This window comes from Pan paniscus, chromosome 13 (assembly GCF_029289425.2).
Source record: "Pan paniscus chromosome 13, NHGRI_mPanPan1-v2.0_pri, whole genome shotgun sequence".
NCBI lineage: Eukaryota > Metazoa > Chordata > Mammalia > Primates > Hominidae > Pan > Pan paniscus.
In genome coordinates, this window is record NC_073262.2 from 122,035,893 (window position 1) to 122,141,750 (window position 105,858).

At 55.7% G+C, this 105,858-nt stretch overlaps 4 protein-coding genes across 18 annotated transcripts; all 4 read left to right on the forward strand.

Moving 5' to 3' along the window:
• The first annotated feature begins 8,077 nt into the window (after positions 1–8,077).
• On the forward strand, positions 8,078–25,532 carry DES (desmin). Its single transcript, XM_003818659.5, has 9 exons — positions 8,078–13,414; positions 14,469–14,529; positions 14,625–14,720; positions 14,869–15,030; positions 15,202–15,327; positions 15,714–15,934; positions 18,165–18,208; positions 20,048–20,130; positions 20,334–25,532. Exons 1-9 carry the CDS (start codon positions 12,525–12,527, stop codon positions 20,373–20,375), a joined length of 1,725 nt encoding a protein of 574 aa, XP_003818707.2. The 5' UTR covers positions 8,078–12,524; the 3' UTR covers positions 20,376–25,532.
• A 3,681-nt stretch (positions 25,533–29,213) lies between these two features.
• Positions 29,214–87,592, forward strand: SPEG (striated muscle enriched protein kinase). Of its 12 annotated transcripts, none has more exons than XM_034955220.2 (43): positions 36,342–36,428; positions 37,434–37,766; positions 38,355–38,389; positions 38,983–39,072; positions 39,155–39,491; positions 42,306–43,603; positions 45,468–45,611; positions 45,957–46,139; positions 56,204–56,379; positions 56,620–56,708; positions 58,723–58,898; positions 61,444–61,704; positions 62,849–63,007; positions 63,129–63,318; positions 63,426–63,649; positions 66,138–66,257; positions 66,497–66,601; positions 67,160–67,366; positions 67,772–67,895; positions 67,996–68,171; positions 71,130–71,242; positions 71,557–71,725; positions 71,969–72,065; positions 72,185–72,385; positions 73,425–73,482; positions 74,064–74,141; positions 74,243–74,421; positions 74,952–74,978; positions 75,584–75,736; positions 75,922–75,964; positions 77,068–77,136; positions 77,382–79,356; positions 79,630–79,761; positions 82,477–82,593; positions 82,781–82,948; positions 83,061–83,183; positions 83,337–83,504; positions 83,619–84,222; positions 84,692–84,931; positions 85,016–85,239; positions 86,077–86,152; positions 86,394–86,543; positions 86,877–87,592. In XM_034955220.2, the coding sequence occupies exons 2-43, from the start codon at positions 37,732–37,734 to the stop codon at positions 87,067–87,069; spliced, it is 9,486 nt and encodes a 3,161-aa protein (XP_034811111.2). In that variant the 5' UTR covers positions 36,342–36,428; positions 37,434–37,731; the 3' UTR covers positions 87,070–87,592. The 12 variants fall into 12 exon arrangements, 11 of the variants coding, with proteins under 11 accessions (XP_024783603.3, XP_034811108.2, XP_034811106.2 ...); XM_034955219.2 differs by having other exon boundaries at positions 36,348–36,428; positions 37,434–37,476; positions 38,360–38,389; XM_034955215.3 differs by lacking the exons at positions 36,342–36,428; positions 37,434–37,766 and adding an exon at positions 29,227–29,737 and having other exon boundaries at positions 38,360–38,389; positions 86,849–87,592.
• Positions 87,593–90,380: 2,788 nt separating this feature from the next.
• Positions 90,381–92,937, forward strand: SPEGNB (SPEG neighbor). The gene is made up of 4 exons (XM_055109136.2): positions 90,381–90,770; positions 91,097–91,404; positions 92,008–92,149; positions 92,339–92,937. The coding sequence occupies exons 1-4, from the start codon at positions 90,643–90,645 to the stop codon at positions 92,475–92,477; spliced, it is 717 nt and encodes a 238-aa protein (XP_054965111.1). The 5' UTR covers positions 90,381–90,642; the 3' UTR covers positions 92,478–92,937.
• A 161-nt stretch (positions 92,938–93,098) lies between these two features.
• GMPPA (GDP-mannose pyrophosphorylase A) lies at positions 93,099–101,270 on the forward strand. 4 transcript variants are annotated; one of them, XM_008972024.6, is made up of 13 exons: positions 93,099–93,226; positions 94,248–94,302; positions 94,408–94,505; positions 95,763–95,866; positions 96,138–96,324; positions 96,669–96,728; positions 98,366–98,496; positions 99,511–99,645; positions 99,741–99,838; positions 99,998–100,044; positions 100,264–100,356; positions 100,538–100,706; positions 100,982–101,270. In XM_008972024.6, exons 2-13 carry the CDS (start codon positions 94,263–94,265, stop codon positions 101,080–101,082), a joined length of 1,263 nt encoding a protein of 420 aa, XP_008970272.1. In that variant the 5' UTR covers positions 93,099–93,226; positions 94,248–94,262; the 3' UTR covers positions 101,083–101,270. The 4 variants fall into 4 exon arrangements, with proteins under 4 accessions (XP_008970272.1, XP_003818711.1, XP_034811138.1 ...); XM_003818663.7 differs by having other exon boundaries at positions 93,135–93,226; positions 94,243–94,302; XM_034955247.4 differs by having other exon boundaries at positions 93,169–93,541; positions 94,243–94,302.
• The last annotated feature ends 4,588 nt before the right edge of the window (positions 101,271–105,858 follow it).

Below are 105,858 nucleotides of genomic sequence, written 5' to 3' on the forward strand. Positions count from 1 at the left end.
GCCAGGGTGGACTGAGGGGAGCCTCTGCAGCCTGTGAGGAGCCCCGTGCCTGGCTGGCCTGTGAGTGGCATGGGGCAGAAGGGCCCCCACTGGATTCTTTATCCTTCAGATGAAAAATTTCCAGTGTCCTCCCCACCCGCCTTTCCTGTAGGCTAAAGTTCGGACTCCTCTGTCAATGGGGCCTGACTCCCTGACAGCCTCCCCCTCCATGCCTAGACCATTTCTGGAGGGCAAAGGTTTTGGGGAGAGGAGCAGAGCAGAATGTTAGGAGGGACTTGTCCAATGCTGGACAAGGGGCTGTTTCCATGGAGAGCCCCTGATGGGGCCGAGTTAAAAGGGGATGAACCGAGGGCTGTGTCTGCCAAATCAATATGTGGTAAGGCCTTGGAGACCACACAGAGAAATAAGCAGGACTTCTAGGAGACACTGACTAGGGTTAATCCAGGCTTTGCTTTTTACTTGCTGTGCAACCTTAGGAAACTTACCTAACCTCTCTGAGGCTAGTATCCACCGCTCTAAAATGGGGATGAGTTACTTCAGTGTTGTAAGGATTAGAGATACAGTGATTCCATGTGGCAGCTATCCATAATACTGTGCCTGGTATACAGTAGATGCTCAGTGAGTGGTAGCTGTGTTATTCTCAGAGGCACCATAGCCCATAGGAAGAGCTAGTGCTTTGGAGTCAGGCAGTCCTGGCTCTGAATCTTGGCCTTGACCTGCTGACCTGAAGCAAGGACTTGAGGAAGTCCTTGGCCCCCACTGAACCAGTTTCCTTATTGGTCAAAAGGGGATACAAAAAATACTCATGATGGCTGGCACTTACTGAGCACTCGAAGTGTGCTGGGCACTGTGCTAAGGGCTTTGCAGACAAGTTTCTCGTTTAATCTTCCCAACAACCCTATGCTGTAATTACCATTTCACAGGTGAGGAAACAGGCTCAGAGAGGTGAGGAAACTAACCCAAGAGTGGGAGATCCAGGATCTGAACTCTGGCCATGGCCTATCAGATGCTTCTCAAATTCCTCCCCTTGCCCACACCTCTGCAGAGTCCAGTGGAATTGAGGTCATGGGCTGCCTATCTGGCAGACGTGAGAAGACAGAAGGATGAAGGGCTGGGCTATAAGAACATACAATGCTGAGGGCCCAAAAAAGGGTGTTGTGTAGAACCCAACACTCATCTTCATTGTGTACTTGGATGGTTCAGAGAATAAAGCATCCAGCACAGCGGCAAGAACAGTTCAGGGTGCCGTGGTGGACTGGGATCTGGAGTGGCAGAGAAGGCCCTGGGGTCTGAGTGGACCCCAAGCTGACCGTGACTCAGCTGGTTGGAGGAAGAGGAGGATGAGCCTATAAGGCTATAAATAGCAGCCGTGCATAGTGGCCCTGTGAGGTCATTGCCAGCCTGCTCAGGCCTCAGAGGGATGTAGGAAACCTGGAAGGGGCCCAGGAGGGCAGGGATCTGACCAAACTGGAGGGGCTGAACCAAAAAAGCCTATGAGGCAAGATGAAAGGAATGGGGGATGAATCAGGAAGAAGAGAGAATGGAGTGATGGCACTGAGATCCCAAAAGAGAATTCCAAGGAAGGGGTGAAACCCCTTTTCTTCATCTAGGTTGAAATATAAAAAAGAAAGAAGGGGCGCAGGTGCAGTGGCTCACGCCTGTAATCCCAGCACTTTGGGAGGCCGAGGCAGGTGGATCACTTGAGGTCAGGAGTTCCAGACCAGCCTGGCCAATATGGTGAAACCCTGTCTCCACTAAAATATAAAAATTAGCCGGGTGTGGTGAGGGGGCACCTGTAATCCCAGCTACTCGGGAGGCTGAGGCAAGAGAATCGCTTGAACCTGGGAGGCGGAGGTTGCAGTGAGCGGAGATTGCATCATTGAACTTCAGCCTGGGCAACAAGAGTGAAACTTTGTCTCAGGAAAAAAAGGAAAAAAAAAAAAAAAGAAAACAGACCTCTTTCACCCCTCTCTTTGGGGTCAGAGTAGGGAGGTATGTCCAAGGATATTTCACTTTAAGCAAGGATAAACCGAGACCCAGAACGGGGAGGTGACCAGTCCAATGTCACACAGCTTGTCTCAGAGCTGGTCCAGGACAGGTCCCCAGTTCAGCCATGTGCTCCCAATGCATCAGGAAGCCTTCCCTGAGGCGTTTTCTTTTTTTTCTTTTAGAGACAGGATCTTTCTCTGTCACTCAGGCTGGAGAGCAGTGGCTCAGTCATAGCTCGCTGCAGCCTTGACCTTCTGGGCTCAGGCAATCCTCCTGCCTCAGCCTCCCTTGTGCAGTGGACTCCAGGTATGCAGCACCATACCTGGTTAATTGTTTTAAAAAAATTTGTAGAGACAAGGTCTCACTTTGTTGCCCAAGCTGATCTTGAACTCTTGGGCTCAAGCAATGTTTCTGCCTCAACCTCCCAAAGTGCTGGGATTACAGGCATGAGCCACTGTGCTGTCCTGGGACCTTTCTTAATGCTACCAAAGCCCCCTTCCCTTCCGTCCACCCTTCCGTCCCATCCTCTCCTCCCTGTCATCTCTTACTGGGTGAATAACACCTGAAGTTTACAGGGTACTGAGAGTCCACAAAGCCCTTTCATCTCCATCATCTCATGAGCTCTTCCCCCTTGAGGCCCAGCCTCCTTCTCCTCCTAGCCTCCTTCCTGGGCTGAGCTGTCCTATTTGGTGGGAGAAGTTGGGGGTTGGGGAGAAGGTGAGATTAGCCCCAGACTTGTCCTACTTTGGCAGAAAGTCCACAGCACTCTGTGTCTGTAAAAGGAGCGTGGGGCAGGAGGGGGCAGGAGTCGGGGCTGTGGGGCCCTCCTTGGAGAAGGAGCAGGGTCGGGGTGTGGGGGTGACGAGGACGATGAAGGAGGGGTTGATGAGAATTGGGGTGGGGGTGCCAGTGAAGGAAGGGGCCCAGGAGAGGGTCTGGGGGCTGGAGGTGGAAAAAGTTAGGAGAGGGAGGATATGGCCCGAATGTCTTAAGCCAATGAGATGTGGAGCGTGGCCGATGGGAGGGGGGTGGATTGCTGGCTGAGCCTGGGGAGGAGGCAGCGCAGCAGGAGAGGGATGAGTTTCAGGGAGAATCCTGACGCCATCCCGGCTGGGCCCCCAACTCTCCAGCCTCCCCCCGGGTGATATCAGGGAGAAACAGCCGCCTCTGGACATTCCTTCCCTTTTACAGTCACTCCAGCTCCTCAGCAGCCTGTGGAGGTCAAGCAGCTGCTCCAGCTGGGGGAAGGTGGATGGAGGGGATGGGGATGCATGGGAGGGGGCTGCTGGAGGGAGGGGCTCTGGGCAGGGAGGCCAGGGGACATTAGACAGTGAGTCCCAGGAAAAAACTCAGCTGAGACCACCCCCTGCTGGGGCCCAGAGTCTCAGGCTGTCAGAAGTTGAGGGGACCCCAGAGGTGACTTGGCCTTGTCCCCTCTCTCACACTGGGATCACAACAGGGCCGAGGCCAGGGACTTGCCCAGGTAGCCCAGGTGGTCAGCTGGTGAATCCCCAGGGTGTTCACCTGTATCTTCGTCTCCAATTGTATCTTCGCCTCCAATTGACCACTCTACCCCCAACCCCTATGCTTGTGCCTTTTGCCGCCACCACCTTCTCACCCCCCTGTCAATGACCCAGTGCTACAGTTGATGATGAGGGCCTAGGTCCCCAGAGTTCATCCTTGCCATGCTGTTCCCAAGGCTCTCTCATGCAATGGCTGCCTCCTGGCCCAACCCAGCTCAGGGTGGAAGCATGAGGTCTCCAGCTGGAAAAAAAGAGAGAGAAGAGGGGCCCTGGAAGGAGTGGAGGGTGCCCCTGTGGGTGGGTATTAGTCCACGGAGGGAGGGCGCACCGCAGGAGGAATTAACACTGCCTCATACCTGGAATCCCAGGGCAAGTGAGGCTCTCTCAGACCGGGTAAAGGGCCAGTTCTCTCCTTTTTGAGTTCTTTCAGTTTTTCCTAATCCAAATGCCCTATGCTGGCCAAGCCACCTCAGCTATCCGCCCATACTAGCCACCTGTCCTCCATCCATGCCATTCATGAAATCTGGGGGCTCCTAGGTAGAGCCAGGGCCCTTATTTTCCAGAGAGCCCTCTGTGAGGTTCAGAGATCTGCCGGGGCATCCTGAAGCCCTCCAGACATTGCACTCGGGGGACAGCAGGGAACAGCAAAGGCCAAGGTCTGGAGGCTGGAGAGAGCTGGGCAGCCTCACCCAACAGAAAGGAGGCTGAAGCAAGGGGAGTCTGAAGGAGAGGTGAGTGAGCTGCAGTTGACGAGGTGGGCAGGGCCAGTCCTGTGGGGCCCTCAGAGGCCATGACAAGTTTGGGTCTTGCTGGTTCAATAGGTCAGGGAAAGGAGAGAAGCTGGGAGTGGCAAAACAGGCAACGTTCCAAAAGGCATGAACACTGCCCCCAAATGTTTGCAGGGTAGATCTGTGAAAGGGGGGTTCTTGCTCTGCTTGGCTCCCAGGTTAGAATATGTGGCATAGCAGAGACATGTCATCTGGCTTTGAGTATCAGGAAATGTTTTCTTTCTTTCTTTTCTTTTCTTTTTTTTTTTTTTAATTTTGAGACAGAGTTTTGCTGTTTAGCCCAGGATGGAGTGAAGTGGTGTGATCTCGGCTCACTGCAACCTCCACCCTCCAGGTTCAAGTGATTCTCCTGCCTCAGCCTCTCGAGTAGCTGGGATTACAGGCCCGTGCCACTACACCTGGCTAATTTTTGTATTTTTAGTAGAGACGGGGTTTTGCCATGTTGGCCAGGCTGGTCTCAAACTCCTGACTTCAGGTGATCCGCCCTCCTTGGCCTCCCAAAGTGTCAGGTTTACAGGTGTGAGCCACCACACCCGGCCAAGGAAAGGTTTTCTAACAGCAGAGCTGCGGTGGAGACATGTTAGGTACTCAGGGACTCTTCGGGAATGGAATGTGCTGCCCAGAGACAGTAAGTTCCCAGGGACTGGAGGGATTCAAGCTGATCAAGTGCTTGCTGGAGCCACAGTAAAGAAGACTTCGGACTTCAGCGAGAAGTGGGAGCATGAGACTGGTCAGCCTCATGACCTGCTGAGGTCCAACTGTAAGCTTCTAAAACTCTGAGGTTTGAATAATCTGGAAATATTTCTTTTTTGGTTTTTTTTTTGTTTTTTTTTGAGACGGAGTCTCGCTCTGTCACCCAGGCTGGAGTGCAGTGGCGCAATCTAGGCTCACTGCAAGCTCAGCCTCGCGGGTTCATGCCATTCTCCTGTCTCAGCCTCGCGAGTAGCTGGGACTACAGGTGCCCACCACCATGTCTGGCTAATTTTTTTATTTTTAGTAGACACAGGGTTTCACTGTGTTAGCCAGGATGGTCTTGATCTCCTCACCTCGTGATCCGCCTGCCTCGGCCTTCCAAAGTGCTGGGATTACAGGCATGAGCCCCCGCGCCCGGCTTAATCTGGAAATATTTCAAACAGAGAGCAGGACTAACTTCTTTCCTTAATTCATTTAACAAAAGTTATTGTCAGTACCCACTGTGCAAGGCACCATCCCACATACACAAATTTATAAATTGTCCCCTTTTCTGGTAAATGCCGAATGAAATCATCTGTCCTGGTGGACCTTTCCATTTCCAATATCAATTAAGGAAGAGGCCTGACCACTAAATACTGTGACTTTTATGTTTTTTTTTTTAAAAAGTGGATGGGCATGGTGGCTCATGCCTACAATCCCAGCACTTTGGGAGGCTGAGGCAGGTGGATCACCTGAGGTCGGGAGTTCAAGACCAGCCTGACCAACATGGAGAAACCCCATCTCTACTAAAATACAAAATTAGCCGGGCATGATGGCGCATGCCTGTATTCCCAGCTACTCAGGAGGCTGAGGCAGGAGAATCGCTTGAACCTGGGAGGCGGAGGTTGTGGTAAGCCGAGATCGCACATTACACTCCAGCCTGGGCAACAAGAGCAAAACCCTGTCTCAAAAAAAAAAAAGTACCAAAATTTGTGTTCAAAGGTGTCCTGAAGATGTTCACAGCAGCATTGCTTATAATAGCAAAACACTGGAAACAACATAAATGTCTATCAATAAGGAACTGGCCAAATAAATTATACCAAGTCTATACAGTGAAATACAAATAAAGACATTAAGAAAAATGACTCAAAACCCCACAACAAAGAAAAGTGCAGGACCAGATGGCTTAACTGGTGAGTTCTAAGAAACATTTAAAGAACTAACACCAGGCTGGGCATGGTGGCTCACACCTGTAATCCCAACAGTTTGAAAAGCCAAGGTGGAGGATCACTTGAGCCCAAGAGTTTGAGATCAGCATGGGGCAACATAGGGAGACTCCCTGTCTACAAAAAAATTACAAAGTTTGCCAGGTATGGTGGCACACGCCTGTGGTCCCAGCTACTAGGGAGGCTGAGGTGGGAGGGTGAGAGGGTTACTTGAGCCCCGGAGGTTGAGACTACAGTAAGCCATGATCACACCACTGCACTTCAGCCTGGGTGACAGAGTGAGACACTGTCTCAAAACAAACAAACAAATAAAAAACCTAACACCAGTCCTCAAACTCTTCCAAAAATTAGAAGAGAAAGGAATACTTTCTAGCTCATTCTTTTTTTTTTTTTTTTTTGAGACAGAGTCTCGCCCTGTTGCCCAGGCTGGAATGCAGTGGTACGATCTCGGCTTACTGCAACCTCCACCTCCCGGGTTCAAGTGATTCTCCTGCCCCAGTCTCCCAAGTAGCTGGGATTACAGGCATGTGCCACTACACCCAGCTAATTTTTGTATTTTTAGTAGAGATGGGGTTTCACTATGTTGGTCAGGCTGGTCTCGAACTCTTGACCTCCTGATCCGCCTGCCTCGGCCTCCCAAAGTGCTGGGATTACAGGCATGAGCTACTGTGCCCAGCCACTTTCTAGCTCATTCTATGAGGCCAGCATTATCCTCCTACCAAAGCCAAACAAAGACACTACAGGAAAACTACAGACCAATATCCCTTGTAAATATTGATGTAAAACTCATAACAAAATACTAGCAAACCAAATTCTGCAGCAAATTTAAAGGATTACACACTATAATCAGGTGGGATTTATTCCTGGAATGCAAGGATAGTTCAATATATGAAAGTCAATCAGTGTCATACTTCACATTGACAGAATGAAGAAAAACCCCACATGATCATCTCAATGATAAATGAAAACAACTGCATTTACAATAGCATTAAAAATAATAAAATACTTAGCAATAAACATAAGTAATGAGGCACAAGACTTGTACACTGAAAATTATAAAATATTGTTGAAATAAATCAAAGAAGACAAAAATAAATGGAAAGACATCCCATGTTCATGAACTGGAACACTTAATATTGTTAAGAATACCATTACTACTCAAAGTGATCTATAGATTCAGTATAATGCCTATCAAAATCCCACCAACATTTTTGCAGAAATAGAAAAATCCATCCTAAAAGTCATAAGGAATTTCAAGAGACCTCAAATAGCCACAAATTTTTGAAAAAGAACAAAGATGGAGAACTCACATTTTCTGAGCTCAAAATTTACTACAAAGGTACAGTTATCAAAACAGTGTGTGGTACCAGCATAAAGACAGACATACAGACCAACAGAATATAATAGAGAGCCCAGAAATAAACCCTCACACATGTGGTTAAATTATTTTCATCCCAGGTGCCCAGACCATTCAGTGGGGGAAAGGGTAGTCTTTTCAACAAATGGTGCTGAGAAACTGGATATCCACATGCAAAAAAACAAAGCTGGACTCTTACCTTATACCATACATAGAAATTAACTCAAAATGGATAAAACAGCCAGGCGCACATTGGCTCATGCCTGTGATCTTGGCACTCTGGGAGACCGAGGTGGAAGGATCGCTTGATCCCAGGAGTTTGAGGTTGCAGTGAGCTATGATGGCACCACTGTAATCCAGCCTGGGTAACAGAGCAAGACCCTGTTTCAACAACAACAACAACAACAACAACAACAACAACAACAAACAGACATGATACCTAAACATAAGAGCTAAAATATAAAATTCTTAGAAGAAAACAAAGAGGAAAATCTTCATGACATTGGATTTGGCGATGATTTATTGAATATGACACCAAAAGCATAGGCAATAAAATAAAAAATAGATAAATAGGACTTGATCACAATTACAAACTTTTGTTCATCAAAGGACATTATCAACAGAGTGAAAAGGCAAACCACAGAATGGGAGAAAATATTTGCAAATCATATATCTGATAAGGGATTAATATCCAGAGTATATAAAGAACTCCTGCAACTCAACGACAAAAAATCCCCAAACAACCCAATTCAAAAATGGGCAAAGGATTTGAAGACATTTTGCCAAAGAAGATATACAGATTACCAGTAAGTGCATGAAAAGATGCTCAACATCACTGATCATTAGGGAAACGCAAATCAAAACCACAATGAGCAGCCAGGTGTGGTGGCTTGCTTCCATAATCCCAGCACTTTAGGAGACTGAGGCAGGAAGATCACTTGAGACCAGGAGTTTAAGTCCTCAGTGAGGTATGATCATGCCATTGCACTCCAGCCTGGGCAACAGAGTGAGACCCTATCTTTAAAAAACGAAATAAGGCTGGGTGTGGAGGCTTACAACTATAATCCCAGCACTGTGAAAGGCTGAGGTGGAAACATCACCTGACCCCAGGAATTTGAGACCAGCCTGGGCAACATAGGTTTGGAGACCTCATCTCTATGGAAAAGTAAAAAAACTAGCCAGGTATGGTGGCTTGCACCTGTAGTCCGAGGTACTTGGGAGGCTGAGGCAGGAGGATCGCTTCAGTCCAGGAATTTGAGGCTGCAGTGAGTGATGATCGTGCCATTGCACTCCAGCCTGCGTGACAGAGGCCCTGTCTCTAAAAAACAAAACAAAACAAACAAACCACAATGAGGTACCACCTCACATCCATTAGGATGGCTACTATTAATATTATAAAACAAATAAACAAATAGAAAATAGCAAGTGTTAGCCAGGATGTGGAGAAATTGGAACCCATGTTCACTGCTGGTAGCAATGTAAAACAGTGCAGCTGCTGCAGAAAACAGCATGGCAGTTCCTCAAAAATTTAGACATAGCATTACCATATAACATAGCAGTTCCACTTCTGAGTATCTACAGAAAAGAATTGAACGTAAGTATTTGAACAGATATTTGTACACCAAAGTTCATAGCGACATTATTCACAATAACCAAAAGTTGGAAACAACCCAAATATTCATCAACAGATAAACAAAGTGTGGTGTATACATACAATGGAATATTATTTAGCCTTAAAAAGAAAGGAAATTCTGACCCATGTCAAAACATGGATGAACCTTGAAGACGTTATGCTAAGGGAAGTAAGCCAGTCACAAAAGGACAAATATGGTATGATTCCACTTGCATGAAGTACCTAGAGTCAAATTCGTAGAAACGGAAAGTAGAATGATATTTACCAGGGGCTGGGAGGAGGGGAAGGTGGAGGGTTATTTTTAATACATATGGAGTTTCAGCTTCGGACAATGAAAAAGTTCTGCAGATGGATGGTGGGGATAGTTGTACAACAATGTGAATGTACTTGACGCCACTGAACTGTATACTTAAAAAATGGCTCAAATGGTGAATTTTATTTTATGTATATTTTATCACAATGTAAAAGTGACTCAGCTGCCAATGTACTAAAATGGAACCATCTCTAAGCTGTATGTCATTGAAAAAAGATTGATTCAGAAGTGGGGGCTCCACATAAGAAAATGTGGTTGTGTGTACATGAAGTATCTCTGAAAGGAACCGATAACAACCAAAACCTGGTTGTCTCTGAAGCAGTGTTTGGGGTGGCTGGGTGTCAAAGTGGGAAGGAGACTTTTCATTTTATGCCTTTTTGCACATCTTGAATTTTGTACCATATACACTACCCATCCAAATAAATTGTCGGTATTTTTAGTGTGTCCCATCCTGGGTGGTCCTCTCGGGAGGCTGAACTCTCCCTCCAGCGGTGCTGCCCAGCTCACAGCATGTTTTGGAGTGCTCCTCTTTCACCTGCCTTCCAAGCCTCGGGGTGTTGATTTGCAGCCCTCCATGGTAGCAAATCCTCAGGGGTGGAACTGAATTTTGAAAACAGTCCCAAGTGGTTTGGGGCCAAGTCTGGTGGTTGTTGATTTTGACTAGAGAATAGATGGCATGATTTATTTGTCTTCTGCCTCATTTCACCAAGGAACTGAGGCCTTGGGCTGGTCCAAAGGCCAATTTCCTTATGTGGTCTGGAGATCATTCACAGAGAAGAGCTCCAGAAATGTTGTCCCAGTAGCATCATAGAAATAGGTGTAGAGTCCCCTTCAGGAAGATTAATCTGGTTCTTTGGGCTGTAAGTGATCAAAGCAATACCAAGTGCCTTAAATTAAAAAAAAAAAAAACAAAAAACGGAAAGTTTGTTGGCCCAAGGCCAGGAAGGACAGTGTGGGAGCTCAACTCACAAAGTTGAGGGAAGCACTGCAGGAACCAAGGGGCTGGCCTGCTCCTCCTCTCCAGCCTCCTCTGCTTCTTACATATTGACCTCTCTTTCTTCCTACTCCCCCAGGGGGCAGGAAACATGGCTTCCACAGGTTCCAGTTGAAGAATCCCAGTTCCACCTATAAATTCCAGGGAAGGTCTCTGATTGGCCCTGCTCATGCCCAGGCCCATTCCTTGACCCAGTCACTGAAGTCAGGGAGATGCAGTAATAAGACTGGCTGGAATCAGGGTCTTTAGGGGTGGAGGGATGGGGAGGAGGCACAGCATGTCATCAAAATAAGGAAATTGCAAAAGAAAGCTTGCAGGCTACTTTGAATGACGATGAGAAAGACGGTGCTGCCTGAGTGTGTTAAGGATCCACATGGTCTCCAAAATCCTCCAGGAGCGTACAGTCTAGTCTGGGAGATGAGACACAAAAATAACCAGAACACAACAGCTTGCACTGACTCGAGGGCTGGATAAGAATATCTGGAACTCCCCCATCTATTTCAGAAGCTTGTCTCTTGGATGAAAATTAGACACTTAATGGGAAAGGGCTTTGAAAAGAGTGCAGTAACAAAGCCCCCTTTACAATTTACCCGGCACATTCACACCCATCCTGAGGCCAAAGCCACAGGCTGTGAGGTCTCACTGTCTCAGCTTCCTGAGCTATAAAATGGGAATGATGCTAGTCTCTACCTCCTAGGGTTGGAGAATTGGGGGTCATGGGTGTGAAGTGCTCAGCAGCTTGGCCCACACTAGGTGGTCACTACATGTAAGGTATTATTGTTGCTACATACATTAGTAGGGCCTGGGCCTCTTTAAACCTTTATAGGGTAGCATGGCAAGGCTAACCATCCTCACTTTATATCTGACAAGCTGGGGCTCAGAGAGGACATGCCTGAGCTGGGGCTCAGACAAGGACACACCTACTAGTAACCCCTCCAGCTGGTGATGGCAGGTCTAGGGTAGGACCAGTGACTGGCTCCTAATCGAGCACTCTATTTTCAGGGTTTGCATTCCAAAAGGGTCAGGTCCAAGAGGGGCCTGGAGTGCCAAGTGGAGGTGTAGAGGCACGGCCAGTGCCCATGGAGAATGGTGGATGTCCTTAGGGGTTAGCAAGTGCCCTGTGCTAAGGAGGGGGCTTTGGAGGTTGGGCAGGCCCTCTGTGGGGCTCCATTTTTGTGGGGGTGGGGGCTGGAGCATTATAGGGGGTGGGAAGTGATTGGGGCTGTCACCCTAGCCTTCCTTATCTGACGCCCACCCATGCCTCCTCAGGTACCCCCTGCCCCCCACAGCTCCTCTCCTGTGCCTTGTTTCCCAGCCATGCGTTCTCCTCTATAAATACCCGCTCTGGTATTTGGGGTTGGCAGCTGTTGCTGCCAGGGAGATGGTTGGGTTGACATGCGGCTCCTGACAAAACACAAACCCCTGGCGTGTGTGGGCGTGGGTGGTGTGAGTAGGGGGATGAATCAGGGAGGGGGTGGGGGACCCAGGGGGCAGGAGCCACACAAAGTCTATGCGGGGGTGGGAGCGCACATAGCAATTGGAAACTGAAAGCTTATCAGACCCTTTCTGGAAATCAGCCCATTGTTTATAAACTTGAGGCCCCACCCTCGACAGTACGGGGGAGGAAGAGGGCCTGCACTAGTCCAGAGGGAAACTGAGGCTCAGGGCTAGCTCGCCCATAGACATACATGGCAGGCAGGCTTTGGCCAGGATCCCTCCGCCTGCCAGGCGTCTCCCTGCCCTCCCTTCCTGCCTAGAGACCCCCACCCTCAAGCCTGGCTGGTCTTTGCCTGAGACCCAAACCTCTTCGACTTCAAGAGAATATTTAGGAACAAGGTGGTTTAGGGCCTTTCCTGGGAACAGGCCTTGACCCTTTAAGAAATGACCCAAAGTCTCTCCTTGACCAAAAAGGGGACCCTCAAACTAAAGGGAAGCCTCTCTTCTGCTGTCTCCCCTGACCCCACTCCCCCCCCACCCCAGGACGAGGAGATAACCAGGGCTGAAAGAGGCCCGCCTGGGGGCTGCAGACATGCCTGCTGCCTGCCCTGGTGAAGGATTGGCAGGCTTGCCTGTCACAGGACCCCCGCTGGCTGACTCAGGGGCGCAGGCCTCTTGCGGGGGAGCTGGCCTCCCCGCCCCCACGGCCACGGGCCGCCCTTTCCTGGCAGGACAGCGGGATCTTGCAGCTGTCAGGGGAGGGGAGGCGGGGGCTGATGTCAGGAGGGATACAAATAGTGCCGACGGCTGGGGGCCCTGTCTCCCCTCGCCGCATCCACTCTCCGGCCGGCCGCCTGCCCGCCGCCTCCTCCGTGCGCCCGCCAGCCTCGCCCGCGCCGTCACCATGAGCCAGGCCTACTCGTCCAGCCAGCGCGTGTCCTCCTACCGCCGCACCTTCGGCGGGGCCCCGGGCTTCCCGCTCGGCTCCCCGCTGAGCTCGCCCGTGTTCCCGCGGGCGGGTTTCGGCTCTAAGGGCTCCTCCAGCTCGGTGACGTCCCGCGTGTACCAGGTGTCGCGCACGTCGGGCGGGGCCGGGGGCCTGGGGTCGCTGCGGGCCAGCCGGCTGGGGACCACCCGCACGCCCTCCTCCTACGGCGCAGGCGAGCTGCTGGACTTCTCACTGGCCGACGCGGTGAACCAGGAGTTTCTGACCACGCGCACCAACGAGAAGGTGGAGCTGCAGGAGCTCAACGACCGCTTCGCCAACTACATCGAGAAGGTGCGCTTCCTGGAGCAGCAGAACGCGGCGCTCGCCGCCGAAGTGAACCGGCTCAAGGGCCGCGAGCCGACGCGAGTGGCCGAGCTCTACGAGGAGGAGCTGCGGGAGCTGCGGCGCCAGGTGGAGGTGCTCACTAACCAGCGCGCGCGCGTCGACGTCGAGCGCGACAACCTGCTCGACGACCTGCAGCGGCTCAAGGCCAAGTGAGGGCCCGGCACCCCAGACTCCCCTTTCTGCGGGCAGGGCACAGGAGGCTAGGCCTGGGGGCTGGGGTCCTGCTGTCAGCACCTGCCTTCTCCCGGGGCCCGGGACCCTCTCCTGCCCCATGTGGAGAAAGGGTCCTCCACCTGTGTGTTTCAAGGGGCCGTGACCTCCAGGTCTCTTCCCCTGCGATCCCATCTTGCACAGGAGTTTTCTTGGGGACATAGATCAGGGGGTGGATATGGGAGAATTTAGGGGACCCGGTGCCCTGTGGACAGCCCCGTTAAAAAGCATTTTAAGATGCTGGGGCGATATTTATGGGGTCAGGTAGTTGATGGGCAGAGGAAGGGCTGCAGGAGGCCCAGAGGGCAGTGTAGCCAGAGGGAGAAGGGAGGCTGATAGGAGACAGGGAAAGCAGGGCAAGGGCCCAGAGTCCAAGCAACAGCTCTCAGCTCAGCTGTGATGAGGCCCTGGGGGAGCGGAGGGGAGGGGGGAGCTTGGCCTTGGGGCCTTGCCGAGACTGTGTCTTTTTACAAGGTGAATGGACAGGCTGGAGAAAAAGGGAGTAGGTGGGGGTCACAGCTCTCAGAGAGCTTGGGAGGACCTGACTGTAGACTTCACCAGGCTCCAAGAACGAAAAGGGCAGCAAGTGTAGCATATTTGTTGGTCCCACTTCTGACAGGCCAAGTGAGCACAGTCACCCTCCTGCCACCAAAGTCATAAATATTAATTGAGCAGCTATATTGGCCAGGCTGGAGCTGGGAACCAGAAACACAGAGGTGGATAAAATAGACACAGTTTCTAACCCCAGGGAGGTCACACAGTCTGGTGGGGACATAGACTTCAAGGGTGTGGCTCCTGGGCAGAGATTGGGCCACTTCCTGTGCCCTCCCTGGGTGGGTGGGGCCTCTCCACTCCCTGTCTCTCCTGTCTCTACCCAGCAGCCAGGCCCTCCCCCTCTGTCCTGGACCCACCCCCTGGTCAGCCCCCGGCCAGTCGTTTCCACTGCCAGCTTTATCACCCGCAACTGTCTGTCTTTCTGTCTGTCCCACCCAGGCTGCAGGAGGAGATTCAGTTGAAGGAAGAAGCAGAGAACAATTTGGCTGCCTTCCGAGCGGTGAGTGCCCTTCTTTTCCCCTTGCATGGCCTCTGGCCTTGCTCTGCCCCACCTGGGTGGTGGTGACCGTGTCCTTCTCGCTTGGCCTCTCCCAGGACGTGGATGCAGCTACTCTAGCTCGCATTGACCTGGAGCGCAGAATTGAATCTCTCAACGAGGAGATCGCGTTCCTTAAGAAAGTGCACGAAGAGGTATACCTTGGCCCCACTTCCTGGGGTCACTGGGCCATGGGGAAAGCAGCCGGAAAGTGGGGTTGGGGTGAGGCTCTGGCTGGGAATAGGGGTGTGAGGGTGCTGTGTGGGCCCTGAGAGGGGACTGAAGCCCAGTCATGCCCTACAGGAGATCCGTGAGTTGCAGGCTCAGCTTCAGGAACAGCAGGTCCAGGTGGAGATGGACATGTCTAAGCCAGACCTCACTGCCGCCCTCAGGGACATCCGGGCTCAGTATGAGACCATCGCGGCTAAGAACATTTCTGAAGCTGAGGAGTGGTACAAGTCGAAGGTGGGTGGCCTCGCCCGGGGACTGGCATCTCCGTCCCCCTGAATCCCAGCTTGGATGTGCTGCCTGTGGTACCATCCATGGGAGGAGAGCCCAGAGGCTTCATGCTCCCTTGCTCATCCCTACCCGTGCCCTGCATCCTCCTCATTTTTGGGCCCCTTTCTCTGCCCTTAGGTGTCAGACCTGACCCAGGCAGCCAACAAGAACAACGATGCCCTGCGCCAGGCCAAGCAGGAGATGATGGAATACCGACACCAGATCCAGTCCTACACCTGCGAGATTGACGCCCTCAAGGGCACTGTGAGTCCCTGCCCACCTGGCCAGGCCCTGCCCCTTCCTGTCTGCAGTTCACACCCTCACTTTGTGACCTTGGGCCCGTCATAGATCCTCTCTGGGCCTTCATCTACTTAAATCTACAATAGGGGTAAAACCAGACAAGTGGATTCCGGTTGGATGCTAAGGAATCAGGGGTTCCTGGGCATCTGCCTATGTGGGGACTGTGAGGCTGAATGCAATGTTCCTTTGTATCTATTTTATTCTGAGTGTTCACATATAGACTTAATTTGAATTCAGGGTTCAACATGGCCTGGACCTGACCATCTGGAGTTGCCTGCCAGCCCCAAAGCTTTCTTTGGGCTGCTAGTGTCCTCTTCCCTTCCTTGACCTGGGTTCCCCCTCTCCTGCAGAACGATTCCCTGATGCGGCAGATGCGGGAATTGGAGGACCGATTTGCCAGTGAGGCCAGTGGCTACCAGGACAACATTGCGCGCCTGGAGGAGGAAATCCGGCACCTCAAGGATGAGATGGCCCGCCATCTGCGCGAGTACCAGGACCTGCTCAACGTGAAGATGGCCCTGGATGTGGAGATTGCCACCTACCGGAAGCTGCTGGAGGGAGAGGAGAGCCGGTGAGGGGCCAGGCAGGAGCCCGAGTGGGAGGTGCGGGGTGCTGGGTGGTCCATTTCTGTCCCCAGGAGGCTCGAGATTACTGATTACCTCAACAAGACCTGGAAACAATTTTTTTTTTTTTTTTGAGATGGAGTTTCGCTCTTGTCGCCCAGTCTGGAGTGCAATGGCACCATCTTGGCTCACTGCAACCTCCGCCTCCTGGGTTCAAGCGATTCTCCTGCCTCAGCTTCCCGAGCAGCTGGGATTACAGGCGCCTACCACCACGCCTGGCTAATTTTTGTATTTTTAGTAGAGACGGGGTTTCACTATGTTGGCCAGCTGGTCTCGAACTCCTGACCTCAGGTGATCTGCCTGCCTCAGCCTCCCAAAGTACTGGGATTACAGGCGTGAGCCACCGCGCCCGGCATGGAAACAATTTTATACAAGAGGCCACTGCTCTATTAATTGCAGAGAATTAACCAAGGCCACCTGGGTAAAAAGCAATTTAATTAACAGCATTTATAAAAAGAGAAATATAAGTATTCCCTTATCCACCTTCAGAATTAAGAACCAGCAGCAAAAAAACCATATTCAGCAACCAATGATAAAATATTACTGCCAGTCAAGGGAGAGATGAAAGCAGAATGGGGAGTGATGAGGAGGGAAACGGAGGGAGCAGATAGAGGCAAATAGAGAGAGGGAGGGAGAGAAGCCTTGCACAGGGATAGGCTAAGAGAAGGTAAAGAGATGCATACAGAAGGCATGAGTTTGCACACACATGCACACATATCAGCATATGCACATGTTCGGAGGAAAAGACACAGACGTCATGCTCAGAGCAACCCACCTCTAGACACAGAAAACAACATACACCTGGAAAGGGACACCAGGGAACCTTGTGGGATAACAGAAATGTTCTATATCTTTTTTTTTTTTTTTTTTTTTTTTTTTTGAGACAGAGTCTTGCTCTGTCACCCAGGCTGGAGTGCACTGGCGTGATCTCAGCTCACTGCAACCTCTGCCTCCCAGGCTCAAGCGGTTCTCCTGTCTCAGCCTCCCTAGTAGCTGGGATTACAGGCGTGTGCCACCACACTCAGCTGATTTTTTGTATTTTTAGTAGAGATGAGGTTTCACCACGTTGGTCAGGCTGGACTCTAACTCCTGACCTCAAGTAATTCGCCTGCCTCAGCCTCCCAAAGTGCTGGGATTATAGGCATGGGCCACTGTGCCTGGCCTAGAAATGTTCTATATCTTGATTTGGACTGGTAGTTACACAGACGTGGACATTGATCAAAACTCATTGAATTGTACATTAAAGATCTGTGCATTTCACTATATGTAAATTTAACCTCAATTTAAAACAGATCAGTTACTCCAAAAACTGGTACCCCTTGATACTCATAAAAATAATATCTGAAATTTTTAAAAAGGAGCAGACATGTTTAGATACAGGTACAAACATAAAGAGAAACTTCAGATTTTGTAAAATGACATCTACATATGATGGCCTTTGAAGGTAGCTAAAGGCATGTTGCATTTTCCCAGCATTAGGCCTAAATAGTAAGCTCTCAGAACTGGCCTGGCTGGAGGGTGGGCATGAGCAATGGATATCACCCACAGCTGCTACTAGTACGAACTTCAGTGCCAGGAGCAAGAAGGAAATCCTGGTGCTCTGGAGGGCGCGGTGGGGTTGCACATCCTAGTGTCGTGCCAGCAGTTCACAGTTGAAATAATGATCCTTCCAGAAGAGACTATTCCTGGGACAGCTCTAGCTGGCCTTCGACCCCATTCCTTGAGCAGTATGGGTGGTGGGAGTGCTGGGGTCCGTGGGACTGGGACAGCTGAGGATGGTCTTTAGAAAGGACCAGGGTGAGCCTTGATGGGCAGTCTCAGGGAAAGATGGGAGGGTTCTTTTTTTTTTTTTTTTTTTTGAGACAGGGTCTTGCTCTGTCCCCCAGGCTGGAGTGCAGTGGTGCAATCTCGGCTCACTGCAAGCTCCACCTCCCGGGTTCGCACCATTCTCCTGCCTCACCCTCCTGAGTATCTGGAACTACAGGTGCCCGCCACCATGCCCGGCTAATTTTTTGTATTTTTAGTAGAGACGGGGTTTCACTGTGTTAGCCAGGATGGTCTCGATCTCCTGACCTGGTGATCCGCCTGCCTCGGCCTTTCAAAGTGCTGGGATTACAGCTGGGCCCGGCCAATGGGAGGGTTCTTAACTCTTAGGAGGTTTTGTCTCTTCCCTTTTAGGATCAATCTCCCCATCCAGACCTACTCTGCCCTCAACTTCCGAGGTGAGTGTATGCTGGCAGGCGGAGGCTGGAGTTGCAGGGGCCAGGAGTCCAGCATGGGTACTGCCCAAGGCCAGCCAGGAGGGAGGATGGGACCTGGGGCTAGGGACAGACCTGGAGTCTGGGGAAGAAAAAGGGGGCCACTGCGGGTAGGTGGGGGAGTTTAGGTAGAGGTGGATGAGGCAACTTATGACAGAGAGAGCTTTTTATGTGATTATATTGTATTGTATTTACCATGTCCCCTGCACCTTCTTGGAGTATTGGGCATCAGGAAGCAGCCTCTGTTCTGAATCCCAAACTCTGAAAGCAGGAGTGCCCTTGGGGACCTGGCTTCAGGAGCATCTCATACCACCTGCCCTCTAAGACACCCACAGCCCATTGTCTGTTTGGCACATTGCCAAGCCCCACCTTGGCTGCTTGTCGAACACCTCCAGTTTGCTGGAGCAAGATGGATGCACGTTTGGAAAAAAATGCCAAATCTTAGCAAAGCCAAACAATGAAAAGAATGAGCTCTTAGGGCACTCTGCCATTTTGACATTAGTAATACACAGATCGGGTGGCTTTCCAACCCCAGAGAGCGGAGAAACACACGATAATGATGCATTAGGAAAGCAAGTCGGAGTCCTTGGCAGCTTCTCCTTTCCTAGATCAAACCTTTTCTATCTTTGATGTACATTTCCATCAGGAAAAAATACACGCTATGCTCCAGCGAGTCACAACGTTCATCACAGGCTAGTTGCTAGCTAAGGAAATTCGTGAGCACCAAACTCACAATACCAAGGACCTCCATTTGACCTTTCCTACACAACTCAGAGCCTCTCTTTTCAGTTAGTTGTTTATACAGACACCAAGTATGAGTCTTGCATTTAAAACTTCATAGTACAAAAAAACTCCACCCACATTGCACGGTGCTTTTCCAAATCAATAGCTTTGTGGCCATGATAAGGTTGGTACCACTTCACTCCGTGTCCTCAGTGAGGAAACTGAGGCACAGAATGGCAAGTGACTGAGCATCAGCACAATGAGTCAGTGCCTTATTCCTGCTCTGTCTCACTTTAAGACATCAAGTTGCTCATCTGAATTTTTTTTTTCTTTTGAAACGGAGTCTCGCTCTGTCGCCCAGGCTGGAGTGCAGTGGTGCAATCTCGGCTCACCGCAACCTCCGCCTCCCAGGTTCAAGCAATTCTCCTGCCTCAGCCTCCTGAGTAGCTGGGATTACAGGCATGTGCCACCACGCCCGGCTAATTTTTGTATTTTTAGTAGAGACGGGGTTTCACCATGTTGGTCAGGGTGGTCTGGAACTCCTGGCCTCATGATCCACCTGCCTCGGTCTCCCAAACTACTGGGATTACCGATGTGAGCCACTGCACCTGGCCCTGAAATCTTAAAGGGAGATAGGTACTGTAAGGTCCTCTAAAGAGTGTCTTGAGACTGGGCTCTGGGGTTCTATCTTGAAGAAGGGGAGTCCCAGGAGACGAATGTGTGCAGGGCTCTCCTGGGGCCTGGGGGTGGAGAGGAACTAGGAGGGATGGGGAATGTCAGTGCTGTGCAGCCTGGGCCTCAGGCATCCCCTACCCTCCTGCACCATCCTGCACATGGAGCAAATCTGTTGGCTCCTGAGACCATCTAAACTATGGGACAGGCGCTGGGGACTGCAGAACCACCTGCTGGGTGCTGGGCTGAAGGAAAGGTGTTAAAGTCTTGAAGAAGTAACAAGCCTGTCTTGAGGGGGGTTGGGGTCTGCTAGGGCTCTGCCCAATGTGGCCCCAGATGGACTCCCAGCCCCTGGTATAGCCCAGCCTGGACTTGGTCAGGCTGAGTGTGCGATGGACCCTGTTACAGAAACCAGCCCTGAGCAAAGGGGTTCTGAGGTCCATACCAAGAAGACGGTGATGATCAAGACCATCGAGACACGGGATGGGGAGGTAAGTGGTCTGTCTGGGCTCCTTACCCTTGGTGGGGGCTATGGATGTGTCTGGGGGGACTGTCTTCCACCCAGCTGTGCTGGTCTAGGTCCCTGGCCAGTGGGGCAAGAGAGATCCTGCGGCCCTGGGGTGGTGATGGCTCAGGGCTGAGGCTCCATTCTCTGGCTAGCACATGGTTGGACTGGGCTTCTCTTCCTCCCCAGGTCGTCAGTGAGGCCACACAGCAGCAGCATGAAGTGCTCTAAAGACAGAGACCCTCTGCCACCAGAGACCGTCCTCACCCCTGTCCTCACTGCTCCCTGAAGCCAGCCTTCTTCCATCCCAGGAGACCACACCCAGCCTCAGTCCTCCCCTCACAGCCTCTGACCCCTCCTCACTGGCCATCCCTCGTGGTCCCCATCAGCGACATAGCCCATCCCTGCCTGGTCACAGGGCATGCCCCGGCCACCTCTGCGGACCCCAGCTATGAGCCTTGGCTGTTGGCAGTGAGTGAGCCTGGCTCTTGCGCTGGATGGAGCCCAGGCGGGAGCGGTGGCCCTGTCCCTCCCACCTCTGTGACCTCAGGCACTAGCCTTTGGCTCTGGAGACAGCCCCAGAGCAGGGTGTTGGGATACTGCAGGGCCAGGACTGAGCCCCGCAGACCTCCCCAGCCCCCAGCCCAGGAGAGAGAAAGCCAGGCAGGTAGCCAGGGGGACTAGCCCCTGTGGAGACTGGGGGGCTTGAAATTGTCCCCGTGGTCTCTTACTTTCCTTTCCCCAGCCCAGGGTGGATTTAGAAAGCAGGGGCTACAAGAGGGAATCCCGGAAGGTGCTGGAGGTGGGAGCAGGAGATTGAGAAGGAGAGAAAGTGGGTGAGATGCTGGAGAAGAGAGGAGAGGAGAGAGGCAGAGAGCGGTCTCAGGCTGGTGGGAGGGGCGCCCACCTCCCCACGCCCTCCCCTCCCCCGCTGCAGGGGCTCTGGAGAGAAACAATAAAGAGATTCGCACGCAAGCCGAGCTGGCCCCTGCTGTCTTGACTGCCAGGTCTCCTCTGGGGCCCCTGGGGCCCTGTGATACCACCTGTCACCCTGAGATGGACTATACTGACCTTCTACCCAGCCAGACTTTCCCCAGGGCCTCGCGCCCACTTCTGTTCCCAGAGCCATCTGGCCTTGCTGTCTGTATGCAGTGTATGGGGCAGGGAGGGCTGGACAGGGCTTTTGTTGGGGAACCACAAATACCTCTCGTTAGGCCCCAGTTCCAGGACTGCACCCCTTGTGCTCTCTACTACACCTTCAGGTCAGCCAGGCTGGGGGACACCACCTGCTATTCCTTTTGAAGGATGTAGCTGCTCCCCACTGACTGGCTCTGAAGTAGGGCTCCCCCAGTCCCTTCTTCAAAGATGCCAACAGCCCCTTTTTTTTCTCTCTCTCTTTTTTTCTTTTTGAGATGGAGTCTTGCTGTGTCACCCAGGCTGGAGTGCAGCAGTGTGATCACGGCTTCCTGCAGCCTGGACTTCCTGAGCTCAAGCCATCCTCCCACCTCAGCCTCCCAAGTAGCCACAGGTTCACACCACCATGCCTGGCTAGCTTTTTATTTTTTGTAGAGACAAGGTCTTTCTGTGTTGCTGAGGCTGGTCTTGAATTTCTGGGCTCAATTGCTCCTCCTGCTACCTCAGCCTCCCAAAGTGTTGGGATTACAGATGTGAGCCAATGGCCTCTTTCTATTAACTCTTTCCAATACTATTTTTATACACAGGAGCCAATTCAGGAAAAATAATGTTTGGAAAAATGGAAAGATCTATTCTGTGCTTCGATAAGAAGGTTCAATACTCTGAAGAGAAGTCAATTCATTCTCCATTCATCTATAATTTCAATGCCATGCAATCTCAACTAAAATACCAAATAAAAATTTTAAGAGAATTGGAGAAGATGGGAGGGGAGTGTAAGACGTATGAAAAAAATTAGGAGGCTGGGCACAGTGGCTCCACCTGTAATCCCAGCACTTTTGGAGGCTGAGGTGGGAGGATCTCTTGAGCCCAGGAGTTTGAGACCAGCTTGGGCAATGTAACGAGACCCTGACTCTACAAAAAATAAAAAATTAGCCTGGCATGGTGGTATGAGCCTGTAGTTCCAGCTACTTGGGAGGCTGTGGTGGGAGGATAGCTTGAGCCCAGGAGGTCGAGGCTTCAGTGAGCTGTGATTGTACCACTAACTCCAGCCTGGGTGACAGAGTGAGACTCTGTCTCAAAAAAAGAAAAAGGAAAAAAATTAGGAAATCATAGAAAGAACATCAAAATATATTAGAAGGCTATGATAATTAACAGATTTGTTAATGAAGAGGAAATATACAAATATTAATGAACAAAATAGTGTGTTTAGAACAAGACTCACATACAGGAGACATACACATGTTAAAGGAGGCATTTTGAATTTGTGGGGAAAACTTAATGATTCAGTATAGGGTTTGGAGCACTTTGATAGCTAAGAGGTGGGGTAGGGGGCAGAGTGAAGGCTGTCTCTCTTTTACTCCTTCTAAAAATATTCCAGTGGATCAAAGATGTAGGAAACGATGGATCCATGTAGGCCTCAGCCTTCAAGTTTCTCCTCCGAGATTTCAGGGATTATCCTTTAAAGGAGTCAGGAAGAGGGTAGAGATCACAAAAATAATAAGCTCAGACAGTTTGTATGTTAAATAAACCTCAGGAGGTTTTAGTCTTAAGGTCCTTAATCTGACCTTCCAAACTGACTTTTCCAGAAACTTCCAAAAGCCTCTCTGGTGTCTCTTTCTTCCCCTCCTTTAATGTGGCCCTGGCTCACAAGTCACCCCTCTCTCTAAGAAGTCCCCTTCTCTGTTTTATTCTTCAGCTTTGCCCCAGGAGGACCTGGGGTGTAGCCCCGTGTCCCCTCCCTCTGCCACTGGTGACTCATGGTCATTTCCTTCCCCTCAGTCCTCAAATAGGGTGAACCCTACAGGCCCCAGAACTACCCCAATCAACCTGTAGAGAAACTCTACAATGACCCTCACAGGAAATGAAATTGAAAGTCCCATTTCCAATGTCTTTGTACTGGGATGGAGGAGGAGGGATGGGTAAGGGGCTTCTTATCCTTGAGTCTGTTGGGGGCCCTGGAGTCTGAGCCAGCTTCTCTGTGTTGGAAACACCTGGACAGGGCTGGGCTCAGGTGGATTAGAGGGGGTGTGTATATCTGTGAGTAGTTTCTGGAATCCTTCTTTCCCCTGAATGAGTTATGTGCACTTATCTGTCCCACAAAGGATAAAGGGACACATGGGTTAGGGGAGGTTTTGGAGGCAGTTCCCCTCCCACCCCCCAGCCCACCAAATGCTTAGGTATAGACTAGTCACTAAGGTGGAAGGAATGTAGGAATCTCAGGCTCTCAGAGTCAGACCTCAGAAGGCTCCCAGGCAATGATCCTTGAGGTGCAGAAACCCCCTTCTCAGCCCTGCCCCACATCCTTCATGAGCATTCCTCAAACTCTGCCTGAATGTCTCCAGAGCCCGAGAACTCACCGCTTCTTTGGTGGCCCCTTCCAGCTGGGGACAGTTCTGAAATAAAGCTCTTCCTTCTCAGCACACCTGTCTCCTGTGACTGCTACCCACTTGTCCCCAGAGAAGAAAGAAGGCCCAGAGCCACCCTCTATCCCCCAGGTGGGGAAGGATTATTTGAGCACAGCCTGCCTGGAACTAGAAATTCTGGTTCTAATCTTTGCCTCTCTTCATAAGAGCTGAGCAGTGACCAAGGGAACCCAGGGAATGGGCAAATACAAACCAAAACAGATTTGGGTTTCCACCGGCTGCAGTGGCTCACATCTATAATCCCAGCACTTTGGGAGGCCAAGGTGGGAGGATCACTTGAGCCCAGGAGTTTGAGACCAGCCTGGGAAACTGCAAGACCCGATCTCTACAAAACAAAACAAAAACCCAACAACAGGGGCGGGGCATGGTGGCTCACACCTGTAATCCCAGCACTTTGGGAGGCTGAGGCGTGTGGATCACAAGGTCAGGAGTTCAAGACCAGCCTGGCTAACACAGTGAAACCCCTCTCTACTGAAAATACAAAAAAAAAAAAAAAAAATTAGCCGGGCGTGGTGGTGGGTGCCTGTAGTCCCAGCTACTCAGGAGGCTGAGGCAGGAGAATGGCATGAACCCGGGAGGCAGAGCTTGCAGTGAGCCGAGATCGCGCCACTGCACTCCAGCCTGGGCAACAGAGGGAGACTCTGTCTCAAAAAAAAAAAAAAAAACACCTCCACGGCAAAGCCTCTTCCTGCTCCTTGGGCTCTGGGGTCTTACCCTTCAAGACTCTGAACATCAAGAAGTAACAGGGCTCATAGAATGCTGATTGGCTTCCCACCGGACCCAAGGGATCAGGCCCAGACCAGCTCTGACCCCAGCAGACAGGGTGTAATGGAAGGGATCATGGAGGCAGACACCATATGCCAGGACTGATGGATCAGCAGACATTTTCCTGCCTGTCTGTCCACTCCAGGTATATTTTCACCCCCGTCCCTTGAGGCCCCTGTCCTATTCTACTCATTCACCCCCTCCCTCCTTCCTCTCACCACAAGCTCACCCAAGGCACATCTGCAAATGCTTCAATAACCTTCGATTTAACACCTAAAACGTCAGCTACCTAACGGTAGAGTTTTAATCCATTTTATTCACTATTGTATCCCAGGTGCCCAGAAGAATGCCCGGAAGAATAGTAGGTACTCATTAAATATTTAAATGCTTAATGAATAAATACCTACTGCGCACTTTTACTTACTTTTCTCTAAATTAAATATTCACCAGGAAGGGCTGATGGCCCCCACTTTATTCACTGATTCAATGAACACTTACTGAGATTTTTCCCATGTGCCAGGCATGTGGTACATCATTATGGCTTAAGAAGTGCCCAGTGGCACCTCCAGAGAGGTAGGGTGACCTGCAAAGGTCACACAGCAGTCTGTAGCAAAGGAGGACTGGGCTCCAGGCTCCTTGGCCTCTGGAGCTCAGATCTCTTTCCATGACACCAGAGGCTTGTGATCGCAAGACAGGGCAGACTGGCAGCACACACACCCAGCCAGGCGCCAGGCTGCAGGGCACTGTGGGGCCCATGCTGAGGGACAGACGAGTGACTTGCAGCCAGCTGTCCCAAGTGCCTGGCCTGGCCTGGCCAGAGCCTGACGGCTTCCAGCTGTCACAGCTAGTGTGGGCTCCTCCCAGAAGAGGGCACCAGTGACTTGCATGGACTTGTGCCCTCCCTACCCAGGCCCACAGACTCCTGCACGCAAATCAACGAATGCCCCAATTATGGATCTAGGAAGGCAGAAGGCAAGTCATGTTCCAGGCTCTGTGCCAGGCCCTTTTAAATAGTTAATATTCATTTGAATATTTAATATAATAATTTAATGTCATTACTACAACGTAAGTCAGATCATGTAATTCTTCTGCTCAAAGCCCTAAGATGACTTCTCATTTCACCAGGAACAAAAGCGCCGTGGCCTGCAAAATTCTAGGCCATCTGGCTTCTGCTGCCTGTCTGACCCATTTCCTTCCACTCTCCCCTTGCTCCCTCCATCCTCTCTGGCCTTCGTCTTGGAGCCCACCAGGCATATTCCCACCTCTGCCAGAAGCAGCCCTCCCCAGACATTTGCATCATTTGCTTTCTTACTCAAGATTGGCTCAAATGTTCCCAGTGGGGCCAACTCCAGCCACACCCTATTTGAAAGTGCAATCTCCCACCACACTCACATTTGCCTTAAGCTTTGTCCACAGTGCTTACCTCCTTGTAACAATCTTTACAGGTTCTTTCTTTTCCTTCCTTCCTTCCTTCCTTCCTTCCTTCCTTCCTTCCTTCCTTCCTTCCTTCCTTCCTTCCTTTCTCTTTCTTATCTTTCTTTCTTATTGAGATGGAGTCTCACTCTGTTGCCCAGGTTGGAGTGCAGTGGTGCCATCTCGGCTCACTGCAACCTCTGCCACCCGGGTTCAAGCAATTCTCCTGCTTTAGCCTCCCAAGTAGCTGAGATTACAGGTGTGTGCCATCAGGCCTGGCTAATTTTTGTATTTTTAGTAGAGATGAGGTTTCACCATGTTGGCCAGGCTGGTCTTGAACTTCTGACCTCAGGTGATCCTCCTGCCTCAGCCTCCCAAAGTGCTGGGATTACAGGCGTGAGCCACCGTGCCCAGCCTATTTCTTTGTATTTGTTGTTCATCTCTCTTCTCAAGTAAAAGCAGCACAGGAGCAGAAATCTTTGTTCACTGCTATATCCCTAGTCCCTAGCACAGTGCCAGTACATAGTAGAAACTCAAAAATATTTGTGGATGAATAAATAAAAAAATTATGGATGAATAAATAATTAAAACCCTGAGTTGTGCTACCTCCATTCTATAGATGAGGAAACCGAGGCTTAGAGATGCTAGGTAACTTGCTTGAGATCGCATCGTTCATTTATTCAACCAACTTACTAACCAGCCAGCATTTACAGTCTACCCACTGCATTCCACACACATTTAGAGGCACAGTGTTGGGTGGCTTTGGGTTATTTGTTTTTCGAAATACTCTCTATTCCTTTTTTCTTGATGTACCATCTGTTTGCAATGACTTCCCCCATATTGTCACCTTCTAGAATTCAATTTACACTTTAGAATTCGATTCATCATCAGTGGTTGCCAGGGGTTGGTGGAGGGGGTCTATGGTAGAGTCTATGACTCCAAAGGGGATACATGAGCTAGTATTTGGGGTGATGGAATTGCTTGCTCTGTATGGTCCTGGAGTGGCAGATACATGATTCTATGCATTTGTCAAAACCCAGAGAACTCACCTCATAAAAAAATAAACTTTAGGCCAGGCACGGTGGCTTACACCTGTAATCCCAGTGCTTTAGGAGGCTGAGGCAGGCGGATCACCTGAGGTCGGGAGTTCGAGACCAGCCCGACCAAAATGGAGAAACCCCGTCTCTACTAAAAATACAAAATTAGCTGGGTGTGGTGGTGCATGCCTGTAATCCCAGCTACTCGGGAGGCTGAGGCAGGAGAATTGCTCGAACCCGGGAGGAGGAGGTTGTGGTGAGCCGAGATCACACCATTGCACTCCAGCCTGGGCAACAAGAATGAAACTCCGTCTCAAAAAAAAAAAAAACTTTAATGTATGTAAACTGTAAAAAAAATTATTCCTCAAGGTTCTTAACCTCTATGGATGTAATTCAGTGTTTAAATGGTTCCTCCTATACCTTTTACACACTGTCTCTCGCGCTCTCTCTCTTTCTCTTTGACTTCAGTATCCCAGAATGAGGATGGGGAAGAGGAGGCAAGGGTAAGAGTAACATTCTCTGCCTCTGAATACTCATGGCTCCTCTCAGCCCTTCCTGGGTTTCATCCCTCAGGGCTCGAGGTCAGGCCTGGGTCTCCTACTTGGACTTCTTAAAAAATTTTTTACTTTATGATAACTGTAGATTCACATGCAATTATAAGAAATAATGCAGAGAGATCCTGAATTACCTTCACTTGGTTTCCTCCTAGGGTAACATCTTGTATGACTATAGTACAGCATCACAACCAGGAAAGGGGCATTGGTATAATCCACCTACCTTCTGCAAGTTTTACCAGTGTTACATGTACTGTTAGTGTTGCGTACAAGTGCAAATGTACATTTAGTTCTATGCAACTTTATCACTTGTGTAGATCCACATAACCACCACCATTACCACTGTCAAGATAGAGAACTGTTCTGTTTTTGTTTTGTTTTGTTTTTTGAGACAGAGTCTCACTCTGTTGCCCAGGCTGCAGTGCAGTGGTGCCATCTGGGCTCACTGCAACCTCCACCTCCCAGGTTCAAGCGATTCTCCTGCCTCAGCCTCCTGAGTAGCTGGGACTACAGGCATGAGCCACTACACCTGGCTAATTTTTTGTATTTTTAGTAGAGACAGGTTTTACCATGTTGGCCAGGCTGGTGTTGAACTCCTGAGTTCAAGTGATCCACCCACCTCGGCCTCCCAAAGTGCTGGAATTACAGGTGTTAGCCACCGCGCCCAGCCAAGATACAGAACTGTTCTATCACAAAGGTCTCATCTGGACTCTTGATGTTTCTCAACGTGCAACACTTAGGCACATCAGAATCAGTTGAGTCATTTGTTAAATGTGCAGATTCCTCCCAGCTCAGCTGCTGAACCAGTGTGGGGCAAGGAGGCTGGGAATCTGGCCTTTACTTGAACTGGCCGTCATTTCTATCCATCCTCCACTTTGTGGCCGCCAAGAGGATCCTCCTAAGACACAGCTCCCACCGTGTTTTTTCTGCCGCTTAAAGCTGTGTAGTGGCGCCCCCTGCTTTCAGGGTAGAGAAACCAAAGCCTTAGCAAACAAAGCCTTCTCCAGGCCCCACCTCCCTTCTTCCACTCACCCCACCCACTACGCTTCAATCCCTCCAAACCTCTCTAATTCCCAGGATGCCTTTGTTTTCATCAGGCTCATTTTGTTCATGCCGTTCCCTCTGCCTGGAATGTCCTGCCCACTCTTTTCTGCCTATTGCAACCCTATTCCACCACCCATTCTTACAGATGAGGACTTGGAGGTTGAGAGAGGTTTGGTGTCACCCAGCAAGTAAGGGCAGGGCGCAGTGGAGGCCCCAATCCACCTGACTCCCAGGCTCCTGGTCTTACTGTTCGCCAGCTGTAATGGAGGCGCTGGGGGAGGCCATGGTCCCTCTTCGGAGCTGTCTGCTCACCTCCACTTGGGCCTGCCTCCCCATCCACCTCTCAGGCATCTCACCAGGACCGTTCCTCTTCTTCCCCTCCCAGCGAAGCCGGGCAGGGATGAGGGGTCTGAGAGGAGGGAGGAAGGGAAATGGGATTGAGCCCAGGGGTAACCTGACTCCCTGCAGTGGGTCGTGTGGGGGCCAGGCACACTACGGAGGGGAAAGCCTGGAACAAATACCGAGGGACTCCCTTAAGCCGGGCCGGCGATGGGGGCTCCTGGAGGGAGAGAAGGAGCCGAGTGGAGTCAAGTCCCTCCCCTGCTGCCCCCTCCCTCCACGGCTCCCTCGCAACCCGAGCCGGGGGGCCTAAAAATAGCCCCCAGGCGCAATCGCCGGCCGCCCCGGTGACCTTCTGGGTAGCACAGGCCGAAGGCGGGCGGGCAGCAGGAAGGCAGGCCGCCGGCCCCCCAGACTTGTCTCCTAGGGCACCGTCCCGCGGGTGCCCCCGTGGCCGCCCAGTTCCGGCGTCCCCCCAGCCCAGCTCTCAGTGGCCATGCAGAAAGCCCGGGGCACGCGAGGCGAGGATGCGGGCACGAGGGCACCCCCCAGCCCCGGACTGCCCCCGAAAAGGGCCAAGGTGGGGGCCGGCGGCGGGGGTCCTGTGGCCGTGGCCGGGGCGCCAGTCTTCCTGCGGCCCCTGAAGAACGCGGCGGTGTGCGCGGGCAGCGACGTGCGGCTGCGGGTGGTGGTGAGCGGGACGCCCCAGCCCAGCCTCCGCTGGTTCCGGGATGGGCAGCTCCTGCCCGCGCCGGCCCCCGAGCCCAGCTGCCTGTGGCTGCGGCGCTGCGGGGCGCAGGACGCCGGCGTGTACAGCTGCATGGCCCAGAACGAGCGGGGCCGGGCCTCCTGCGAGGCGGTGCTCACAGTGCTGGAGGTCGGAGGTAAAGGGCAGGTGGGGGCCGCGCCCGGCAGGGGCGGGGTGCTCAGAGGTAGAGAAGGGCTGCCCAGGCCACGCGGGTAAGGTACTGGATACTGGTTCCGCCGCCTTCTTCCCAGGTGCCCTGGCTTCTCGGCTGCCCGGCCCCGGAAGTGAGATGAAGAGCCAAGTGCAGGGAATGGGGTGTCAAGGTAGAGAGGCTCCCCACAGGAAGGTCAGAGGTCAAGGGGCAGCAAGCGGTTGAAAAGCCAAGCCTGAGACCCACTCCCGCCTCTCAGGGAATTCTGGGGTGGAAGTTCTTATCCTCCTGTAGAGAAAAGCCTCCTGGGGGAAAGGGTGTCCTTCAGTTCCATGATTTAAACTTGAGATTGACACTCCGATCAGCTCCTTAACAGGGGAGTCCATGTCTGAAGGAGGGGGCCAGCTCCTCTGGTCCAGGCTGCACTGTTGAAGGGATGGCTCAGAGCTCCCTGCAGGCCATTGCCGTGGCAGGGTTGATGTGGTCAGCTCTAGGCGGGGTGTGGAAGAGGCCTATGGGTGGCCACGTGTGAACAGGGTCCAGGGGAGGAGGAGGTGGAGCCAGAGCCAGGGCCCCGTGGGCATGAATGGAGGTGAGTGCTTGAGAATCCACATGCAGGTGTGTGCCTGCATGGGTGCTGTGGAGGGCCCTGGATTCTGTGTGGTGGTGCAAACAGGTGAGATATGGGCATGTGGAGCTGGAATGGGAAGCTCCTGGACCATGTCTACCTGAGCTTCCAGAGTGGATGTTTCCAGAGCATGGAAGGGGGATGCTATGGACCAGTGCTTGTCCCCCGCCCATAGATTTCCAGGTGCAGTGTGATGAAAAGGCTGAGGGTCTGAGGCAGAAGGGGAGGGCAAGAGGCTGGGCCCAGTGCTCATGGTCCAGCTGGGGCTACCATGGAGGCCAGGCCAGGGCCGTTAGCCTTGGATCCATTTGGGGGCTTCCTTTTTGATTTCCTCAGTCCTTGAGTAAGCCAAGTGGTACTTCTCTAGCCAAAGGCAGAGCCTTGGGCAGGCTGCGCCTTGAGAAACAGAATTCTGAGGAAGTAGGCTACAGCTGGGAGAGATGGCAAGGAGCTGGGGGTTCACTCCCTTGGACGTTTTTAAGAGGGACATGTCACTCCCCTGGGTGCTGCTGTGTAGGGGTAAATCCTTGGAGGCTGGGGAGGAGGCACAGGGAGGAAAGCCCTCAGCAGCAGGTGGGCAAGAAGTCTCTAGGACACAGCTGAGTCAGGAGAGGGAGCCGGGCTGGCCTCCCTCCATCGGCATCTCCTCTCCCCCAGCCCTGCTCTGCCCACCTTCCTGGAGTCTCTGTGGCCAGGCCTGGGCCAGAGAGGGCCAAGGCTGGCGTCTCCTGGTTGGCCTAGCACCTGGACAGGTACAGGCCTCCCGAGCCTGGGATCAGGGGATGGGGTGCATTCTAGCAGACTTTGGAGCTGGGGAAGGTGTGGACTCCTTGGGGATCTCAGCTCTGGTCCCCCCAGGGGCAAAGAGGGCTGAAAATAGAACATAGATCAAAGGGTAAGATAGATGAGTTGATGAGAATATGACTGGGGGAGAGATTAGGGAAGGGAACGAAACAGCTGACAAGGAGAGTAACAGTCGTAATATAAGTTAAGGTTGGAAAGGACCACAGAGAACTGCAGCTCCAAACACATCCTTTCACAGGCAAGGACACTGTGGGCCAAAGATCAGGGAGCTCTGCCTAAGACGTACTAGTCTAGTTAGAGACATAGCTAGTTATGGCCATCCCAGAACTAAGAACCCAGTCCTCCTGGTTTTGGTTCTGGGGGCCTTGTACTCCTCAAGAAGTTCTGGAGAGAGAGGAAAGAGCGAGAGAGGGAGGGAGAGTACTGGGAAAGTAGCTGTCACATGATTGGCCCAGGCCTGGCATTTCTCAAGATGGATGCCTCCTGGCCTGCCTTGGTCCCTCAAAGTAGGAAGTGGTGATGAGGTGTGAGAGCCCCCAGCAGGGCTGTTTGCTCAGCCTCTCTGCAGTCTTGGTGGTGTGGTCAGCAGCGCTGAGCCTGGCTGGGCGTACCTAGACAGAGGCCAGGCTGACAATGTGCAGGCTGGCCTCTCTGGTGGAACAGCAGGTTTGAGAGGCTTGGGGTGAGAAAAGGGCCCTGGGTGCTGTGGGGCTGGATCAGGGGCCCTTTGACATTCATATGAGAATAGGAAGAGGACTGGGCTGCAGCAAATAACCTTTGAGAACATGTCCTGATTGTGTAGATAGAAGGTGGCAGAACAGATGGAGGCCTCAGTCTGTCCCACTGCAAAGAACAATGTGTGTAACTATTACACCTATCCCACATGCTTTGGAGGAGGGAGGGGCTTTGCTTTGGTGATGCTGGGGGACTGACTGGGTGAATCTGGCTTCCTATCCCTTCTGTTGCCCACCCCCACCAGCCCCTGCCCAGTGATAGCTCCTGCTCCAGGGCAGCCGGGCAAGCAGCTCGGCATTGCTCAGACTTACTCATGGAAAACTTTCTTGGTTGGAAACAACAGCAGGAGGACTTCAGGGTACTCGAGGAAGCCAAGCAAGGACCTGGCTGCAGACGGAAGGACATGCTTTCCTGGCTGGGATTGCTGGCTCAATAAGACAAAGTGATGCTAGGTTCCTGGCACTCCTGAAGCCGGATATGTTAGCTCAAGGATGGAAGGATTTGGGCATGGCTCTGGGAAGTTGGGGTCATAAGAAGGCAAGTGGGCTACAGCCTGGAAAATTTGGAGGATGGGAAACTGGGGGTGGTGGTGCTGAGATTTGGGGGATGTAGAAATGAGGGAAGAATAGGAAACAAAGGAGGTGAAGATAGCAGAAATGCAGTATACTTGTAGAATCCTTAACATGCATAAGTACCTTGTCTCATTTAATTATTTAATCTTCCAAACCCTAGGTTACTGTTATGACCATTATTCATATAGAAAAACTGGGGTTCAAAGAGGAAATTTACCTAAGTTCCCATGGCTAGTGAGGTGCCAGAGCCAGGTCTGAAAGCCAGGTATCTGAGTCTGGGTCCATACTGCTTGTCCACAGAAAGAGAAGTGTGGGAAGACTGTCAAGGATTTGTCATCGTCACCATCTTTCTCCGTCAGTATCTCCAAATCCATCTCTGGCCTAGTCTCCAAGATAGGCAGGCATTCTTTTTCAAAATATCAGGCTCCCACCTGCACAGGCTGAGGAGCCACATGCAAATCCAGTGACCACAGCAAGTGCTACCTTCAAAGCTGTGGGTGTGCGTGTGTGGCCGAAGGGCAGACCTGCACTAAAGGGCAGAGGGGAAGCAGGAGAAGGCACAGCCGAGAGAAGAGGTGAGCTGATGATGCTCACATGGTGTGTTAGTTGGAGCTTCATAGCTAGGGTCTGGAAGATTCTGGTGTTAATCAGAAGGGCCAAAGATCAAAACATGGTAATGAACCATCCTGGGGACTCGAAGGCTTGGAGGGGAGAGCTTAGAGATAGGGAGAGAGGGCCAACTTAGGCAAGGAAAGGGTAGAGGAATGTACCAGAACCTGTGTTGAGGAATATTCTGCAGTTATTCTTTCTCACCTGGAATTTAGAATGTCTGGCTAGAGAAGCCAGGTGGAAAGTAGTATGGAGCTGGGAATGGGTATGGGGAGTGTCAACATGCATGCATGCCAAGTGCTGACCAGTGAGCAGAGGAGAGGCCAGAGTGGGAGCAGAGAGGAGCTCTGGGACCCTCTCCAGGGGAATCCTGAGTGGAATGAGAGATGGTCACTTTTCTGGCTAAAGACCTCTGGGGACAGAATATGGGTTAGGACAGAGAAGGGGGAAGGCTGGATGAATGGAAGCAGTTGCAGGAAGATTTACTGTCCCCATTCCCATCACTGCTTACCCTCTCCACCTGCAGCTCTGCCACCCCCTCCCATATTTATTGAGTGCCTACTATGTGCTTTCGATACACGAGTCAGGGGGTTGAGGGAGACCAAAATTTATGTCCTCCGGGGGATAACTTTCTAGTGAGGGGAGACAGACAATACACAATAAACATAGTAAATAGGTAAATTACACAGTATGTCAGAAATACAGAGCAGGGTCGTAAATGAGAGAAGGGAGAAACTGAACTGAGGCAGGAAAGAGGAGACAAAAGGGAGGTGGGGTGGGAGCTTGTGGCATAGGATGGAGATTTGGATTTTCTCTGGTTGGAGGGAAATGCTGGCAGTGCAGAAATTGGAAGTCTGGGTTTGGGGGAGTGGCAGGGAGACACAGCTGCCCAGCTGTGGGAGAAAAATGGGGCAATCTGGGGCCAGCTGGGGAGGCCCACCCAGAGAGCATGTTCCAGGCCAGACCTTCAGGAGTGAGCAGTGCCGACCCAGAGCAGGAACACAGAATCCTGCCGGCCCCTCCTGGGCCCAGCTGTCCCATCACTCACGCCCGCTGCCCATTGGTTATTTTTGCTATGGAATGTGCCAGCCCCTGGGATTCTCCTGGGGAACAGGGGCTCAAGTTACCCCCTCTCGTCACTCAGCTCCCCATCTGTGAGTGGGTGTGTTTAGGGGTGTACATGGAAAGTGCCCATGGGTGTCCAGGGTCCTCTGACTGGAACGAGCGTGAACACACATATGTGCCCTCTCAGCACACGTCCCTGTGCATGTGTCTGTACTTGTAATTTGCTTTGATGCTCTAGGAAACAAGAACACCTGTATGCACCCAGAATGTATAAGACATGACCTAAACTTTAGAATAAAAGAGCAGCCAGGTGCGGTGGCTCGCTCATGCCTATCATCCCAGCATTTTGGAATGCCGAGGCAGGAGAATAGCTTGAGCCCAGGAGTTCGAGACCAGCTTGTATAAGATAATAAGACTTCATCTCTACTTAATATTTTTTTAAAAATTAGCTGGGCATGATGGCATGCACCTGTAGTCTCAGGTACAGGGGGCGCTGAGGTGGGGGGATCTCTTGAGCCCAGGTGGTCAAGGTTGCAGTGAGCCATGATGGCACCGCTGCACTCTAGCCTGGACAACAGAGTGAGACCTAGTCTCTAAAACAATAAAGAAACATAAAATAAGATAAAGGGGCCACAGACTCAAATAACTGCAGGGGTCAAGTAGAAACTGAAAATGAGGGAGGTGCGCTGAGCTCAGGCATGATTGCTCCAGCCCAAACATTGTGCAGGCTGAACAAAACTCATCAGTCTGTCCCTGTATTTATTTTATTTTATTATTTATTTATTTGAAGCAGAGTCTTGCTCTGTCACCCAGGTTGGAGTACAGTGGTGCGATCTCTGCTCACTACAACCTCGCCTCCTGGGCATAAGTGATTCTCGTGCATCTGCCTAGGTTGGAATTCTGGCTCCCTCAATTTATTGGCTGTGTGACCTTGGGCAAGTAACCTCTCTGTGTCTCAGTCTTCCTCTTGTCGTGAGGATTAAATGAGCTCATTCACATAGAGTGCTTAGCACAATGCCTGGTACGTACCAAACATGCAATAACTGTTAATAGTTACTTAGTAGTCACAGCTCAGAAACCAGGATTGGCACTACCTGTGCTCACTGGGATAATAATTCCCATCTCCAGGACACATGGAGTCCTAGAACCTGTATGGCTTTGACTAAGTGATAGGACTTCTCTGAGACTCAGTCACTTGTCAGTTAAATGGGTATAGGATTATTCATAAGGGTTTCTAGCTCATGGGGTTATTGTAAATGAGGTAACATTTGTAAAGTGCCTGGCACTTAGTAACTGCTAAACAAACATAGCTATAATGGTCATGGGGAGGATAGAATTTTGTGTATGCAAAGTGTGCATAGTGCTGAATAGGGCAGGGGTCGGGTGGAACACACAAAATATTTGGTGAGTGTGCTTCCCTGTGATTGAGAACACTGGCCAACTTTGTGAATAATGGGGGTACCTCTGTGCACCTTTGCTTGTGTGTGTGAATGTACGGGGGTAGGGGGCCCGCGCATGAGACAATCGAGAGGTAAGGCAAGATAAAGCCCTCTCTGGCTTTCTTGAGAAGCCTTAGGGTTTTCACAGTCTGAGTCTATGTTAACATGCAGTCCACACCCGCCAGGACCCTTGCCCTGCGTTTGACCTAGGCGCCCCCACCCGGCGCTGTGCCCTTCGGCGAGTTCGGTTCTGCCTGGCACAGTGTGTGTGCGCGCATGTTTGTGGAATGAGCAAGTCGAGATGCTGCTGACCTTCCAGAGAGGCCCCGCGGGAGGAGGTGAGGGTGGGAGGGGGCTGCGCTGGGCTGCCAGAAAGTGGCCTGAGCTAGAGGCCATTGCACCCCTTTCTGTGCCTCAGTTTCCTCATGTGCCTAGGGCTCAGGAGGCAGATGCAGGGTGGGGGTCCGTGGCTCTCGGCGTCAGGAGGTGACCGGTGGTCGTGTAGGGAGGCAGGTGAGGGCCTCCCCGGGGGAAGTAGGGGGACAGGACAAGGAAGGGGCCCCAGGTGGGGTGCAGGCTGGCGAGGGAGGGGCGGACTCCAGCGCCGCCGCCGCCGCTGCCGCCGCCGTCGCCGCCTTACCCCCACCCGGCTCCCGAGGCCCCAGGCTCCTTCCGCCACCCGCGCCGGCTCCCGCCCGCTCCCCAGCTCGCCCCCGGCCCCGCCTCCGACTCCGCCCCGCCCCCGCCCGTCCCCTCCTCGCCCGGCCGCCGGCCCGGCCCCCTCCCCCGCCATGAAGAAGCTGTGGGTGAAGAAGCGTTTCCAGGTGAGGGCTCCGGGGGCGGGCGGCGCCGGGAGGGGGCAGGGAGGCCTGGGCGCCCCGGAGGGAGGGCGGGTCACCGCAGCTGGGCCCGGTGGAGGGGGCGCTGGATCGGCGCCTGCCCCACCCGAGCCCCGCCGAGGGCGGCGGGCCGGGCGCGATCTAGGGGCGCCCGGGTCTGTGTCCTGAGTGCGCAGGCCCCTCCCCGCGCTGAAGGGCAGACCCCCCGCTCCCCGATCGCCCGCAATCCCCGCGACCACCGGGGAAGGCCCCCGCTGCAGCGTTCGGCGTGGAGCGCCCACTTGCTTCTTTGCCACATCCTCTCTCTCCTCTGTCCAACCTCAACCCCGGGCCCCGGCCCCCCGCCCGGCCTGCCCCAGCCCCCCACCCTGGAGCTTTCCATCTTCCGGAGCTCCTGAAAGCAACGCACACGGATCCGCGCTGAGCTCAATACATTCCCCAAGCTCTGCCCTGTCCTCCGCGCACCTGGGCCTCCGGCATTCGTGAGGCTCTGGCCCTCTGCCCCCATCATCCCTCCCCCACCCCCTTGACACCTACCCAGGTTTCTGTCCTCCCCCCAGCAGGAATCTGTGCCCTCGTTCCTCCATCTCCCAGTCACTCAAGCACCCCGCCCCCCGCATCCCCATCTTCTCCTTCTCCTCACTGAGCCTGACTACCTCGTCTTCTATCCTCTTTCTCTCGGGCTGTTGCCCTGGTCCCGGGCTGTGAGCCTCTGTCCAGTGGGATGTTCCAGCTTCCACCTGCAGCCTGCAGTTCTCTCCTTCCTCCCCTGCTCCTCCCAAGAGCCCAGCTGGGTACCCTGGAAGAAGGCAGGGGAGTCATTCCCTACAGGGGAAGCTGGTCACTCTGGGTCTCTGCCCACCTCCCCTCTCACACACACACTGGCCAGGGAATGAGTTTCTGCTTGATGTTGCAGGCCTGGATGGGAGGCACAGGGACCTTAGGAACAAGCCTCCCCCTCAACTACTCATTCTGGCTTTTCTCTTTCAGAAAACCGGCCATTCCCGCCGGGCCTTTGGCCGACTCACCCATGGTGCGTGGACCGTGGGCGTCCTTGCTCTAGCCCATGCCTACTCCTCCTCTTGGTCCCTGTCCCTCTGTGAGGCATCGAGTTCCTGAAGACAGCCCATGAGATGTGGGACCCTTCCACTCACCCCTACACTTATCTACAACCCACCCGACCAGGCCCCCTGTGCCCTACAGCTGAGAGAGGACCCAGCAGAAGGGAGGGCGGCTCACTAGCACACCCCTGCATGGACTGGGTGCCCTGTTCTCCATGTGAGGCCTAATGGGAAGGAGTTCATTGCCATGCTTTGGCAACCAGTACGTGGCTCCTGCTTGTCATGGCAGCCAGAGGGAAACTGAGGCACAGAACCTGCTAGAATCTGGGAAAGTTGAAAATACTCCCAGGAACCTTTTCTCCTAACCTAACCACTGGGCATTTTTGAGGACGATTCAACAGTAGAAGAGAGGGACCTTGAGGAAGGTGCCTGTCACATCATGATGCAGACAGATAAGGGGTTGGTTTGCAAGGAGGGGTCAAAGCACAATGCAAATATTGTAATAGAGGGTGGGCCTGACTCCTAATGGGAGGCCCAGGTCTGCGGCTGGACTGGACACAAGCAGGTGTGTGTGTGTGTGTGTGTGTGCATGTGTGTGTGTGGCCAGTGGCAGCACCAGTAAGTGCCAAGGATACCAGAACCACTGGGGCAGCTGGAATAACAAGCCCAAGTATGGGGGTCCCCAGTGCTGGGCACATCCCAGGTATCTCCCTCCCCACCCATTGCCACAGGACACCTCTGGGGACTGGGGACCTCACGCCCCTTCTGTCCTGACTGCCCTCCATGCCCTGCCCCACAAACGCTCTGATAACAGTCTGTCCCTGTCTCTCTCCTGCTGCTCCTATGGAAGCGAAGTTTTCCGCTCCTGCAGAAAGCAAAGTTACGGTAGGAAACTGGCTCCTGCTCTAGCCCCCCGCATCCCCCCCTTTCCCACCCGGCCCCGGCCTCTCCTCACCCTGCCTCAGCTGCACCCGATGCCTTGCAGCTGGTTTGGGGTAGAGGACAGGCTGGCTCCGCGGATGGTCGAGTGCCCTGGCAGTACGACTCTGAGGTGACTCCTCTTTGTTCCTGGGGTACTGGAACCCAGACTTTAGAGCCTTGGAACCTAGGACCTGATGATTTTGGGGCTGCACAGGGGCTTAAGCTTTCACTGACAAGGGGAGGAGGGAGAAGGGAGGAGGCCCTGATAATCCATTAAGATATTGGCAGGCGGGGAGGGGGTGGCAGTTTGGAGGGCCCTACGGAGGTAAACGTGAGTAACCAGGGGCCCGGAGATGGAGCCAGGTCACTGGCATGGGAGGGGTTATCCTGAGCAGCCCAGGCTGGGCAGGGGATGTGGGGAGCAAAAGAGAGGAGGTGCTGGCAGCCCTGCCGGTGATAAGATGGAGCCTGCTGTTGGCAGGGAGGCAGAAGGCAATAGGGAAGAGTTGGAGGCAGAGGGAGGAGGGCCCTGCCCACACAGACCCCTTCTTCTCCAGACTCAGAGACGGCTGAGGATGACATCAGCGATGTGCAGGGAACCCAGCGCCTGGAGCTTCGGGATGACGGGGCCTTCAGCACCCCCACGGGTGAGCTCCTGGGGTGTACAAAGAGCAGGCAGGCGGGTTTCCCACAAGGGGTGCCTCAGTCTCACGGTGCTCCTTTCTCTAGGGGGCTCTGACACCCTGGTGGGCACCTCCCTGGACACACCCCCGACCTCCGTGACAGGCACCTCAGAGGAGCAAGTGAGCTGGTGGGGCAGCGGGCAGACGGTCCTGGAGCAGGAAGCGGGCAGTGGGGGTGGCACCCGCCGCCTCCCGGGCAGCCCAAGGCAAGCACAGGCAACCGGGGCCGGGCCACGGCACCTGGGGGTGGAGCCGCTGGTGCGGGCATCTCGAGCTAATCTGGTGGGCGCAAGCTGGGGGTCAGAGGATAGCCTTTCCGTGGCCAGTGACCTGTACGGCAGCGCATTCAGCCTGTACAGAGGACGGGCGCTCTCTATCCACGTGTAAGTAACGGCCTTACCTGGGCCTGAACTGCCCCATCTCACCACGCTGTCCTGCGCTGCCCTCACTGCTCAGTCAGCCTCCACCCATCACCCTGCCCCATCCATCTCTCTGTGCATTTCTTCACCCCCTGCTGCCACTCCATCTTCCCACACTGCTCCCTACTCCTCCTGAGCCATCACCGCCCACATCCCCCTGCTCCCACCTGTCCTGGCTCACCATGCCATCTCCATGGTCTCCTGGACCCTGCTGTCCCTTCCTTGTCTCCTCCAAGATCTCCAGTTTCTCAGGGGCCCTCTTTTGCCTCACCCATTCGGGCTCCAGTTGTCCCCAGGATCCCTCCCCCCACCCGGGGGCCCCCTTGGTGCCTGCTGTCTCAGCAGCTGCTGCCTTTTCATCTCTCTGCACATTCCTGTTCCCATGTGGGCCTTTTTCTGGGAGGAACAGAACCTTTCCACACGGCAGCTCCCGGGAGAGCAGGAGAGAGCAGGGGAACAAGCCAGCAAACAGGAGAGAGAAGAGAGTGAGGTGGCCAGGGGCAGATGGGGCAAGGGGCCTGTGAAAGCAGGAGGCCATGGGCTGGGGGTGGCAGGGGGCTGGGAAAGGGAGGGGCTGGAAATGGGGCCAGGCCAGAGGGAGAGGGCGGGAGTGATGGTGGCAGGGGGCTTGCAATGATTTCTCTCATGGGAAACCCCTAAGTCCCCGAGGGTGGGATTCAAGGTTGTCCCAGGAGGGGGTGTTGAGGAGCGGAGGTGTTGGAGGCACTGGAGCCATTTTTGGAGATTTGGGGCTCACAGATACAGGAGGGAGTGCTATAGTGGAAGAGGGGAGTGGCTGAGAATAGAGGGACTGGGGCATTTGGGGAGCTGAGGGGGGCCTGGTTTGTGATGGGTATGGGTGTGGGGACAGCTACCACCGTGCAGGAGAAAGAAGGGGCCTGGTGGGGGAGGCTGCTTTGAGGGTGGTTAGAGTAGGGCTAGCGGTGGGCAGGGGAGAGGGCCAGGGCTGGGCCACGGCCAGGGGGAGGCTCCCTTGGCTTATCTTCTTGGCCTTACCCGGTGTTCCTGTGCCCTGGACTTGCCTTTCCCTTCCTGCCTTTCTTTACCAGGCCCCAGCCAGAGCCTGGAGTTGCTATGGCAACTTCGGAGGAACCCATTTCCTTAGTGATGTCTATGGTACAGAGACTGGCCTGGAGCTCAGAACTGCCGGCAAGAGGCCTCCTCTGCTGTCCTCAATTTCTCTCCAGGCCTCACCCACTTCCCAGAGGCCCTTCCCTGGGGACTCTGCGGCCCTTCCCCCAGAGAAGACACTTCCTCCCTGCAGGTGGCTGGCTGGGGTTTCTGTCTCTCAGGCCACTCTGCATTGCCACCACCCCTTTTAGCCCCAGTCAGAGGTGGGTCTGTCGTGTGGGTGGCTGACTCAGGTAGGCTAGAACATCCTTAACTCGGGACCCCTAGAACTGCTCGTGGCTGGCACCCTACTACTTGTCCTCCCTTCTGTGCCCCTGGAAACCCAGACACTTTGGAGGAAATAAGGGCTCAGGATTCTGACTGCCTGGGTTTCAATCCTAGCACCAATCATTTCCCAGCTGTGTCACCTTGGTAAGGCATTTAATCTTTTTTATGCCTCAGTTTCTTCATCTGTAAATGGGGGTGATCACAGTTCTTACCTCACAGGGCTGTTGTGAGTATTAAATGACTCAATGCATTTTAAGCACTTGGTACAAGCCTGGCACTCAGGAAATATTCAATGAGCCATTTTACAGATTTTTATTAAGCTCTCTCTGATGTGTCAGGTATGATAATACATTTAATTCCTTTTTTTTTTTTTTTTTTTGCTAATCTTTATGTGTGATGTGCCCCCTCACCCACCCCCTCCTCCCTGCAAGGGTCCAGATGGGGAAAACTGAGACCCAGCTCTTGGGCACCAAAGCTCTGTTAAGTGAAAGGGATACTCTGGGGTGACTGGCTCCTTCCCTCCTCCTTTTCTCCCACACTCCCTATTCAGGCCCACTTAGTAGCTATTTCTGAGCTGAGTTATTTCAGAGCATATCCCTGTGGGGGGGCCTTCTGTACTTCTCAGGGGGGATTTCCAAGGACTCAAGGTAGCTTTCCCAGGGGAAGCACAAGTCAAAGGCCTATCGGGGGGCAGACTGAGCAAGGGGAGTAGGAGCCTGGGCATCCCGTTGCCACCTGCTGTGTCCCATCAGTGCTCGTGGTGGCGGCAGGTATAGGCTCAGGTCTACACAGCAGCTAGAGAATCCTAGGGATGGGGCACTGCCCCCCAAAAGGCTTGTGCCTGGTCCAGGAGGCTGTTGCTTGGCTTCCAGGGACCACTAGGAAGGGGTGTGCCCTGCTGATGATGGGCAGGGGTGTGGGGGCCAGCTGGGGGCTGGAATGAGTGGGTGGCTGCATTCCTGAGAGCGCCCCTCCCCACCCCACCCTCTTGTCTTCCCTCCCCACTTCATCCTTTGGGTCCTAAGCCTCATTCTTTTCTCTCCCTCATGCTCAGTTCTGTTTCCGCTGTTTCTCGGCTTCCAGGGCTGGGGGGAGGAGGCTGGCCCGAGTCCTGGGGCTGAGTCTGTACCAAGACCCAGCCATTAGCCCAATCTTGTGGTTCCAGAGCCGCCGGCCTCTCCCCAGCACCTGCTCTGGCTGTGCGCTCCTCGTGGGGGTGGGGGTGGGGGGCAGGAGGATCTGGCCCATGTCACCCCCAAGCCTGCCCAGCATGCCCACCACCCAATTCCTGTCACAAGCTAAGGGTCTAGGAGAGGAGGCCCCCTGAATCCTCTACCCTTCTCCATCTTGGTTCTGCAGCAGCGTCCCTCAGAGCGGGTTGCGCAGGGAGGAGCCCGACCTTCAGCCTCAGCTGGCCAGCGAAGCCCCACGCCGCCCTGCCCAGCCGCCTCCTTCCAAATCCGCGCTGCTCCCCCCACCGTCCCCTCGGGTCGGGAAGCGGTCCCCGCCGGGACCCCCGGCCCAGCCCGCGGCCACCCCCACGTCGCCCCACCGTCGCACTCAGGAGCCTGTGCTGCCCGAGGACACCACCACCGAAGAGAAGCGAGGGAAGAAGTCCAAGTCGTCCGGGCCCTCCCTGGCGGGCACCGCGGAATCCCGACCCCAGACGCCACTGAGCGAGGCCTCAGGCCGCCTGTCGGCGTTGGGCCGATCGCCTAGGCTGGTGCGCGCCGGCTCCCGCATCCTGGACAAGCTGCAGTTCTTCGAGGAGCGACGGCGCAGCCTGGAGCGCAGCGACTCGCCGCCGGCGCCCCTGCGGCCCTGGGTGCCCCTGCGCAAGGCCCGCTCTCTGGAGCAGCCCAAGTCGGAGCGCGGCGCACCGTGGGGCACCCCCGGGGCCTCGCAGGAAGAACTGCGGGCGCCAGGCAGCGTGGCCGAGCGGCGCCGCCTGTTCCAGCAGAAAGCGGCCTCGCTGGACGAGCGCACGCGTCAGCGCAGCCCGGCCTCAGACCTCGAGCTGCGCTTCGCCCAGGAGCTGGGCCGCATCCGCCGCTCCACGTCGCGGGAGGAGCTGGTGCGCTCGCACGAGTCCCTGCGCGCCACGCTGCAGCGTGCCCCATCCCCTCGAGAGCCCGGCGAGCCCCCGCTCTTCTCTCGGCCCTCCACCCCCAAGACATCGCGGGCCGTGAGCCCCGCCGCCGCCCAGCCGCCCTCTCCGAGCAGCGCGGAGAAGCCGGGGGACGAGCCTGGGAGGCCCAGGAGCCGCGGGCCGGCGGGCAGGACAGAGCCGGGGGAAGGCCCGCAGCAGGAGGTTAGGCGTCGGGACCAATTCCCGCTGACCCGGAGCAGAGCCATCCAGGAGTGCAGGAGCCCTGTGCCGCCCCCCGCCGCCGATCCCCCAGAGGCCAGGACGAAAGCACCCCCTGGTCGGAAGCGGGAGCCCCCGGCGCAGGCCGTGCGCTTCCTGCCCTGGGCCACGCCGGGCCTGGAGGGCGCTGCTGTACCCCAGACCTTGGAGAAGAACAGGGCGGGGCCTGAGGCGGAGAAGAGGCTGCGCAGAGGGCCGGAGGAGGACGGTCCCTGGGGGCCCTGGGACCGCCGAGGGGCCCGCAGCCAGGGCAAAGGTCGCCGGGCCCGGCCCACCTCCCCTGAGCTCGGTAAGGCCTCAGGGAGGGCTGACAAGGTGCCTGAACCCCGGTCGGGGGGCGTTTGTGGAGAGCAAGACTGCTCAGCAGGAGCCGGGGGGTTGGGGGTTTCGCCTGGGGCTGCTAGCCAGCTGCAAGGGTGGGTTTGCCAAAGAAGGCACAGACACAGGCTCGGCTTTGAGTGAAGGATTGTGAAAGTCCTTGTGCTAGGACTGCTACTGGTGAGGCGGAGCGTGAGTGTTGTGATGGAGGCTAGGTGAGGCTGAGATGTGAGCTAAGACTGGTGCCCAGATGCCCGCCATAGCTCCCCTGGGTCCAGTGGCCTGCTGGGCTGTTGGATCAAGAACCACTACTGGGGGGATGCACTGGTGGGAACCTAAGGACCCCCCTCCATACCCCCAATCCCTCTGTTGGGGAGAGATGGTAGATGGTCTGAAATAATTTTCAAATCCCTGTTACAGACATGCTTTGTGCCAGATAACTCTTTACTCTGCCTCTCCCACCCGGGCACCATCCCCTGACCCATGTGTGGCCACCCAGCCTGCCCTTCTAGCCTCCTCACCTCAGGCTTACACCCCGCATGGCTGAGCTCACTGTGGTCCCTACACAATGCCTGCCTGTGTGTTGTCTCCCAACCTTCCCATGGATGATGACCAACACCACCAACAGGAGAATGGCTCTGCACCCCACCCCTCATCCTGCACATCAACTCGAGGCCCACTCCTGGAGAGAGGCAGAGGAAGGCGTCCTTGACCCACTTCCACTGCTCCTCCAGAATAGATGCCTCTACCTGCTGCTCCTGGGAGACCCTGCTAGGATCTCTTTCATTGCACTTACCATACTGTATTTTTCTTCATCAAAATTATTTTGCATTTAAGTATTACCACCTTAGAATCTTTAGAGATAATTAGGCCCCTGTCCATCATCCTCCTGGACACCATTATTGCAAACACACAACTATGTGCCAGCATTGTGTTAACTAGGCCCTTACAGATGTTATTTCATTTCAGCCTATATGTCAGTTTCAGAGGGTCTTTTCCCCTCCATCTTACAGATAACAAAACTGAGGCTCAGAGAGGCTAATTTGCCCAAGGTTTTGTAGCTAGGAAACAGCAGAATTGGGATTTTCACTGCTTTTTTGGCTATGTACATTGTCCTTTATCTAGCTTATGGAATGTCAGAGTTGGAGAATGCCCAGAGACCCATGACAGTGGAGTTTGTCATCTCTCTGTATGTATGAGCTTCCTGTAAGCAGGGACCACTGGTCCTTCCTCTAGTGTTCTTGGTACCCATACAGTACTCAGTATGCCGGGAGTACAGGGTCACTATTTGGTGAACGGATGAAATCAAATCTGATCTTCGTAGGCCTCTCAGACTGCCTACCATTCACTCTTTTGAATCTGACGGCTTCACACATTTGACAGTTCACCTCGTGTTGCCCTGTGACACTGCTGTTATTGCTTAAGTCTTGGGTTGCTTTTAGCTTGTTCTTTGTCTGTTTGAAAGCTTGTGCCCCTCCAGGTGCCTTGCATAGGGCCTGGTACGCCATACATGATGGCTGACGTGTTAAAGACATACACAGTGCAGTCCTGTCTTTCTCCAGAAGCCAACGCTCTAATTGTGGATGAAGTTGAGGAACGGCCACACTAACATGGAGTCAAGGCTGCCCTGACCTGTTTCGAGAATGCTCCTTCTGACTTCCTTTTTTCCCTAAGGACATTCAGGAGGCAGACCCTCTTCTCCCCAGGTCCCTGCTTTCTAGAAGCCCCTCTGTCTGGGTTTGGCTTTCTAGGATGCAGGCCACCAGGACTCTCTCTCCCGCTGTCATCCCTGCAGGGATCATGGCCCCTTACCCCGTTATTCCTGTGTCCGGCAGAGTCTTCGGATGACTCCTACGTGTCCGCTGGAGAAGAGCCCCTAGAGGCCCCTGTGTTTGAGATCCCCCTGCAGAATGTGGTGGTGGCACCAGGGGCAGACGTGCTGCTCAAGTGTATCGTCACTGCCAACCCCCCGCCCCAAGGTGAGCTCCAGCACTGGGCCAAGGTGCGGTCGAGGTTGGGAGGGGGTGTGTGAGAAGGGAAGGGGAGGTTCCCCCGGACTCCTTCAAGGGAGGGGTGGGAAAGAGGGGAATTATCCCCTCCATGGGGGCTGCCCTGACTTGTGTGTGTGTTCAGGGACATTTCTCAGGACCCCCGAGAGAAGGGAGGGCAACCTGAGCTTCCCAAAATGAGGGCGGACTCTTCCGGATTCCCTGGGGTGCTGAGAGGAGAGGTTTGGTCTCCTGTGTGGTGTGTGGGGTAGGAGTAGAGATTCTCAGTGGGCGCCTGTGGGCCGTGGCGAGCCGGGTCCCTGTGCCTCCCCACAGTGTCCTGGCACAAGGATGGGTCAGCGCTGCGCAGCGAGGGCCGCCTCCTCCTCCGGGCTGAGGGTGAGCGGCACACCGTGCTGCTCAGGGAGGCCAGGGCAGCGGATGCCGGGAGCTATATGGCCACCGCCACCAACGAGCTGGGCCAGGCCACCTGTGCCGCCTCACTGACCGTGAGACCCGGTAGGGAGCCCATCAACCCTGGGGCTGGGTGGGGGCAAGCCGTGACTCTTCCCCGGCCCAGGCCCCAGTCCACCTCCCTTCCCACTCTCAGCCTTGAGCTTGGCCACCATACTTAGTCCATGCAGTCACTTCTGGGTGTCGGCAGCTCTGGCGAAAGCGCTTTAAATGGGCCTGGCCTCAGGGCAGGGGCCAAATCCCCAAGGCGCACACAAGGCTGGCCAATTCATGAAGTCAGTGAAATTTGTGTTCAGCCATCCTCTAAATGCCATCCTCCCATGGCATTTCCCTGAACAGGGTCCTATGGGGAAAGCAAATTGTCCTTGAGTTTCCGAGAAGAAGAATCTCTCCGCTCACAGGGCTTAAGAGCCACCACAAGCCTTCTGAAGTCATTTCCCCTGTAAGACAGTCCCCCCTCCCAGTAAAAAGAGATGCTTTCGAGTGCCACAAGCCACTTCCCCCCTACTTTTCTTGAACCCAAAGTCGTAAAAAGGGTACAGCCAAGAGCACTTCTCGGGCTGGCAGTGCCGAGGCCGCCTTGTTTTCTATTTTTGTGAAAGCCCTTACTTGGTGTCAGACTACTTTCTTTGGGATTCAGCCCAGTTTCTTTCTGGTTCAGCTGGATCAGTGTCAGTGTACATGGCCAGTTCAGCTCATTCAGCTTGCTGGGCCTGACAATGCACTGACCCCGGGCCTGGGGTTCGGGGAGGTGAGGATGGTCAGGGGGTATTACAGAAGGAAAACACACTCAACCCTCAAGGGGGTTCCCACTGGGTGACCAGACCTGCATCAGAGGACCTAGGTTGGGGGACAGTGCGGAGCAGATGGATCTAGTGCTGAGGACATCCGAGCCGTTGCTTAGTGTTCTGGGATGCCTGCGCTGAGAGACGTTGGTGCCCTGAAGGAGGCTGGGATTTTAGACCGGCACGGGGAAGGCGGGACATGCCAAGAGGGGGAACAGCACATGGTGTTCTGTCCCTTCCTTCCACGAAGTGCTGCAGGAGACAAGATGGCAGAGCCTGTGTGCCCATCCCAGGGCCTCAGCACCTGAGCAATGAGGGAGTTCTTGATGCATCTGATGATAGTCTCGTGCTCCAGTAGAGCCTTTGGTTGCACGGTCTGGCTTGTGCCACTGCAGGTCTTCATCCTCCTTAGCTGCATATCCCTCCCGGGGCCCATTTTCCAGGCTTTCTCCTCCTCCTACCCCGCTGAATCGTGCCCGTCCCTCCACCACATGCTTCTGTCCTTCCATCACCTCCGGGATCTGGCTTCTGACTCAGCTCCCAGCTCCCCTGAGGGGGCCCAGGCCTGGCTCCAGGACTCTAGTCAATACCTGGCTTGGGCTGAAATTTGGCGAGGGGTGGGATGGGGGTGCCCCGATACTGGCTCAGGGCCATTTGGGAGCCTTTTATGGTTGGAAAGGCAGCTTGGGGCGAGGCAGTTGTCAGCCCTTGACTGAGAGTTCTGTATTTGCGGCATAGAACCTCCTGAGCTTCAGTTTCCTCATTTGTAAACCGGAGATAATGACACCGTCCTCACGGATGAAAGCGAATGTGTGAACGAGCTTTATGAACTGTAAAGCTGTAGACAAATGTTAGTTGTTAGCGTTATTAACGGGTGCTGTTGTGTACAAGAGCTCAGGTTTCTACGAGGATCTGAGAAGTGCCTTATCCTTCTCTGTCCCTTTCTTCAGCCCATCTGTGCGTTAGGGACTCCACCTCTCCCCTTGGAAGGCCCATATCCTGCAGACCCTCTGTATTTCCCAGCCCCTGTGTCCTCAGCTCATCACAGCATCTCTGCACCTCTGCCCTGGGGAGCCAGAAAGCCTTCATTGCATTAGTCTGTTGCATCAGGCATTACAGCAAGACAGCCACCTCCTTAAGTCAGGCTGGCTCGGGGGCCCCAGGGCCTGGGGGGCAGGCATGTGGGTCCAGACTTGGCTCTGGCTGTTGTGGAGCAAGCTGACTTTCTTACCCTACAAGGTACTGTTTAGTCCAGAGTGGTTGGATGGGGGCCAGTGGACTTGAGAGCAGCAAAAGTGGGTGGAACCTGGGGATGGCACAGACATCTGGCAAGGGGTGGTCCCAGGCCTGGAGTCTGCAGGCAGTGAGGGGTGGGGCCAGGGGAGGGAGTCCAGCAGTTTGCCCGTAGGCCTGGTGGGGAGCAGGTAGAGGGAGGCAGTGGGCAGGGTATTGTGGGAAGAGGCCTGCGTGCAGCCACCGCCCTCTCTTGCTCCTTCCCCTCCCCCTCTTGCTCTTCACCCTGCCCCTGCCCAGTGCTATGGTAACCAGGGCTGGCTGCCCAGTCCCCTCTTGGGGTCCACCCCAACAGGGCCTGCTTTTGAGGACCCACAGATCTCAATTCCTGGTTGGGAGCCATGGTAACCAGGGAATAGATAACTAGAGAATGCGGCCCCATGGACCATGGTTTAGGGGCAGGGTCTGTGCGGAAAGGAGCTGGTCCTCACCAGCTCCCCTGGTCCCTCCCACCCTTTCCACCCCACTGAATCATTCTGTTGAGACCACAGCCATTCTCCCAAAGCGGATGTGTGGATGGGAGCAGGTGGCTTGGGAGTGTGAGAAGTGTGCTTAACCAAAGCAAAGCATTCCCCACCGCTGCCCACATCCATCACACAAGTATTTATTGAGTGCCAACCAGGTGCCAAGTGCTACAGCTCTCTAAACAGTTTCTTCTATTTGGACAGTGTCATAGACTTTCCCAAGCCCTTTCACGTCTCTTCCCTGGCGATAACATTGTGCCATACATATCCCTTGGAGGGACGTGTGGCAGGTGGGGACATTCCCATTTTACGGATGAGAAGACAAAAATGTGAATTGAAAAGTGAGGTAGAGCTAGCACCAGGCCAGCAGCCTTTATTTAGCACTTGCAATCTGCCTAGGCATGTTTTCAGCAACAACTGATTTAGGGTGATGGAAATAACTGCCCATGAAGCAAATAAACTTAGTGTGGGGTGCAAATAAAAGTAACATGACTGGGCTGGGTGTGGTGAATCACACTTGTAATCCCAGCACTTTGGGAGGCTGAGGCGGGTGGATCACCTGAGGTCAGGAGTTCGAGACCAGCCTGGCCAACATGGCAAAACCTTGTCTGTACTAAAAATACAAAAATTAGCCAGGCATGGTGGCATACGCCTATAATCCCAGCTACTCTGGGGGCTGAAACAGGAGAATCACTTGAACCCGGGAGGCCGAGGTTGCAGTAAGCCGAGATCGTGCCACTGCACTCCAGCCTGGGTGATAAAGTGAGACTCTGTCTCAAAATAAATAAATAAATAAATAAATAAAAAATACATGATCAGGTAGCACTTATTGAGTGCTTCGTATATACCAGGCCCTGTGTTGATTGGATTATTTTGTTTAATCCAGCCTTATGAGGTAGGTTCTATTATTATGCCTATGTTACGGATGAGGAAACTGAGACTTGGAAAACTTTAGCCAATTGCTCTCTGGACACAGTGGCTGACACCTGTAATCCCAGCAGTTTTGTCTGGAGCAGCATTGATCAATAGACATTTCTGTGATGATGGAGATGCTCTATATGTGTGTGGTCCAGTATGGTAGCCCTAGCTACATGTGGTTAGTGAGCACTTGAAATGCAGCTGCGGTGACTGAGGAACTGCATTTTAAATTTAATTTCATTTTAATAACTGCTTTTAATTAGTCTCAGGTGGCTAGTGGCTGCCTTCTTGGGATGGTCAGCTCTAGGAGCTTAGGGCCAGCTGGAGGCTGGAGCTATGATTTGAAACCCTGTCTCGGTCTCTCAAGCCTACACTCCTAACCATGACACTATCCCACCCCCCTTTCCTGTTGCTCTGAAGAAGTTTGATGTTGAGGTGGAACTGAGCTCATGAGCTCACTGGGAGGGCACTGGTGATGCCCTCTGTGGGTGGGTCAGACTGGGGGCTTTCTCTCCTTCCTCTGTTGACTCCCCACCTCCAGCACAGCTGTGGTCCTTCTGTTTCCTTGCATGCCTGATGTGAGCACACCCAGCTTCCCCACCATGCGCCCCGAGAGGAGGCCCTCTGGGTGCTGGGCAGGAGGAAGTGGGAGTATGGGAGGCCTCATGGGCCTGGGCCTCATCCTCCCCACCTCCAGTCCTTCCCTCAACTACAGGTCTCCTGTATTTGAGCCCAAGATTCTTGCATTTTCCAGCCAAGACCTTGGCCTCTTCATTGTACCTTAGCTGGTCATGGTTTTCTTGGCTGTAAAGTGAGGATCTTCACACCAGCCAGGCTACCTACTTGGTGAGATTCCTGAGGGTCTGTGAGGAGGGCAAGTTGGACACTTGGGACAGAGGATATATAGCTCATTGAAGCCCATTCTGGTCCCACTCATAGAATCAACATGACCACAGCAGAAAATAGGTTGTTTATTGGGGGCCATGAAAACAAAAACAAGGAAGAAAACCTTAGCATCCATGTCAGTCCCTGTCTTCTCTTGCCCCTGGTCTCTAGCCACCTGTGGCATAGTTGCAGATTCTCCCTTGTGATGGCAGTGGCTGCCGTTGGGGAGGATGCCACATGGCCCCCATCGTCAGTCCTCGATGGGGGTTTGGACAACACCTGACAAAGCAGTGTGGCATGGTCCCCTTGCCCAAACTCAGCCCTTCCTCTACCCTCCTGTCTGCCAGAAACAGGCCTGCCTGACATGTGGCCTCCCCGAAGCTGGTACCTAGAACGGGGGCCATCAATCACAGCCTGTCAGAAGAATTGAGAGCTCATTTACTGTTGTTGCAGCCACTTTTCCTCACCTGGAGCAAACTAACATAGTCATATGTAAGAAATTAATCATGACCGGGTGCGGTGGCTCACGCCTGTAATCCCAGCACTTTGGGAGGCCAAGCAGGGTGGATCATGAGGTCAGGAGTATGAGACCAGCCTGACCAACATAGTGAAACCCTGTCTCTACTAAAAATACAAAAAATTAGCCGGGTGTGGTGATGGACGTCTCTAATTCCAGCTACTTGGGAGGCTGAGACAGGAGAATCACTTGAATCTAGGAGGCAGAGGTCGCAGTGAGCCGAGATCATGCCATTGCACTCCGGCCTGGGCAACAGTGTGAGACTCTGTCTCAAAAAAAAAAAAAAAAAAGAAAAGAAAAAGAAAAAGAAAAAAAGAAAAAAGAAAAATTAATCACTTCTGGGGCTAGGTCAGGCTGACCATGTGAAATGATCTGTTGGCTTGTACATTTTGAACTAAGCCTGAAACATTCTCAGTCCAAGGGGAAACATTCATGTCAGCACCCTGTGGAAATGCCCACCTCCTGGCCAGCCGTGTCCTCCCTTTCCCTGACTTTTCCGCAGTGGGGTTACCACTGCAGACATTTCAAGAACTGCCTGTGGAGGACCTACTGAAACAGCACATGTGGAGGGCCAGCTGGGAAGGGCCAAGCCACAGGCAAATGCTGGCTAACCTGCAGCCTATCACTCCCTTCCTCAAGAATCGTAAGGAGAAAAAACCGTTTATGGACTGGGTGCCGTGGCTCACACCTGTAATCCTAGCACTTTGGGAGGCCAAGGCAGGTGGAACACTTGAGGCCAGGAGTTTGAGACCAGCCTGGCCAATATAATGAAACCCCATCTCTACTAAGAATACAAAAATTAGCCAGGTGTGGTTGTGGGAGCCTGTAATCCCAGCTACTGAGGGAGGCCGAGCCAGGAGAATCGCTTGAACTTCGGAGGTGGAGGTTGCAGTGAGCTGAGATTACACCAGTGCTCTCCAGCCTGGATGACAGACTGAGACTGTCTCAAAACAAAAGCAAAAACAGACAAACAAAAGAATTGTAAAGAGTCCGCCTTGCCTGCAGAGTAAAGGCTGCACACCTTCGTGTGGCCTCTACCATCTGCACCCATAGGGCAAAAGGAGCCAGAGGCCTGAGGCTGGCCCTCGGGTGGCAGTGGGAGGCACCTGCTTGAACAGTGGATGCTCCACTCCTTACTTCTTTACCCAGTTTATAGACAGACAGTTGAGCTATAGTCCTCTGCACACATGGCTTTTGCTTCAAACTTTTCTGCATGCACTTTCCTCTGCCTGGAATACTTTTCCCTTTTTCCTGCAAACTGCAATTCCAATACTGCCTCTTCCTTCAGTTCTCTCTTTTTCCCTGGGCCAAAAGTCATCTCCCGCCTTCTATACTCCCACGCCCCTTACCTGCTGCTCTCTTGCTACCTCATACTTCCTGCTTGCTCTTATAGTCACTTGTGTATCTGGTTTGTCTTCCCCACCACCCAGAAGGCTCCTGAGGACACGACCATGTCTTTGCCACTCCTTAGCACTGGCAGCTGTGCTAAGGGGGCCCTCCTGGACAGTTAGGGGCTGTGTGGACTGCAGAGCTGTATGTGAGGTGGCAGTGAGTAGGCAGGGAGCCCCATGACTTTTCAAGCCCTTGAGCAACGTGGGTGACACACAGAGGTGAGGCTAGGCATGACACCCAGCCACAAGGGTCATGAGGCTCTGCCTATGAGGGGAGCTTGGCAAAGAGACCATGGAGCGGTGGTCCTCAGAGTGAGGCCCCCAGACCAGCAGCATCAGCATCACCTGAGTATGTGTTAGAAATGCAGTTTCTTTTTTTTTTCTTTCCAATAAGCGTTTTGCACTCTTAAGAAATGCAGATTATTGGCCCCAGCCCCAACCTACTGAATCGGAAATTCCGTGGGTGGGGCCCAGCACTCTATGGTCTAAGGAGCCCTCCAGGTAATTCCGATGCACAGAAAACCTTGAGAACCACTGCCATAGAGTTAGAGATTGTGCCCAAGATGGGAGACCAGGTCATGCCAGGGGAAGCACACGGGCTGTGTAGCCAAACCTCCTAGGTTCAAAGCCCTGCTCTGAGGTTGAATGGCCCAGTGAAGGGCGCTTAGTGATACCACCTCTTAGGGCTGTCCTCCTCCCATAAAGATCAGCAGTGGTCCCTAAGCTTTCATGTGCCTAAGAGTCATCTGGGGTGCTTTTTAAAATGCAGTTTCCTGACATCTCATTTCAGAAAATCTAATTCTGCAGGCTGGAGTAAGGTTGAGGAATCTATATTTTAAATAAGCCCGAGGTGGTCCTGATGTGAGTAGGTCAAGTAACATTCTGAGAAGCCCTGAAGCAAAGGGCTGCGTGCGACACCTTTTATGTACTAGATAATTCGCAGTGGTGGCTGCAACTCTGTCTGTTGTGAGAACACATCAGGGGACGCTGAAACAGTTGGGGTCGGTGGATGTGCTGGTCTGAGGAGAGGGAGTTCCCTGTGTGCTTCCTAACGCCAGTATTTTCATCAAATGAGTTTGACCTGAGAGTGATGTTGAAAGGGCAGACATGAGCATGAGGTCAGCGTGGGGGATTGGGAGCCAGTGTGAAGGGGCGGTACTTCCGTGGTGGGTTGTTCAGGGCCATTGAGTGTATGTGCCTATTAGGTTTAGGGGGGCACCTGCCCCCTCCTTCCTGGCTGGTGTAACTGTGTTTGCCACAGTGAGAGTTGGGCTTGTGGGTGCAGCAGGGCTGGGATGTCAGGGACTGGTTCCAAAGATGGTTTTTGCTATGTGGCCAGGGAAAAAACTAAGTGGCACCGGATTCTGGTATGGAGCCTCAGGAATCCTCGATCAGCTTCCTTGGTCACTGACTTTTGGAGGTATGGAGGGGCAGAGGCTACTGCCTTGTCTGGAAGAGGCCTGGGCTGCTCTGACAGTCTGTCTCTCCAAGGGGCTTGAGGATGGGGGCCTGCTTCATGGCTAGATGCCCTCCAGCATGCTGTTCCCCTGGGCACCACCAGGGGTCTCTGAGGCTCCGTGCAAACCTTGGCCATCTGGCCTTCAGCTCAGCTTCCGCTCCCAGTCCCTGGGCCCGTGAGCCTCCTCAGTACTGTCCAGCCTGGAGGTGACCCTGGGGCAGGACTCCAGGCTCCATAGAGGGGTAGGACCGCCCACCTGCGGAGCCATGCCTGTGATCTCAGCATCAAATGCCTTAAGCACCAAATGCCATTCTGACTTCCCTCCCCAACCCTACCTCAAGACAGCCAGCCTGAACCGTGGGCCCCTCCTCTGCCCGGCCCCCAGCCCTCCTTCCTTACTGGCCATGCTGGGAAACGCAGGTCATGGCTTGGGAATGTGGCCCCGGGTTGCGGGGTGAGGTGATAGGAAGAGGGAGAAGGACATGTGAACCCTGCTCAACAGCCCCCTTCTCTCAGGTTCCGTGTCCAAACCCTTTCCCCATCCCAGATACAAATGGGTTCTCATGATAAGGGGCCATTTGGGGGAGGCAGCCCCCGCTGTCCTCTCTAGCGGGGCCAAGGTGGGTGGCGGGCAAGATGCCAACAGGTGCCCCGGCGGTTTGGGTAGGAAGGCTGGATGTGGGCTTAGGCCCTGTGGTGGCTGCTGGCCAGACCTTCCATGGCAGGGATGAGGGGGCAGAGGTGGGATTCTGGGCCCCCTCAGATTCTTCCCCCACCTCTGTGAAGGAGGGCAAAGATCTCGACAGTTCTCTGATTTTCGGGGCCAAAGAAAACAGGTATGCCCTGGCTCTGTAGTATTTGAGGCTCGTTAGCGCATTCCCCGGTCAGGGATCTTGGTGGTTCCGTCAGAGCAAGGGGCAACACAGGGAACACTTCCCACGGGCACCTTCTTTGGTGGACGTGTCAGAACAAATGGGTCAGGGCAAGTGTCTCTATTGGCACAGCGCAGTGCCACCCCTCCCCTGTCTTGCTCGGGGACGGAGGCCCCACACCTTGAGTCAAGGCACCGCAGAGCGGGCTTTGCTCTTGTCAGGGTCTGAAGCTGTAAGGAGAAGAAAGGCAGATCCCGCGGCTTGGGAGTGAGCAGAGTGGCTAAATCCAGACGGCCGCGCTCCGCCCTCCCTCCCCTCTCCCGTCTCCTCCCCCTCCACACCAGGGCCCAGGCTGCCTGTGGTCTCGGCAGGCACCACCTTCCTAGCCAGCTGCCTGCCGGCCTGCCATCCAACCTCCTCCTTCCCCTCCTCAGGCGCCTTCCTCTCCCCCAGGGCCTTCTCCGTGCAGGGCCTCAGCTGGGTCAGCCGAGTGAGTGAGGCTGGGCAGGCTGGACAGGCTGGGCTCCTGCTCCCTGGGGAGCCACGCTGGGGTGGGCAGTGGGCAGGCAGCAGGAGGGCCTGGTGCCAGGGCAGAGCCTTCAGGACAGGCACAGGCTGGGGTCTGTGTGCAGAGCCTCGGGGTGAGTTGGGGTACAGCCCTGCTGGGGGCTTGGGGTGGGGGGACCCTGGGGAGAACCTAGGGGGCTGTGGCAGTTTCATGTCTGTATTTGGCAGTCGGATAGGAGCCAGCTCAGCAAGACTGGGACCCTGGCCAGTTGCAGGGGAGGGCGTCGGGCCCTGGGGACACCCCTCCCCCAAGGCTGACTCTGGTGCCCCCCTCCTCTTCCCCCAGGCTGAGCTGCCCTTTTTGGTGGATGACTCCAGCTCTGCTTTCGTATCCCTCGAGCGTTTGGGGGTGCAAGCTGTAGGGCTGTGGCCAACAGGTGCCCCTGGGGTTTGCACGGCAGGAAGCTGAGAAGGGAAAGGGGGAGGGGCGGGCTAGATGGTGCCGCCTCATTGGCCCTGGACCGAGGTCGGGATGTGACTTGTCTGCGGTGTGTGTTCCTCTGCACCGGGCCCAGCTCGCCCAAGAAATGGGCGTCCTAGCCATGCTGCTCCAGGGTTCCATAGACCTGCTTCCCCTGCTTTTGGAGCCTGCAGTTGGTAGTTTAGGTCTCTAGTCCATGTCAGGAATGTGGGTGCCCTGCTCCAGTGGAATTCTCCCACCAGGCCCAGGAGTGGCCCCTCTGCTGCCCGAACCCTTTGCCCCAGGCCTTTCCCTATGGTGTCCCCTCCTGGGAGGATCCGCAGGGTCGGTGTTGGCAGAGCCAGTGGCAGAGGAGGTTCCAGGGGCTCAGGGAGGGGAAGAAGCTGGGCGAGGTCGCAGGAGCCTGGGGGTGAAGTCAGGGCAGGGCCGGCCTGCGGGGAGCTGCCCCAACTCCTGGGCTCTGGGCGACATTCCAGCCAGCTCTCCCAGGCTCTCTGCTCGCCTTCCTCCCTGGTAGCTATCTCTGTCTCTCTCCAGGTGGGTCTACATCCCCTTTCAGCAGCCCCATCACCTCCGACGAGGAATACCTGAGTCCCCCAGAGGAGTTCCCAGAGCCTGGGGAGACCTGGCCACGAACCCCCACCATGAAGCCCAGTCCCAGCCAGAACCGCCGTTCTTCTGACACTGGCTCCAAGGCACCCCCCACCTTCAAGGTCAGACCGCTGAGGCTGGGGCCTAGCCTCCTGTGTGCCCCCGTTCCTTTGGGTGCCCCCTTGTTCTTGGGGCCATGCCTAGGCAACATCAAGACCTGGAACTTTACTCCCATTCAAACCCTCTTACCCAGAGCCAGTCTCAGCCTGGCTATGGAAGAGTCCTCCATCTCAGATTCCACAGCCCCCAGGACCCAAGGCTCTGCCCTGTCTTCCCCTGACACTTTGGGGTACCCCCTTCAGGTCTCACTTATGGACCAGTCAGTAAGAGAAGGCCAAGATGTCATCATGAGCATCCGCGTGCAGGGGGAGCCCAAGCCTGTGGTCTCCTGGTGAGTAGCCGCACTTTCCACCACCCACCAGCGACTCTATGTCAGGCTTGGCTCTGGGAGGTCTGGCTTTGGGTGGAAGGAAATGGAATCTTGGTGGGCTTCCCCATGATCTGCCTCAGGGGCCTCATCTCAGGGACAGCAGTGTACTCCCCCTGGCACCCTGTCCCTTGCCCCATGTTCCAGGCTTATTTAGGGCTTCCCCTTCTGGCGAGGGGTTTGGGTCTCATGTCTGTCCATTTGGGATAAATGACTGGGTGCGGTGGCTCACGCCTGTAATCCCAGCATTTTGAGAGGTGAGGCGAATGGATCACTTGAGGCCAGGAGTTTGGGACCAGCCTGGCCAGCATGGCGAAGCCCTGTCTCTACTAAAAATACAAAAAATTAGCCAGATGTGGTGGTGCACGCTTGTAATCCCAGCTACTTGGGAGGCTGAGGCAAGAGGATTACTTGACCCTGGGAGGTGGAAGCTGTAGTGAGCTGAGATCACACCATTGCACTCCAGCCTGGGTGACAGAGTGAGACCCTGTCTCAAAAACAAAAATACCCCCTTCCCAAAATTAGCAAGGAGCAAGACATTTCAGAGGCCAAGGAAGGAGGATTGCTTGAGCCAAGGAGTTGAAGACCAGCTTGGGCAACATAGTGAGACTCTGTCCCTACAAAAAAATTTTTTAAATTAGCTGGACGTGGTAGTACATGCCTGTAGACCCAGCTACTTATGAGGGTGAGGAGGAGGATCACTGGAGCCCAGGAGTTTGAGGTTGCAGTGAGCTATGATCACACCACTGCACTCCAGCCTGGACAATATAGCAAGACCCTGTTGCTGAAAAAAAAAAGACACATAACAATTTGTTTCTGAGCTGCCAGCAGCCCCGAGTTAAATGTGGGTCTAAGCAGAGGGGCCTCGCTCATCCCAGGTGCCTGGAACATGGATTACTCAGCTTGCTAATTTTTTATGGTTTGAATTTTGTTTTTCATTTTTAATTGATTGTCTGGTCCCCACTGTGATTTTTTTTTTTTAGATGGAGTTTCACTCTTTGTCGCCCAGGCTGGAGTGCAGTGGTGCGATCTGGGCTCACTGCAACCTCCGCCTCCTGGGTTCAAGGGATTCTCCTGCCTCAGCCTCCTGAGTAGCTGGGATTACAGGCATGTGCCACCACACCCAGCTAATTTTGTATTTTTTGTAGAGGCAGGGTTTCTGGTCAGGCTGGTCTCGAACTCCTGACCTCAGGTGATCCACCCACCTCGGCCTCCCAAAGTGCTGGGATTACAGGCATGAGCCACCGTGCCCAGCCCCCACTGTGATTTTTTTTTGTAACATTGTAAGTTTTTTCATATCCCTTTTGGGAAGTGGGAAAGCTATCTGTCCATTATAAATAAATAAAAATAAGACATGGGGAAGTTTAAGAATTATTAAGAGCTAAATAGGGTCAGGCATGAGGGCTCAATGTCTGTAATCCCAGCACTTTGGGAAGCCAAGAGAGGAGGATCATTTGAGCCCAGAAGTTCAAGACCAGCGTGGACAACATGGTGAAACCCTGTATCTACAAAAAATACAAAAATTAGCTGGGCATGGTGGCGTGTGCCTGTAGTCCCAGCTACTCAGGAGGCTGAGGTGGGGAGATCGCTTGAGCCTGGGGAGGTAGAAGTTGCAGTGAGCTGTGATTGTGCCACTGCACTCCAGCCTGGGTGACAGAGGGAAACCCTGTTAAAAAAAAAAAAAAAAAAGAAAGAAAGAAAAGAAAAAAGAGCTAAATAGCACGGCTCCACTCTGAATGCAGCAGGGTTCCGAGAAGGGAGAGCTCCAGGGGTTAGAAGTGACCTGGAAGCTCCTAGAGGTGGGTGGGATGGCAGAGTGGGGGTAAAAACCTAGCGCTGGCCACGGTCAGTGGGACAGATCTGGGGACTGGGCAAACTGCACAGGGAAGGAGAGGCCTGCACAGTGCTGCAGCCCCAGTTCCTGTGCACGCACATCAGGCCACTGGGCCCTGGGACTGAGTTCTTGCCCCTCTGACAGGCTGAGAAACCGCCAGCCTGTGCGCCCAGACCAGCGGCGCTTTGCGGAGGAGGCTGAGGGTGGGCTGTGCCGGCTGCGGATCCTGGCTGCAGAGCGTGGCGATGCTGGTTTCTACACTTGCAAAGCGGTCAATGAATATGGTGCTCGGCAGTGCGAGGCCCGCTTGGAGGTCCGAGGTGAGTACCTGATTTCTCCATGAATGCCCACCTGGCCCTGGCCCCTTCCTTCCCCCACTGTCTGCTCTCACACAGCCTCAGTTAGAGGATGCCACCACTGAAAGGGCCTTAAGGGGCCCCTAGTCCAGCTGCTTATATTATTGTTGAGTGAACCAAAGCCCAGAGACAGGAAGTGACCTGCCCAAAGCTGCACAGCACATTGTTCCGTGTTCAGCTTACTACACAACACCACCTTCCCTGTTGCTCCATCACGGAGCCCTGGCAGCAGCCAGAGACCCTGCACCTGCTACTGGCCAAGCTCTCTCTACACTCTTCTGAGCCTTTGTCACCCTGCTCTGCCCAGGACCCTCCCTCATCCCCCTCCCCCTCTCCTCTCGCCCCTTTGCCCACCCTCCCATCCCATTGCTGTGCAGAAGCTACTGTGAGGTAGCGGTGGGGAGAGTCTGGTGGCTGGACCCGTTCGGAGGGGCCCTTGGGGTGGCTTAGGCTTGGAGCATCACAGGGACCCTAGGGTGCCAGGGTGAGCACAGCTGTGACGTGTGAAGAGGCCTGGGCCCCCAGAGCCTGGGGCATATGTGCAGGGGCCCTCTCAGGCAGCAGGAGTGCCAGGCCCTGGCTAGGGGGCCCTCGAGGGCTGTGGGTTTTCCTCCCCGAAGGCCACAACCGTTTATCTTGCCTTCCACCTCACCCTTCGCCTCAATGGCTCCTCGCTTCCTCTCCTTGCTTCTCACTCAGCCCCCAGCCCCTGACCTTCCCCAAGGCTCAGAGCTCAGACCCTGACAGTCATGGTCCCTCTGCTGGCCCCCCTGCCTCAGTTCCCCTCCTCTGTGCCCGCCGTTCCTGTAGTTGCCACTTCCTTGGTCTCCAGATTCTTCAGCCCTCCTCCCTGGCCTGCTTTCTCTCCAGGGCCTGGCTCTGCCTCGCTTCTCTGTATTAACCCATGTCTTGGTGCTTCTTTCTCTTGGGGATTCCTTCCGACACCCCCAGGCTTTGGGGTGCTCCTAATCCCATGAATGCCTGGTTGCCCGGGGTCTCTGCCTGCCCAGGAACCCCGAGGAACCAGTCTCTGGCTAGCTGCCGGCCCTCGCAGCCCAGAGCTGACCTTGGGGGAGCCAAGAATGGCAGTGCTGCCCTGGCGGTGTGAGAAGCAGCCCTCTATGCAGAAGGGCCCTAGCCAGGTCTGCGTGCCTGTGTGTGCCTGTGCGTGCATGTGTGCGTGTGCGTGCGCATGCATGCGTGTGTGTGCATGCATGTGTGTGCGTGTGCGTGCGTGTGTGCATGTATGCGTGTGTGTGTATGCGTGTGTGTGCGTGTGCGTGCGTGTGTGCTTGCATGTGTGCGTGTGCATGCGTGTGTGTGTGTGTGTGCGCGTGCGCGTATGCTGCACTAACCTGCCGCTTGCTGACTGAGGTTTTTGTCTGTACACAGGCGAGTGAGCTCAGGGGGCCACCTGCGCTCCCCCCGCTACCCTCCGAGCCGCGCCCCTGTCTCAGGCACCTCTCGGACCTCGCTGTGTTTCACTGCCTCCTGCCCACAGACCCAGGCCTGCCGGCCCGGACCCGTCCCAGCCTCCCCTCCCCACCCCATGCAGCCCCCAGGGGGATAGCCCATGGGCCCCTGTGGACCCTCCCTCCCCAAGTGGACACATGGCTGTGCAGGCCAGGAGGCCCACAGATGGACTGAGTGCTGGGAAGGGGCGGCTGCGAGGGGTATCAACCCCCCGAGTCTCTCCCTGAAGGGGAGCACCGGGCGAGTGCATGTGCTACTGCTGCTACAGGCCTGTCTATCTGTTTGTCTGTCTGTGTGTCTGTGACAGTCAGGGAAGGATGCCTCGGAGCTGAGGTGGGGTGAGACAGAGTGGGAGAGATTACGGCATGGCATGGAGGGGCCCAAGGAGCAGGGGCTGTTGACAAAGGCCTTACCAGGAAGGGTTAGGACACTGACCATTCTATAAATGGGTTTCGAATGGCACAACACTTTCTATTTCACAAAAGACCAAAAGCCAGAGGCCCCAGGCTCTGTGCTGATGAACAGCCTGGCTGAGCCCTGGCCCTGGCAGGTTTAGGGCCCGTTTGGGGCCCCCTCCTTCTCTGTCAGGGCTGGGGTGCTCTGTCTGGGAATGAGGGAGTTAACCAGGTTTGGTGCAGGAGCAGGGGCAGGGGGCCACGGTAGTGAGCGTGGAGAGATTTGGAAACACCTATTTCTTAACTCAAATAAAGTCCAATTTGTACCCATCTGGTGTGTTGTGTTTTTTTTTCCCCCGCCGCTGTCTCTGCCACCATGTGGCGCTCTCGGTTTCCCCTCCCTCAGTTCCCTCTTGCCTCCATGAATCACCCTCCCTGGCCCAGCTTGGATTGCCATCTCGAAGCCAGGTCTGGGCATGCCTTGCTGTCCTGGCCAGGTGGGTGGGCTTTCCCCATCTCCAGAGAACAAAATGCATCTCTCTCTCTGTGTCTGTCTGTCTCTCTGTGCGTGCGTATGTGTGTCTCCCTCACCCTGTGTGTCTCTGCTCTGTGCGTGGCCCCCGTGGCTGCTTTCCCCTCAGCACACCCTGAAAGCCGGTCCCTGGCCGTGCTGGCCCCCCTGCAGGACGTGGACGTGGGGGCCGGGGAGATGGCGCTGTTTGAGTGCCTGGTGGCGGGGCCCACTGACGTGGAGGTGGATTGGCTGTGCCGTGGCCGCCTGCTGCAGCCTGCACTGCTCAAATGCAAGATGCATTTCGATGGCCGCAAATGCAAGCTGCTACTTACATCTGTACATGAGGACGACAGTGGCGTCTACACCTGCAAGCTCAGCACGGCCAAAGGTAACTCCCCACTCAGGCATTGGGCTGCCGTGGGTGCCCAAGAGCTGGAGGGAGGGGACTGGGGGTGTACAGTAAGATGCCCGGGAAACAGAGCTCCAACCCCGAGGGGAAGCGGGGGAGAGTGGGAGCTAGTACATTGCCCTGGCCTCAATAAAATGAGCACTTAGAATAGTGCATAGCACAAAGGAAAGGCCGCAACAGGGTTAACTGTTCCTAGGAGGGAGTGTGTCTGCTGAGGTGAACATGGGTTCCCACGCCTGCCCTGCAAGTCACCAGCCATATAACTTTGAACAAGTCACTTCATCTCTCTGAGCTTTAGCCTGTTCATCTGTAGAACAGGGATGGTGATCATTCCTCCTCTGTAGAGGGATTGGTAGGATTAATGAGATAGTTTATGTGAAGAACAAAGCACAGGGCCTGTCAAAGGGCCTTTCCAGGAGAGGGTAGGGCACTGAGCATTCCAGAAATGGGTTTCAAATGGCACACCTGCCTAATAAATGCCAGCCATTGTTACCACTGATGCTATCTCTGACCTGCGCCTGCCCTCATGGAAGGGCAGAGATTACGGCACCTGCCTCGCTACATTGTGGGTGATGAAGACCTAAGCGGAAGCTGGAGGGGCTTTAGAAGCAGGAGGGTGCATTGGGTCAGCATAAGGGACCCTTATCTCCTCCAGAAGCTTCTTTGGGGGTTGGTAGAGTGGGGTCAAGGGGCATCTGCTCTGGGTCTGGGGCAGGTGGCTAGGAGCATGGGCATGACCCCAGCACAGAGGAGAATTCTGAGAAGTAGATGGAGGAGGGGTGGGCTTGGCTTCTAGGACCCTCTCAGAGCTGGGCTGTGCTTCTTCCAGGGTGGGCAGGGTGAGGGGAGGAAGGGGGAGCTGGGGCCAGGCCCTGGGCTCAGGCCCTGGGCTCCTATGGAGTCCCCAGCCCACCATGGCAGTCTGCACCCACCCTTGCTGACCTCCACCCTCTCGAGGTCTAGTCTCTGGATCTGTGCCCACTTCCTCCCCTGAGTACCCAGAGCCTTTGCTGGGCTCTGCCCAGGCTCCAGCTTCCTGCTCAGCCTTAGGTCAGGAGTGGTGGGTTGGGATGCCTGGCCCTCCTTAGCCTTCCCTATCTCTGAGCTTCCCCCTGCCCCACAGATGAGCTGACCTGCAGTGCCCGGCTGACCGTGCGGCCCTCGTTGGCACCCCTGTTCACACGGCTGCTGGAAGATGTGGAGGTGTTGGAGGGCCGAGCTGCCCGTTTCGACTGCAAGATCAGTGGCACCCCGCCCCCTGTTGTTACCTGGACTCATTTTGGTACGGCCCCTGTGCGGCAGGTGTTGAGGGCCCCCCAAAGGCCCAGGCGGGGATGGGGTGCACCCAGAGGGCAGGGCCCCTCACTGTGCCTGCTCTGCATTCCCACCCCTCCCTTCTGCAGGCCGCCCCATGGAGGAGAGTGAGAACTTGCGGCTGCGGCAGGACGGGGGTCTGCACTCACTGCACATTGCCCATGTGGGTAGCGAGGATGAGGGGCTCTATGCGGTCAGTGCTGTTAACACCCATGGCCAGGCCCACTGCTCAGCCCAGCTGTATGTAGAAGAGCCCCGGACAGCCGCCTCAGGCCCCAGGTACCACCGGGGCCCCAAATGATGCCGGGGCTGCCTGTGAGGGGCCAGCCCAGCCTTGGGGTGGGAGGCACGGCCCTGGGCCTCTGGGCAGCCGTGTGGTCTTGCAGCTCGAAGCTGGAGAAGATGCCATCCATTCCCGAGGAGCCAGAGCAGGGTGAGCTGGAGCGGCTGTCCATTCCCGACTTCCTGCGGCCACTGCAGGACCTGGAGGTGGGACTGGCCAAGGAGGCCATGCTAGAGTGCCAGGTGACCGGCCTGCCCTACCCCACCATCAGCTGGTTCCACAACGGCCACCGCATCCAGAGCAGCGACGACCGGCGCATGACACAGTGTACGTGTCTGGGAAGGTCCCCGGGAGTGTCCCCTGCAGCACCCACTTGGCTTGCAATGCCCTGCCCCTCTCCCTAGCTTTCCCCAGGCCTTTCCTCTGTAGCCTGACCAGGGACAGGGTGCCTGGGGGAAGGGAACCCGGAGGGACTGTGAGGTCACTGCCTCCCCTGCAAGCCCACACAGCACTCATCTGCTGAGTCACCCCTCAGTGCCTGTTAGCACTGACTGGGCAGGCAGTACAGCCTGCTACTAACCCGCATCGGGCCCATGAGCAAGTTACAGAAGCCCTCTGTGCCTCAGTTTCTCATCTGTAATTGGGTTGTTACGAGACTAAATCAGTTAATGCATATAAGCCCCAGAGCAGGGCCTGGCACCTGGCAAGCAGTTGGGAGGTGTGAAGTCTCAGTATTCTTGTTTTAGTAGCCATTATCATCAGCGGTGGTACTTCCTGGAGACATTGCAATGAAAAAGCAGGTGTGGGCAGTGTCTGGCATGGAAGGGATGCTCTGTCCAGGGTTGCTAACAAATAGCAAATAAAGAAGAAGGGGCCAGCGGAGACACAGAGGAACGTATTTGGGTTGGTGTCCTCTTAGCCTGGGATACTTTCTTATGGGAGCATCTCAGTTCCATCCTTGAAGGAATCTGAGTCTTGTGTGAGAAGGTCTGCCCACCTCCCATAAGACAGTGCCCACTCTTTGACCCATGATGATTTCCCCTTATGGCTGCAACATGACAAAGATCACCTTCATTAAGTGCTTTCTAAGTGCCAGGTCCTGAGAGCTAAAGGTATGACAAGGACCATCTTACGTTGCCATAGGCCTGTAAGGCGGATACTATTAGCCCCATTTACAGATGGGGAAACTGAGGCTTAGAGAGATACAGGAAGCTGCCCAGAGGCAAGAAAGGACTGTCTGACCCTGGTGCCCAGCTCTTAACCAGGATGTCCCTGTCACCCATGCTACATCCTCCCTGCCTGCCCGCCTGCCCATCTCCAGTGATGCCACCCCAGCTCCAACCCCTGCCCACAGCCTCCCATGACTGTCATTCTCAGCAGCAGGCCTCCCTGTCTCCCAGTCTGCTCTGAGGCCCTGGGTGAGTGTCTGTCTCAGGATCTAGGCTGGTGTCTCCGCTTCTGCCTGTATCTGGGGTCACTGGCAGCCCTTGGCTTCTCTTCTCTTATAAATAGTGTCAGCAGAGATAAATGAATGGGTGACTGTTCCATGCAGAGATAACTGCAAAGAGAAGGGAGGGGTGTCTAGGGACAGCCCTGACATGAAGGAGGACAGTGCAGGCCTCCTCTCTGTGTCTTCACCAGAGACAGCCTCCTTATCATCCAGGGAGCAGGGAGTAGGGAAAGAGCTTTGGAATCACATGGTACCAAGGTCAAACTATCATTTATTAGCCGTGTGACCTTGAACAAGTCAATATCTCTGACCTCACTGGTAAAATAGGGATAATTTTGTAGAGTTGTTGCAAGGATTCACGAGGGGGAAAGCATGTCAGGTACCTGGTATAGGCTGGGCACAGAGCAGGCAACTCTTGTAATATATCATAGAATGTATTTGGTACTTACTGTGTGTGAGGTTCTGGGTCTGGTGGGACAAGCAGATCTGACGACGTCAGCCCTCTCTTTAAGGAGCTTGCAGGCCAGGTCAGGAGCTATGACTGATGCAAGAGGAAGAGCCCCCGCCCATGAAAAGCAGCGTGGGCCAGTGCCCATCGATGTGCAGGCGAGAGGGTTGGGGTCCTGGGAGGAGTCAGAGGATGAGGGGTAGAGAGCGGGCCAGGGGCAGGGGGGCTTCATGGGCTGTACCCACTTAAACTATGTCTTGAAGGACAAGGAAGCCTTAGGTAAGAGGAGAGCATTCCCCAAGGGAGGAATGTTGTGAGCAATGACCTGGAGATGGAACTCGGTGTCTCGTTCAGGGGCCTGATAGTTAGCCAGCATCAAGATGCAGAGGAGCAACAGAGACGTGGCTGGCAGGGAGTTTGGGTTGAGGGCTTTGCTGTCCTCCTGGAGGGCTTCCCTGCAGCTTTGCTGGAGACAGAATGGCAGTGGCCTTAGGGATGGAGAAGAAGGGCTTAGGGGAGGGGCCTTGGGAACAAAGCTTTGTTCGAGTTTTGACATAGAGGTTGTGACCATGCAGAGGTGGGAAGACGAGGGGCCAGTCAACAGAGGCAGGGACCCCAGAGGGTGGCCCAGTGTAGGAGGAAGAGAAGATGATAAGTTGCTTGGCCTGACACACTGGAGGGACAGACCAGAGGGGCCAGGGCAGATGTAGACTTGGAAGCCAGCCCGGGCCCGGATCCAGACTTTGCTGCACCATGGATGCACTTCCTGCTGCCTGCCCCATCCTTGCCCCATCCATGCCCACTCGCCTCCTCCCTGCAGTGGATGGGGGTGAGGGACCAGGCCCGGGATGGCATGGGCCTACCCCTCAAGGTATCCTCCGGGCTCAGGCCCAATGTCACTGTCCCTCCCCCACCAGACAGGGATGTGCATCGCTTGGTGTTCCCTGCCGTGGGGCCTCAGCACGCCGGTGTCTACAAGAGCGTCATTGCCAACAAGCTGGGCAAAGCTGCCTGCTATGCCCACCTGTATGTCACAGGTGAGGCAGGCACCCTCGTGGTCAGCTGCACACACAGCCTGGCCTCTGGCACTACGTGGGGGCTCAGGGAAAGGGGCCTCCACCCAGCTCCCTTCCCCTCCATCCCCTGGGGACCCTCTTGCCTTACCCCTGCCCCTGCAGCTGAGCCCCCAGGCCCTAGCCTCCTGCACTGAGGCTCGGTGATCCTGTGGGGCTGTTGGGCCCTTGGACCCAGCAGACATTCGACCTGTGGCTTTCAGATGTGGTCCCAGGCCCTCCAGATGGCGCCCCGCAGGTGGTGGCTGTAACGGGGAGGATGGTCACACTCACATGGAACCCCCCCAGGAGTCTGGACATGGCCATCGGTGGGTCAGGGCTGCACAGGGCCATGGGTGGGGAAGGGGTGTGGGGAAGGCAGGCTCAGGCAGGACACCATGGGGGCCAGGCCCCAGAAGCGGATGGGCAGGGGCAGGAGCTGATGGAATGCCGGCGGGAACAGCTTTGCCCGTCTTCTCTCCACGTTGCATGGGGCTCTTGCTCTGGGTGAGGAGAGGAGGCACGGGGCACTGCCACATTCCCTTCCCATCCTCAGAGTGGGTGCCTGGGTCAGGACTTGCAAATGCCCTCCCCTCCTCTTGTCCAGGATCTCCTCCCGCTCTGCCTCAGTTTCCCTACCTCAGGTATCAAGGAATTAGAGTTCAATTCCAGCCCCATCTGTGCCTGTACTGGTACCCTGTTGGCTCTAAACCTCCCAGGGAAGTGGCTGGGCAAGAGCAGATGGGGGGACAGGCAGGAAGCAATAGCAGAGACTGAGGCACGTCATCAGAGCAGACTAATGATGAGTTCCAGGGTCCCGGGCCAGCTGGATGGGGAGGGTTTACTGCTCCTGCAACAGCAGCCTCTAGTAGCTCCTCTCCCGCTAGACCCGGACTCCCTGACGTACACAGTGCAGCACCAGGTGCTGGGCTCGGACCAGTGGACGGCACTGGTCACAGGCCTGCGGGAGCCAGGGTGGGCAGCCACAGGGCTGCGTAAGGGGGTCCAGCACATCTTCCGGGTCCTCAGCACCACTGTCAAGAGCAGCAGCAAGCCCTCACCCCCTTCTGAGCCTGTGCAGCTGCTGGAGCACGGTGAGCCTGGGTGCTCCTGTCGGGTGGGGGTGGGAGCTGCTGGGATGGGGAATGGGGCCCTGTGGTGGAGGCTCAAGGGCTGGCCTGGACATGGTAACTGGCAGGAGCAGCCTGGCCGGGTGGGACCTTGGCCCATCTGTACACTTCCTTCTCCCTCCTGAAAGCAGCAGGGCACGATGGCTGAAGCTCAGGCTTTGGAATCGGGCCTGCTGGGGTCCAACCCCACAACCCCAGCTTTGCCGCTCCCTGGCTGTGTTCCCCAGACAAATCGCTAAACCTCTCTGAGCTTCAGCTTTCCCATCTGTAAAAACGGAACTCAAGTGTTGATGAGGGGTGTTAGAGGAGTGGTGGGTGCTGAGGACCTGGTGTCAAGCCCAGCACAGAGCTGCGCTCTCCTCCTCCCAGGCCCACCCCTGGAGGAGGCCCCTGCCATGCTGGACAAACCAGACATCGTGTATGTGGTGGAGGGACAGCCTGCCAGCGTCACCATCACATTCAACCATGTGGAGGCCCAGGTCGTCTGGAGGAGGTGGGCCCCTTTCCCACATGTGGCAGCCCAGGTCTGGCCCAGCCTGGCCGGAATGCCCTGGGGCAAGATCTGGGTGACCTCCCTGTCATGTGTCCCCTAGCTGCCGAGGGGCCCTCCTAGAGGCACGGGCCGGTGTGTACGAGCTGAGCCAGCCAGATGATGACCAGTACTGTCTTCGGATCTGCCGGGTGAGCCGCCGGGACATGGGGGCCCTCACCTGCACCGCCCGAAACCGTCACGGCACACAGACCTGCTCGGTCACATTGGAGCTGGCAGGTGGGTGACAGCGGGCCTTCTTCCTAGCCTCCCTCCAAGGCCCAAAGCTCTCTACTCACACCCCCAGGTACACAACCTGCCTGACACTGCTGCAGATCCAAACCCATGTTCTCTGGTCAGGCCTGTCCATGTCATGGCTATACAAATACCATATTAGTAATAATGACAACAATCATACTAACAAGATTTATTGGCCAGACGCGGTGGCTCACACCTGTAATCTCAGCACTTTGGGAGGCCGACACAGGTGGATTACCTGAGGTCAGGAGATCATGACCAGCCTCGCCAACATGGTGAAACCCCGTCTCTACTAAAAATACAAAAATTAGCTGGGTGTGGTGGCAGGTGCCTGTAGTCCCAGCTACTTGGGAGGCTGAGGCAGGAGAATCACTTGAACCTGGGAGGCAGAGGTTGCAGTGAGCCGAGATCGCTCCATTGCACTCTAGCCTGGGCAACAAGAGCAAAACTCCGTCTCAAAAAAAAAAAAAAAAATGTATTGAGCCTAGTGTGTGCCAGTCTCAGTACTAAGCACTAAGCACTTTACATGTATTGCCTCATTTAATGTTTACATCAGCCTTGTGAGATGGGATTGGTTATTATCCCCATTTTACAGATGAGGAGACTGAGGCCGAGGCTAAGAGTAACTGGCCCAAGTTCACAGAACCTAATAAGTACAGGAGCTGGGTTCAAGTGTGGCTGCCTGACTCCTAGCTCCTGTGTTAAACATAATAGGAAATAGTATCTCAGATATAACAAACATGGGAAGACCAAGTTGGTTTTTAAAGAAACCCATGAGCACATCTTATCACCGAACTGCCAGCCCTGAGAATCCTGGCCGCCCTTCGGCACAAGCCTGTTTGACAGAGCCTCCCAATGTTTGCAGCAAGGATTCTTTTTTTTGAGACAGTCATCTCACTCTGTCACCCACACCATCTCGGCTCACTGCAACCTCCACCTCCCAGGTTTGAGTGATTCTTGTGCCTCAGGCTGCCAAGTACCTGGGACTACAGGCATGCACAACCACGCCCAGCTAATTTTTTGTATTTTTAGTAGAGATGGGGTTTTGCTGTGTTGGCCAGGCTGGTCTGGAACTCCTGGCCTCAAGTAATCCGTCCACCTCGGCTTCCCAAAATGCTGAGATTATAGATGTGAGCCACCGCCTCGAGCCTTAGGATTCTTTTTATAATTTTTCCTTTAAAGATGTAGTTTCTCAAACTAGTTACTACCTAATGCATTAGGTAGTAACTGTTTGGTTTTCCAATTTGTTAATTAACTCTAGACATATGTAACCGCCACTCAGAACTCCTGATCAACATGGGCTAAACAGGGTTACCTGCTGAGTAAATACAATTCCAACCAAAAGCAAAGAAAGTGACATTTTACTTAGCACAGGCAATCTTATCATGGGTAAATGGACATTTTCTGGTGCTTTCAAAAAACCATTGAAGCTCACTTGAAACTTTCCGGTGCTTTGACCTTCATAGACTGCCCCCACCACCTCCCAGCCCATGGGGGACAGGATTCCTAGAGGCGAGGGGAGGCGTCTGTGAAGTGGAAGATAAGTGGCAATAGGGTGTGTAACAAAGAGACAGGGAACGCTTCTGGCCCTGCTGTGAAGATGGTGGGGGTGCTGGGTGCTCTTTTAAGTGTCTCCCTCCTTGCCTGCCCTGTCCCTAGCATTCTCCACTCAGTCACCACTTTACTCCTTGACAGTTCATCTTCAGGACTCACCTTTCTTCCCAGATATAGGGGGAGCCCTGAAGTTTGGGGAGCCCCTGGCCCTGAGAGCCCTGCAGCACAGCCTAGCTGGAACAGTGACCGATGGAGCCCCATTTGAGCCCAGCCAGTCAGGGCTCTGATGGGGCTGGGGCTTGCACTGACACCCCTATTCCACTAGACCCCACCCAGCCACACCCAGACAGGGCAAGTGGAGTGGTGGCCCCCCTTCCTCCAAGTCAACCTCACTGCAGTGTCTTCCCCACCCCCGGGATGGCCTCCCCCGTTGTCTGTGTGCCTGTGAAGGGTGGGGGTCCACACCCGGCTGCCCTGCCTTCCCAAGTGCCTGACTCATCCTACTTCTCCTCAGTCTGAGATGCTCAAACACGCTGGGGTGGGGGGTGGGGGCTGGCGGGGGACACCTGGAAGTCACAGGCTCCTTTGCAAAGCACATTGCAATGTGTATTTAATTCCATCATGAGAATTAGAAGCTGCTTTACCAGGAAATCATATGACCATGTGATATGTATGGAGAATGAAATCACACCCACATGTGGGAGATACTGAGAGTCCATTTCTAGATGGTTTGGTTAGTATTTGGGGGTTACTTGTTTGTTCATCTTGCCATCTCCCAGATGCTATTAATAGAAGCCCCTCTAAACATTTTTCAAAGATTCAGTGAAAAAACTTCAAGGTAGAGGCAATGCCATCCATGAGCTTAATTCAGGGTCACAGGCTGAGCCACCTGCAGGGGCCAAGTTCAGGTAGTCAGAAGCCAGCGGGTGGCCCTGTGAAGAAGGGCGGCCACCCACAGGGGGCAGCATTGGGCCACTCCTCTCCCGCGGATTCATGCAGGGAGGGGAGCGACTCAGGATGGCCAGTCCTGATTTTTCAAGAGAGGCAGGAAATCCAGATTTCTTTTGTGTGTGAAAATCTCCTAATTTCAAAGCTGCCAAATTAATACAGAAGGTCAAACAAAGCAAGCCTGCACCTTGTGCCAGGTTTCCTCAGATTTGGAGAACATCACGTTTGGATTTACGGGGCGGGGCGGGGCTTGGTCCAGGCAGGGAACTCTGTTGTCCCAGTTGGTGGGGGGTGGGGGGTGGTGGCTTGCAGGGAGGCGGGGGTCTAGCGTTCTGACTGAGCCAGTCACTGATGGGGGATCTTGGGAGGGGCTGAGGAGGCAGGGTAAAGCCAGCCCCTAGCACCTTCTCTTCCCACCCCTATCCCCATGTGTTTCAGAGGCCCCTCGGTTTGAGTCCATCATGGAGGACGTGGAGGTGGGGGCTGGGGAAACTGCTCGCTTTGCGGTGGTGGTCGAGGGAAAACCACTGCCGGACATCATGTGGTACAAGGTCAGAGTGTGCTGCTGGCTGAGCCTGGGGGAGGGAGGAGGGGCTCCCTGGGGGCGTGGGAGGGTCCTGGAAGGCCTTAGGAGGGCGGAGCCCGGGCAGAGGCGTGGTTAGGAGGAGGAAAGGGGATGCAGAGGACTGACTAGCTGAGGGGTGCAGGGCTTTCTGTGGGAGATAAGGGAGGAGCTGATTCTGGGTCCTGGTGAGAGATGCGCTGCCCAGAGTAGGAGATGAGGGCGGGGCCTGGTACAGCGGCTCCTGGCCCCAAGGTAGAGATGAGGCCAGGCCCAGGCTGAAGGTGAGACCCCACTCTGCAGGACGAGGTGCTGCTGACCGAGAGCAGCCATGTGAGCTTCGTGTACGAGGAGAATGAGTGCTCCCTGGTGGTGCTCAGCACGGGGGCCCAGGATGGAGGCGTCTACACCTGCACCGCCCAGAACCTGGCGGGTGAGGTCTCCTGCAAAGCAGAGTTGGCTGTGCATTCAGGTAGGCAGGAGTTCCGGAGAAAGGTAAAGCGCACACCCCCTGGAATCTGATGTGACCCTCCATGCTGTGCCCAGGAAGCAGCCAGCCCTGGACTCAAGCCACCACACCCCCAGCCCAGCACCCCGCCTTGAGCCCCCAACATTCTTGCACCTCTTCTCTCTTCTTCTTCTGTCCACCTGTCCCAGTCTCTGGCCTGCTTGCTTTCTTCCCCTCCCACCTAACACCATGACATCTCTGCCCCAGCTCAGACAGCTATGGAGGTCGAGGGGGTCGGGGAGGATGAGGACCATCGAGGAAGGAGACTCAGCGACTTTTATGACATCCACCAGGAGATCGGCAGGTGTGGGGCTAGGAGGGAAGCCAGTGGGGGCCGAGAGAGGCTGCTGGGTCTGAGGGCTGGGAGGGGTGGAGAGGGCCACAGTGATGGCTGATCTCTGACCCCCTCCCTGTGTCAACCAGGGGTGCTTTCTCCTACTTGCGGCGCGTAGTGGAGCGTAGCTCCGGCCTGGAGTTTGCGGCCAAGTTCATCCCCAGCCAGGCCAAGCCAAAGGCATCAGCGCGTCGGGAGGCCCGGCTGCTGGCCAGGCTCCAGCACGACTGTGTCCTCTACTTCCATGAGGCCTTCGAGAGGCGCCGGGGACTGGTCATTGTCACTGAGCTGTATCCTGGGACAGGCTGGGGGCTAGGGGGATCCATGCCTAAATGACTGGTCCTTGTAACATCCAATAGGCAACATGTTTTACAGTTTACAAAGTAGTCCCAATTGACAATTGGGAGGGATACATCTGGAGACTTCTATGAAAACCAACAGTTTTAAGCCCATTGTTAGCTTAAATTTTCATAGCATTTAATGTGTGTGCCTGGCAGTGTTCTAAGAGTTTTACAAATATTAACCTATTTAATCCTCATATATTCCTATCTCTTGGAATTTTATTATTAACTTGTATTATCCCCATTTTACAGATGAAGAGACAGGCATGGAGAGGTTAAATAACTTGCCCAAGGTCACAGAGCTAGCACATGGCCTATGCTTTTCATCATGAAATGCAGTACAATGCATCTGCATATTTGTAGTGACCCCATTTCAGATCAATACTTGGCTTTATTTAGAGGCTGTTTTCATAAGGAACAGATTTTACCCTTTCATGAAGGCTGTGGTTAAGCAAAGGCACATTGAGGTAAGGATGCTGGGTGATTGGCTCATCACCCCAGTAGCAGGGTGACCGTAACCTGCACATGAGCCTCCTGCCTGCACTGTTTGAATTCAAACCTCAGCAAAATGACAAATTATTCCATGTCATGGACCTTCTAGGTCATTCTCAAATAGAGTCAAGAAGTTCCATCCACAGTCAACAAAATTCTGCTGTAATTTGATCCCTATAAATGCTTTACAGGGTGGGCAGGAAAGGAAATGTTATTCCCATATTACTCCTGGGAGAACCTAGGCTCAGAGAGGTGAAGTGACTTGTCTGAGATCCCATAGAAAGTGGGAGTTCAAGCAGGGATGACCCACCTGTGCCCTCAGAGGACAGGAGGTGGGGAGGGGGTACACGTGGAGGAGGGGAGAGGCAGTCTCTGGCTAGTATCAAGCATTCTGTAAGGGGAAGGAGAACCCCGTGCTGAGCTGGGACCTGCCCTGAGCACTGGGCTGGGCCGGGCAGTTGGCACTGGGCACTGTTCTCCTTGATCTGGGATGTAGCTGCACAGAGGAGCTGCTGGAGCGAATGGCCAGGAAACCCACCGTGTGTGAGTCTGAGGTGAGGGCAGTGGGTGGCAGGGGCCAGGTTGGGCACCAGCCTTCACCCACCTGAGCTTTGAGAACCAACAAATGGGTCCTGAGTGTGCCATCTGTGCCCACAGGAAGCCAGGGGTGGAGGTGGAGAGCACTGTTAGGCAGGCAGCAGAGTCCCCACCCAATGATACCAGACCCCCATCTATTTGGGACTTGTGCTATTCTCTCTAAATCTCAGCAAACCCACCCCAGCTCCTAACTGTTGTTTCCCACTCTTCATCACATAAACATCCCCCAAACATTTCTCCTGGAAGGAGCCCCACCTAGATTTTATTGATCTCACTGCAGTCCTGCCACGTCAGGCTGTACATGTTGTGCACTGCACAATTCTACTTATTACCACGCAATGGCTCCTCCCTATAATTGTGCTGTACCCTCCGGTGCATATGGTAGCCTTGGATCTTTGCAACCCCAAACCTGTTTCAGCCCCTTCCACGAGCCATCTGAAGGCTACTCCACAGGCACAGCCTGACCGCTTGCCGCCCTGGAGGTGTTCAGACATACACCACCCTTCCCCCTCAGACTCTGGGCCCACTATTTCCACAGATCCGGGCCTATATGCGGCAGGTGCTAGAGGGAATACACTACCTGCACCAGAGCCACGTGCTGCACCTCGATGTCAAGGTGAGGTGGGGACTGGAGAGCAGACAGCCCCTGTGGGAGCCAGGAGGTGAAGCATCCTTCCTTGTTCATTTGGCCCACACACCTCGCCTTGTGTCTTCCAGCCTGAGAACCTGCTGGTGTGGGATGGTGCTGCGGGCGAGCAGCAGGTGCGGATCTGTGACTTTGGGAATGCCCAGGAGCTGACGCCAGGAGAGCCCCAGTACTGCCAGTATGGCACACCTGAGTTTGTAGCACCCGAGATTGTCAATCAGAGCCCCGTGTCTGGAGTCACTGACATCTGGTAAGGGTGGCATGCTGGGCTGGGCCGACCAGGGCAGCTGCCCTTGGGGCTGTGCTGGGGACGCGCTCACTGGCAGGGAGATTTACTGAGCCTGAATTCCTCCTGAAGGTGGGCTGGAGGCATTGTTTGCAGGGTCTCCTGCCCATGTTACTCCTTGCCCCTCATGAGTCAGGGCAGCCCCATTCTCTAAAGGCTTTAGCCCTATTAGTCCTTGACTCCTTGTCTCCCCTGGAAGCCGGGCCTTCCCCTCAGCAGCCAGCCTGCCTCCTCCAGTAAGGCAGGCATGGTCCCATTGGTTCCCAGGCTTCCCTGGGCTTCCTGGGCCAGCCCTGCCATGACCCTGGACTTCTCCAGGCATATCTGGACCTGTAGGCTCAGGGTCCTCCCTGAAGAAGCCACTCCTGTGCCCATTGTCCATGGCAGTGTTCCCAGGGAGGTAACAGCTCACTCAGGTCAGCAGTAGCAAAGAACTGCTCCCTTCCAGTCAGAGAGGGGCGGTCCTCTTACCTATCACTCTCCTTTTCCCACAGGCCTGTGGGTGTCGTTGCCTTCCTCTGGTAAGGACCCCTCTGCAGTGTCCCAGCAGTCTCCTGGCAGGTCTACCCCTAACCTTTGCAGGGCTGCAGCCCACCTCCTTCTCTTCCGCACCCCCTACTCCTTCTTGCACTGCAAAGAGCCTCATGTGCATGAAGGTGGACACCCCTGTCTGCATGCCCACACTCTGCCTGTCCCCACACCCCTCCATAAGAGGTGGGCACCCTAGATGGAGAGAGCCCAGCGCAGGCTCAGGGCCATGGAGGCAGGGAACTCCTTGGCTCTGAGTGTCCAAAACTTGGACTAGATGGGAGTGGAGCTCAGGGTGGGCACATCCCCTTGGCACAGACTCTTCACTCATGGAGAGGCCACACTGGAGGAGGGATGGAACAGGTCCTCTAAAGCACAGGCCACTAGGCCCCAAGGCAGCACCACCTCCCTGCCCATCAGGGGGCTGGGGAGGGGACAGGGCAGGAGAGAGTCTGCAGCCTCACGTCTTACCCAGATTTGCCCAGCCTCTGTCATCCTCACAACCCCAGAGCCTCCATCTGTCCCCAGCCCTGTGCCCCCACTGACATTCCCCTTTGTCCCCACCTGCCCCTCATGACAGCCCTCTTCACCCCTGCAGTCTGACAGGAATCTCCCCGTTTGTTGGGGAAAATGACCGGACAACATTGATGAACATCCGAAACTACAACGTGGCCTTCGAGGAGACCACATTCCTGAGCCTGAGCAGGGAGGCCCGGGGCTTCCTCATCAAAGTGTTGGTGCAGGACCAGCTGTGAGTACAAGGCCCTGGGAGCCCCCACCTGCAGGGTCACCCTCATACCACCTGCCTGCTACTCCCAAACTCCTGCCCCTCGACATGCAAGCCCCCAACTCCTTAGGAGCCCTGTTTGCTCAAACAGTTATTGACTCACTGATGACTGAACGATAAATCCCTTCTTAATCCTCATTCATTCACAGGAGACCTACCGCAGAGGAGACCCTAGAACATCCTTGGTTCAAAGTGAGTCTAGTCTGCAAAGTGGTGGCACAAAAGGTGGAGGGAGAGAGAATGTTACTAACAGCTCTATTTATTGAGTACCTACTGTGTGCAGTAACCACGTTAGGCATTGTTTGTACATATGATATATTAGCCTCACAATAGCTTTGCAAAGGAATGCATTATTAGTCCCATTTTGTTGACAAGGAAACAGGCTCAAATCCGTGATGGAGTTGGGGGTATACATACTGGACTCCAGGGCATACGTCTGGACCTCTCCATCCTGGGTGTCCTCAGTGGAGTTCTCCCCCATGCTTGAGACCAGACCCTGGTCTTCCTGACTTCTGTCTGTCCATCTCTGTCCTGCACTGGTCCCACACAATAGCGTTGGGGGTGACCAGGCAGGCTCAGCCCCTTGGTTATGAGCTTCATGTGGGCAGGTTCTTGGTTCTCACTCATTCATCTTCAAACCCCAGTGCCTCAGGGCACAGTGCCAGGCATTGATGGGGTCTTGGGGATTTGGGAGGGGGGGTTTAGCAAATGAGTCTGGAAAGAGCGCCTGAATAAACTGTTCATGGAGGGTTGTGCCAGGTCACTTGAAGGCTGAGGTCATTCGGGTATCGGGAGTTGAATTAAGAGCCTTCTTTCTCAGACCGGAAATGAGCTCCAGAAGAGAGAGCCTGGGTGGGTAGCTGAGGGAAGCATCCGTCTTGGTTTGGACCACCAAGGCTCCAGATGTCTGGGGTGTTGGCCCTACATGGAGACAGAGGGGAGCTGGGGAGCCAGGGCCCGGGTAAAGGGCCTAAGATCACAGGCCTCCCAGGGCAGCTGGTTTACCAGGACAGGGCCATGAGCCCTGGTGGAAGCTCAGAAGCCTACCTCGGGGAGCCACCCGTTTCCTGCCTCTCCCCTGGGGGGTTCAGGGGATTTGTCTTTAGGTGTGCATCTTGGCTGTAGGCATTGTCCTGACAGACCCAAGGGGAAGGGGACCCCCAGGAGCCCAGACTCAGTGCTGCTCGATCCACTCTCTCCTGCCACCCCGCCCCATGGACTTTGTCTCTCTGTTGCCAAACCTGGAGGGTCTAGGTTGACAGCTTTCCCTCAAGCCCTCTTTCCTGGGTTTGCAGACTCAGGCAAAGGGCGCAGAGGTGAGCACGGATCACCTGAAGCTATTCCTCTCCCGGCGGAGGTGGCAGGTAAGTGTGGCAGGCCAGCCTCTGTGCTTTCCACCTTCTCCTTTTCTCTAGCACTGCCTTCCCCCTCCCGTGGGCCTTCATCTCCTGCTCCTGTCTTCTTGCTTTCACTGGCTCCATGCCTAGCTTCCTGCCTGTTCCCTGACCCTCTGCATGCTCAGGCCTCTTCCCCAGGGCTGAGGTGGGCCTGGGGGGGACAATCCTGCCCCAGGGGTCCCTCAGGTCTGACTCCAGTACCCTGTCTCCAGCGCTCCCAGATCAGCTACAAATGCCACCTGGTGCTGCGCCCTATCCCCGAGCTGCTGCGGGCCCCCCCAGAGCGGGTGTGGGTGACCATGCCCAGAAGGCCACCCCCCAGTGGGGGGCTCTCATCCTCCTCGGATTCTGAAGAGGAAGAGCTGGAAGAGCTGCCCTCAGTGCCCCGCCCACTGCAGCCCGAGTTCTCTGGCTCCCGGGTGTCCCTCACAGACATTCCCACTGAGGATGAGGCCCTGGGGACCCCAGAGACTGGGGCTGCCACCCCCATGGACTGGCAGGAGCAGGGAAGGGCTCCCTCTCAGGACCAGGAGGCTCCCAGCCCAGAGGCCCTCCCCTCCCCAGGCCAGGAGCCCGCAGCTGGGGCTAGCCCCAGGCGGGGAGAGCTCCGCAGGGGCAGCTCGGCTGAGAGCGCCCTGCCCCGGGCCGGGCCGCGGGAGCTGGGCCGGGGCCTGCACAAGGCGGCGTCTGTGGAGCTGCCGCAGCGCCGCAGCCCCAGCCCGGGAGCCACCCGCCTGGCCCGGGGAGGCCTGGGTGAGGGCGAGTATGCCCAGAGGCTGCAGGCCCTGCGCCAGCGGCTGCTGCGGGGAGGCCCCGAGGATGGCAAGGTCAGCGGCCTCAGGGGTCCCCTGCTGGAGAGCCTGGGGGGCCGTGCTCGGGACCCCCGGATGGCACGAGCTGCCTCCAGCGAGGCAGCGCCCCACCACCAGCCCCCACTCGAGAACCGGGGCCTGCAAAAGAGCAGCAGCTTCTCCCAGGGTGAGGCGGAGCCCCGGGGCCGGCACCGCCGAGCGGGGGCGCCCCTCGAGATCCCCGTGGCCAGGCTTGGGGCCCGTAGGCTACAGGAGTCTCCTTCCCTGTCTGCCCTCAGCGAGGCCCAGCCATCCAGCCCTGCACGGCCCAGCGCCCCCAAACCCAGTACCCCGAAGTCTGCAGAACCTTCTGCCACCATACCTAGTGATGCTCCGCAGCCCCCCGCACCCCAGCCTGCCCAAGACAAGGCCCCAGAGCCTAGGCCAGAACCAGTCCGAGCCTCCAAGCCTGTACCACCCCCCCAGGCCCTGCAAACCCTAGCGCTGCCCCTCACACCCTATGCTCAGATCATTCAGTCCCTCCAGCTGTCAGGCCACGCCCAGGGCCCCCCGCAGGGCCCTGCCGCGTCGCCTTCAGAGCCCAAGCCCCACGCTGCTGTCTTTGCCAGGGTGGCCTCCCCACCTCCGGGAGCCCCCGAGAAGCGCGTGCCCTCAGCCGGGGGTCCCCCGGTGCTAGCCGAGAAAGCCCGAGTTCCTACGGTGCCCCCCAGGCCAGGCAGCAGTCTCAGTAGCAGCATCGAAAACTTGGAGTCGGAGGCCGTGTTCGAGGCCAAGTTCAAGCGCAGCCGCGAGTCGCCCCTGTCGCTGGGGCTGCGGCTGCTGAGCCGTTCGCGCTCGGAGGAGCGCGGCCCCTTCCGTGGGGCCGAGGAGGAGGATGGCATATACCGGCCCAGCCCGGCGGGGACCCCGCTGGAGCTGGTGCGACGGCCTGAGCGCTCACGCTCGGTGCAGGACCTCAGGGCTGTCGGAGAGCCTGGCCTCGTCCGCCGCCTCTCGCTGTCACTGTCCCAGCGGCTGCGGCGGACCCCTCCCGCGCAGCGCCACCCGGCCTGGGAGGCCCGCGGCGGGGACGGAGAGAGCTCGGAGGGCGGGAGCTCGGCGCGGGGCTCCCCGGTGCTGGCGATGCGCAGGCGGCTGAGCTCCACCCTGGAGCGGCTGTCCAGCCGATTGCAGCGCAGTGGCAGCAGCGAGGACTCGGGGGGCGCGTCGGGCCGCAGCACGCCGCTGTTCGGACGGCTTCGCAGGGCCACGTCTGAGGGCGAGAGTCTGCGGCGCCTAGGCCTTCCGCACAACCAGTTGGCCGCCCAGGCCGGCGCCACCACGCCTTCCGCCGAGTCCCTGGGCTCCGAGGCCAGCGCCACGTCGGGCTCCTCAGGTGAGGAGGGGCAGGGGTAGGGCAGCAGGTGCAGAGGAGGGTGGGGTGCGCTGGAGAGAGGCTGTGGGAGGAGCAGAGGGCTGGGGACACCCACCAGGGGCAGGCTGAGGCCCCGAGGGTGGAATCAGCAGGGCTGGAGGGGAGGAAAGCAGGAATGGCAGCAGGGCTGGGTGGGCTAGGGGTTCATTCTGGTTCTCTGGGCTGAGGGCTGCAGAGAGGTGGGAACTTGCTGGTACTGACTGAACAAATACTCACGGGCCTGAGTCTTCACAGCCCCAGGGGAAAGCCGAAGCCGGCTCCGCTGGGGCTTCTCTCGGCCGCGGAAGGACAAGGGGTTATTGCCACCAAACCTCTCTGCCAGCGTCCAGGAGGAGTTGGGTCACCAGTACGTGCGCAGTGAGTCAGGTAATAGAGGCCTGCTGGGTGAGGACCCTCCTCCCCTCCTGCCCTCCCCTACCCCCATCAGGGAGCAGTCATGGCTGGTGAGAGGTGGGCCACCTTGACAAACCTAGTGGAAGGGGTCTGCTCAGACAACTATAACAATAGCAGTAGCTGACATTCATTAGATAAGCTGAGTGTTCTATTAAACACTTTACAAGCACTGCCTCATTCAATCCTGCAGCATTGTTTGGGAAATATTAGTATCATTGTCTCTATTGTACAGGTGAGGAAACGGGCTTAGTGATGCTAAGGATCTGTCCAAGTCGCAGGGCTAGTAAGTGGAGCAGCTGAAGTTGGACTGGGTGACCTTCTGCAGCCAGGTCCCTGAAACGGCTTCAGGACACCACTTACGTCTGTCGGGCTGGCCTCCTCTCTCCTGGGAGACCCTAGAATGTTTCTGTAACTGGCTGTACTTTTCAAGGAGCTCAAGATATAGGGCCCTCCTGCCTCCACAGTCCCCCTTTAGATGTGTGTGTGCTTGGGTGTGTACCCAAAGACACTCACTTTCTCTCCAGCCTAGAGGACCACGACCTGGATTGTGCCCCCTAAGTCTCCATTGCTCTGCAGCTCCGAACACCTGACTGCCCCTCCCTGACCCTTCTGCACAGAAAAGCAGCCTTTGGAGCTCTTTGCTAGCTCTTTGCCCTCTTCTGTTTCTCTGCCTGAGTGTCCTGGAGCTCCGGATAGGGAGGCATTCCCCATGTGGGGTCACCCCATCCCCCCTGAAAAAGGGGCATTACTCAAGGACGACAAGCAAAGGCTTCGGGAGGTTGGGTTTTCCAGGCCAGCATGCAGGAAGGGAGCGAGTCCATGAAGCCAGGCTGTGTGCAGGATCTTGACAAGCCACCAGTCCTGTTCTTCCCCCATTTCCTGGTAAAACTCAGAATAGAGTGGCTGTCGAGTCTTGCCTCAGCTGGGCTTATAGGGATTCTGTCCAGCCTTGGCCAGGGCAAAGGGGGCTGCAGTGAGAGAAAAGGAGGGAGGGAAGGGCTGCTGGTGGGGAGGGGAGGGTGGAGAATGAGGGGGAAAGAAAGCGATCAGCCAGCAGAGAGGCCTGGGGACAGCTGATCTCTTCCCACCTGGGGCCTCCCTCCTGGCCCAGTTTTGCTTATGCAGCTGATTTCCTGCCGAGGCAGTGTCCCCTTACCTCATCCGCTCCCTGTTCCCTGCAGAAACAAGGCTGTCCCAGTCTACTTTAACAACCAGGGCTGGCCCCTAGGAATGGGGGTGGGGCTGGCGGGGCTGGCAGGGCTGGGCCCGGGTCACTTTCACCTCTGAGAGAGGTGGCCTCTCTCTCTCTCTCCCTGCTACCCAGTACCCTCACTTGGCCTGGAGGCAGCCATTGAGAAACTGTGTTCACATTGCCTTGTTGGAACCTCAGTGTGGGACCCCTCCTTGGGGAGCAGTGGGGTACAGCGGGAAGGGGGCACACTGCCATCCTGATCACCACACCTGCTGAGTACTCCTCTTCTGCCTGGCTCATCCCCACTCCCAGTCCCCCACAATTCTTCAGACAGGCAGCAGCTGGGGCTCACAAGCCTCCTCAGCTTTCTCTGCCCAGGTGAATAAAATCCACCCCCAAGTCCTCCCCTATCCCCACCTTCACCCACCACCCCCATGGCCCAACTGGGATTCTTCTAAAGGGACATTCCCAGGGATCATGCACTCACATCCTCAGGGCACTAAAGAGGCGCAGGCTGGCTACATTGGAGGAAGGAAAACTGGTCGCATCCCTAGCCCTGCGTGTGCACAGCCACCAGCTAGCTGTGAAGGCAGCTTCTCTGCTTTGCTGAAACAGCCTTTCTCTGGGGGTCTGTCTGCTCCAGGCTTCTCTGCTGGCCATATTATTGAGATAATGATAACAACAAGAGAAGTTAGTATTTATGATCAGTTACTCTATGGCAGACACTTTACATGCCTCGTAATTGTCACAGCAAGCATCCTGTGGGCGCGGGATTATTTTCCTTGATTTACAGATTAGAAATGGAGCTTCTGAGAGAGTAAATGACTTGCCCAAGGTCAGGCAGATACTGTCTCTTGCCCCTTCAAAAGCTCTCACCACTTAATTGACCTGAAGGAGTATACAGAAGACCTACGACCCTGTCCCCCGATGGCAGGTGGGAAGAGGGGCCAGGAGGCCAACACGCTTCCAGGGTCTGCCCACAGTTTTCCTAGACTGCAGCTCTTTTGAGACTGTACATTCTGATAGAACATTCCTCGTTTGGTCCCATCTCAGCTCGGGTCACTAACTCATCTCAATTCTCTTCTCACTTGCCCTATGGTGCCCCAGAGAGGGTGGGTCTTGCAGGATCTTAACCATTATAGTTTTTCAGTATTTGTTTGCTTTTATTTTACTTAACAAATGCTTATAGACCACTTACTTAATGCCAGGCCCTGCTCTAAGTGATTTACAAACCCATGACATAAGTAGCATCGTCAATAGTCAGTGCAAGGAAAAAGCAGTTCTGCACACAGTGAGGGCCTGGGGAAAGTGATGCTTGCCCCCAAAGAAAATTATTGAAGGCATGGCGTGGGGTTCCACTTTCCACATCTGCCTGGGAAGAGACAAAGTTTCATGCTGCTTCCTGATGGCTGTTTGCAGGCCTTCTCCACCCCTCCCTCAGCAGTAAGTGGGCCAGGGTCCCTACAGATAGATGGCTGTCTCTGCTTTTCCTCCAGACTTCCCCCCAGTCTTCCACATCAAACTCAAGGACCAGGTGCTGCTGGAGGGGGAGGCAGCCACCCTGCTCTGCCTGCCAGCGGCCTGCCCTGCACCGCACATCTCCTGGATGAAAGGTAAGGAGACTCTGCCTCCCACAGAGAGGGAGGCCAGCAAGTGGCCCTGAGCCCAGGGGATGGGAGGGGCTAGGCCGGAGTGGGGACTGAGCACGGTTAGCGGGGATGCTGGAGTGGGGAGTGAGTGAGGGGGCCTGGACATGTGCTGCCTCACTCAGCAGCAACTCCTGCTCCTCCCTGTCCCCAGACAAGAAGTCCTTGAGGTCAGAGCCCTCAGTGATCATCGTGTCCTGCAAAGATGGGCGGCAGCTGCTCAGCATCCCCCGGGCGGGCAAGCGGCACGCCGGTCTCTATGAGTGCTCGGCCACCAACGTCCTGGGCAGCATCACCAGCTCCTGTACCGTGGCTGTGGCCCGTGAGTCTGGGGCAGGGCCCCAGGGGGGTAGTGATGGGGATGGCAGGACAGGGCTTGAGGGGCTCTTAGCTAGGGTGTAGGGGCTCACTGGGACTCTTCTTTCTCTTGCCAGGAGTCCCAGGAAAGCTAGCTCCTCCAGAGGTACCCCAGACCTACCAGGACACGGCGCTGGTGCTGTGGAAGCCGGGAGACAGCCGGGCACCTTGCACGTATACGCTGGAGCGGCGAGTGGATGGTGAGGATGGGGCAGCTGGAGGGTGGGGGGAGCGGCAGGGGGAGGGTAGAGGAGTCTGGTAAGGCCAGTGCCCTCCCAGGCTCCACAGATAGCACCATGGGAGCTGGGGCCACCCCTTCCGTGACCTCAGCCCCTTCCCCATACTGCCTATAGGGGAGTCTGTGTGGCACCCTGTGAGCTCAGGCATCCCCGACTGTTACTACAACGTGACCCACCTGCCAGTTGGCGTGACTGTGAGGTTCCGTGTGGCCTGTGCCAACCGTGCTGGGCAGGGGCCCTTCAGCAACCCTTCTGAGAAGGTCTTTGTCAGGGGTACTCAAGGTCAGTGCAATGGTATGGGGTGGGAGGAGGAAGGGGGCTCTGAGCCTAGGGTTCTTGTGGAGCACCATGGCCTTGCCCCAAGGCACCACGGTGATGATTTTCTCTCTCTCTTAGATTCTTCAGCTGTGCCATCTGCTGCCCACCAAGAGGCCCCTGTCACCTCAGGGCCAGCCAGGGCCCCGCCTCCTGACTCTCCTACCTCACTGGCCCCACCCCTAGCTCCTGCTGCCCCTACACCCCCATCAGTCACTGTCAGCCCCTCGTCTCCCCCCACACCCCCTAGCCAGGCCTTGTCCTCGCTCAAGGCTGTGGGTCCACCACCCCAAACCCCTCCACGAAGACACAGGGGCCTGCAGGCGGCCCGGCCAGTGGAGCCCACCCTACCCAGTACCCACATCACACCAAGTGAGCCCAAGCCTTTCGTCCTTGACACTGGGACCCCGATCCCAGCCTCCACTCCTCAAGGGGTTAAACCAGTGTCTTCCTCTACTCCTGTGTATGTGGTGACTTCCTTCGTGTCTGCACCACCAGCCCCTGAGCCCCCAGCCCCTGAGCCCCCTCCTGAGCCTACCAAGGTGACTGTGCAGAGCCTCAGCCCGGCCAAGGAGGTGGTCAGCTCCCCTGGGAGCAGTCCTCGAAGCTCTCCCAGGCCTGAGGGTACCACTCTTCGACAGGGCCCCCCTCAGAAACCCTACACCTTCCTGGAGGAGAAAGCCAGGCAAGCAGGGCTGGGGAAGGGAAGAGGACAGAGGGGAGTGGGCCAAATGTCTGGAGCACATGGCTTCGGAGAGAAGACCAGACTGTCCTGGCTGGGGTCGGGGGAGGTGCTGAGACCTGGGTTATTAGAATGATTGCGTTCAAATGTGCCAGACACTGCACTGCGTGCTTTAGCCATCTGATCTCATCAAATCTTCACAACTCTGAGAAACACTGCGCTATTAGCATCACCCATTTCACAGGTGGCAAAGCTGAGGTTAGAGAAGCTATGGGATTTACCCAAGGTACAGAGCCAGTGAGTGGCAAAGGTGGGACTCGAACCCTGGTTTCTAGGATTGAACTCTGGAGCCCACACTGGAACCACTGCATTCTTGCCCCTAGGGGTCCCTGCTCTCCTCCGTTAGCCCTCACTATGGAAGTGTCCCCCTCCTCTCCTCTGAGCCGGTGGTGTCCCTCCGCCCGACACACAGGGGCCGCTTTGGTGTTGTGCGAGCGTGCCGGGAGAATGCCACGGGGCGAACGTTCGTGGCCAAGATCGTGCCCTATGCTGCCGAGGGCAAGCGGCGGGTCCTGCAGGAGTACGAGGTGCTGCGGACCCTGCACCACGAGCGGATCATGTCCCTGCACGAGGCCTACATCACCCCTCGGTACCTCGTGCTCATAGCTGAGAGCTGTGGCAACCGGGAACTCCTCTGTGGGCTCAGTGACAGGTAGCTGGGCATTCTGGGGGAGTAGGGAGGAAGAGGTAGGGGAGGCTGGGCCGGGTATCATCTGCTCCATCCCTGCCCTCCCAGGTTCCGGTATTCTGAGGATGACGTGGCCACTTACATGGTGCAGCTGCTACAAGGCCTGGACTACCTCCACGGCCGCCACGTGCTCCACCTAGACATCAAGCCAGACAACCTGCTGCTGGCCCCTGACAATGCCCTCAAGATCGTGGACTTTGGCAGTGCCCAGCCCTACAACCCCCAGGCCCTTAGGCCCCTTGGCCACCGCACGGGCACGCTGGAGTTCATGGGTGAGGGGACCAGCTGCCAGCCAGGGTGGGGACAGGGCCCTGCCAGAGAGGCAGCAGCCAGGGCTCACCCCACTTCACTTACATATGTGCCACTTATTGAGTGATTACTGTATGCAAGCAATGAACGAAGTATGTGGATTGATCTTTACAATAACCCTGGAGTGTGGCATAATATTAGCCCCCTTTTACAGATGAGGAAACTGAGGTGTACTGATGTTAGGGATTTGTGCAATCAGACAATTATAAATGCTAGAGGCAGGATTCACTACAGCCAAAAAGACAGGAGAATCAATTATTATTTTATTTAAATAAGGAGAACCAGCTACCATCGAGCAACCTGCTAAATGCTTGACGTTCATGATCTCTCTTCCTTGGTGTGGTTCTACAGGCCACACTTTACGGATGAGGCTGTGGAGAGCCAGGCAGGTTTAATAAATCGCCCAGGGTCCCATAGCTAGAAGGGGCAGGTCTGGGATTAGAGCCAGCCAGGCTGATTTTGAAGGCTTTTAATCTTGGTGTCAGCCACACTCTTTGTGAATGGGAGCCATACCTTGGAGCCGATCCAAGGGAGCTTGTCACCCTGCTTCTCAGCCCCTCTGGAGTTCTGGGGACCCCGCCATTTTGTGCCTGGGTTAATTCCTCAGGTGACCCATATGTCTCTTGGGGTATGCCACCACCTCTGTCCTGCCTACTGGCCTTCAGGGCCTGCCACTCTGGACATTCCCATGGTCTGGTGACCTGGACATTGTCCTGCTGCTCAAGCACCCAGGGACCTCCCCCGCCCCCACTTCCCTGCCACCAGGAAGCTGGGTCAGCTTGGCCTCTGTCTCCTGTCAGCTCCGGAGATGGTGAAGGGAGAACCCATCGGCTCTGCCACGGACATCTGGGGAGCGGGTGTGCTCACTTACATTATGTGAGTGTCCCCTACCCCACCGCAGCCCTCTCTGCCCACACAGTGAGCTCCCGGACTCACCTTCTGCCAACACCCTCTCCCCCGTGCCCCACCTCCCCTGTACACACATCCACACTGCACACTCACACTCAGATGCACAGTAGCATGGCCCTGAGCACTGTGCACCTGACACTAATGTCCTTCTGGGTCTGGGTGTTGGCCTCCAGTCTGCATATGTCAATCAAGCTATCTTCCCCAACAGGCTCAGTGGACGCTCCCCGTTCTATGAGCCAGACCCCCAGGAAACGGAGACTCGGATTGTGGGGGGCCGCTTTGATGCCTTCCAGCTGTACCCCAATACATCCCAGAGCGCCACCCTCTTCTTGCGAAAGGTTCTCTCAGTACATCCCTGGTGAGTGAGCCCCACACCTGCTATCCCCCAGTGTTACCTGCCCCTGGCCTGGCCTGTGCCAGAGATCTCCCAGCTCCTCCCCTGCTCCTAGGAAGAAGTCTGCTGCTTCTACTAAATGGTCATACTACCCACCATTTAAAGCCTGAGGCAGCCCCGTGCAAGGCAGACTCACTGTCCCCATTCCGGAGACTGGGGAACTGAGCTCTTGAGCTGCCCAAGATCACACACGTAGGGGTGGGATCCAGGACTGGGACATGGGTCTGCGGGAGGACAGAGCCCCGGCAGCTCCCAGAGCTTCCTTCCAGGTTCATCATCCCTGGCTCTGCCTGGCAGGAGCCGGCCCTCCCTGCAGGACTGCCTGGCCCACCCATGGTTGCAGGACGCCTACCTGATGAAGCTGCGCCGCCAGACGCTCACCTTCACCACCAACCGGCTCAAGGAGTTCCTGGGCGAGCAGCGGCGGCGCCGGGCTGAGGCTGCCACCCGCCACAAGGTGCTGCTGCGCTCCTACCCTGGCGGCCCCTAGAGGCACGGACCACAGCCAGGCCTCAGGCTTCAACTGGGGTTCCCACCAATGCCACGGGACATTCCAGGGCCCACGCTGAGCCAGGCGGGCCTGGGGCTTCGGTTACCACCAGCAGCAACATCTGGCCGGGCTCTTACCTCATAGACCTTCAAGGACAGAGACCCCAGGGCCTGGACCTGATGCCACCCCAGGCCAAAGCCAGAGTGGGAGACCCATTGGCCAGGCTCAGCAGGGTGGGAACAGGCAGAGGGACAAGAGGGGAATGGGGAAGTGGAGAGGAAAAGGAATCGAGGGACAGGAAGGGGGAGGCTCTAGGAAGGTTCTGGGTTGGGGGTCAGTGCATCTCAGGGAGAACCAAGGAAGGTGGGCATGGCTGGAGAGGAGGAAAAGGAAGGAGCCCCAGGTGTCAGGGCAGTAGGCTGGGAGTCAGTGTGGCAAAGCGGGGGCAGGACACAGATACAGTGGCAGGGGCCCAGGGCTGGGACGTGAGAGAAGGCAGTGAGGCGGCAGAGGGAGAAGAGAGGACTCAGGTGGAGGTGGGGTGGGTCAGCTGTCAGCATCCCTCAGAGGAGAAAGGTGGAGAGCTGGAGGCCAGCAGTCGCTCACACTCACTCTGTCCTCCTGTCCAGTGGATACAGCCCTGGGCGCTCTGCTGGCCCAAGGATGTCCCCACTGCCCCTCCATGGCCTTTGGCCTTCTTCCCATTCATATTTATTTATTTATTGACTTTTATGAAGTTTCCCCTTCCATCCGATCCCTACTGCCCATGTTGTCCTGACCATCCCTCCCAGCCATCCAGCTGTCTGTCTGTCTGTCACAAGGAAATAAAAATGGCAAGCAGCATAACCTGTGTGTCTATTGGGAGGGATGGCTGGAGGGGAAGATGGCTGGTGAGGGGTGAGTCCGGGACAGGGGCATTTAGCCCTCTCTGTGTATTCCCCAACACACACATTCAGGAATATACCAGCTAGCACTTTGGGTCCTTCCAACCCCCTCCCGTGACCCTCCTGGCCCCTCACCTCTCCTTATTCCTGGAGGGAGGGGAGACTGTGGTCTGCTTCTCCCCTTGCAGTTTCCGGAATGCTGGCAGATCCACTGAACCCCTGCAACCAGGCTCTAGTAGCCCCCACCTCTTGTCACATGTTCCCTCATCACAATGTGGGGGATGCTGGGCTCTGAAATAGGCCAGCCCTCACCCCAATCCTGGCTCAGCCTTGTTCACTCTCCCCAGAAGACAGGCAGGAGCTCTGGTCCTGACCCCTGGAGCAGAGTGGGTTTCATCCTGATGGTTGGTGAGAGTAGGTAGTGTGAGGAGCTGCAGAAGAAGCCAGGACAGGGAGGCTAAGGTGGCTGGATCACCTGAGGTCAGGAGTTCAAGACCAGCCTAGCCAACATGATGAAACCCCGTCTCTACTAAAAATACAAAAATTAGCCAGGCGTGGTGGTGCACGCCTGTGATCTCAGCTACTCAGGAGGCTGAGGCAGGAGAATCGCTTAAACCTGGGAGGTGAAGGTTGCAATGAGCCAAGATTGCGCCACTGTGCTCCAGCCTGGATGACAGAGTGAGACTCCATCTCAAAAAGAAACACTAGGACAGGCTCACACCCCTCGCCCTCCATGTCACAGCACATATCAGAGCACATGGAGAGCACCAGCTGGGAGTGATCTAGTCTGCTGTGTCCAGCATTTTCCTAGGGCTGAGGGACACACCAGCCTGGAACTTCTTGTCCACATGGCAAGTTAGGAGGTCTGCTGGGTGCTAAAGCACCTCAATTCTAGCCACACCCCTGCAGTGCCATAGAATGGTCACTGGGACCTAGGACTGAGCTGCCCTGCCTTGAGGTTGGGGACGAGGGGTTGGGGGGTTGGCAGGGACCCAGACCTCCTTGTCTCCAGAGGAAGTGTTCCCCTCATCCCCACCTTCAAAATTCCGTTCTTGGCAAAGTAAAAGGAACAAAGCCTCTGACCAGGGTAGCCAGAGTTGTCACTGCTGTGTTGCTGATGGAGGTTGAGGGCCCCTTGGCTCCAGCCCAGACAACCCTTTTGCCCAGCCCAGCCCAGCCTCTCTAGCTTCTCAGGACCCCAGGGAAGAGGCAAGCCCCATCATCATAAAATAACAGGATGTTAAAGCCAGCTGGAAGGGACCAGAACGACACCTTGCCTACCTGTCATTTTAGCGATGAAGATATACAGTTTGCCTGTGAGAATCTCCAATCCCCTACACACTGCAAGTGTTTTGTATAAAAATGAGGTGCCTGAACTCATATCTTGATAAATGGTAAAATTCCTCTCCCGTCACCCCTCTGATCTTGAGCTCCCTTCCCATCTCCATTGGAAATGGCATGTGAACTGCTTGTTCCAAACCCGGAGGAGCAAAGGTAATTTATGTCAGCAGAGCTATGTCAAAATTGCTCTGATCAAAACGTGACAGTGCCCCCACACTAGGGCGGGTATTTCCAATGAATGGAAGCAATGCTTCTGCCCGGTGCCTGGCCTGGGCAGACTGGCCTCCAGGCAATCCCCAGAGGGGTTAACTGAACCCCTTCACCCCAGGTGGTCTGATGCCCCTATGCACCAATTTATGCTCCCAAAAAGGAATTGGGCAGACCTAGGGTTGGGGCCAGTAGTGGTGCTAATCTCCAAGGACAGTGCAGTCTAAACAGCCCCTACCATGTGACATCGAGGGGAGTGAGTGGGGATGGGGAAGGCATGGAGGGGCTGCTATTCTCAAAAATCTTTCCCGTCCCCTCCCGGTTTATCTCAGTTTACCGCCAGGGGGCACAGTGTGGAAGTGACAACCCTGGACTCCTGGGGTTGGGGGTAGGGGAAGAGTAAGGAGCTTCTAGATTGGTCGTGACAGCCACGTGGCCCTGTTGCCGTTAGCTGTAGGGGCCCTGAGGCCCAAGTCTGATGCTACTCTGGCTGTATTCAGGGAAACCCCAGAAACACTCAAACCCCTTAACCAACAGGGTGTGTTGTCTGACTATCCAGAGCCCAACCTGATTGAAAAGCTGCCCCAGCAGGAAGCTGGATCTCTTGTCAGCTAGGGGCTGAATCTGGTCCTCCTGGGAGTGGGATGGATACCCCCTGCCCTGGGAGGGGACAGGGCAGCATCCAGCTGTCCAGCTGTCCAGGTGCTGACGCGAGGTGCACCTCAGAGCTGCTCGAGTTTCCCCCCATGGGCCTAGCCCAGCGGCTGAGCCAGCATCCCAGGCATCCACAGGCTAAATAAAGAGCCTGCCTGAGTCAGAGGGAGGCGGATGGGGTCCCGGGGGGCTTGGGGCAACCACGCCAAACAAGGCAAGGAGGGGAGCGATGTATAAAACCGGGCCCAGGGCTGAGCACCTGCCTGCACCCCTACTGTGCCATCCAGAAGGGCTCTGTGCTGCCTGCAATCCAGCCAGTCGACTCAAGTCCCTAGGTCAACCCCTCCACGGTGAGTCCGATCCTCAGAGAAGCCGCAGACACCCCCATTCCTCCATCTCCCTGAATGTTCTGACCAGGGAGGAAAAGGGCTGAAGGTGGGAGCCTCCGTCTCAACCTGGACCCCCATATTTGTCGCCCACTCCCCAGATGTCTAAAGCAGCTCCTGCCAAAAAGCCAGTGGCTGTGGCCCCACCTCCTGGATGTACCCTGGACATCAATGACCCACAGGTCCAGAGTGCGGCCATTCGCATCCAGGCCTCTTACCGGGGCCACAGGTGAGAGGGAACCCCGGAGCCCTGTGGAGGAAGGGAGCTGCAGAGAGCGCACTCTTGAGTGGGGTTTGAGTAAGCGCTGAGCAGCGTCAGGAGCCTTTAGAATGAGTGGTCTCAGGGGAGGGTCGTTACTGAGGTATGGAGGAGTGGCCGGGAGGAATGCATCATCCTATCAGGGCAGCAGTTCAGGAGCAGTCCTCTTCCCTACCAAGCCACACGTTTAGGGGTCTGGCGGGTCCAGGGGGCAGGTAGGAGATGGTGCGCTCGCGGAAAGGGCTGTGGCCGGGCCTGTCTTAGGAACTCTGGGCCCTGACTCGGCCCGCGGGTAGGTCCCGGAAGGAGCTGCGCGAGAAGGGGCCGCCGCGGGTGCTGGAGCCGCTGAAGGACGTGGTGCTGATCGAGGGCAGCGCAGCCAAGCTCACTTGCCGCATTTCGGCTTTCCCGGACCCATTCATCCGCTGGAGTAAGGACGGCAAGGAGCTACGTGACGGGCCCAAGTACCGCTACGTCTTCGAGGACCCTGACGTGGTGGCACTGGTGGTGCGCGACGGCGAGCTGGCAGACCTGGGCCAGTACAGCATCAACGTCACCAACCCCTTCGGCCAGTGCTCCGACTCGGCGCGCATCCTCGTGGAAGGTACGCGCGCCCCGGGCGCAGCGCCAGGGCGCAGACCAGCACCACTCAGCCAGAGCCCGCAGCCCGGTCCAGCTGCGCGTGTTTACCTCTGGGCCTAGCTACAGGGTCCCCGCCAGCCCAGCTCTGGGCACGGCCTGGGGCGCATCGCCGCGCCAGCCAAGTGCGTCCTTCCCTACCTCGGGATCCAGCTCCACCCGGGCTGAGCAGTCAGCTGTGGACTTCCATCACGCGGCTCCGGGTCCCCAAGGTCACGCAGCAAGCCAGAGGCAGAGCCAGGGTTGGACCCGGGTCTTCTGGCTCCCAACTCTGGCAATTTCCACTACCCGGAGCGGTCTCTGAGGCACCGCGAGATGTGTGAACATTCAGGGGCTTTCGCCCGCCTTATCTCTCTTGATCCTCTATTCGACCCCGAGAAGTAGGAGAGGCAGGGATAAGTCCCTTTAACAGCCAAGGAGATGAAACCAGAGAGGCTAATGATTTGCTCAACGTCACACTGCGAGTTTAAATGCATCTGTATTTGGTGCCGGGTATTAGCTGGTGAGGTGATGCCCTGCCTCATCTCCGGGTCCTTCACGGGGTTTCGCTCCCCTTTCCTTCCGCTAGTCCCGGCGAAGATTCAAAAGGGACCCGACAACACTAAGGCGCGCAAAGGCACCACCGTGACGCTGACTGCGGAGATCCTGGGAGAGCCTGCGCCCGACGTAGGCTGGACCAAGGACGGGGAGGACATCGAGGAGGATGACAGGCGAGGGCCGGGACCTGCGGCACGGGCAGGGCCTGGGGCTGGAACCTGGGTGGGACTGAGCCCAGAAATCTGGCTGGAGTGACGGGGGCGGGGACTGGGCGGCGAGGAACAGAGCTGGCTAAGGAGCCCCGCCCAGTGCGCCCGTGTACTGACCACGGCTCCGCCCTCCTCCCCGCCGCCCTTCCGCAGGGTGTTCTTCGAGATCGGCAGCACCACCACGACGCTGACCATTCGCCGGGCCACGCCTCAGGACAGCGGCAAGTACGAGGTGTACGTGGAGAACAGCCTGGGCATGGACCAGAGCTTCGCTCGCGTGGACGTGGCCTGAACGGCACCCCCGGACCTTCCGCCCTGGCGCCGAGCCCGGGGGTGGTGGGACCCACAGCCCTCCACCAGCTTGGTTAATAAAGCTGCTCTCTGACCCTCCGCGTCTGTCCTGCTCTTCCGCGTCGCCATTCCCTCTCCCCCGCACCCGCGCCCACACGTATTCCAGACCCCCACGCCAAGGTCACAGCCTGTTGGAGTCACAGGGAGGTCTGGAGAGCGCCTAGCGCCGTGCTGCATTTCAGACAGTCAAACTGATAAGAGTTGCCCTCGCCGTCCAAGGCGCCCTCACTTCCCAGCGGTACCGGCGGCTGGGCCTGGGACTCCGCCTTCTCCGCTTTTGAGCGCCTCCAGCCCCAGCCCCTCGTGGCTGTTTGCCCCTGGCCCCGCCCCTTCCAGGGCTGGCCACACACCCCTGCTGTCCTTAGTCCCGTTTTCCTGTGGGACCCAGTTCCTCACTTCGGCTGCTGCCCCGAGGCCGATTCCCCAACAGCTCGGGTCCCAGTCTTATGTTCCAGGCTGGGCTTCTCAGGCCCCACCCTTCTTCGCATTTAACCCCGCCCCGCGATCCCTTGGTCACGCCCCTGGACTTCAGCACCTCTTTCCTCTCCCATAAAGTTAGAAAGCGGGGAAAGGGTCAGACTACAATTCCCGGCAGACCCTGCGAATGAGTTCTCGCGACTTGCGAGAAGACACGTGCGCGGAAGGAGCTTGCAGTAGCGGGCGGCAGAGCTGGAGTGAAGGGAGCTAGTGGTAAAGGGAGCTGGTGGAGGGGTGGCGGCAGGGGTAAGGGGCAGGGGACACCCTCTAGACGGAGAGCGGGCTCCGAGGTCCTGGCTGGCCCTCGGTGCGCCCGCGCCTGTGTTGTCCCACAATCCCTGGCAATGAGAGGCCAGGGTTTATTGGACAGAGTCAGTTGTGGGGTTCAGAGGGTCAGCAATCAATCAATCCTCCGAATCCAGAGATTTAGACCCAGTCGTCCGTATTAGGACTGGAGGGGGGTCAATAGGTTCAGTGTTTGAGATGCCAAGGGAACCTGTCTTTTGATTTGGGGTTCAACATACAGAGGTTAGTTTTAGGATTCATGTTTAGCATATAGAGGATTTTTGCTGGGATTAGGGGTTCTTCAAATTCAGATCAGTGTTAGTTCAGTACTTGGGGATTACGTTCAGGATTTAAGTTAAATATCTGAGGCTCACTCAGGGTTTGCTGTTCAATATTCAGCGTTCACTATTGGGATTCAGGGCTTAATATCTAGAATGAAGACGCAACACTTTGGGAATTTGAGGCTTCAGTATTTTGAGGTTTGGGTCTGAGAACGGAGTCTCTGCCAGGTTTCTGAATTTGCAGAATTTGTTCATGGCCAGAGGGAAGTCTTTTAGAGATCAAATTGTGGGGTGTGAATTTCAGAATTTGGGAGGAATCACTGTGAGGTTTGAAGGCCGACTGGAATCTGGGTTGGGATTTGAGATGTGTGGGATTTGTGAGGTTCTGTCCAGGCAGGGACTATATTGAGCTTTGGGTTTACATCTTGGGGGAGGGCTAAGTGCTGCTATTTGGGGTTTGGGGTTTGGTTGGGGTGTGAGATCTGAGCTTGATTTCTCTGCTGGGATTTGAGATGTGTGGGATTTGTGAGGTGTTGGGTCCAGGCAGAGACTATATTGAGCTTTGGGTTTACATCTTGGGAGAGGGCTAAGTGTTGCTATTTGGGTTTTGGGGCTTGGTTGGGGTAGGAGATCTGGGCTTGATTTCTCTGTTGGAATTTGAAGTTTAGGTAGCAGCCACCATTATGCTCAAAGCGGTGATCCTGATTGGAGGCCCTCAAAAGGGTGAGGTGCCAGGGGAATGGGGGGAGGAGGTTGGGCTGGAGTGGTAGGCGGGATGGGGGCAGAGGAAGGCAGGAGGCCGAAATGTTCTCCTCTCTCCTCTCCCAGGAACTCGCTTCAGACCTTTGTCTTTTGAGGTGCCCAAACCATTGTTTCCTGTGGCAGGGGTCCCTATGATCCAACACCATATTGAAGCCTGTGCCCAGGTAACCTCAGGGGCTCCCCTCTCTCACCTCATTTCCTGCTTATCTTCATGCTGTTTCCCCCTTTCCCAACCATGAACTCTTCCCACCAGGCATAACTCCAAGGACCATCATTCACAGATGACAATGTGAATGGCGCCCCCTCAAGTTATGCTGTGCAGCTGCCCTGCTGTCTTCCCCTAATCTAGTTTCTCATCTGGCCTCTTCCTGCTCAGATTTCACTCCTATTTTTAAAGTGTGGAACGTGAGATCAGGCAAGGATCTTGGAGACAATGTAAAGCTGTAGCATGGAGACTCTTAATGATAACCAAGCACAAATTCATATCCTTGATCACATTGATGCTCATTTCTTTATTGCTTTTCGTATTGAGCCAGGCAAGGTTTTGGTTTGAATTCAGTCTCTGCCTGCTGTGAGGTCTGCAACAAATAACACACCTTCTCTGACACTCAGTTTCCTTATGTGTAAAATGGGGGTGATTAGACCTACCTTGTTGGGTGGTGAAGCTTAGAAATGATATTTGTAAAATGCCTAGTACAATGCAGACCCTTGATAAATGGTACCCTTACCTCATGCTGATCTCAAGCTTAGGCTGACAGATAATAAAAATGGCCGGGGGGGAGGGGGTGGGGTGGAAATGGATTAATGCAGCTTGGTAGGCAAAGTCTTTCTTAGAGTGAGTCCCAGTTCAGGTTGGTGGGGGTAATAATTGATTGAAAGATCAGGCCTGGCATGGTAGCTCATGTCTGTAATCCCAACGCTTTTTGAGGCCGAGTCGGGAGGATCGCTTGAGGCCAGGAGTTCTAGCCTAGCTTTGGCAACATCAAGAGACCCCTTCTCTACAAAAAGTTTAAAAATTAGCTAGATGTGATGGCCTGGCTGTAGTCCTAGCTGCTCTAGAGGCTGAGGCAGGTGGTGACATGGCTGTAGTCCTCAATACTCGGGAGGCTGAGGTGGGAGGATCGCTTGAGCCCAGGAGGTGGAGGCTGCAGTGAGCCAAAATCATGCCACTGCACTCCAGCCTGGGCAACAGAGCGAGACCCTTTTTCACAAAAATAAAACAAAACGAAAAAAGATCAGGCCTCCGACTTCCTCCAAATTCCTCATTGTCCAGAGGAGAAAATAGCCCAGAGTGGTGAGTGCCCTGGGGCCCCACAGCTGAGACTGAAACTGGTTTCTGGACTTTGGGCCAGCACCAAGGATTTCCCCAACATCCCCTCCTATTAGATATTCTTCATCCCAGCCTCTTCCCTTGTCCTCAGGTCCCTGGAATGCAGGAGATTCTGCTCATTGGCTTCTACCAACCTGATGAGCCCCTCACCCAGTTCCTAGAAGCCGCCCAGCAGGAGTTTAACCTTCCAGTCAGGTGTTTGTGCACACACTCGTATATGGGGGGGTGGGGATGCCCTAGGCCTCTGAGTTCTTGGAAGTGGGTTGAGTCAGCATTTGCTGGAGTTCATCCTCACCTACTAGAAGGATTCTTGTTTGGACATCAATGAATCTCTGAGTATATAGAGTTTCTCTGTAGGCCTTGGGCAGGAGTAGTCCTGGGAGCAAGCGGTGGGGGTCAGGTGCCCTGGCTCATGGTATCTGTTTCCTAAGATCCACTGATCTGGCTCTCGGGTCCCTGGGGACAGGTACCTGCAGGAATTTGCCCCCCTAGGCACAGGGGGTGGTCTTTACCATTTTCGAGACCAGATCCTGGCTGGGAGCCCCGAGGCATTCTTCGTGCTCAATGCTGATGTCTGCTCCGACTTCCCCTTGAGTGCTATGTTGGAAGCCCACCGACGCCAGCGTCACCCTTTCTTACTCCTTGGCACTACGGTGAGGGGGTCAGGAGGGCTGGAGGGTGTAGAGGAGGTGATCCCAAGAGCTTCCCGGAATTCAGGGTGTTGGGGAGGCAGGGGCGCCCCGGGAGTTGGTGTGGGAGCTGGCGTCAGGAGGGAGATGTGCTGCTCTGGCAGCATGGAGGTGTTAGCGGAGACCCCGAGCCCTCTGGCTGTTCAGAAGTAGGGAGGGGGAGGGCAGCTGTCAGTTTCCACCCTTGCGGAAGGCCTGTCAGTGGCAGAGCTGCATGCCAGGTGCTGTAGGGGAGGGAAAGAAAGAAAAAACAGACGTGGCTGCCCTGGAGCAGGCGGGTCACTGTCTCGGGTGTGTCTGTCTTTCAGGCTAACAGGACGCAATCCCTCAACTACGGCTGCATCGTTGAGAATCCACAGACACACGAGGTGAGAGCAGAGTGGGGGCTGGGTGGGTGCCTACTCTGTGTCATCATCCCCTCTACCTCAGGCCTCTAGAGAATGCTGGCACAGTATGGGGTGGGCCCTAGTCTTGTCAGACAGGTGAGACACTCCCGATTAATCATCTTATATCCCTTTAAGAGAGATTGACCAGGGGGAGGGGGGAATGGTTAATTTCCCTGGGGGTGGTGCTGTAATAAATGTATGCACAGTGCATGATGGGAACACCAAGGGGGCCCCAACCCAGCCTTGCTGGGGTGGGAGTAGGGAGGGCTTCCTGGAGGAAGCAAGGTCTGAGCAGAGTCCCATTTGTCTAGATGACAGAGGACACAGGAAGGTACTACAGGCAGAGGGAATGGCAGGTATAAAGGCCTGGAGGCAGGAAGTAACATACCGGAAGCAGGAGCATGATAGGCAGGGCAGCAGGGCTCTGTCCTGTTTTGTGAAACTCCCTTCTTCTAAGCCCCTTGACTTTCACATAACCCTCCCTCCTTTATTTATTTATGTATGTATGTGTTTATTTATTTATTTTGAGACAGAGTCTCACTTTGTCTTCCAGGCTGGAGTGCAGTGGCACGATCTTGGGTCACTGCATCCTCGACCTCCCAGGTTTAAGCCATCCTCCCACTTCAGCCCCTCAAGTAGCTGGGACTATAGGCATGAGCCACCATGCCCAGCTGATTTTTTTTTTTTTTTTGAGACAGAGTCTCACTCTGTTGCCCAGGCTGGACTGCAGTGGTGTGATCTCGGCTCACTGCAGCCTCTGCCTCCTGGGTTCATGCCGTTCTCCTGCCTCAGCCTCCTGAGTAGCTGGGATTACAGGCATGTGCCAGGCTAATTTTTGTATTTTTAGTAGAGACAGGCTTTCGTCATATTGCCCAGGCTGGTCTCGAACTCCTGAGCTCAAGTGATCCACCTACTTCAGCCTTCCAAAGTGCTAGGATTATAGGCATGAGCCACCACCATACCTGGCGTCACATACTCCTTTTATTTGTGCTTTAATATAAAACATACATATAAACACGCACACACACATGCATGTACACACCTACACACATATAGTTTTGTGCTCAGCACCAGGTAGCTGTGAGAGAAACAGAGCCAAATGGGTGCAGTCCCTGCCTCTTGGTCACTGTCAGTCTAATAGGAGTGACAGAATCAAAAGGCAACCTTTGCAAATGATACAATGCCATGGGTGAGGCGTGGCCAGAGTTCAGGAGTGCCCAGGCATGAACAGCTAACTCGGGCCAGCAAGAGAGGACGCACAGAGAGAGTGACAGTGTCAACTGGGTTTGGAAAGGTGGGCTTTCCAGATGAAGAGATGAGAAAGGCCATTCCAGGCACAGGCATGCAGTCGGGTGGAAATGCGTCTGAGAGGTAGGTGGTGGGGAGGATCAGGCAGGGAAAGCCATGGACTTTGGATTTATCTGAAGCTGAATCAGGTGAAGGGCAGTCATCTCAGGGTTTAAAGCCAGGCAGCAGTAGGATGCGGACGCGCACTGCATTTTAGCCAGGCCACCCTGGCAGCAGGGAGGAGAGGCAAGAAGGGCCTAGAAATCAGAGGGTCTTAGGGGACTGTGGCGGTAGTCCCTTCTTCTACTGAACCCAGCCCGCTCTGTCCTCAGGTATTGCACTATGTGGAGAAACCCAGCACATTTATCAGTGACATCATCAACTGCGGCATCTACCTCTTTTCTCCTGAAGCCTTGAAGCCTCTTCGGGATGTCTTCCAGCGTAATCAGCAGGATGGGCAATTGTGAGGCAGGCCCCATAGCCCTGTGACCCCAAGTACCCCCAGTCACGGACCCCAACACATACCAGTCTCTGCAGGCTCCATCTCAACTTGCTCACCTTCCTCCTCCCCTCTCCCTTCTCCACTTGCCATCTCCAGCAGAGCCTCCTGAGTCCCTCCCCTTCTAACCTCATTCTGTCCCTCTTCCTTATCCATCCCAGTTCCTCCTCTGTCACTGCCTGCCCACTCCCCTTCTGGTCCATTTCTCCTAAGCCCTGAGTGTCCCAGAGACGTCTTTCAGAACAGACGGCAACACACAGTTGGGCGCACACATGCTCGGGTGCAGACGTGTGCACGTGCACACACAGACAGACATGCACACTCTCAGGCTGAGGCTCCCCTTGGAACATAGCACCAGAGCCCTGCTCACCAGTCCCAGGGTCTTCCCTCCTAGGGCTAGAAGCTGTTCCCTTCTAGGGATCCTTGCCTTAGCCCCCCGTCGCCCCATCTAAGGCCTCCTCTGCTCATAGCCATTTCTCACTCCCACCCGTGTCTCTGCTTCCCTCTCCATCTCTCCTGGCCTCTCTGTCTCTGTCTCTGCTGAGCTGGCATCTCTACCATCTCTCTCTCCCTTTCTTTCTGTGACTGTCTCTGCCCTCACCAGCTGCCTTGCTCTAGGGTGAGTCTGTCTGTGTTTCATTCCATCCAATGAGGGGGAGGGTAACTTGGAGGGGGTAAAGGGCTGAATGGGGATGAGAATGTGAAAATGGGGGGAACTCCTTATGGAAATGGGGCAGGGATGGGAAGCAGGCCTCTGCCTGGGGCTCCCTTGTGATAGCACCCACCCAAGTCGGGGCTGGGTGGGAGAGGTTCCTGGGATGTGAGCAGCCACATCCCAGAGAGGGTCAAACCAGACCTGGAGAGAGGGGCTTAGAGAGGTGGTGGGAATCCTCCTACTCCTGTCCCTGGGAGACTGTGTTAGCCCCACAGTCGGGGCTCAGCTGGGGGACTAATGTCAGCATTCTTCCTCTCTGCCAGGGAGGACTCACCAGGCTTGTGGCCAGGGGCAGGTACCATCCGCCTAGAGCAGGATGTGTTTTCAGCCCTGGCAGGGCAGGGCCAGATATACGTGCATCTCACTGATGGTATCTGGAGTCAGATCAAGTCCGCAGGGTATGGAAGGCTGGGTCCCCTGGGGATTGAAACTTTGGGGTGGTGGGCACAGGCCCTGCTGACCCCTGAGCCCCTGTCCCCCTTGCGGTCCCCAGTTCAGCCCTCTACGCCTCCCGCCTCTACCTGAGCCGATACCAGGACACTCACCCAGAACGGCTGGCCAAGCACACCCCAGGGGGCCCATGGATCCGAGGTACCCAGCCTGCCCCAATTCCTAACCTTTGGCTTCCACCCCAGCCCTCTGAACCAGGATTCTTGACCTCGAGTCCAGAGTTAAAGCCTCAATCCCTGCCCCTTCCTGATCAAATTCGGTTTGGGATATTTGCCCCCAGGGCCTCTCTTCTGCTTCTAGGGAATGTGTACATCCACCCGACCGCCAAGGTGGCCCCCTCGGCTGTGGTGAGTGCTGGTCCCAGCCCCAGGGAGGGAAGGGTGGTGGTCGGATGGATGGAGGGTGCCCACGCTGCCTTGAGTTCTGGGTGCCGGTTTCTTCACTTTGTCACAGCCTATTGTGTGTCCTCGAGCAGGTCACTTCTGCCTTATCTGTTCTAGAAGGGAGTTGGGTTTGGGGATCCTCCAAGTCCCTCCAGGGCTTATGGTGTGTGCTTCTCTCCACAGCTGGGCCCCAACGTCTCCATCGGGAAGGGGGTGACCGTGGGTGAGGGTGTGCGGCTCCGGGAGAGCATCGTCCTCCATGGAGCCACTTTGCAGGTAGGTACCAGCATACACAGCAGCATGTGACACCCCAAGAGGCTGTGGGGAGGGCCCAGGCATCCCCCCAAGAACAGAGAAGGGTGAACGCCATGGGCTCTGCATCTGGCCGCACCTCACACCCTCCGGTTCCTGCTGCCTCCTGCCTCTTCCCCTTACCTTTCACTGTCCTCTTTGGCAGGAGCACACGTGTGTTCTGCATAGCATCGTGGGCTGGGGGAGCACTGTGGGACGCTGGGCCCGCGTGGAGGGTACCCCCAGTGACCCTAACCCCAACGATCCCCGAGCCCGCATGGACAGTGAGAGCCTCTTCAAGGACGGGAAGCTGCTGCCTGCTATCACCATCCTGGGTATGGCTTCCTGGGGGCCAGGGCTGGGGGAACCCCACAGCTGATGGCCAGTGGCCCCGGGGAGTGTTCGTTCCTCTGTGTGCATGCGTGTTTCTTCTTTTAGCAAACAGTTACCAAGGGCCTGCTGTGTGCCAGGCCCTGTGTGAGTCACCGGGGGCATGAGACCAGGGGCACAGATGGGCAGGAGGGCTCCCTCCCTGCTGGCAGTGGCCCCCAGCTCCCTGCCCCTGTCTCCCCTCCCATGACCTCCCCTGGTGCCCTCATCCATGCTGCAGGCTGCCGAGTCCGGATCCCTGCCGAGGTGCTCATCCTGAACTCGATTGTTCTGCCACACAAGGAGCTGAGCCGAAGCTTCACCAACCAGATCATCCTCTGAGTAGGGCTGCCAGAAGGCCCCCAGCTCCTACCCACTCCCCTTGAGGCTGCTGCCTGCTTGGCCAGCCTCTGTCCAGAAGGACCAGAGAAAGCCAGGCAGGATCGTCACATGCCGGGGAGCAGTGTGGGTGGCCTGGGGACTCCTGGGTTTTCTCCCTCCCGACTCCCTAATAAACCCCGTGAACCTTGGAGCCAGCACAGACTGTACTTATGTCTGGGCTGGGGGTGGGGGTGGAAGCGGGGCAGCTGAGTCAGGCCCCCCCACATTAGCATTTAAATTGGAGTCGTTGCTGTGGGCTCATGAATAATGAATCTGGAGCCCTGGTAAATCTCCCCCTCCCACTGCCTCAGCCTCGTGCTGCTCGGGAGGAAGGCCCTCTAGGCTCCCCAGCCTGCCTGGTCCCCCCCTTCACCCCTGCCTCCCTGCCTCCCTGTTCCTCCTCACCGGGCCTGGCTCAGGCCCCCATGTGCAAGGATTCCGAAGGGAAGGGTGAAGGATTTCGGTTGGGCAGCAGGCACAGGAACTGGGGCCACAGGCCTAGAGGCTGATCCCCACAGCCCGCTCTGCTCGGTTCCCGCTGAGCCCAGCCCTGGCCGGTTTTCCGCTTTGCCAGCTCCATCTGCTCCCAGCTTGGCTTTTGGCAGGGTGGGGGTTTTGCCTCTGCCCGAGGCCTCATGTCTCTGTCTTCTACTCCCCTGGCAGGCTGGGTGGGCCTGAGCTGGTGCCATTCTCTTCGGAAGCACAGTGGGAGGTACCCTGTTCTGGGAAGGCCCTCACCACCTCCTGTCCCCCTGGCCCTGCCCTTTGGGAGGTCTCAGCCCTCCTCTCCCAGCCATCTCTCATGTTTGCCCATGACCCCCATGTGCCCCTCTTGGTGCCCCGCTTCCCCAGCTGTGGGTGTGGAGCTGTGTTGCCAGATGAGCTGGTAATGATCGTAATCTGCTAATTGAGAGGAATCTAATTACCCGAAGAGAATGGGGGGTACAGGGCGTGGGTGGGAGAAAGGAGGGGGTCCTGGCAGCAGGCAGGGGTGGCAGGCAGCAGGGTGCTGGGGCCTTGTTATCAGCACCAGGCTCTGGGACAGAGCCCAGGGTTTCATAGCTTCATAGCCCGGCAGTTAGGAAGCTGCGCCTTCTCAGGAGCTGGACTGAGGTTGACTTGGGGATTGGGCCAAATGTGACCTCCCAGGCCCCTCAGGTCCCGTGGGCTGTGTGCCAGCATGTAGGGAACGATCTACACAGTGTGGGGTTTAGCAGTCCTGACCTATAAGCTGTCCCTAGTTCCTCAGTTCCTCCTGTCCTGGCCTCCAGCCCAGACCTTCATTATCTCTCTTCATGGGAGTGGGAGGGGGCTGCAGGTCCCCACTCTGGGCTGGGGTCATCACCCCAAGGAAGGGGCTGGGAGAGGGTGGGCCATAGGACCAGAGGCTAGGTCCCTTCCCTCTCCTCCCCCCTAGTCCTGACCCTTCTGTTCCGAGTGGTTGGCAGAGGCCATGGCAGCTCCATCATAAATATGATAATTTAATTATTTTCTCAGCAAAACACCGTGAAATCCAATAAGTCTGTGTCAGGCCCTGGCCCCCGGGATCCCCCTCCTAGACCCAGTGGGGGTGGGGACATGGTGGGGAGAGGCAGTGGAAGGGGAAAGGGTCAGTGTTTGAAGGGGGGTGCCGCTAGCAAAGCTGAGGTCTGTGTAACATGCCCCCCAGAGGTCTTTGTAACATGCCCCCGAGATTGAAGGAGTCACCGTTGTTGGGGGGGTCTAAGAAGGACATGCCCCCCCACTCCTCCCCAGCCCACTTCTGTGCTGGGAGGGACCTAAAGTCCCATCCATCTCTGAGAGACCCAAGATGGAGCACCTGCCCCTGGACGGGGTACAGGGGGCCCCTTTGTCCACCACTGCTGGGACCCTGTGCCCAACCATCATTGGCCGTTTAGGGGTAGGAGGGCGCCAGCCTGGGGAGGGTCTGGGAAGGGAGAAACAAGAGGGAACTGGGGTGGGAAGTGGGGGATGAGCGGGGGAGGGATGCGGGGGAGGGGTGCGCTCCTGCCATTAGTGCTTTTTTCAGTTTCCATAAAAAGATTATTCTGTAAAATCAGCGAGGGGGAGCAAGCTGGGGGTCGGGGAGGGGGGTGGGTCCCTGGCACCAAGCTGGATAGGGCGACAGGGGAGGAGAGCCGGGGACAGGGACCGAGTGTGGAGAGAAATTTGGATGGGCTTCAGGAGCCAGCCGAGGGGGGAAAGGCTGAGCCAAGAACACAGACTTGGGGGAGGCTGGCCAGGACAGGGTGGGGTGGGGGCAGAGCCCTCATCTCCCTCCAGTCCCCTAGGCCAGGCTGCCAGGGGGCCCAGTCCCACCTCCATCTCAATCCCCTCCCCCTGGCACTTAGCAGCCATTATCGGGGGAGCAGATTGCAGCCCCCTCCCCCTCTCTGGGAAGCAGGCACAGCTGGGGCCCCGCCACATCTGCTGCATCCGCACGGAGCACAGCTGGGTGTGCCCAGAGCTGCACTCCCCAAAACACAAAGGGGGTGGAAAGGGGTGGGTGGGGGCCAAGGAGAGCCCAGACCCCTGAGACAGACACACTGACACCTCTGCCAACAGACACATACTCCTTGAGGCGAAGCTACACCCACCGACACACGCTCCCTCGTGTGCAGAGACGGGAGAACAGGCAAACATGCAATTACCCAGCCCCGCCTGCCACCCCCGCTCCCCTTCCCCAGCCCTTCCTGCTCCCCTTCCTTCCCTGAGGCTCCCCTCTGCCGCCATGGCCACCTCTGAACTGCCCTGGGCTCTGGTGTGGAGGGAGTGGGGGACCTCACCCACCCCAAGTACATCCTGGGAGGCTCAGAGAGCAGGAGGGCAGGGGGTGGTGAGGGGTGTCTGAGTTCAAGGGGTGATCCCTGGGAAGCCATCTGCTCTCCTTCCAAGCCCACACCCCTCCCCATGAAGAAGCCCCTTCTGAAATTGATCTTTGCCACAGCCTGGGCACTACAAGGTCTCGGTGCCAGCGCTGATCGCTGCGGCACCCTTGTGCTCCACCGGCCACCTCAAGGGGGTGCTGTGTGTTCTCAGTCTAGCCTTCAGCTCAGCTGCTAGGGTTGGCCCCTGCCACTGCCCCCACCCCAAAATCCGCCCGTTCTCGACCCTCGGTAGTGCGTCCCTCTGCTGCCCCTGACATGCATGGGGTGTAGGGGGCGGGGGCTCTATCAATGGCAGAAAAGCCCCCTCTCCTAGGACAGAGGAGAGAAGGATCAGGAATTCCTTCTCTCCTCTCCCCGTCGATGACCACCTCTTGGCCCCTGATGAAACCCTGCCGTCTTCACAGCCCTCACTTTTCCCACTTATTTCCTTGGCCCTAGTGTCTTGCCCTCAACCTTCTCCTCCCTGCCCAACCCCCAATTCCCACACCGCTCCCCACATGCCCCTCGGAGCTCTAATCCCTCCTGCTGCTGTGCTGCCTTATCTGCTCCCAGCAGCTTTCGCTGCTGCAAAGCCCTCTCCCCCTCCTTCCTGGATCTTCTCCCCCTCCTTCCTCAGCTCTCTCCGCTCTCTGACCAGCACCCCCTCCCGGCCAGCCTGTCTCTGCCACTCAGGCCCCCGCTGTGGCTACTGGCTGACACCGCCTCTGTACCCCATGCCCTTTGCCCTCTGCAGCCTCAGCTCCGAGGTTGTCGGCTGCACACCCACTCCCACGATGGCTGCGTCCATCCCAGCCCTCCCCCGCAGGCCCCACAGACTTTGTTAGTTTCTGGCCAGCCAGGATTTTTCATCTTCCTGCCCTCCCTTTCCTGGTGTCTTCCCCACTTCCTCCTGATGCCCCCATCCCATCTTGGACCTGGTGTCCTTATAGTCCCAGGGACCCGTTGCCTTGGCTTGGGAGTACCCGAAAGGAGATGGGAAGTGTTGGTATGAGACTCAGGAGAAGGTGCTGGGCTGGGCTGGCCCTAGAAAGATGGGGTGGGGGTGCAAGGAGTACTGGCGGACAGTGGGGGCAGGGCCTGGCGGTGGGACGCTAACCCTCTTCAGTCGCCTCAGATCACGTTCGGGCCTCCCCACCCCCCTTCTCTGGGACTCTCATTAACCGCTTCTCCTGCCTCGTCCGCGGCATAAATAACCCAGATAAATCAGCCGCCGTCCGCCCCCCGCCCCTCGGCCCCTGCACAGCCCGTTTGTCACCGCTCTGTGCTCACCAGCCAGGCCTGGTCCAGCCCGGCCCCAGCCCCCCCATCCTTGTCCCTTACCGCCCACATCTGTCCCACACTGGCTCATCACTTGGTCCGCACCAGGGCCAGGTGTCTGGGCTGGGGAGGGTGTCCTCTGGGTGCAGGGGGAGGCTGGGCACCTTTTGGAGAATGCTGTCTAGGAGTTCGGGGGGTCACAGCATTTTTGAATGGGGCCAGCCAGGCAAGGAATCTGGGCATCAGCTTGGGGGTTCCTGTGCTTTGAGAAAGCACCCTTGGAACCCCCCAGGTTGGATCCTGGGAGGTCTCTGGGTCTGCCTTTGGGGCACTTTGCCCAAACAAAATCTCCATGCCTCCTCCCAGGAACCTTGAGCCAGAAACCCACTGCTCTCCCTGTCTCTCCCCCCAACTGCATGCACCGCACCCCCCCCACTCCGCCCTGTTACCAAACCTCGTCCCAGTCCATCTACCACTCATTCTCACTGTCAGGAAGCTCATCCCCTGGGGGGCGGAGGCGGGTGAATTGGACTGGGAATAAATCTGAGGAATGGGGACAACTAGAAAGCAAAGGAACCTGGGATAAGGCTTC

Bases quoted from the DNA above. Each gene is read 5' to 3' on its own strand.
- SPEGNB (XM_055109136.2), top strand. From the start codon at position 90,643: ATGTCTAAAGCAGCTCCTGCCAAAAAGCCAGTGGCTGTGGCCCCACCT. The intron at 91,405-92,007 runs GTACGCGCGCCC...TCCTTCCGCTAG, and splicing joins GGCGCGCATCCTCGTGGAAG to TCCCGGCGAAGATTCAAAAG. The intron at 92,150-92,338 runs GCGAGGGCCGGG...GCCCTTCCGCAG, and splicing joins GACATCGAGGAGGATGACAG to GGTGTTCTTCGAGATCGGCA.
- GMPPA (XM_008972024.6), top strand. From the start codon at position 94,263: ATGCTCAAAGCGGTGATCCTGATTGGAGGCCCTCAAAAGG. The intron at 99,839-99,997 runs GTACCCAGCCTG...TTCTGCTTCTAG, and splicing joins AGGGGGCCCATGGATCCGAG to GGAATGTGTACATCCACCCG. The intron at 100,357-100,537 runs GTAGGTACCAGC...CCTCTTTGGCAG, and splicing joins TCCATGGAGCCACTTTGCAG to GAGCACACGTGTGTTCTGCA.
- SPEG (XM_034955214.3), top strand. From the start codon at position 29,350: ATGCAGAAAGCCCGGGGCACGCGAGGCGAGGATGCGGGCACGAGGGCA. The intron at 61,705-62,848 runs GTAACTCCCCAC...CCTGCCCCACAG, and splicing joins CAAGCTCAGCACGGCCAAAG to ATGAGCTGACCTGCAGTGCC. The intron at 75,965-77,067 runs GTGAGTCTAGTC...CTGGGTTTGCAG, and splicing joins TAGAACATCCTTGGTTCAAA to ACTCAGGCAAAGGGCGCAGA.
- DES (XM_003818659.5), top strand. From the start codon at position 12,525: ATGCCTGCTGCCTGCCCTGGTGAAGGATTGGCAGGCTTGCCTGTCACA. The intron at 14,530-14,624 runs GTGAGTGCCCTT...GGCCTCTCCCAG, and splicing joins ATTTGGCTGCCTTCCGAGCG to GACGTGGATGCAGCTACTCT. The intron at 18,209-20,047 runs GTGAGTGTATGC...ACCCTGTTACAG, and splicing joins CTCTGCCCTCAACTTCCGAG to AAACCAGCCCTGAGCAAAGG.